The sequence below is a fragment of the Camelina sativa genome, chromosome 1, assembly GCF_030686135.1.
Source record: "Camelina sativa cultivar CO46 ecotype springtype chromosome 1, ASM3068613v1".
Taxonomy (NCBI): Eukaryota; Viridiplantae; Streptophyta; class Magnoliopsida; order Brassicales; family Brassicaceae; genus Camelina; species Camelina sativa.
Genome location: NC_141880.1, coordinates 22860604 through 23004782, shown reverse-complemented (window position 1 = coordinate 23004782; position 144179 = coordinate 22860604). Strand labels below are relative to the sequence as shown.

The window sequence follows — 144179 nt, the reverse complement described above, 5'->3', positions numbered from 1 at the left end:
AGCCCTGAGGAAGGAGCACTACTTACAAAAGATGTCAGTGCGATTCTGTTGAACCAGCCTGTTCAAAGGAAGAAAGAGAAGAAGCAAGAGGTGGTTGTCTCTAAGGAAGTGAGTGCAATGATTCACTGTAGGACTGTAGAGAAGTTACCAGACCCTGGAAGCTTTGTACTTGATTGCTCTATCTTTGCAGAACGGTTTGCTTACTCACTCTGTGATCTAGGCTCTAGTATTAACTTGATGCCACATTTTGTTGCTATGAAACTTGGGATGACAGAATTCAAGCCAACTAGATTATCTCTTATCTTAGCTGATAGATCTCAGAGAATTCCTGAAGGTGTCTTAGAGGATATTCCAATTAAGGTTGGAAACTTCATGATTCTCACTGATTTTGTGGTGCCGAAGTATGATAAAGAGCCTAAAGATCCTCTCATCTTAGGACGATCTTTCTTGGCTACAGCTGGTGCCGTCATAGATGTGCAGAAGGGACACATAACACTGAATGTTGAGGGTTTAAGTATTAACTTTGAGATGCATAAGCTAAGGAGAGCTCCTAACATTGATGGTTAGACATTTTCTGTTGAGATGATTGCTGAGATAAGCTGCAAAGTTTCTGCTACACAAGCAACAGGCTCGGTGTCGATCGACACCCTATCAGCATCGGTCGACACCCCTCCACATCCGAGCCTGCACTTGTCCACAACTGATGCTCCAAGTATGACAACTGTTCCCAAACAAAAGACTCACCCCTCCACACCCCAGAGTCCTCATGTAAGGCAAAGGTATGCATCTTCTTCACCCAAACCCCCTCCTATCATCAACAAGGCTTTCAAAGGTACAAAAACTGTTTTGCAGTTAACCAAGCTACAAAATTATCGTAGAGCGCTTGTTTCTTCTATTGATGATTTTGCAAGACATGAAAGAAGCAAACCCATCCCAAAATCCCACCTAGGTCGTGTTACTCACATCCTTGGCAGACCTCATGCACCTAAAGCTTATACACCACCTTGGATGAAGAGGACATTCACTCTAAGGCATTCACTGCCATGTTCTGATCCACCGGATGCCTGAAATCCACTGCACAGTCAAGCTAATGACTGAAAACAAGTGCTCAGTGGGTGGCAACCCACTTCTAGGTTTTTCTTTTCCTTTTGAGTCATTTTTATTTTTGCATTGAGTCAGTTTTTGTTTGAAATTTGTTTGAAATCATGAACTATTTATCTATCATGTTGCTTTTAATTTGTGTTTGAGTGTCTCTTAACAGAATAACCATCCAAGGATTGATCCATCAACACAACTATCTGCAACTAACGAGTTACGGCCAAAAACACCATTCGTCTTTTCATTACAATTTTCAATACGTTTTTGTTTCTTTTTGCTTACCTCTTACTTGAAAATACTGGGGACAGTGTCGTTTAAGTCTGGGGGAGGTTAGTACTAACTACTAACATAGTTTTTGTTCTTAGTATGTCAAAACCGATTTTTGTTTTTATTGAGTCAAATTTTTCAAAATTGTGTTGGGGACTATGATTTTTCTTTTTAGGTGTATTGCCTTGGTTGATTAATGCTGCAGATTGAATCCACTAATCCGACTAATGAAAAATCCAATGGCTGACCAGTAAACCAGAGACATCTAAATTTCCAACAGAATCCATAAAAGCATGAGGTAACTTCTGCACTTTTCTTTTACCTCATCAAGGAGATTGATGTTCATAGAGCTTGACTCCTTGTTCATGTCTGACAAGTAAGATCTTCAAAAGAAAATGATACTCCTCTCCCTTATTTAAGTTGAAGAGACTATTCCTGAGAGCTTTGTTTGAAAGAAAAAAAAAGAGAATAAAAGATGAGATTACTTTGATCAGTTTAGAGAGGTAGGTAAATTACTTGTGACCTCATTATTCTACTCTTGAGTCGAATGATCACACAAAGCTTGGAAGCGAATGGTAGGTAAATTACCGATGACTCCAATATTCGCCTACACCTTTGCTTGTAAATAAAAAGAGTTATATTTGAAATATTGGTTATGTATTATTATTGGATATTTATTGGATATTGGTATTTGTTATTCCGCTGTTGATTGTGACTGTGGTTAGGTGGCTAGTGGGTATGGGACCACTAATTGTAGTTTATTTATTATTATTGTTATTATTTATTATTTATTTATTTAAAAAAAAAAAGGTCAGGTCGTTTCAGTTTGGTATCATAGTCCTTACAGTTCTAGGTTTGGGTTCACTAGGTTTCTGTTGTGATGTTTGGGATTGCATGTCTTGATTGATTATGTGAGTTAATTAATTGTGTGTGGCATGGAGTCCTAGAACATCCTCTTCGAGCCTACAGTGTGATTCCACGGTGAGTTTATGTTTTTGTGTTATGATAATTGCGTGCTTAGCCTTCTGTTCATGGTAGTGCAGATGGTTAGAGAGGATACTGTTGCTGGTCGTGGTCGTGGTTGTGGACGCAAAGCTGAAAGGAGGATAAGAATAGAATAAGTCTGGGGAGAGGAAGAATACCACATGTTGTAAAAAGATATATTTTGCTTGTTATGGTATAGTACGGGAATGAGTCTAGAAGGTTCTTGACATTGATCAAGTTGATGAGACCCACCGATGAAGGCTTAATGGAGGAAGTAGTGGAATATGGTTTGAATTTGGGACGCTATAAATGTCAACGGAAAAGTACATGGTGGTTCGATTTGGATTTGTCTGCTAAGCATATGGATTATGGTTTGAATGATCATGGCATTACCTTAGAGAGAAAATGAGTTCTTATGTTTTCAAACCTCTTTCACAGGTCTAAGTTTTTGTTTTGCTTGAGGGCAAACAAAGACTAAGTCTGGGAGAGTTGATATATCATGGCTTTTATGGTTTTTAACTATGATATAACTGTGCTTTTTGAGTCTTTTCATTTGTTTCTAGGTTTTCTTTGAGTCTTTACAGGTTTTCTAGGATTTTAGCATGGATGGAGCAAAATGGAGCAATTTGGATCATTTTAAAGCATTAACCCCGAAGAAACAAACTTGGAGTCAGAACAGAGAGGGAGTGTCGATCGACACTGATTTAGCATCGATCGACACCGTGTTTAGCCAACGAGAGAATCAAGTTTTGGAAGTTTCACAAATTCAGCCAAAGTTTTCCATATTTGCAACACAAGTCCCTGACGTGTTTTAAGACATATAAATAGTATTTTTAGGTTTTACAAACCTTTAAGGTTTATTCTAGCAAGTTTTATTTTTCTGCAATCCTGTGAGATTTTGAGAGCTTTTGGGAGAGAGATCTGAACTACTTTGAGAGAAGAATTCTTGAACTCCCTCTCTACTCTTTTAATTTCAATTGCTTACTATTCAGAATTATGTTTTGTTCTTCATTGAATATGTCTGAGTAGTTTGCTTGTTAGGTTTAGGGTTTTCACATGGTTTTTATGACTTATTAGATCTGTTTATTTAGGATTCATTATCTTTCTAGATCTTCATCATAGGTTGTTCTTCATATTAATCCTTGATTGGCCATCTAGAATTAATAACCTAGGAAAATAATATGAGAATATAATTGATTTTCCTGATAAAACCTTTTGATGAGCAAAATTACTTCTTGCCAAGAGATTTTATTTAGTAATTTTGTGAACAATCTAAACTTGTTTTTAAAGCTGATTTTTAACCTAGAATTTTACAAAGAGATTTGGATTTTTTTAAAATTTAGATAATATTTGCAGTGAGAACTGATTTATTTTACAGAAGAGTTTAGAGTTATAGATCTGATTTTTAATTGTTTGAATCCTATTTAATTATTGATTTAATATTTTGTAATTTCATGAGAAATTCCCTGGACCTAGCTTTTTGATCTTCTGAATTTACAACAGTTTTATTTAATATTTTGCATTGCTTTTCTTTATTTAAATCAACTTGTTTAGCTTAATTATAAAACTTTGTAATTTATTGTGTAGACTTGAGTCCTTGTGTAATTCGATCCCTAAGTATTACAGTGACCTCTTCATTTGAGAGAGTAGGTCAGGGTTTAATTTGAGCATATCATGTGTCGACCTTGCGGGTTTGCTGACACAGTTGTTAGCGCAGTTACCGGCTGTGGTATCGGCTCAGGCACCAGTAGTGCCACCAGTGGCGGCGGAGGTGCAGCAGCCAGCGGATGCGGATGTAGAGGTTCATTCTCGTTATGTCAGCATGCTGAGAGAGATGGGCCGTATCGGTACCGAGCGATTTTCGGGAGGTACTGATACTGGTGCTGATGGTTGGAGGACGAGTGTGGAACGTAACTTCCATACTCTGAGATGTCCTGAGGAGTTTTGGGTGGACATTGGGGTCCACCATTTGACTGGTGATGCTCAGTTGTGGTGGAGTGTTGTGGCTTCTAGGAGAGTGCAGAGGGAGATGTCTTGGGCTGAATTTGTCTTGGAATTCAACCGCAAGTATTTCCCTAGAGAGGCACTAGTTAGGTTGGAGGTGCAGTTCCTTCAGCTAGCTCAGGGGACTCAGTCAGTGCGGGAGCTTGAGTTGGAGTTCATTCGACTTCTGAGGTTTGGGGGTCGGGATATGGAGTCTGAGGAGGCTCAGGTCAGGAGGTTTTTAAGTGTCCTACGTGATGATTTGAGGGTTCATTGAAGAGGGCGGAGTTATGCTACGCGTGCAGATCTGGTTGAGACTGCAACAAGGTTCGAGGAGGATATCCGGGCATAGTCAGTGGCGACTAGCCAAGCAGTTCAGCCTGGTAAGGCTCAGCCTTAGGGAGGTTCTAGCAAGGGCGGAGAGCCTGCGAAGGGAACCAAGAGGAGATGGGAGGCTTCGCAGAGGCCGGGTGGTCCGAGTTGCTTCGGGTGTGGGGGCAAGGATCACAAGATTGCTAGCTATCCCAAGAGGAGTGCTCCAACGGCAGCAGCTCGTGTATGCTATCATTGCAGGGAGACAGGGCACATCAGGCCCTTGTGTCCGAAGTTGCAGCCGGTAGCAGTGGCAGCGTTGCAGCAGGTGCAGACGGGAGGGCAGCAAGTGACACAGATAGAGCAGGCGCCACGGGTTTACACGACTGTAGAGACTGGTGGAACCAGTGCCGGGGCGATCACAAGTATAATTTCTGGTACTCTGTCTTTGTGAATTCTTAGTAAGTTCAGATTTTATGTTGTCCTGTGATAAAGTGTTATGTTCTCAATACATGAGGTTTGTGTAGGGACCTTGTTGGTGGGAGGGTTCAATTCCCATGTTATGTTTGATTCTGGAGCTACTCATAGCTTCATTATCCCGGAGTGTGCAGAGAGTGCAGGTATCATGGGAGATCCCGGAGAACGTGCAGGAGTTGTCGAGCGAGGGGTATCGATATTCAGGAGTTCTGAGAGTTATTGGTCGAGCAAGCGGTATCGATATTCAGATTGCGGGAGAGTCTTGGCCTGCGGATTTGCTTATCAGCCCAGTGGAGCTGTATGACGTTATCTTAGGGATGGACTGGTTGCATCGACATATGGTTCATCTGGATTGTCATCAGCGTAGAGTGGAGTTTGAGCGCTCGGAAGGGAAGTTGGTTTTTCAGGGGATTAGACCGACTTCGAGGAGTCTCGTGATATCGGCCATACAAGCTGGGAAGATAATCGAGAAGGGCCGTGAGGCTTATTTGGTTACTATATCTATGCCAGAGTCAGTGGGGAAGTCTACGGTTAGCGGTATTCAGGTTGTGGAGGAGTTTGAGGATGTGTTCCAGTCATTGCCGGGATTACCACCTTCTCGCTCTGATCCTTCTACGATTGAACTGGAACCAGGGACGACAATGTTATCCAAGGCTCCTTACAGGATGGCTCCAGCAGAGATGCCATAACTGAAGAAGCAGTTAGAAGATTTTTTGGACAAGGGTTTCATCCGTCCTAGTGTATCACCGTAGAGGGCGCCGGTGTTATTGGTTAAGAAAAAGGATGGGAGTTTCTGCTTGTGTATCGATTACAGGGGTCTCAACCAGGTTATTGTGAAGAACAAGTACCCTCTTCCAAGGATCGATGAGTTGTTGGATCAGTTGAGAGGTGCTACATGGTTCTCCAAGATAGATCTGGCGTCGGGTTATCATCAGATCCGATAGATGATTCAGATGTGAGGAAGACTGCTTTTAGGATGAGGTATGGGCATTTTGAGTTTATGGTGATGTCGTTTGGGTTGACTAACGCACCAACAGCGTTTATGAGATTGATGAACAGCGTGTTTCAGGAGTTTCTGGACGTGTCTGTCATCATTTTCAACGGAGTGCTCCAATGGCAGCAGCTCGTGTATGCTATCATTGCAGGGAGACAGGGTACATCAGGCCCTTGTGTCCGAAGTTGCAGCCGGTAGCAGTGGCAGCGTTGCAGCAGGTGCAGACGGGAGGGCAGCAAGTGACACAGATAGAGCAGGCGCCACGGGTTTACACGACTGTAGAGACTGGTGGAACCAGTGCCGGGGCGATCACAAGTATAATTTCTGGTACTCTGTCTTTGTGAATTCTTAGTAAGTTCAGATTTTATGTTGTCCTGTGATAAAGTGTTATGTTCTCAATAAATGAGGTTTGTGTAGGGACCTTGTTGGTGGGAGGGTTCAATTCCCATGTTATGTTTGATTCTGGAGCTACTCATAGCTTCATTATCCCGGAGTGTGCAGAGAGTGCAGGTATCATGGGAGATCCCGGAGAACGTGCAGGAGTTGTCGAACGAGGGGTATCGATATTCAGGAGTTCTGAGAGTTATTGGTCGAGCAAGCGGTATCGATATTCAGATTGCGGGAGAGTCTTGGCCTGCGGATTTGCTTATCAGCCCAGTGGAGCTGTATGACGTTATCTTAGGGATGGACTGGTTGCATCGACATATGGTTCATCTGGATTGTCATCAGCGTAGAGTGGAGTTTAAGCGCTCGGAAGGGAAGTTGGTTTTTCAGGGGATTAGACCGACTTCGAGGAGTCTCGTGATCTCGGCCATACAGGCTGGGAAGATAATCGAGAAGGGCCGTGAGGCTTATTTGGTTACTATATCTATGCCAGAGTCAGTGGGGAAGTCTACGGTTAGCGGTATTCAGGTTGTGGAGGAGTTTGAGGATGTGTTCCAGTCATTGCCGGGATTACCACCTTCTCGGTCTGATCCTTCTACGATTGAACTGGAACCAGGGACGACAATGTTATCCAAGGCTCCTTACAGGATGGCTCCAGCAGAGATGCCATAACTGAAGAAGCAGTTAGAAGATTTTTTGGACAAGGGTTTCATCCGTCCTAGTGTATCACCGTAGGGAGCGCCGGTGTTATTGGTTAAGAAAAAGGATGGGAGTTTCTGCTTGTGTATCGATTATAGGGGTCTCAACCAGGTCATTGTGAAGAACAAGTACCCTCTTCCAAGGATCGATGAGTTGTTGGATCAGTTGAGAGGTGCTACTTGGTTCTCCAAGATAGATCTGGCGTCGGGTTATCATCAGATCCGATAGATGATTCAGATGTGAGGAAGACTGCTTTTAGGATGAGGTATGGGCATTTTGAGTTTATGGTGATGTCGTTAGGGTTGACTAACGCACCAACAGCGTTAATGAGATTGATGAACAGCGTGTTTCAGGAGTTTCTGGACGTGTCTGTCATCATTTTCATCGACGACATCCTGGTTTATTCTAAGAGTCCTGAGGAGCATGCAGTGCATTTGAGAGCAGTTCTGGAGAAGCTGCATAAGTTTTTTGCTAAGTTGAGCAAGAGTAGTTTCTGGCAGCATGAGATAAGCTTTCTGGGTCACAATGTGTCACAGAGATCAGGAGTTTTCTTGGGTTGGCAGGGTACTACAGGAGGTTTGTACAGGGGTTTGCGAGCAGAGCACGTCCTATGACTAAGTTGACAGGGAAGGATGTTCCTTTTGTCTGGTCACAGGAGTGCGAGGAGGGCTTTGCAAGCCTGAAGGAGATGTTGACTACCGCTCCAGTGTTGGCTTTGCCTGAGCAGGGAGAACCCTATGTGGTATATACATATGCATCCAGAGTTAGTTTGGGGTGTGTGTTGATGCAGCATGGGAAGCTGATTGCCTATGCTTCGCGGCAGTTGCGGAAGCATGAGGACAACTATCCTACTCATGATTTGGAGATGGGTGTTGTAGTTTTTGCCCTGAAGATTTGGAGATCTTATCTTTATGGTGCAAAGGTGCATGTGTTTACAGATCATAAGAGCTTAAAGTATATATTCACTCAGTCCGAGCTGAATTTGAGGCAGAGGCGGTGGATGGTGCTGGTGGCGGATTATGATTTGGAGATATCCTATCACCCTGGTAAGGCTAACTTGGTTGCAGATGCCTTGAGCCGGGAGCGGGAGGCTTCGGCTCAGAAGCAGGATATGGAGTCTCTGGTAGGAGAGATCAGTGGGTTGAGCTTGTGTGCGGTTTCTCAGGAGCCATTGGGCTTGGTTGCAGCTGATAGAGCAGATCTGTTGAGCAGAGTGCGGTTGGCTCAGGAGAAGGATTTGGGACTGGTGAATGCCTCAAAGGATGTTGATTCAGACTATCAGGTTTCGGCTAATGGTACTATTTTGGTGCATGGGCGGATTTGTGTGCCTAAGGATGAGGAGTTGAGGCAGGAGATTCTGAGAGAGGCTCATGCTAGCATGTTCTCAATTCATCCAGGAGCGACTAACATGTACCGTGATCTCAAGAGGTACTATCACTGGGCCGGGATGAAGAAGGACGTCGCTAGTTGGGTTGCGAGGTGCGATGTGTGTCAGCTGGTGAAGACTGAGCATCAGGTACCAGGTGGCTTGCTGAAGAGTCTTCCCATTCTAGAGTGGAAGTGGGATATGTTTACTATGGACTTCGTGGTTGGGTTGCCAGTGTCTAGGACGTTTGATGCTATTTGGGTTATTGTGGACCGGTTGACTAAGTCGGCACATTTTCTGTCCATTAAGAAGACCGATGGAGCAGCGGTCTTGGCTAAGAAGTATGTGAAGGAGATAGTCAGATTGCATGAGGGGTGCCAGCGAGCATTGTGTCTGATAGGGATTCCAAGTTCACTTCGGTGTTCTGGAGGGAATTTCAGGCAGAGATGGGCACTAAGGTTCATATGAGTACAGCTTATAATCCCAGACAGATGGACAGTCAGAGAGGATGATCCAGACGTTGGATAATTTGCTGAGGATGTATGTGCTAAATTGGGGTGGCCATTGGCCAGATCACCTGAGCTTGGTAGAGTTTGCTTACAACAATAGTTACCAGGCGAGTATTGGCATGGCTCCTTATGAGGCTTTGTATTAGAGGCCGTATCGTACACTGTTATGCTCGACTCAGGTGGGGGGAGAGGAGCATGTACGGGGCAGATTTTGTTTAGGAGACCTCAGAGAAGATTCCGGTTCTCAAGGTGAACATGAAGGAAGCTCAGGATCGACAGAGGAGTTATGCCGATAGGAGGAGGAGAGATCTTGAGTTTCAGGTTGGGGATAGAGTGTACCTCAAGATGGCCATGTTGAGGGGTCCGAACAGGTCATTGACTGAGACTAATTTGATTCCAAGGTATATGGGTCCGTTCAGAGTGATGGAGCGAGTTGTACCAGTGGCATATAGACTGGAGTTACCTGAGGTTATGCGAGCATTCCATAAGGTTTTCCATGTGTCTATGTTGCGGAAGTGTCTCCGTAAGGATGATCAGTTGCTGGCTAAGATTCCTAAGGATCTTCAGCCTAACATGACTTTGGAGGTGAGACCAGTGAAGGTTCTCGAGAGGAGGATCAAGGAACTTCGGAAGAAGAAGATTCCTTTAATGAGAGTTCTTTGGGACTGTGATGGTATTGAGGAGCAAACTTGGGAGCCTGAGGCGAGGATGAAGGCAAAGTTTAAGAAGTGGTATGAGAAGTAAGCTGCGACTTTAACTTGTCTAACCTAGCCCCATCTGTAACTCGTGGCTGGAAAGGGAATGGAGTATTCCAGTCCATCTCTCTTGTTTACTTGGTCGCTTAGGGGTGGTTGGTTGTGCGACTAAATAACAAGATGAGGTGGTGCTCGGGGTACGAAATTTCCGTGCGTCGGTGGTTTGAGGGGAAGTTTCCTAGAATAGAAGTTTCTATAAGTGGAAAGTTTCCAGAAGTGGAAGGAGTTAAAGGCTTGCTAGGAGGGTTGGATTTGTTGTTGTGGTTCAGAAACTTCCTGCAAAGAGGTGAGTGCATGACCATGGCTAATCTAAGCCTTTGATTCCTTGTTCTTGCTTGTTTGTTGTTGTTTTGTGTGTTTTCTTGTTGGGATTGGTTGCTACAGGTTCCTATGGACGTATATGGCTTGGGTTTTGAGTATTGGGCGACTTGGAGGAGGTTGGGAGCGAGATTCGACTCTTGGCTTCGAGTGGATCACGGTTGCAGAGGGAGTGTCGATCGACACCAGCAAATCGGCATCGATCGACACTGTGGGGTAGTGTCGGTCGACACCAAGGCCAGTGTCGGTCGACACTTGGCTGGTGTCGGTTGACACCTCCCTTCCAATTAGATGATGTTTGTTTTCCTGGTTTGTATGTCTTGTTTGTTGATTGTTTGGAACATTGGTATCATTGTTGCTTGTGTGTATAGCCCAGTAGGTGGGAAGATTGCCTCACTGAGTGTTTATCAAATACACATTCATCTCACTTTGTGGTTGTGGTGCAGGTAAAGGCAAAGTGTGATCGTGGAATCAAGGCAATGAAGAGGAGGATGTTCTAGGGACTCGATTGGTTGTTGTCTGGCATTGCTAGGTTGCTAGGGTTGGGTCATTAGAAACATTGCTAGGTTGCTGGTTCCATGTTTCCTGTTTTGTTATTGGTTATTGGTTATATTTGAAACATTGGTTATTTATTATTATAGGATATTTATTGATTATTGGTATTTGTTATTCTGCTATTGATTGTGATTGTGGTTAGGTGGCTAGTGGATATGGGACCACTAATTGTGTTTATTTATTATTATTATTATTTATTATTTATTATTTATTTATTTAAAAAAAAAAGGTCGAGTCGTTTCATTTGAGAAGCAACCTTGGTCCCAGTGTCGATGTGGTTGTTGTGAGGTGAAGTCTGTGGCTGGAGCAAAGTGGAGTATTCCAACTCATCTCTCTTGATACTTGATCGCTTAAGGGTGGTTGTTTGTGCGACTAAGTACCAAGATGAGGTGGTGTTTGGGATACGTGATTGAATGTGACTTACGTTGCGATGGGAAAATAGGTAATAGGAAAGTTTCTAAAAATAGAAGTTTCTAAATTGAAAGTCAAGGTAGATCTAGTCGAGAGATATACACGATAGCATCAGACTCGTTTGCTCTAGGCCATGTGGGCCCAACTCATGTGGTACCGTTAGGCCAATGGACTTTGTGGCCAGAGGGTGGGAGTGGTATGTTAGCATTGGATGGCGATCTAAGAGCGCATTTTTGGGTGAAGCTCCAAGAGCGGAATTTTGAGATTTCCTGGTTACCGTAGCTACGGGGAGTGGCTCGATTGTACAATCCGGTCGGAGGATGTGCAGGTTGTGGTGACGATTGTACGGAGGTCCTTGGCGAATGGACGGTGCTGTGGGATTCAAAGATGAATCCTTGTTGGTGGGGGAGAATTTTAATGCCCTTAAACTGGATTTCCGGTTCGTGCATCGATCGACGCTAGGGGAGAGCATCAATCGATGTAACTGTATGATTTGTGATCGGGTTAGTTTTATTTTCTCCGGTTTGTGGTTGATGGAAACCTATGGCTCGAGTACATAAGGAGAACTCGACAACTAGGGTGGAGTTTTCAGCCACTTTGTCATTCCTAAAGAATTAGAAAGAAGAGAGAAAGGTTTCCAGTGAGTTTATGTGAAGTTTGGTGTTTGTCTTGAGAGATTCTTCCTTGGGAGTTGAGATCTGAGGTTAAGGACGTGTTGGGGCTTAATCTCAGATCTCCACTCCGAAGGTTTCCAGTGAGTTTATGTGACGTTTGGTGTTTGTTCATGATAGATTCTTCCTTGGGAGTGGAGATATGAGGTTAAGGACGTGTTGGAACGTGAGTTTATGTGTTTCTCGTAGTTTCAGAGTCAGATCCGCTTGCTAAAGAGTTGAGTGTGTTACCATGTGTATATTGTATGTTTTTTGGTGATTGATTCTTGTTTGCTTGTTTGTGCTTGGTTGTCGTGGTAGTTGTAGCTTGTTGAGGTTAGGGATTTGATGAAGATGCGAGGTTGCATCGGTCGATTTAAGGAGTGCATCGGTTGAGACAACTAGAGATTTGATGGAGACGCAAGGTTGCATCGGTTGATGCAAGGAGTGCATCGGTCGACACAACTAGGGATTTGATGGAGACGCATGGTTGCATCGGTCGATGCAGCTAGGAATTTGATGGAGACGTGAGGTTGTATTCGTTAATGCAAGAAGTGCATCGGTCAATGCAAGGGTATTGCATCGATCGACATAAGGAGTGCGTCGACGAAAGGGCGCAAGGTCGACGCATGTGTTCAGAGTTGGCTGGTTTGCTTCCTTTTGTGTATTGTTAGTGTTTGTCTTTTCGCTTGTGTATAGCCCAATAGATGGAAGGATTGTCTCACTAAGAATTTGTAATAATATTCATGCATCTCAACTATTGTTTGTGCTGCAAGTAAAGGTAAAGTGTAATCGTGAAATCAAAGCGATGAAGAGGAGAATGTTCTAGAGACTCGATTGATTATGGTCTGGCTTATGTTAGGTTGCTAGAGTTGGGTCTTTAGATTATTGTTAGGATGTTGGTTATTTGGTTCTTGATATTGTTGGATTATCGATTGTTAGACGTTGATATTTGGTTATTCGTTGTTTTAATGTGTTGTGATTTCTACTGTTGAAGTGAATGTGGTTAAGTTGGTAGTGAGTATGAGATCATTAGTTGAATTATTATATTAAAAAAAAAAAAAAACAGGTCGAATTGTTTCAAAAATATCTTTACATGTCCTTGAAACTGATTAGTCACAAAAAAAAAGTAAAACTATGAGCGTTCAAGTACATTTGGTGATACTGTTAAAATCGATTTGTACCGTTAGGACTTATAAAGAGTCAAGATGGCCAGTAAGCTTTTTATTGGGGTATCTCAAGCCCTAGAACAATTCTTGAACCATTAGATATATGTGTAGTTGTGATCAGAAAATTCAGGTCCGATTATATGCTTTGGCAACCCGTTGAAGAAAAAGAGTTATCATTATTCGTGAGTCTTGGTTATTTGTATAGCTTAGGTAGCTAGATAGTGTTTGCCTTGGTTGATTCATTAACGTGAACGTTTCATTCGAATCATTTTGCATGCATAATATTTTTTAGGCCTAGGCATAATATCCAGGTAGGCAGTAACCAAAAAATATCTGAACGGAGGCTAATTTATATTCTCTCTGTTTTATTACAGTATGTTAAGAAAAATATTTTCGTTTTAAAATATAGGATGTTTTCAATTTTCCAAACAACTTTTATATTTATGTTTTGCAGTTTTGTTTATGATTTGTTAAACTTTTTAAAAGTAGTTATTTCTTAATATACGTATTCTAGCTAAAACATCCTATATTTTGAAAAAGAAACAGTATATCTGAATAATCGAAACCGAACCGATAACATAATGAGTACTCCTAATTACCAGAAATATAATTACTTATAACTAATATCCTTAAAATTACAATTATAAATCCGAAAATATCAGTTATTTTATGACTGAAATAACTAAAAAACCATTAAAAAAATTTATGATATTTTAGGTATCCAAACCGAACCAAGCCTAAACATAACCAAAACAAACCCGAATCAAAAAATATCCTAATGGATCTTAAAACTATGACCAAATTACCCAAACAAAAATCTGAATTGGGAGGCCTAGTTGTAGCTAAGGAGTGATAGAAAGGTATATAAATAATGGACTTATCTGATATAACCCCTGTTTTAAACATCGCTCAAGACGGTTGATTCCTCGCTGGAAAGTCACTCGGGGGTGCCACGCCGCCGGGATTATGTTGTAATCGGAAAGTTCAAGAAATAACTATTTTACTCCTTTAAACTTAAGAAATCAAATGTTTGGAGTAGATCTATTAATTTTAGGTTCAAATTTAAAGAAAGAAAACAAAAAGAAGAAAGTGAACCAAATGAAGGGAAAAAACCAGCCGTCATCTAGGGTTGCAGAAAGAAAAGGAAGAAAACGATAGGAAAATGACGTTTATTCCATTTATTAATAATCAAGTTAAAAAAAGCTAAAACCACTAGTGAATCATGTGACTCTAGTGAATCAAAAACTGCTAAAACCCCTACATAATTCCATCTATACTCAATTTCTATACAAATAACTAATATATATAAGTAAACTACTAAAAAATCTTAAAACTATGTACCTATTAATCCCCGTTTAATCCCTAATTTTTTCTTTAGTTGTTAGGCTCATTCCGACCGCCCGACTAGTGTTTAACGATTTTTAAAACAGGGGATATAACTAGCTAAAATAAAAAGGGGAACCAAACCAAACCAAATAAAGTAAATAGGTTTTATATGATTTAAGTTTGTACAAAATCAATAAACCATAAAATGAAGACAAATGATACCGTACTGTACATGTTTATTGCAATAAAAATTTATAACGAAAAACAACCGTAAAAATCGAGACACCGAAACAAAAACCGGACAATTCTTGGGTTCACTTCTAGGGACAAACCTCTCTTATTCACCCGCTCACTACAAGAAAACCTGCGTTTAGCGACTACCACTTGTGACTCTTTATTCAGTCGCAAAAAATAGCGACCACTTAGCGATTCATTTACGACTGTTTCCAGACCAAAGTTACAGAAGAAGCAAAACAGTCACACATTTACGACGGAAACAATATAGTCGCAAAACAATCACAATTTGAGACTGCAGTGACAGTATTTTATAGAAAAAAAAGAGTCATAAATTAGCTATGATTTCGCAACGTATACTCCGGTCACAAGTTTATTTATCGATAACTTGCTAACTCCTATTTTTTGCGACTAATGTGCAACTTAACTTTGCGACTAATGTACAACTTATTTTGCGGCTGTTTAGCGTCTAACACCTGAATTAGATATTATTTTGCGACTGTTTAGCGTCTAACACCTGAATTAGATATTGTTTTGCGACTTCTTAGCAACTCTCGATTTTTTGAATTTGAAATTTCACATTAGAGAAATGTTAACATGTTTCTATACACATTTCCAATTTGAATTGATCAATATCAGTCATATAAACTTTGTTAAAGCTTTCCATTTCAGTATTTAGACACAAAAATTTCATAATATCTAAATCATTGTAAAGAGTTACATGTTATTTCATAAGAAGATTTCTAATTTTATGAAAATTGCAAAACAAAGATGAAAACAATATTTAAAGGTCATAAACTATTTCATATACTCTATAACACAATCATGAGTCCATATTGTTGATTGATATCAATAGAACTGGTCAAAAATGATACATTCCAAAAATTTGTATTGTGACTAAATTCGGAGAGTCACAATACGGTAACAATTTGCGACTGACTTGTTACTAATTTTGCGACTCTTGCAATTTTCGACTAACTTGCTATTAACTTTGCGACTAATGTGCAACTTATTTTGCGACTACTGATCATTTTTTATAAACCCAAACTGACATATAATTTTGTCTAAATTATAAAATCTAAGCCTTAACCACTCTTTTATAAACACAAACCAAAATACCAAAATATAATTTTATTTAATTATAAAATCTAAACTTTCATCCTCATTTATAAACTCAAACAGACATATAATTTCGTATAATTGTAAATTTTAAACTCTAAATCTTAACCACTCTTTTATAAGTCCAAACCAACAAATATTTTTGTTAATTTATAAAATCTTAGTCTTCCTTTATAAAACCAAACCGACATATAATTTCGTTTAATTGTAAAATATAAATCTTAATTTCTCTTTTATAAATTCTAATCAACATATAATATTCTTAAGAAAAAATTACATATATATTTTTCTTCTTTTAGTTGTTTTTTTTTTAAATTTAGTTTGGATTTATTTTTTTAAATATAATATAACATGACATATTATTATATTTTATTAGCTAATTAAGAAGGGATGAATAAGAGAGATTAATTTGAACCAAAAAATTTAAAAATAAAAAGACTGAGCTTTTTTTTTCAGAGAATTTTCTTTCAAGACTGAGCCATCCCTACGGATTAGTCACTTACTCCACTTATGGATTTATGTCTATATTTCTATAATTAGAAAATAATCATACAAATAAGGCTAAATTTTGATAGAGTTAGAGGACATGTTTTTAAGTTTTGTTTATGTGTATTTTTTATTTCTTATAGGCAGAAATTTTATTAATAGAAAACAGGGAAGGAAGTGTGAGGCTGAGTCAGAATGGCAGAGAGATCCCCTCGTGCGGCACGCTATTTGTTCTCTTCGCTTCACCCCAAACCTCATCATCATATTCATCACTTTGTAGATCTTTGACCATTGACCTCCCACCCACCCCTCCCTCCCCTTTCAATATGGACTCATCCCAATCTACGTATATCGTATACACATAACACATGCATACATGAGATTTTGGTCCAAACTAGCATCATTTTTTTTTAATCCTATTATAACTATAGTTCCTTTTTCCTTTATTTATTCTTATCAAACACTGTCTTCATTTTACAAAATTTGTTCAAAGTTTAAATTACACGAATTTTCAGGTTTATCACACGAAGTTATAATATTTTTTGTTTCATTTTAGCGCAACTCTTATGTGAACTTTAAAAAAAAACAAAACTTAAAATCTGATATATATTTACCAAAAAATCGAATATATTTCCCTCTATGCTATATTTCTCTTCTAGAAACTAAAGAAAACGTAGATCAAATAGGCGATTTTTCAGAAGATATGCAATATTTATCCAAAATCATGGAGAAGGAAGGGAACGTGAGAAAATGATGGAGTCGATGATGTGTATAAGAAATATGTGAAGAATCACTAGAATTGGTTTACAAATTGTTTCCCGCTAGACGAAAAATTATGAGATTACGGAAAGAAAGACATATATAGATCGTTACTTGACTACAGTAACAGCAAGAGCATTTTGTGTAATACGAGGCATCGTCAAGTAGTCACGGTGTATAATTTTATCTTGTTCTTATCCTTATTCTGTTATCGTTATTACTTTATTTGTTTTTATTGGACAAGATTTGTGTCAAACCCAACACAAACATTGCCCCAATCCATTAATTATCGATGACCCATTTAGCTTCATTGACACGAAACAGTCGAGCGTCATACATAGGGATCTGTCAAATGATTTGCAAACCTCAACAAGTATAAAGACTTTGTAGCTGTTGTTGTACGGTATTTAAACGTACATAGTATATTTTTTTTCTTAATCAATTTTGTTTTCTTCATGTTTTTATGTCATAATCAATTGAGTAAACTATCCACACTTCAGTTAAAATCAGAAAAAGTTGTTCACATCTAAAACTTCTTTATTTTCATGCCATGTAAATTTTTATGCTTAATTATCATATACATTCTAAGGTATACTGATAACTAAGCACAAATTCAGAGAAAGATGAACCTAAATGAATTATGCATAAATTCATGCCACATAAAAATTTTAAATTTTGGACTTACAATTACTATAAAAAATTTTGGACCTATCAGGATTTTGCCAAGTTGATCAACTAAACTTAAATTCCATCCGAAACTTTACGAATTCAATTTTCTTGGCATATACTTATTTCCAATCTGGGTAAGGCTGGGGTTTCTAACGTACAAGATTTAAATACTTTGACTAAATGTATATTCAGTTTGACTCTAACCAAGCTACACATATAAAATAACAACAATTGAAACTAGTGAAAAATATCATAATTTATAATGTTTTCAAATGATTTCATAATCTTGTTAAGTGTTAATGTCTACAACGTGAGAATTGCGGCAGAAGAAAAAAGAGGAACGTTGACATTGGATCCTCAATTCCTCTGCATAGCACGTGAGGCTTTCTTACATTACATCCATTTTGTAGCCTCCTAAATTTTGTTCTTTTCTTTTGAGTTTTATTTTTAATCTCTCTTTTTGAGGTTCGTAAAATTGTATGGTTAAACTTCAATATGCTGTTGTCAACATCAGAGTCCACGTGCCTTGTACTTTTTTCGAATTGGTCGGTTCTGACTTACGTGGGTTTACACTGTTATAACAAGTATAATGTTCGTGTAGTGTAGTGAGTGTTTTCAGTATTCTAAGAACAATCATTGTTACGTTTTACAGTATCCTATAAAATTGGGATGTCTAGATTTTTCTTACAATAATTAAACAACATTGTTGTCTACGTAAATTGGAGAATTAAACGCGCCTATACTATTGTTGATTTTTTTCCCATCGTTTTACAATTTCCTTTGCACATGATTGAGCCGAATCCGTCCAAGTTGTAAATGGTGTGGACTTAATTGCGGAAATTGATCATGTACCAGATAAAATAAGTGGATATATAAATAGGCAAATTATTTAAGGAAAGGCAAAAGAAAAAATAACAAAAGTTACGTATATATTGGTTTGTTTTTTAAGGCTTATTCAGAAAAAGGATTTAATCTTGGTAATTTTTATGTTAGACAATATGGACAAGAAATCTCGTCAAAACGTGAGTTTGGGCCAAAATATAAGAAGCAAAACAAGCTTTAAAGAGAAACAACCACAAAACTTTGTAGGATCAAAAGTGAACTGAAAAATATATCTAAAACAACTGAGAGAGTACGACGCCTTCTTTCAAACGTCGACTTAATAATAAAAAGGTATTTTTATTTTTTTTCATTACATAATTAGATAAAAGAAAACAACGTCACAAATTGAGGCCAAATTGTGAAAACAACATATAAATTGTCTGGAAGCTTGTAGTCGAGTGGTAGGGAGCGGGACTGAGACGCTACAACGTTTCAGGTTTGATTCCCCTGTTGCGCGAAACTAAGTCACATTTTCCTTGACACCTTTACACGGATATAAACGTATCTAACGGCCTATTTGAATATTTAGAAAGGGAGTCTATCCATGGGTTGCACCTCCCCCAGAGATTAGTATCGGGCCCTTCATAAGACTGGGGATTTACTCTGAGTTATCAAAAAAAATCTCGTAAGTGTTAGAAATTACAAATTTAAAGAACACAAAACAAAACAATAAATATAATACATATGAGTCGAGTATTCTTGTCTTCCGCATCTTTAATTTCAAAAATTTTATGTGACATCGTGTAAATTTCTTCCTCCAACTCACCATGAAACAAATTCGTCGTCTTCTAATACACCAAATAACAGAAAAAATAATTTAACCAATTACATTATTTAAATCGTTTTAATACATTTTCACTTAACCGCCCTAAAATCATAAAAGTTATCATACCAATTGAAACAACACAATCTATTTTCTATAACTAAATATCTTATAATGTTTAATTACGAAAACAAACAACAACTATTACAAACCGACAATAACCAATCTCAGATTAATATCAAACCATCCACATGCACATTAAAAACATGTAAATCAAACTAATAAAACCAGCAACTGAGATCGTAGATCATTTTTTCTCTTCATGCTCATGATTCTATGTCACATTTTACTTGCACTATAAGTAAAGAGACGTATGAGTATTATCACAAATAATCAATAAGATGATATTCCCATATACTAGATTATACACATGAACAAATAAGATCATAAACCATAAAATCTGTGTCTACAGACACCCGGCGTCGATCGACATCCTGGTGTTGATCGACACCATCACCATACATTACTACTTCTGTCTTGGTGTCGATCGAAACTTTCACCTTATTATCGTCGACACCCACCTCGATTCGTCCTCACGACCAACAATATGTGTCAGTCGACACCCCACTCCTGTAATACCTCCATTGGCAATTTTTCCTCCATCAATCAACTATGTTTTTCCACCACATCATCTCACACAACCAAACATTCAAGGAACAATCACACAACGTCACACAAACATCAGAAAACACAAAAAACATCAAAAAATCAATCACACAATACACCAAACAAATCACAGAAATCCTAGTTACCCAGGTAAATCATGGTCATACACTCACTTCTAATTTAGATTGATTAAGACGAAGGACAGTAACGGAAACAACGCTACAAAACTTCTTTCTCCTCGCCTTGATAATCTTCAAAATAGACTTTTCTGCTTCTCTTAATCCTTCTCAAACCTTCATTTGTTCTCAAGATCCGACCGACATCTCTCTGTCTCTTTCTCCCAAGAACAACAAAACACAACTAGAAGAAAAATAGAAATTTTGTTGAATTTGAAAGTTTTAAGATTTTTTCCAAAACCAAACCAAACCAAACCTATCAACTTTGAAAATTGTTGGTGTTTATCAACAGTCAACACCCACTGTTTTTTGGGCTCGAGAGTTACAATTGAAAATTAAAAAAAAAATGAGACTAAAAATAAACAATTCATTGTATGTTTAATTATAATTGGCGGTTGTTCATACTATAAATAATTGACGATTTAGCAGAATTGAAAGTTTCAAAATATAATGTAGAACATGTAAGATTTTGAAGATCAAGTTAAAATGTAAATATTGCAAGGTAGCCTTCTTAATTTGATTAATTAATTATATATATAAAATATACTCGGTGACTTATAAAATATATGGTTATCTGCCGAGTACAATTAGACTTTTTTTTTACCGGTAGCATTTAGAAGTTTATGACAATAAAATAGAACAAGTTGGCGTAAGACAGAAGAATCTTTTTCTTGATGTTTTCTTCTTGGGTATTGTAATTAATAAATTACTACCATTATGATTAACCATATGCTCTGTACATTTCTACTCATATTAGACAGAAAATATTATATAATCAGGTCAGGCATAAAATAAGTTCTTAGTACTACTACTAACACGCACAACAACAAGAATTTGACGGTGTATAAGTTTCCATGAATCTTAAATTGGTTGAACCAAAATACATGAGCTTTTTAGTAGATAACATTACCCTATTGAAATGTTGTTAGCAGCATATATAAGCGGATAAAACTATGTAGATACGTTTGTATAATTATAACAAACATGTTTTAGTACTATAGAGTAAATTAAAATGGTTTTAAGGATTGCATTACGAAGATTTGTTACGTTCATTTGTTTTTTTTTTGTAGTTTAGGTTGCATAGTTGTTTTCCATAGTACTATAATGTATTACTGGCAATAATTTGACTAGTCAATCAATATCCATGTTTATTTAATCTATTATATATTTATATCTAAATTTAAGTATCCCTAACCATATATATAAAAATATCTACGACAAGCCTATCTAACTATTATATTAGCTAATGTGTGGACCGATGATTTGTTCATAGTAGTTTTGTATCTTCCTCAATTGGCTAATGAACACCAATATGAGTCGCTTTACAACATCCAAGTAAGTAGTGATTATTTTAAAATGCGTAGTAGGGGATTTATCTACCCTACTCTCAAATGGTAGATGATAATGCGAAGGAAAAAGATAATAAAATTGGGGAGAAGCAGAACAGCTTCTCACGGAGGGTTTAACCTAATTAAGCTCTTAAGCCAAGAAGATGACCAAATAAATATATGTTTAAAGTAGGAGACACGGAAACAGCTCCCACGTTCCTCACTTTCTCTCTCTTTTTCTTCCCTCTATCTCTCGTCTCACCAACACTAATAAACAACAACCAAGTTTATATGATATTAAAAATGCGTAAAAGAGTTATATCTCCGAGGAATAATCAAATATTAAGTTTTCTCTCTCTCTCTCTCTCTCTCTCTCTCTCTCTCTCTTCCTTGTGATCCTCCATAAATCCTATCATCTGTAGTCCCCTAATCAATCCTTTTTCTCTTCCTAATATTACTCTTTGTAGTGAGTAGTGGCCAAAAATATTCCATCTCCCAAAGCTTACGTTGAGTTGTGTCCTCATGGTAGGTTAACTATTTCTTCAATTCTAGCTATACCAGCTTAAGTAGTGAATCTATCACTTTCATCTCAGTTCCTTTACTATATGATTCTCAATATTTATACGCAATTCCTTACAAATTATGGCTTTATCCTCATTTTGACTCCTTGGTTAATAACTATAGATTTTAATGGTGGATACAGCTAAGAAACAGTTGAATTATGGTATGAAATTGTTTTTTTCTTTTTAAGCTTGTTTATCTGTTAAATAATTTAGAAATTGTGTAAATGGTGTGGTAGGGAATTCAGAAACCGGCATGGTTGGATGCGCTATACGCAGAGAAGTTCTTTGTCGGATGTCCATACCACGAGACAGCCAAGAAGAACGAGAGGAACGTGTGTTGTCTTGATTGTTGCATCAGTCTCTGCCCTCACTGTGTTCCCTCTCATAGATTCCATAGACTCCTTCAGGTTCGCCGTTATGTGTATCATGATGTTGTTCGGCTTGAAGATCTCCAAAAACTCGTAGACTGCTCTAACGTTCAAGTAAGTAATGTTTTCTAAGACCTATTATAGATATATCTATCTATACATGTTCCTCTCGTATCTATGATAAATTGATTGGGGGTTGAATTATGGACAGGCTTATACAATAAATAGTGCAAAGGTGGTGTTCATCAAGAAGAGACCACAAAATAGACAATTTAAAGGAGCTGGCAACTATTGCACTTCTTGCGACCGAAGTCTTCAAGAACCTTATATCCATTGCTCCTTGGGTTGTAAGGTTATTTCATCCTAACTATTACTTCTACAAAATATTCCACTCAATTCTGCTTGATATACTATTCTCACTTAGAATAAATTTTAGGTTAAAATATTATATATATATATATATATTATGTATAATTAAGTTATGTGATAGTGTGAACTTTAGAGTTGATTCATTTCTATGAGAAACCTCATGTTCCCCTTTTAAACTCGTCCATAAGTAGAAAATACAAATACAGCATAGGATACTATTCTGCAAGTTAATACATACCCTGACTATTATTTATTTTTTGCTCAAACGTATACATTGTTACTTATCTAACCTGACCGTCCCTTAAAATGTTTTTAACCCATAAAACTTGTTAGTTTCCGAAGATGAGAATCTCAAGAAAAAACGGGTTAATAAAATAAACCGTTTATTGTAAAAACATTATAAATAGGTTAGATTTTGAAATCTTGTCCTTTTGAACTAATGTATTATTTAATTAAAAACATGAAGAAAAATCCATAAAGGGGAGGCTAACATTTAAAAAAATAAGTCTATTTTATCCTCTCATTGACCTTGCCGTTGGAACTTGGAACTATATATGTTTATATGCATAAATACTGTAAAAACTCCCATATCATGTGAAGCTAGTGCTTTGGTCCAAAGTGGTGTAATCCACAACCACACTTCAAACCACTTCATTGTTGCACTTTGTGATATTATGTTGCCAGAAAATACAGTGAATTCACCATTACACGCACACATATAGTCGTAAAAACAATATGCTTTTTGAGCATGTATTGTTTTAATGTTGCAAGAAATGAATATTTTAAAGATTTTGGTTTATATATGCATGTAGGTGGACTTCGTGATGAAACGTTACAGGGACTTAACCCCATTCCTAAAACCATGTCACACTCTAACCCTAGGTCCTGACTACATCATCCCACAAGACTTACTGACGGATGATGATGTGGCAGCCTACGAGACTCCTCGATCAACGGTGGTAGACGGTGATGAGTCCATGAGCTGGTCCTCGGCTTCCTCTGATAACAATGCCGGTGCGGCTGCTGCGTACGCCGCCTCCACCACCCATGTTGTGAGGAAAAAGCGGACCGGATTCTGCCTATGTGCCAAATCCGCTAATAGTTATAAAGAGGTATCAGAGGATCCTGACGATATTTCCACTTGCATCAATCGGCGAAAGGGCATTCCTCAACGATCTCCCCTCTGTTAACGTACTCTTTTATTTTTCTTTTTGTTTCTTAATCTTCTTTATTAGTTTCATTTCACCATATAGTCTTATATGTTACATGTATGAATTCTTGTGGCACGGTCTCTCAAATAAAGTTTATAATCAGCTTTCTTTTTTTGTTTTTTTTTTTTTTTTGGTTACATAGAAATTAGTTTAGCATACTTAAGAAGAAAATTTGATATGATCGTATAATAATCTGTTTCCGTTTGGACTGGACATTGATTGTGTCCAATAGATTAGTTTGAACAAAGACTCAATATCCCTAATAGGCATAAGCAAATATTTATATTCTTAACCAATATATAGATCACTTTTGTATTTCGTCACTCAGATCATGTGACGTGGTCGGTTCAGTGACCCCACCACATCGTTTACTTAGCGAGATCTCCTTTCTTATTCTCGAAAATGAGGAGGAAGGATATCTTGCCAGTGTATTTGTTGGGGGGCTTGGTTATTCTCATGTTATTTGCCATTCGCCAACCTTATTTTGTCTCCTAAAAGACGATGTTCTTATTTGGTTCCGGATAGGATTAACCTGGAAATATGTCCCCTCTAGGTATTTGTCACATAACTGGTGTGTGAAGAGACTATTTCTCTTGATGTATTTGTTGGAGTAGCAGTTGGAGGGTGATGTGACATCACTGATGTCGCCGGTTCTCAAGTGTCTATTGGACACTTAAGTATGTTCTCAAAAGGAGTAGGTAGTGTCCATTCTTCGGCTAGTTTGCGATTGTCATGCAGTCTGGGAGGCTTGCTTTTCCACTTTGTTTTCGTTGACCTTGTTTCTTATCCACATGTTGTCACACCATAAAATTTTATATTAAAAATCACGATAAATAGATTGAGGAAAAGACGAATATACGAAAGCGAGATTTTTTTTTTTTTTTTTAATTTATTATATTAAAATATAATTGGTCTTCCCAAATAGGCTTGGCTTTAGATTACATACAAGAGACCCAATATATACAAAAAGAAGGAAAACGACGTTGAAGTGCCTTCGCCGGAAAGGAGGATCGGATCCTGCTGATCAACCTGAGACAACTGTTCGAACTGTAGCGCCGGTGGTTGCAAGATCGACGACGTTGCGGCGGATTCACCAGATCGAATCCCTTGACGGTAGCAACCCAGATCCGTCAGTTCTCCATCTGCGGTGAAACCACCGGACCTGCTACAAATCTTCCGACCAGTTCAGACAACCAATAACAGGCTCCGCGAAGTCAGGTCCCGTTCCTAGCAACCTGCTCACTCAGATCGAACACCCCCCTTATAACTCCGGCGACAACCGCTTCCTTCAGGTAACAACTCTTCAATCCGGTCCGGTGGAAGCAAGTATCGTGGCGGTTTGCAGACGGTGGTGGTTCAATTCACCGTCCAACATCCCCGAAAACCCACGAGAGCCTAGAAGCTGCCAAACTCCACAGTTAACCACCGTGACAACGCAACTCAACCCTCCTGCCTCCCAGCCGACTTCCGCCGCAACCCACAGCTCAGATTGGACAGCTGAACCCCAAGAAAACTCCACCGCGAGCCACCGCGACTTGATCAAGAGCTTCCCGAACTGACAAAAAAAGCCACAGTCGCATCGGTTGGGAGACCAAACCACATCTCTGTTGTCGGAGAAGAGATCTACCCACCTCTGCCTTCCTCTTGCAGATCCAAAGCCTGCAAATTAAGCGCCGGCCTCCTTACCTGACATACAACACCAAACCACCAAGCAAAGAACCGCCTCAACTGGAATGAGAAAACTCTCACTACTCATCTGGAGCCAACGAACCGCCGGATGAGAATAACGACCCACGAAGAAACCACACCCGATCCGCCAGATCTGGTTCCGGATTTGATGCCGTCCTCAATCACCATCACCAAAACTTTCACCAGCGGTCACCACCAACAGAATCTTCGCTTCACGCGCCGAACAGACTCACCAGAACCACCATCCTGAGTGACCAGACCAAGACGGAGGACCTCCTTACCGATGGGAAGAGAGATGTCAGAAGGAAGAGAGAAAAAACTAAAAGAGGATAGAAAGCCCTCTTCGGCGCCGGAAGGGCACACCGGAGAAGCAAAAAAACCTAGAACTGAAAGTTGGTTTTTAGAGAGAAAGGAGAAAGAAAGGAGAGAGAAAGTTGTCAACTTATTTTTCGAAAGCGAGATTTTATCTCTTTCTTTAATTCAATTAATTTAACACAGTATGACTGTTTTATGAGGTTTTAAATCGCATGACACAACCGTGGTGATCTGCCATGTATAATACTATCTGTACACTTACTTTTCAAGAAAAAAGACAAATGAAATTTGTTGGGTCGTTATAGTGTTTTCGAGACATTTCAGTAAACGTTTATTTATAGGAGTGAGTATCTTGATCTCCAAGTTAGAGAAATGATAAGATTGTGCGTAAACATCAAGAATAATTTAATTTGTCTGGATACGCAAGGATAAGGACATAGATATATTTCAAACTTATTCCAAATATATTTGGGCGTAGTTGTCTGAAAACTTCTAAATATATTTGATATTATGCAAAATTTTGACCGAGCACGTTTTATTTCGAAACTATACACACGCGCGAGTTCCCGCTGACGTGCTGGGTCGAATTTTTGGGTCACGGTCCTTTATGTCCAGTCCGATTGTATAAGTCAAAATGAAAGATGGAGGATGGAGTTTAATTAATTTCCTAGCAATGAAAAACTTGTAAGCAAATGTCTCGTTTAATGTCTTTCTTTGTATTTATTTATTTGAACTTCTCTCTATATGATGAAATACCCTAACCCACTTTTCCTTTACCGATATAATTCTCTGTCAATATTCGCTTAAGTTAAACACTTAGTCAGAGCAGGGCCGGCTCAAAAATTTATTGGACCTAGTGCTACAATAATTTTTTTTTTTAAATTGTTGGCTAAAAATATGCAACATTTTAAAATTTGGACCCTTTTTGATAATTATTAGATAATTTAGGACCTTCAAATGCAAAGAAAAAATTGTAAAAAATGTGGGACCCGGTGTTCTTGCACACTCCGTACACCCCAAGAGCCGGGCCTGAGTCAGAGTTACTGTTTCTATAAATTTAGACATTTTTTCGTCGATAATTCGATTAGACAAGCCTTAAATCTTTTTCGGATTGCTTTCAGACTTCTTAAACATGAAAACTCAAAAAAATGGTCGAAAGTTTTTATATAGGGTAGAAGTTCACTGAGAAACCCTACCCAAAATCGCGAATCTTCTTTAGTTCTTTTGCACGTCAGCCGCTCAATATTTATTTTCCATTCTTGTGTCGATCATCGAAACAATACACGCGGCCAATTAGGCTGGCCCATGGACCACCGATGGCCTCTTGGTGGTACACTATCCAACAATACTGCCATAATGATAGCCTTCTAAGTTCTAACAACATTGTCCGATAATCCCACTTTGTCCGAAAAATCCGATTACTTCCAATTTTTCTTGAACATTCGGAATTCCATCAGCTAATATTGATCCACACCGACCACTTTATCAAGCCATTCGAACTAGCTCTCAAAATACTCAACCATTCTTCCTCCAGCTCCACTAACTTATGTATAAATTCGACTAATTATAAATTACGGTGGAGACGGGCGTTACATATATCCTCACCTTCCTCGGTCATTCCTTTGGTTCTTCCTCACATATATTGATAAAAAGCTCAGCCATATCAATATCATAATTATATATTATGGAAGCGATTAGTTTCACAGCTCAATTCAGATTACGATAAACGTATTTTAGAAGCAAGCTGTAAATCGATATAACCCCGAACACTTGTTAAAATTCCTAACCAAGGAGCAACTAGATAATGTGATTATACATAATAAGAAAGGTAACTGGCATAGCATACCAACCCAGATTGGCCATTATTAGTTATCTACAACTTTCTCCAGCATCATTTTTTCAACCAGACTCCTGGGATGCATCTAGCATGGCCAGGTACTCATTGATAGCTTCAATTTCCAAAACAAGATTGATATCATAGGCCGACAAGGAATCAACCCTGGCGATTTCATTTGCTATGTCATCTTCTATTTCAGAGTCCCGCTCTTGCTCTTCTTCCTCGCAGTCGTCACCGGATGTGCTTCCTCGGTTTGCAGTCTCATCACTTGTCTCATCTCTCATCTCAGAGTCCTGCTCTGCCACACCACCATCAACTTCATTGGATGTGCTTTCTCGACCCCCGAAAGCACTACTCTCCGCAACCCCATCGTTAGCGCTGCTTGCTGGGTTTGCTTCTGGTACAGATTGTAGTAGCCTTTGGATTATATCTTCTCGGTTGCCACCAGCCTGCAAAGCAGAGGTTGCTGCAGAGAGACGTAAATGGCATTTCATCAAATTCTATACAACGGACTTCAACAATAATATGCAACTGCAGAAAAATTACCTCGTCCTCGTTCAAAGCCCATAGTCACAAGTTCGTCAACTGATATCCCAACTAGTTGTTCTTGTCTTTTTCTTTTCCTCGATTCAATGTAAGCCTGTATCGACGAGTTAACTTTTGGGTTCGTGAGTGTATCAAGAGCTTGCTGAAAATCGTTCTCATTTCTCCGGAGGGATTCAGCAGCAAGATCCCTTGCATATCTGCAAAAGGTAAACGCCTTTAAGTTATACACAATGTTTTTAAGCAGAAGCCTCATGTTAATATAACACAGGAGCTTGAAGGCTTTATCTAACAAACACAGGAAAGCTAATCGTTGATCTGCAAAGGTAAAGCACTTTCACATAATCTTTTTGTTCTTTGTTTAACCTTTTTTCTAACTTAAAACAATTCTGTATAAATAGCAGAAGACAACAAGTGTAGAAGTATTTACTTACCCAATAGAGTTGAGTCTGTTAAGCATCTGCATATCAACAGCTTTCTTCATGGGTGTCACTCCATACCTTTTCTGCTCACTGCAATATCAGCTTTAGTTTTTGCTTATTTGAAGATCGAAAAGTCAATACATACCATAACTTGCAATTAGACTATTATGAACATACTTTATTTCTTTTTGTCTCTGGAGATCCTCCTCCCGCTTTTGGGCTCTTTTTGCCCTCTCTTCAATAAGAAAATCAACAGAACTTGCAATATCCTGATTGTTCAATCGCAAAGCTCTTTTAGCATCCTTCTCTTGGAAGCCCATACCCATAACTAGAGACAGTGTTTCATCAGGTATTTGTAGCTTCATCACAATGCACAACAACATTAACTTTATAACAATTGAATAACACTAAGTGCGAGGATATTCCAGTACAGCTCACTAACCTGCAAGAATTTCGCATGGGCGGACTTCAGTGCATTCAAAGCTTTATCACACTGACCAGTGTGATATGCCACAACACCTTCTAGTAACTCTAGTCTCACATATCTAGCAATTAGACAAACAAAATATTTACTCTGTAGGCAAGGCACATTTATTGGGTATTCCTCAGCTCAAAATGCAAAAAAAAAACATATGAAAACGAACTCACAGTGCCATCTCTGGACTTTGACCTGCTTGAAGGAGTCTCAAACGAGAAAGATCCTTCCCATGAGCACGCTCGAGTCCTTTCCTTGCTCTCTCGAGGCGAACTCCAGCATCTGAAAGGCATTTGATGTCCCGGAGCAAGAAATAGCACCATACAATGTCTATTTCCATCATAGGGAGGTTGTCAACAAACTGTAAGAATATAATACAGTCATGTGTTAGATACAAATGAGGTTAATTCAGCATCCCGGAGACTCAGAAAACAAGCTATAAACCAGTTTGCTAAGAGGATCCGTATTGGTATCATATGCTGAAATTTATTCAAATGAGAAAAGAATACCTCGAGAATCTTGGGATCACAGAGCAAGAATGATTCCTACAAAACAAACAAAAAAAGACAGGACACTGTTGCAGAACCATTCACACCACAAAAACGTACTTGCAACCAAAAAACTGAGTCCCAGCAGTAGCAGCAACTAACCTCTGCCATAGCAAGCACTTCAACTGCATCGGAATACATTTCCATTTCTATTAAACTTTTTGCTTTAGTGTGTAACAAAAGACCCATCATTGCAGCACTGTGGAACAAAAACAAAAAGACTTCATTAGCATTCATGTTTGCCTAGCAATTCCGTTTCCCAACCTGATTGAGCAATACCTCTGATCAGTCTCAGTTCCAAACTGTACTTTATGACCTCCTTGATCTTCCAGCTCAATGTTATAGTCTTCAATCGGTAATGAACCATCAGCATGTCTCTTGGATAAAGCAGTCGCTGCAGCTCTACAACATTCACATAGACAGTCACCAATCATTAGTACCAAATCAGACTAAACATACTCACATGACATAAGAAGTGGCAAAATTAAGACTTTACAATCAAAAATCTTGCTCTAGTTTAATTAAAAATCAGAATTGGCAAATTGCGTTCTTGCAAAAAGACACATGAAGGTTTAAAAATTCAGACTTTATAACCAAAGATGATGATCAAGAGACTCACTTGACACGAGAGAGACGACGGGACCTTTCTTCCTCGTCCACGATCGATTTGCCTTCTTCGGGTGCAGCGCCTCGAGTAGAGAGGATCTTGGAGTTTTCTTTAATACCCAATTGCGCAAGCGTGAGAGTAGCATCGCCGTCGTCTTTGAGGATTTTTCCGGCGCAAATTAGTTTGATTGAGCCAGGATCGAGACCTGATCGCTTAGCGACTTCGTCTCTTAACATGTGTAGAGTCCAATTCTCGAGTTCTACCTCAATTAAACCTCCCCATGTCCCAGCAACTTTGAGTTTCGCCATTGATGAGTTTTCTGACTTTTTTTTCTCGGAACAACGCTAATTAGGTTTTACAGAGAAAGTTATAAAGTTTTTTTTACTTATATATTTATTTAGTCGGCGAAACTAAATATATAGTAATATTTAAGATTTTCTCAAATCTTTTCTCAATATTTTTATTAGACTTTTTTCATGTATTGCTGTGATTATTTTTTTATTAAAAAGTCCCCTTTTAATAAAAAATTATTTTATTTTATTATATAAAATTTGATTCTCAAAATTAATAACTCACAATAAACATGTTAGTTTCGTGACAAAAGTCAATTATATCAGAAATCACAGTTTTCAAGCTTGGTAAAACAATGCGTAAGATAATAGTAATCTTATTATATTAAAAAACTTTGTTAATCCCAAAAGAAAAAGGATTATAAATACAGCCCTCTATATAAGCAAATAGATGATGCCATAATTTTCACCAAACAAAATAGTTTCCACTAGATTTATTTTTCTTGGTAAAATTTTTTTCTTTGTTATTTATTAACTTTTTGTTTGACACATCATTGTTCTTGAACAAGTCTCCAAGACATTTGTTTGTATGCAAGGCTGTTAGTACCATTAGGGTATTATGATTTGAGCTTATCACAACTATATAAAAAGATTCATAGATATTACCACGTATTTTATTCGTCGTTTCTTTACGTTTCTCAATTTCATAATGCATACTACGCAATCATTGAATTTGAAGTGTTACCAAAGTTTCTTATGCATAATAACTAAGGTTTTTGGGATTAACAAATTTCTCACGGTGTTATTATTATTTCTATTAATTTGCCGCATAGGTAGCGTAAAAAAAGATGAATACACAAATACAAGATAAACAGAGATTATATAATAGAAAGTGTTCTTATCAATGAACGATAATACGTTTTACGAGAAAGTGGGAAGCAAGAAAAAAAAAGCAATAAGCTCATTGGAATAAATTTTCGCAAAATAGAAAAGGTATTAAGGAAAATATAAAGAAAATTATTAATTCTAAAAAATGTAAATACTTACTTCAATATAAACATAGATCGTCTCATATTATTCATCTAACAAAATAATTTATTCAAAAATATTGATTTTAACTTTGTTCTATTGGTGAAACTTTTTCTTAATGGGAAGACATATTTTCCTTATTTCTTAAAACCAAAATATACTCATACTTTTTAGTTTTTCAGTTTGGAATAGTTAATATTAATATGTTGACCCAAAAAAATAGAAGATTAGTATATGCATTTTCTTTTTCTAATACCGTACTTTAAAATTTATTGTCGTAGTTTAAGACTGTTTTATTTAATTTATATTTTCATCTTTGAATTATTTGAGATTTATATCTTACCGTGCTTATAAATTTCTATTATTTCTTTAATTATGTCCAATTATTTTCTTCTAATTTCTCAACCTTGATTGGTTAGTCATAGACCTTTTTTTTTTGCAAACATAATTGTTACCATTTTTTCAATCTCAAAAGAAGATAAAGAGAAAACGTTCATCAACCTAATGGTTGGATAAAATATGTAATCAAACACAAGCCTACAATAAACATAGATAGATTGGAAAAACATAAATCGTTGTTGATAGATCCATAAAAGCTTTGAGACATAGGCTACATCATGGTGTGTCATAGAAACTTCCATGAATACATTGGAAAATTAAACATTAGTTATTATCAAAAGATTTTGTGACGTTGGAAAAGGGTCTTTAGTTTCATTGGTTGCTGGAGCAAGCCACTTTGAGATAACTAAAAGATGTAAACATGTTCTCTCCACACAGGAGGAGGACAGAGCCGAAGTTCTCTCTATGGTGGAGGAGGTTGGACGCAAGATTATCTCCCTAAGGGAGGAAGGTGGGGGAGGTTGGACGCAAGGTTATCTCCCCAAGGGAGGAAGGTGGGGAGGTTGGACGCAAGGTTATCTCCCCAAGGAAGAAAGGTGAGGGAGGTTGGATTATCCCAAGGGAGGAAGGTGGAGCGAAGGTTCTCTCCATAAGCGAAGGTTCTCTCCATAAGCGAGGAGGGCAGAACCGAGGTTCCTTCCATGGTTAGTCATACACTATTGTGATGTAATTTATTTTTTATTCAAAATGTTTTTTGAGTCAACAATTTTAGTGATTAAAGAAACTATCCCAAAGTGAAAGTAAAGAGACATATAATAGTTGGCTTAATTTGTTCATATAGACATTTTCTAGATGATGTAGTTGATAATATATTTGTAACATATAGTATACCTAGGTGTAAACAAATACACATTTAATGGTAACATACATAAAAGATTTGTATATGGATATAAATCAGTGTATTACAATAAACAAATTTTTTATAAATAATATACAACAAATTTTTAATATATTTTTATTAAATTTAATTTTATGTATAATACTTTAAACCCGTATATCGGGCGGGTCCTTGTCTAGTATCAAATAAACATAAGTGATGCAAACTTTTGGATTTCATGATTGTTTGGTAAATAATTAATTAAATAATATATTATTCAATACTGATCTTAAAAGTTAGCTGATAATATATTATTCTAAATTAAAACAATAATAATGATATGTAAATGCAAAACAAACATACATAAACTATGCATATAAGCAATAGCAACATATCAAATATGTTTAAAACAAGCATACATAAACAATGAACACAACATTAAAAATATAAGAATGGATGACCCCTAATAAACATATATTTATCTTCTACAATCTTATTATATAATGTATTGTTTAAAAAGTTATTAAATCACTAGATCATGACACACTCACCAGATCGTGAAAAAGGTCAATTTTACACAAATTTCTAATTTTAAAAGAAAAAATCTTACTAACTCACCAGATCGTGACACGTGCAATTTTACACAAATTTCCAATTTTAAAAGGAAAAATCTTTTTAAAAATTCAAGAAATAAAAAAAATTACTAATAAGAAAATAAATTATAAAGATAACTTTACGATAAAATTACATGTAGTTCTTATAGAAAATTCTTCTACAATAATTATATTTATAATCCTACGTTATCTTGAATTCTTGACCTAATCCTAAAAGAAAAATAATTTAAATATTAAGATATGTAGTCTCTCATATCTTTGTCATATATATATAGAGAGGAAGAGGTCATTCCAATGTATCGAACTCAATTAGAATTTTCAAATATGAGCACTAGAGATGAAAACTGAAACTGTGAAGAGAATGAAAAGTCACCCAACAAAAGAAATAGAACTATTATGAATAATGATCAGATTGTTATGACGGAGAAGGCGCTTAGATATCAACTTCATATGCGGCTGAAACTAGCTACACTAGAGGCATACACTAAAGGCATAGGTCAACAAACTAAATCAATGAGTAAAACTCATATTCAGCTTCACATACATATTTTTTCATCATCGACTAATATTATTTTACAAAATATAGAGCCCCTAGCTTACAACTATGCAAATAAAAAAATGGTAACAAATACAATTTTTTTTCTTTTTTAATTTTCTAAAACAAGTTATAACTAGCAAACATTCAAACCCATTAAATTTAACCACATATATCGTGGAAGGAAATCTTACAAAAAAAAAAAGGATAATTGAAGGTATTTTTTTATGCCAATCCATCTACTAGAGGATGTATTGATAACAATCAAGATAATCATGCTCTAAAACAAACAAAAATGAAGATGTCCCCGGAATAAAACGTCAGACAAGTGTGGTAATAATTATATTTTATATTACGAAATTCAATATCCTTTACTATAATAATTATACAGTTAAATAAAATTGCATAAAATAACATTTTATTATATAAAGCTTGGTTCTCAAAGTTAGTAACTCACTAAATCGTGACACGTGTTAGTTTTAATGATCAGAGATCAAAGTTAAAAATTCACCAGATTGTGACATGTGTCAGTTTTAACGAATAAATACTCAAGTTAGTAAACTCATCAGATCTTGACACGTGTCAATTTTAAAGATCAAAAATTACAATTTTCAAGCATAAGATAATTGTAGACTTATTATATATATTTTTTTTGTTAATCCTAAAAGGAAAAGGATTGTAAATACACCCCTCTATATAAGCAAATAGATAATGACATATTTTACGCCAAACAAAATAATTTCTACTACCTTTGTTTTTCTTGGTAAAAATTTCTTCTTTGTTTTTTTATTAACCTTTTGTTTGACACATCATTGTTCTTGAATAAGTCTTGAAGGCAATTTGTTTCTTGTCTAATCAAAGCAACTATATATAAAGATTCCAAGATATTGCTACATGTTTTCATAGTCATTTCTTTGAATTTTGTTTCGTTTTTTCAATTTCATAATGCATATTATGGAATCTTTGACTTTGAAGTGTTAACAAAGTTTCTTATGCATAATAACTAAGGTTTTTGAGATTAACAAATTTTCTCACTGTGTTATTGTTATTTCTATTAATTTACATGGCATGTAGCATAAAAAAAATAAATACACAAATTCAAGATAACAACATAGATTATATAACACTTGATCAACTAAATAGAAAACGTTTTTATCGTCCAACGATAATACGTCTTACAAGAAAGTGGGAAGCAAAAATTAACAAAAAAAACAATGAACTCATTGGAAAAAATTTTCTCCTAATTGATGAGAAGGTAAATTTTTACTTTTCAACCAAAATATTTAAATCTTTATTAATTAATTAATGGGACAATTGCATATTGTATACCTTTATTTGGCCTTGAATGCTTTAGTAGACCCCATATTCGATATTTGAGAAACATAACCACTAAGGGTACTGAAATTACAGTTGACTCCCTTTCGACCAAACAAAAAAAACACAAGCCGAAATGACAGATGTAACCTGGAGGAAGTCTGCAATAGATTTACTTAAGGTGGATTACAAATTGAGTATATGTGAAGACATGAAGGTAGGTCTACTCCTTAATTATAGTTTAAATTTTAATTAAAAAAATTATAAAAAATAATTTGATAAACCTATTGACCAAATAATAACCACATAGACTTCCTGCATTGAAATAAAATAAATTTATATATAAACAAGTCAAATTAAGGGAGGAAAGGCTGATTAGGTTAAAATTATTTGATTTAGGGTTTGCTTACGTAGACTTCTCTATAAACTATTGTTAGTTGACTTTGTTATGCCATCAACTGTTAATATTATTTTAATACCGATAATATAACCAAACGGATAGCTGAACCTAAGTGAATGTGTACCGATTCCTTGTTTTAACCTAACCGGATAATTTAACGATATATATACTTCTTTCAGTAGGTCAAACCTAGTGTTTACGTGATCTCTCTCTCTACAAAATTTCTCTCTCTCCAAAATTTCTCTCTCAAAAATTCCGATATTGTTGTTCTCGGAAATTCAGATTGTATTCTCATCATTTATCGTCTTCGAATCTCAAGGACATCTCAGATAAGTATTTCTTGGTTTATCGTCGGCGATTTGCTTTTGTAACGCGTTAGCTAATTTTGTTCGTCAATATATATGTTCTCATCGTTTTTTGTTCATTCTTGCACACATATATGGTGTTACACAGCTACACTCAGCCATCTTCTAGTTCTTTGCAAGTGTGGAGTGAAGGTCCACCCGAAGTAAACTCTCGTTGTGTGGCAGTTGGAATTTCTGACAAATGTTTCTGCGGAAGGGAAACCGTGATGAAATATTCCACTACTGCCGACAGTCCTGGAAGGATTTTCTTTGGATGCAATAACCATGAGGTTGTTAGATTGTCTGATGGTTTATTCGTTTGGCATAATTATTATTTTAGTATAGATAATATTCTTATGGTATATTTATTTCTATGGTACAGGATGGAGAGGACCATATTATGAAATGGTGGGATGAGGCTATTATGCAAGACCTTCAAGCAATGAGAGGTGGACTTGCTCACCATAGGGATTCTATTATAGCCATCTAGGAAAATGAGGATATGCTATGGGTTCAGCAGGAGCTAGACAAGGTGAAAGATCAGATGAAGGAATTATGTATGTCAGTTCTTCGTGTACGCGAGATGGTAGAGAATGTCTTAATCGCCGGTATAATCATTGCTGTATTAATCTCTTTGGTTTCGTAGATCTTTCAATTAAGTTATAAAATTGGTGAACCTTTCTGTTTGTTTGAATGGCATATTTTTGTCTGTAATCTGTGAACTTGCTTCAGTTTCTGTAATATTTGGATGACTTTATTAAAATAATCACAGTAGACTGATAAATGTTTACATATTGTCTGAAAATTAAGATTACGAAGTCTACTTCTTAATTTGTGTAACGAAGTCAGGTAATGAAGTCTGCTCCTTACTTTTTTACGACACGACGGTTTGCGTTATTAATTAGTTATATATAACTTTTCATTGCAACCGCTTCGTCTCGTATATATAACCCAAATACTGGGCCTTGAGATTATTTTAAAACTGCAACCAAAAAAGTATCCAATAAATCATCTATTTTCTCTTAAAAATAGTACTTCATCCTCACGACAGAGAATTGGTGATTGAAAGTCTTTCAGTTTCATTGGAACGGTTAATATAAATCATCACAGCCACGAAGAATTGGAGACTGTTCACAGATTGGGTAATAATATAAACTTTCTCCCTTCGTTTTATTTAACTTATAAGTGTAGAATTCTAACATTCATGGTTGGGTAATTATTAGAAAATTTCTATTGAACTTCATCAATTTAACAATGTATTAATTTGGTTGATTAGATAGATTTGCATAGAAACGGGTTCATCGAAGTTAAGTGAACATATATCATAGAAACGGGTTCATCGAAGTGTACGATGCATTAGTTTGGTTGATTAGATAGATTTGCAGTTTAAAGTATATTACAGTTTCCCAGGAAGAAGTCTTCTTGAGAAGTCTACGATGTATTAATTTGTAATGATTAGATAGATTTGCAGTTTAAAGTATATTTCAGTTTCCCAGGAAGAAGTCTTCCTGAGAAGTTTACTAGATAGTACATGTTTTAATTTGATTTGATGGGTTTGTAGACGGTTCAGTTTCCCGTGGGTTTGCAGACGTTTTAATTTGATTTGATGGATTTGACATTAGTTGGCGGTAATATTATATTTGTTTAATTTACTGATAAGCGGGAATCGGTTTACCAATAAACGGGATCCGGTTTTAAACGGTTTTCTTTTTTATAATTTTCCGATACTGTTTCGAATAGAACGGTTTTGGTTTTATAAAAATGGGATTATTATAATTATTATAATTTTATACAGCCTAAAAACTAAGATAACAATATTGTTATCTCTAATTCCGTCTTCATTTTCTTGTCAACTTTCCTCTTCCGCTTATCTATTTCGCTTATCACTAACGGTTGATTTTCCAATTACTTTGTGTTAAACTTGAATCTCTATCTTTCAGATTGTCTTTTGCTGACTTCTCTTAACGTTTTTGTACCAGATCTCGCCGAGCTCTGTATTATCCAACCCTGCCGCTTCATCTTAACGTCTTCGCCACCATTTCATATTCGATTAAACTGAAGGTTAACTTCTTTCAAATTGATTGTAGACTTCCTTTTGCAATCAATTGTAGACTAATCATATTTGTCTTCTTCTATCTCAATTTCCTGCCAACCTAATCTTATTTTGCCTTATTTTTCAGAATGGAGGAGTCGAACAATCTAAAATTTCCTCGGAGGTTTTTTACGAAAGGAGAGGAGCCGTTGCCGAGTAAAAGCATAGGATATTACAGAAACGATACGAAGCTGTTTGATGAACTGTACGAAGCTCTCGCAGAAGATGAATGGGATGAGATTCGAGAGTCTCCACTGGGTGTCTTCTTACAGCTCAACCGTCTCAAATTCGAATGGGATTTTAGACTGGTTCACCATATGCTCAGCTTTTAGCTAGTCTGCAACAAAAAGTACGAGATATGGAGTCTGGTTGGGTCTAACCCATTAAGATTTTATTTGAATTTGTTTGAAGCCATCACTGGACTTAATTGTGAAGATGTCGAGTCCTTAGAGCAACCACAGGTTGATGTTACAGACAAGATGGAAGAGTTTTGGGAGAAGCTTGGAGTCAGTTTAGACATCGGTCCGAGTATTGATCAACTCGTCGCAGCATGTAAGAATGCTGCTGAGTGGGATAGAGTTGATCGTATTAGGTTGGGTTATCTAGTCATCTATGTTGGGTTTATAGAAGCTAGAAAATCCTCAATGTCCACCTGTCTAAATATGGCTAGGCTGGATTTAGATGCATTTAAAGATTATCCATGGGGAAGAGTTGCTTTCAAGAACCTCATCCATTCTGTGAAGAAGGTGGACATTAACAAGAGTTACCAATTAGACGGATTCAGAAATTGCGGTTAACAAGAGGGCATTCTAAGACAGGTACGCATCTATATTAGATTTGTTTAATGTTGGTGTTGGATTTGTACAGTTATAATGTTTTATATCAATTGTAGACTCGTTTCAACCACTTCAAGACTATTGGTGGCATGAGTAGCCCTGTTTGGGAAGAGGATGAAGCAGATGACAAAATTGATAACATTATGAAAGCATTGACTGAGGATTTTGGTCGATGGAAGTGGGAGAGAGGCTTGTGGGAGACTGACGGTATTCATGCGTCCAACAATGCGAAGATGAAGGTGGAGGATAAGGGTGAGAAGAAGAGAGCTGGTACATTTGATGAACCAAGTGGGAAGAGGCACTGTCCAGGTACTTCAGAAGCCTTGGATATCAATATCTTGGATTCAATTAAAGATGAGCTCGGCATGTGGGGAGCAGCTCTGCGTCAAGAGATGAAGGACGGATTCAGAAATTGCGATTTGAAGTTTGACATGCTGAATAAGAAGGTGGAAAGCCTGGCTTCGGATCTTTCCAAAATGAAGGGAAATGTAACTGGTGCGTCAGATGTTGATACCAACCCAAAGGAACAGAATGCTCCTGAAGCTACTCCTGAAGAGGAAGAGCCTAACACTAAAAAAACCACGGATATAGTCAGTTCTGAACACTTGAAAATTCCTACTACGATTCCTCTTAAACACAATACCAGGTACAAGGCGAAGAAAAAATAGACTTATTGAGGTTGTCAACTTCGAAGACTTCTAATCAAGTGTATTTGTTAGACTTCATAATGTGAAGTCGACTTCAAGTTTATGTTGTCTTTGTTTGTCAAATTCGAGACTCTTAAACATATGTCAGCTATGACAGATTTAATTTCATTTGTTTGCATAAATGATCATGTAACTTTTAAATTGGAATTTGCAGAAGGTAACAAAGGAGGGTAGCTCTAATTCATCTGACACTGATTCAGACCCACCTCTGTTCCTTCGCACAGAAATCCCAACAGCAGCTGACTACACTGCCAGGGCTAAGAAGCAACAACCACGGGTTGAAGCTGCTATGCTTTCGGCACAGGGCAGGACTGAAAGGGTTAAGAGATTGGCGTCAAGTCAGTGTTCTCCATTCGTTGGTGATAACACAGCCAAAACTATTATGGGTGGTAAGTCAAATACGTCAACATACAATCCTTTTGATAAAGGAGAAAAGGAGAAGAAGAAGGTTTTGCTTGACTTCTTAAAGGAAGATCCGTAAGTCTACTACATTTTATGTTATGTTTCAAAATTCTGCGTTTCGAAAATCTTGTAACTTATATGTTTCCAAACCATTCTTCATCTACAGGACGTACAAGAACAAGGTTCCAGACAAATCCCGTTGTTGTTTTTGGTGGTACGAACTGCAAACAAGAACAGTGTGGCTTAGAGATTTGGTAAGTCTACTAGTAAACTTCTTGTATTCGTTTATATTGACAGTGTTCAATACTATTTAACTGTGTTTTAAAATCTGTGTGATTATCCAACACATGGATGCGGGCTTGAATCTACTGAGACATCGATACACATTACATCATGAGATGTTTAGATCGGATAGAATTGCCTTCCTAGACGCTATGTTCACTCATATGTGGTCGACGAAGTATTTTGACTTTGAAAAATCTGAGCCGAATCCTGATGGGTCTGGAAAACTTCTGCCGGTCGGTGCCTTCAGTTACCACACAGGTGAGTATCCACCGTATGCCCAGTCTAACAAATAGTGGGGTCTAGAAGTGGACGAGTTGTACGCGCCGTTAAACGTCAAATCTCAGCATTGGGTTCCTATGTGGATATCGAGTCCAATGAGACACATTGTTGTCAGGGACAACATTCCCTGTTGTTCTTCCGATGATGAGCTTGCGACTGCAGTTCACCCGATAGCTGTGGTGGTTCCGTATGTGCTGCGGGAGTTAGCCAGTCATGACCACAAACCGATGTACCCGTACGAGAAGTTTACCCACTAGCGAGTCACAACGACAGTGCCTCTGAATAAGAAGCCAGGTGACTGTGGTGTTGTTACATTAAAGTACATAGAATGTCATGCACTCGGACTACCGTTTCCTTATACATTGTGCGACGCAAACATCCCATGGATAAGGGAGAAGCTGGCTTATGACTTATTTCACGAGATTGAGTGTCGTGGACCAAATGAGTCAAATTACACCGACAATTTTGGGCTATATGATCCTCCCCCAATTCGAATTTAGCTAAGAACTTGTTTCTTTTTTAATTTGTATGTCTTATGTATGACTTATTAGGATGATGTTTTGTTTTTGTTGGAGGATCTTGTTATTTTGTGGGTTGGATATATTATTTATTAACTCGGATGATGGGCGGTATCCATATATTTTTTTTGGGATCCTCCTTATTAACTCTATGTAAACGAATTACTGTTCTTGTATTCCTAATTATCTATTTTCACTTTGTCTCTCACCTAACGTCTCAATACTAAAACAGTGGTTCATCCTTTTGTCCACTGTTAATGCCAAGGCATCTATAGAGTTTTAACAATGCCAGCAAAGTGTCAAATTTAGAAACTTTCTCGGGGAATGTGTTACATTTAACAAAAATCAATTTTTATTAAAATTTATAAAATAATACAGATTGTCTCTTTATTTGTACACTTGTTTGTTCCCCATTAGTTAGTTATTAAAATATTAATTAGTCGTAGTCTCCTCTAAATAATAGCGTACCGCGAAAGCCTTCGAGACATATTTATGAAGTTAACTTAGAGACTTCGAATGCATATTGTTGTTCAATAGACATGTAGAACTTTTGTTCTCGTAGTTAAATATTTTGTTTAACTCTGATGATAGGCTGCTATCCATATTGTGGATCTATTTATTACTATAATGTAAACGGATTAATGAAATTGTACTCATAATTATCTTTTACTAAAATAGTGATTCATCCTTTTGCTGTCTGACCTAATGCCGAGGCATCTACAGAGTTTCAATAAATGCCACCAACGTGCTTTTTTACCTGCTCTCCCGCTGATACTCCCTCTATTCTGTTCTCGAAATCCGAGTTGCAACATAAAATAATATAAATTCTGACAGAACAGATTTATAAACTTTATCGAAGAATGTGTTTTTTTAATTTACAGAAAGAGAGAGAAAGAGGAGAGAACCGGAAACGGTTCCTTTTTTCCTTTTTTTTTGGTCGCCTCTGTTTATTTTTACACTTGTCTGTTCCTCATTAGTTAGTTATTAAAATATTAATTACTTGTATTCTTCTCTAAGCAATATTATACAGCCAAAGGATATTAGACAATTTTATAGAAGTTAACTTATAGACTTCTAATGGCTATTGGTAAGTAATGGACATGTAGAGTTGACCAATAGAAATAGAAATACGTATTCATTAGAGTTGACAAATAGAAAATAGAAATAGGTATTCAGTATGCATACATTAATTTAAAGAATAAAATATAAATAGGAGTTTGGGTGATTCAACTAATCGTCGAGACGAACATGAAGTTTGCCCCAATCAATAGGAGGAGGAACCACATACTGTTTGACATCAGCTTCCGCAACCTCTCCCATCTCCTCTAACCTTTTGTGCTCTGCCTCGAAGTCCACAAGTTGTTGACCCAATATTTGATTCAGTTGGGATAGTTGAGCATCGATCAGATCCACTTGATGCACAAGGGCGATAGCCTCTTCCTTCTTCTTCATGTGATCTCTCATCATACGAAGAATTGCTTTGAAGCGATCCTTCGTCTCTTCTTCAACCACGACTCTCGTCCTCTCAAACGCGTTTTTCATGGCATCTATTACTTCCTCTTCCCATTCGAAATCGGAATTGCTTTGTTTACGCTTACTGGAACTCTCTCCGGCCATAGCTCGTAGCAAACTTATTCTCTTGTTATCGAAGAAGGAGATGCAATAGATTGAGTGGAAATTGAGAGGATATTTATAGATCCAATGATCGAAGAGGAAGATGAAGAGACGACTAACGATACAATGAATGTAGATAAATCAAAAAGGTACAACAAATGTAGAGATAGCGAAAGGGTACAACGAATGTAGAGATATCGAAAGGGTACAATGAATGTAGACTTGAAACAATAGCATACATCGAAACGGTGGACGAGTATTGTAAGACATCGATTTTATTCAACAACAAAAAAAAAGCATACATCGAGAGCTTAATAGACATCTGATTGAAGTTAACTTAGAGATGTTGTACACATTCCAAGACACATTGCGACGACAACAATGAAACCTATCCAAGAGAGAACCATGAATTGTCAAAGCATTTTTTCCCTATCTTTGGCTGTCATAACCTCACACTCAAACTGTTTCTTATCTTCCTCATATTTGTTAACCAAATGAGAGTTCACCAAACCATTGACAACTTGTTTATTCATTGCTCTTATAGATTCTTTAAGTACCTTGATTTCTTCTTTCTGCCGACGAATCTCGTCCCTAGACTCCAATAAGCTATGCTTTTGCCATCCACGTGATGATTCTGACCAACGAGAAAAGCCATGAACAGTGCACCTGATTTGCATCTGTCCATGATTTTAAAAGTACCGTAGATCTACCACAGTGATTGCAGATTGGACCAGGAATTTGTATGTGCGAATTTATATCAGAATATGACCCCGAAATTTGTGTATGCGCATATGCTGCCCCTTTCACCAAGTACATTAGTTGCTTCCCATTGAAATTAGAAATTATGTTTTGTTGAAGATGGTAATAACATATCCCTCGTGTTGCCCATGGGATAACATTGCGACATGCTGATAACTCTCTAATTTATATGTTTTTAGCTTCCTTTTTTGTCCATATTTTGCATTGTTCATACCTCTAACTTAGCATTTTTAGGTCATTAATTGTAGGAATTCACTTTTAGACCATTTAGGGTGTTGCATTTCTGCATTTGCATATTTTGGATGAAAACATGTGCTAAAGAGCCAAAAATGGGGAAAAACAAGAACAATCCGAGCATGTACCCGAAGGAGCCATCGAGCTGCAAGACCAAGTCCGAACCCCAACATGATCGAGGAGGATCCGAGAGAATGAAGAACAACCCTAAGATCCACCCGAGGAGTAACCTGACTTCACCCTCGTGTACCCCATCGAGTAGACCATCGGGCAGGTCTGGGAAGCTAGGTCAAAAGGGTTTCCATATATAAACCCCATCCTCTCCTAGCTCGCAAGGGGGCACGCCGCAGACCCTCAAACCAGAGAGCGAGAGCTTTGTGAGAGAACTGAGCGACTCAAACATTTTCCTTTTCGTTTTGCATTTTTATTTCATAGTTTTTATAGTTTCATTCATTTTCGTTATTTTGTTCCTTGTGATCATGTCCGAGTAGTGTAGTAAAGTTTCTAGGAATGGGATAGATAATTTTGTGTTCTTGATCGGTTAGGATGCCTTAGTTTGATTGTAAATGATTGATAGATTTCCTTCTAGGTTGGTGTTCTTAATGCTGTCAACAGACCGAGAGGTTGAGATTAGATCTAGGGCATTTCAACGACCGAGACGTGTAGATGAGATGCGTGAATTAGCCAATGCTAGAGGTTTACTTGACTCTGAGTAACAGATTAGATGAGTTTGAGTTTACTGACAATAATGAATCGTTCTTAATGTCTGCTTGTTCATATTGCTAGTGCGAGAGTGTGGTAAGTGATCAAGGTTGATTGTTGCTAGTGCGAGAGTGTGGTAAGTGATCAAGGTTGATTGTTGCTAGTGCGAGAGTGTGGTGACAAGGTTTTAGAGATTCATTTTCTAGGAAATAATTGCTTGAGGCATGTAAGGCATCTGTACTGGTCTAGAATACTTAGGATTCGATTACCCCATCCTTAGGAGCTTTCGTATTTTATTTGTTTACATTTTCTTTACTTACTCGACCACTTACCCGATCAGGTACACGATAACCTGCATCGAGTAATACCTCGAGCTGTTCATATCTCATTTGCTTACTCGATCACCCCACTCGATCATGTACTCGACTGCTTGCATCGAGTGCTTAGGTCGTGTGGTTTCTTTTTATATATTCCTTTCTTTTATTTATTTTAGGACTGTTACAACAAAAACCCTATCTGCTTGGCTTGACTTGTATTGTCCTGATCATATCCTTCCTGCTAGCAATAAACAACCATTTGGATTGATAATCCTTTGTACTACAACTGCATAGGGAATTGATATCCTGGGTGAAAATCCAACTATCAATTTGGCGCCGTTGCCATTTGGTTGATTTCATTTTGCTACGTTTAGGATTTCAGCACTTGCTAGATCAAGTTCTTTTGTTTATATTTGGTTCGGACACTGACTTGTTTGCTTTCCCATCGTTTGTTTTGAATCTCAGGTACAACCCGAGCACCCACCCGACCCGTCACTCGATCACCTAGATCGAGTTGATCCTCGTGTACACACTCGGACACCTACCTGTGCATGCAAACACTATCCAGAGATAGCCAGAACCTGAGTCCTTTCATCCAGAACATCGACAGATCTAGGCTCCTCAGACAACAACAAGTTCAACCAGAACCAACAATCATTGAGGAGACGATGAATAATCAGAACGGTCCACCAGCTCCTCAAGCAAGGACCAATATAGGAGCAGGAGATGCTCCAATTACTCACACTCAAAGGAATGACATTGTGCCACAAGCTGTGCAAAACAACAATTTTGAGATCAAGAGTAGTCTCATCCAGATGATACAGAGTAATAAGTTTCATGGATTGCCAATGGAGGACCCATTGGATCATCTGGATGAATTTGATAGGCTCTGTAGCCTCACTAAGATCAATGAAGTCAGTGAAGATGGATTCAAGCTCAGGCTTTTCTCATTCTCTTTGGGAGACAAAGCACACACTGGGAGAAATCGCTCCCTAAGGAGTCCATCACCACTTGGGAAGCGTGCAAGAAGGCATTCCTGACCAAATTCTTTTCAAACTCCAGAACCGCAAGGCTGAGAAATGACATTTCCGGCTTTGTTCAGAAGAACAATGAAACGTTCAGTGAAGCTTGGGAACGTTTCAAGGGATACACTACCCGATGTCCACATCACGGCTTCAGCAATGCTTCATTTCTAAGCACACTTTACAGAGGAGTGGTCCCCAAGATACGGATGTTGCTGGACACCGCAAGCCACGGTAACTTTCTCAACACGGATGTCGATGAAGGTTGGGACCTAGTGGAGAACTTGGCTCAATCTGATGGAACTACTATGAGGAATATGATCGCTTTGTGCGATCTACAGGAGAGGAAGATTCCAAGTACAAGAGGGACATGAAAGCCCTCAATGACAAGCTCGACAAGCTCCTCAACCAGCAGCAGCATGTTCATGCCCTATCACAGGAAGAGCAGTTTCTACAACAAGATGGGGAGACTATACAGATAAAGGATGTTAACTACATCAACAACCAAGGAGGTTACAACAGAGGGTACAACAACTTCAAGCCGAATCCGAATCTATCTTATCGGAACCCGAATGTTGCCAATCCTCAGGACCAAACTTACCCATCTGCAGTTCAAGGAAACCAGGTCCAACAGAAGCCTTTTGTCCAGTACAACCAAGGCTATGCACCTAAGCAGCAGTATTCTGGAACCTACAACCAACCACCTGGATTCCAACAACAACAAGGTCCGCAGAACCAATCACAAGAAGCCGAGTTGCACGGCCCTATTCAGCAAATGATTCAGAATCAGGCTTAAGCATCTATGGACATCGCGAAACGGTTCGCAGAGATGAGCAACAAGATAGACTCAGGATACAATGATCTGAACGCCAAGTACGAATCACTCAACACTAAGGTTAGATACCTGGAAGGACACCACAACAACCAACCCCCTCCAAAGATTAACCAACTCCCAGGTAAGGCTGTTCAAAACCCCAAGGATTATGCCACTGCTCAAGCCATCTTCCTTGATGATGACTATGAGGACTACCTCACTGGGGACATTGACGATCAAGATGGGGAGGATGTGGAACACCCGATGAAAAATGAGGCCAAGTACTATATATCCGAGTATGAACCCGAGCCTTCACTCGAGTAGCCTGATCGAGTTGATGATCGAGCACTGGTTCGAGGATCACAAACTGAAGAACAACCCGAAGTGGAACCCGATGACCTACATGATGGTGGTAATCGGATGATGCATCGAGTAGATGTTGAGAAGCGAGATCAGCCTCAACCACCTGCAACAGCATAAGGGGAGTTAGAGGAGAGATTCAATGCTGCACTTGACATCCAGCTGGAGGTGCTTGCAGAGCGAATGGCTAAGCGTAAAGCTTCACCACCTAAACTTTTGCCACCACACGAGCTTCAGGAGGAAGCTGCCAAGGAAGTAGCTCGATTGGAGAATGAGGTTAAGGAAGCTGTCAAGGAAATTGGGTTTGAGATTCTCAGAAGTGGAGTGTGCCTGGATCCTGAACTGCGAATTGAGGAAAAATTGGACGATCCTGGCTTTTTCACCTTGCCGTGTTCGATAGGACTTCGGATCTTCAAGAAATGTTTGTGCGAACTTTGAGCTTCAGTTAGCATTATGCCGCTGTCAGTTGCCAACAAGATGGGATTCACTGATTTTAAACCAAGTAATATGTATTTGGTTCTGGCTGATAGAACAGTGAGGCATCCGATTGGGATCCTAGAAAATCTGCCTCTCCGGATTGGAAGAGTGGAAGTGCCTACCGACTTCATGATCCTAGATATGGACAAGAAACCAGACGATCCACTGATTCTAGGGAGACCATTCTTGGCAACAGTTGGTGCTGTGATCGAGGTGAAACAAGGTAAGATCAGAATAGAACATGGTGAGCATTTCAAGATAGAGTTCAATGTAAAGAAAGGGATTAAGAGGCCAACCATTGATGGTCAAGCTTTTTCTACTAAGACCAAACAAAGGAAGGTGCAACATCTTGAAGAGGTCAACACCACATTTGCCTTAGAACCTGGACAAAACCTGGAAAATCTGTTGAACCAGCCTGCTACAGTGGAGAGGATTCCAGAACCTCTTCCACATGGACCCAACGCTTAAGGAGCATGAAGAGTCAAGTTTAGTGACTTTAAACAAGCTCACTTGGGAGGAAGTCCCAAAGGTATCTTTTGTTTTGTTTTAATTTTGATTTATTTGTTTTATCTTATTTTTCTATTTTTGAATTTTCATTAAAAAAAAACAAAAAATGGAAAAATTGAAAAGAGGAAATTGGGGAACCCGAGGGTCAACCCGACACCATACTTGACGCGCCTGATCGTGTCCCTGCTCGGGTGGCGAGTGGAGTCCGAATTCCACAAGGAAGCCCACTCTCGGTGAAGCCCGCCAACCAAATCCTACTCTATTTAAGGGAGTCGAACCCTTCTCCCTCATTATCACCGATAACCTTTTTCTTCTCAAGGAATTCAAACATGGAGCCAATCGCTAAAACCTACCAAAGGAAGGGAAGAAGATCAACCTCCACCGCTGCTACAACCGGAAGTGATGCCGTCGAAGCTCGAGAGTCTCAAAGGAGAGGAAACGTTCCACATTCCCAACCGCTGGCTGGACGTTATGCCTCCCCAACCCAATGCTCAACCCGATCCACCACCCGATCTGATGCTCGAGTAACCGATCAAGTGGGCCACCGAGTTTGCTCACCGAGTCCAATGGCGAGTGCTGTCCGCCGTTCTCCTCAACGTAGGGACCTGTCTACGTCCGAAAGAACCGTAACCGACCCCATGGAGGTCGAATCTGATGCTGGAGGAGAAGAGCAAGGGGAGATCCAAATCTCTCGATCAAGGAGCAGAGCTGCGGTTGCAAGAGGGAAGAGCCCGACTTTAGAGAAGGGTGAGAAGGTAGTTGAGAGAGCAGCTGAGGAAGAGGATCAAAAAGGAGAGGAGGAGAACCATGAGAGAGAAGAGGAGCAAAGAGAGAGGACACGCCAAGCCTCGCGAAGGCTGAAGTAGAAAGAGGTGGACACTCCGGCAAAACTATTCAAGGTCTTCAAGAAGATGAGCTTTGTTGGTACCTGATACCCTCACCGTGAGACCATGAAGCAATTGGGCATCGCTAGGGATGTAGAGTTTATGTTCGATATGTGCCACCTGGGCCATATGATGCGAGCTCACCTTGAAGCATATGAGGAGGAGACGGTCCATTTCCATTCGACCTTGAAGCTGCATTATTTCGAGTACCACCCGACCTTACTACCCGATGGGGGGATTGGGTTCATCACCTTCTCCGTGAGGAACAAGGAGTACCAGCTCACTTTCAAGGAGATGGAGAAGCTATATGGCTTCAAAGCTGGTAGTGGAGAAGGAATGGAGGTTATTAAGAATGAGATGAGGTCCATATGGCTGACAATAGGAGACAAGCTCCCCTACAAGTCCACAAGCTCCAAATCCGCTCAAATAAGGAGCCCTGTTTTGAGGTATTTTCACAAGTCCCTTGCATGCACTCTTTTTTCTAGAAAAGAGACTGGGAATGTGAACCATCATGAGCTCCAGCTGTTAGACATTGCACTATGTGGAGTTTTGGATAGCACTAGGGATGGCTCACCACTAGTAGGAGATGTTGTGGATACTAGTATGGTGTTTGTGCTACTCGATCAATTCCTCTATCTGAAATTGTGGGCCGTGAAAAGAAGAGAAGGAGGCGGAGAGATCTCCATTGGAGGGCTGGTTACACCGATCCTAGTGGCATGTGATGTGCCCTTGAAAGGAATTGTGCACGAACCAAGATGGTTGGATGTGGATTACCTCGTGCTGGCGAGATTTTTGGCCCATGAGAGGCCTAATGACATGATGCTGTTCAAGTTCGTCCATCCAACCGCCGGAGCTGCCCAAATGGTCCTACCTAATGTCATATGCACCAAGGTTCGGCTGGGAAACAACATTGACTTCGCACCACCTTTGGAGGAGTTGTACAACCCGGAGGAAGAGTCCGAAGCTAAGAAGAGAGAGGATACCGGACAGAGATAGGGAGATAGCTCGGAGGACTTTGATTTTGAAGAGTATGTTTGCTCTCAAAAGCAACCAGTTGGAGTAAGGGAAGCCCACAAGAGGATCGGATGGCTAAATAGGATGAACAAGTTTTTGGTGAGAAAGGTGAAGGATCTTACCGGTTCGGTGAAGACAATGGGAGGTCATATCAAGGAGCTGCAAGACAAGGCAAGCTGTGCCTCAACTCCTACCTCGGCTCAGGCACCAGCTTGGATAGGGAGAAGCGAACCTCTAGGAGGAACTCGAGGACTGCCACCTCCGCAACCTTACAGAACATCATCATACGAGCCCCAAGCTGAGGAGAACATCACCCGACCTGAAGCATCTCGGAGAAGCCATTCAGACGCCTATCCGACGCCCAACCCGATGGGATACACGATGAATTACCCGATGCACCTATCGAGCACCCAATAGGGTGATTACTCAAGTATTTTCCCTCCGCCTTACCCGATGCCATACACGATGCCGTACGCGATGCGCCCTGCGAGTGGATACACGGGTGATCATTCTGGACCTCTTCCACTATTTCCGTCGTACTACCCGATACCCTACCCGGTGAGCTACGCGATCCCACCCTCGATCAACCCCTCGGATGCTGGTCCAAGTAAGTCGTCCGTGCGCATTTATGATCTCTTTGACGAGCAAACACCGGCACCTGCTGAAGCCGGAGACGACCTAGGCTACACGTTGGCGAGTATGGAAGCTGCTGCAACCTCTTTTTTCACTAACCCATGAGGTACCAGTTTCATCCGATCCTTGTAAATAACATTGCATTTAGTTTATTTCATTTTGTGTGGTTCTTGGATTCTTTTTCCAACTTTTGTTTACATAGAGACTGTGTAATTTAAGTTTGGGGGAGGGTCCTAGAATGTATTTAACATTGTGTTTTATTTTCTTAATTTTCTTATTTCTAATCTTTGCATGCTAGTTTTATTCATTTGAGTCTGCATCTATTTGCACTAAAAAACAAAAACAAATTTTTTTTGAAAATGTTTAAAAAAAAAAAAAAGAATTTTGAAAATTTTATTCATTTGAGTCTGCATCTATTTGCATTTACATATTAGGATTGAGTCTAGTTTGTTTCATATAGGATTGTTGCATTTGCATCTTAGGGGACAATGATTAAAACTACCTTGTTTAAAATCAAACCTTAGGATTGAGGTTATAGCCCTTAGTCACAGTTCATTGTTGCTAGATCATCTTTGGAAAAAAATGAAAAATCTTTGCTAAGAACCTTGTGTTTTTTGAATGCTTCCTCCACTTGCTTGAACATTAAAACATCTCTATATTATTGGATTTAATTTGAACTTTAATTGTATTGCTTATGGAACTTGAATACTTGCTCATGGTAACTCTAAACTCGGGTTAGCACTCCATTTTTACCAATCTTTTCGTTTAACCCGATTCATTTGTTCTGCCCATGAACCCAAACTTTTCTTTCAAACCTTGTTGTGAATTTTTGAGTGAAGCCTCTTTCATTGTGCTATAGGTTGTGAAACCTTGAGAGTATTGAGAACGACAAAGAACTGCCTCTTGATTTAGCTAAGTTAGAATTTGAACTAGCTAATAGATTCGGTTTTGAAAGATAGGTGGTTAGAATTTTTGGGGTTGGGTTGTGGAATAAAAAAAGGAAGAAAAAATCCCTAAGGTTAGAGTCAATTAGCTCTAAGTCTCTAAAAAAAAAAAAGAAAAGCCCTTGCTATAGTCTCCTAGAAAAATATATATATATATATATATATATATATATATATATATATATATATATATATATTCATATTAGGAGTTTAGCAAAGAAAGAAAAGAGAAAAAAAGAGAGAGAGCTAGAAGTTTAAAGTCTAAAAGTCTAAAAAAAAAAATCAAGGATGTGGGTAGTTTAATTCTAGGGGGTTTAATAATAAAAAAAAAAGTGAATGAGAAAAGGGTAGATCATCAAGAGTTAAGCTTTGTATGCCCAAATTGTTCTTTAGTCTTAGATAGTTTTCACAATTGTCTAGCATTCCTTCTTTTGAGAGAAAACCACCCAAAGAATTTGTTTGAAATCACCTTACTAAAAAGCCTTACCCTTGAAACCAATTGAGCTTGATTCACCTCCCATTTGCACGAATTCGACAAACACTTAATTGAATGTGAAAGAGATGTTCTTTATCTTTAGTTGGAGGTTGAACTAGATTGATGCATAGTAATAAGCATAGAAAAATATTTGTAAGTATGTTGATTGATCTTAGCACCATTAAACTATCCTTAAGGACTATAGCTTGAATCCTTCGCTTAGCATCTTAAGGTTATGAGTCCCCACTTTAAAACCGCACCCTCTTACTTCCTTGCTAGAGGACTAGCAAGATTTAAGTTTGGGGGTCTGATACAATGCAAGTTTCATTCATTTTCGTTATGTTGTTCCTTGTAATCATGTACGAGTAGTGTAGTAAAGTTTCTAGGGATGGGATAGATGATTTTGTGTTCTTGATCGTTTAGGATGCCTTAGTTTGATTGTAAATGATTAATAGATTTCCTTCTAGGTTGGTGTTCTTAATGTTGTCAACAGACCGAGAGGTTGAGATTAGATCTAGGGCGTTTCAGCGACCGAGAGGTGTAGATGAGATGCGTGAATTAGCCAATGCTAGAGGTTTACTTGACTCTGAGTAAGGGATTAGATGAGTTTGAGTTTACTTGTTCATATTGCTAGTGTGAGAGTGTGGTAAGTGATCAAGGTTGATTGTTGCTAGTGCGAGAGTGTGGTGACAAGGTTTTAGAGATTCATTGGCTTGGAAATAATTACTTGAGGCATGTAAGGCATCTGTACTGGTCTAGAATACTTAGGATTCGTTTACCCCATCCTTAGGAGCTTCGTATTTTATTTGTTTACATTTTCTTTACTTACTCGACCACTTACCCGATTAGGTACATGATAACCTGCATCGAGTAATACCTCGAGCTGTTCATATCTCATTTGCTTACTCTATCACCCCACTCGATTCTATACTCGACTGCTTGCATCGAGTGCTTAGGTCGTGTGGTTTCTTTGTTTATATTCCTTTCTATTATTTATTTTAGGACTGTTAGAACAAAAACTCTATCTGCTTGGCTTGACTTATATTGTCTTGATCATATCCTTCCTGCTAGCAATAAACAACCATTTGGATTGATAACCCTTTGTACTACAACTACATAGGAAATTGATACCCTGGGTGAAAATCCAACTATCACATGCCTTAGCTATTGAACTGTGCCTATCTGAAACTACTACCAAAGGATATTCATAAGAGATACACTCACTTAATTTGGTGAAAAACCAATCCCATGAAGCATCACACTCCGAGTCGACAATTCCAAAAGCCAGCGGAAATATCTGGAAGTTACCATCCTGTGCGCAAGCGATTAATAGTACACCTCCATACTTTCCAGTGAGATGGGTCCCATCAACTACAACAACTCGCCTAACGTAATTGAAACCACGGATTGAAGCATCGAAAGATATGAAAATATACTTAAACCTATGCTTGTCATCAACAACAAGGTCAACGACACTTCCCGGGTTTGACTGCTCTATTTTCGAAAGACAGTAAGGCAACTTCGCATATCTGTCTTCCGCGCTTCCTCTCACATATTCTTGCGCATATTAAAAAGCCCTGTACGAAGTGGTGTAATCCAACGTCATGCCGAACATTGTCCTAATTGAATCTTCGATATGTGGTGGGACAACACCATCCACTATTCCTACCTGGTCGATGAAAAGCCTCCCAATATATTTTGAGGTGCAACACTGAAACATGTTATTTTGTATGTGGTATGGTGATGAATGATGATGGAGATGGATGCAAGGTGTTTCAATTACCCTTATGTAGTTGTAGCATAAAGGATGTCAAACCAAAATGAGTGTGATGCAAGCAATCAGGATGTGAATACTTATCTAAGTCAAGCCAAATATAAAAGATGTTTGTCACTAACAACCTAATGATGATTATGAAATGCAGAATGTAAAAACTACTAAGATAAACTAATGCAAGACAGAAAAAGAAACAGGTAAATGCAGAACATAAACAAGAACTCTGGATGAGCTCGAGCAAACACTCGATCGATGCACAATCGAGTGGATGGTCGAGTTGGTAAACGGGTGTCAGGAACAGAGCAAAAAATGAAACAGAGCAACAGTAAACCAACTACAATACTTGAACTAGGAAATCAATAAACAAAGAAAGGTCCTAAGGATGGATTCATGGGCTGGGCTTAAGCTATAGTTATCTAGATTGACCAACAAACCTCATCAATGAGCAAATCTCTAGACAGTTATCTTCCAAGATAAGTTAATCCATTCTCATGGCAATAACAATCAAGCTCAGATACTTCTTAGACCCAACTCTCACTGGCTATTACATATAAGAGCATGCATTAAAACCCAGATCATTATTGTCAAAAATCAAACAAAGCATCTAATCTCTTAGCATGCTTAATGATAATCTCTAGCCTTAGCCTTATCCAACAACTTAAACATTGGTATGTGATGTTCATATATTTTACCCTGTTTTCCCTTAATATATTCACATCTTTTCCATCCTTTGCTATCCTTTTTGACCATTATTGCATAGTTTTAGGATTTTTCTTGCATTAGAGTGTAGTTGCATTGCATTTGCATCTTTTCTTGCATAAACAGGGTTTCAAACTAACCAAGGCCAGAAACAAGACTTAAGAGCTATGATGCAACAACTGTTGGTTGGGCAAGCCAATGGAAAGCTTGAGAAGGCTAAACAATTTGCTGAGTTGAATCAAAGGTTAACATCACAGTATAATGATCTCAATATGAAGTTTGAAGGTCTGAACTCAAGAGTGAAGTATATGGAGAGCAATATAGCATCTACTTCAGCTCCAAAACCCACCCAACTCCCTGGAAAAGCTGTTCAAAATCCAAGTGAGTTCACAGCCAAAGCCATTCAAGTTTATGAGGAAACTGTCACTGAGGACAGTGAAGTCCAAGCTGGGGAGGATTCATCATTTGTTGAATCCGAGAGTGAAGTATTTGTAAAGCAAACTAAATCTGGCAGTGAACTCGACCCACCACTCGAACACACACACGATCGAGTGGGTGATCGAGTGACTGATCGAGCTGAAGTCTCCGAAGCTGATAAGCCCATTAAGTTCATTCCTCCTCCTTACAAGCCTCCACTACCATTCCCAGGGCGTTTCAAGGCACAAAAGCTTAAGGAACTAAGGGAGATCATTGAGAAAAAAGAAATGATGGCTATGCAACGAGAGGAAGTGAAAGCTTTGAAGGAAGAAGTTGTGATTGAGAAAAAGGAAGTGATGGCCATAAAAGAAGTTATCATTGCTTACCAAGAAGAAGAGAGAGGACCTGCCTTAGAACAATATGATCCATATTCTCTCTATAAGGTTTTTTTGCTTGAATTGTCAAAGAAGAAGGCTCATGCTCAGGATGAGAAGGATCTTGAGGACCTTGGAGGGGTTATCATCCCAATTAAACTTGAGGATCCAGGTCCATTCTATCTGCCTTGCTCACTTAGTTATCTTCACTACAACCAATGTTTATGTGACTTGGGAGCATCTATCAGTGTGATGCCCTACTCTATAGCACAAAAGCTTGGGCACACTGACTTCAAGTCCACCAACCTTCACATATGCCTAGCTGATGGGTCAAACAAGGATGTAGTTGGTAAGCTGGAAAACATTCCAGTCAAGATAGGAAAGGCAAGAATTCATACAGATTTTGTGGTTCTAGAGATGGATAAGGAGCCTGAAGATCCTATCATTCTAGGGAGGCCATTCTTAGCCACTGTTGGAGCTGTTATAGATGTTAAAGAAGGTCTTGTGACCTTGAACATTGCTGCGGGGATAACCATGAAGTTTAACATCTATAACCCAACCAACCTACCCACCATTGATGATCAACCTTTCACTATCAAGGACAAATGAGGTCATGAAGTTTTAAGTGAAGTGGCAACTCCAAGGGCTAAGCTCTCTTTACAAGAGGAATCAATGGAAAAGCTCAAGGGTTCAGTTCAAAAGCTGGGTGAATTGGTGAAGGATCTCCAAGTCAAGCTAAACAAGAGGTCTTTGAGGAAGGCAAGACCAAGGCTCAAAATTAAGAAGAAATATGGTTTGTGTGTTAAGGGTGAAGTGATCAAGAATCAACTTCTCAGTGATCTAGAGGTGCCAGGGAGGATTTCATCACCTCCTTGGTATCTAAATCAAGCCTGAAAAGGCATCAAAAGTCAAGCTTAGTGACTCTAAACAAGCTCACTAGGGAGGAAGTCCCTAAGATATCATTGTACATATGCTTTATTTTCCTTGTAATTTTGATTTGTTTTCTTTTATGTTTGTGTTGGGCAGGCTTTTCAAAGAAAGTGTAGATGGGTATGGAGAGATTTGGACTTGGGGAAGTAGGCTCGCAAGCCCACTCGACCAGCCCACGAGAGGTACTCGACCGAGCTGACAAACAATCAAGGCCCACTCGATTCCCATTTCTCTTTAATGATCGAGTGGAGGGAGAAAAAGAAGAAAAATTTTGAAATTTCAAAATTTAGTCAAAGAGCTCGACCACTTGCAGTCGAGTGTGGGGTCGAGTGGCAGAAAAAAGCAGGTCAAAGATTCTCATTTCAAATTTGAATGGTATTGACGCTCCACCCTTGTCTCCTTGTCCCCTTAGCTTCTTTAAATAGAGCTTGATTCGATCATGTATCTCTCACACTCTCTCATTGCTTAAAACAAGTTAAAATCAAGGTTAAAATCTCTCTCAAAGTTCATATTTTTGCTCAAGCTTAGCTCTTTTAGTTTTTGGGTCACTAACCTATTAACTTTAAGCTTTGAGTCTACTCCTTTCAATTCTATTCGAAAATGTCTTCAAAAATTACTAGCAAGTCTCAACAAGTGGCTGAAAGCTCCCTGGATCGTTGTTATGCTCGCCTTGTTTCAAGAGGAGAAGCTGGAAGAACCACTCGACCAGCCACAGTCAAGTTTATGGGAAGAAGTATGAGCTTTCATTGAAGAAGATAGCTAACATCTTGGGGTTGAAGTTGGTAGTGAGAGGAGCATGGAGATACCAAGAGAAGAGCTCTATGCCATTTGGGAAACCATTGGTGACAATGTCACTTACTCATCTTCAAAGACCAAGAGTTCCAAGATAAGGAGCCCAATCCTAAGGTACTTCCACAAGGCCTTAGCAAACACCTTCTTTGCTAGGAAGGAAACTGGAAACTTGAATGAAGGTGAGCTGAAGATGATTGATGTGGCACTTAATAGCATCATTCTTGAAGCAAGGGATGGAAGCATCATCCTTGGGAGCAAAGAAGACACTGATCTTGCAATGGTGCTCATTGATCACATGATCTACTTGAGATGTTGGGTAGGCAAGCTACAAAACAAAGGTTCAAGAGGGGCCCTAACCATTGGAGGCATCATTACTCCAATACTACAAGCTGCTAAGGTCCCACTTAGAGGAGAGAAGGTCTTGCCAAGATGGATAGATGCAAACTACCTCACCTCCACTCTCATACTAGCTAAGGAGATGCATCAAGGAAATCACATTTTCAACTTTGAGCTTCCAACAATTGGGAAAAGACAACTTTTCCTACCCAATCAACAGCTCACCACCATACAAGAAGGAGCAAACATTGACTTTTGGCCAGCTGAGGAGCAGTTCTTTGATGGGACAGCTCAAGTTAGAGTTGATGAAGCTGGAGATGTACAAATGACTAATGGGGAGGAGCAGTTTTACTTTGAGTTTTATGAACCTAACCCAAGAGATAGTAGAGGAGTGAGAGAAACTAGCAAGAGGTTGACACTCCTACAAAAGTGGAACAAATGGCATGGGAAGAAATTTGAGAAGCTAAAGAAGAAGGTGGGCAATATGGCCAAGTCAATCAAGGGTTTAAAGAAGGAGATTGCTGAGTTGAAGAGTGGAAATTCTTCACCAACACCATCTAGCCCTTTGAGGAGGTGTAGCTCAACTAGAGCACTTTCAAGCGCTGAGAACCCTGTGGAACCAGCTAGAGCTTCAATGTACGAGCCAATTCAGAGGAAGAGAAGTGCAAGTAGCCGAGAACAACCATTTGCGAAGCACTCGACCGGTTCACTCGAGCACCCACTCGACCGAGCACCCACTCGACCGAGCACCCCAGATGCACTCGACCGAGCACCCCAGATGCACTCGACCGAGTCCCAACCCAGAACTTCTCATGGCTTCCCAGTTCCAGTAGCATTTCCAGGCTATCCAAGTTACCCACCCATCCCACCTCAGTACTTCATGAATCCAGCACTCCTGCAGCAGTTCTACCAGCAGGAAGGTCAACATTTTGGGACTCGCAGTCCAACTCGACCCCCCAACTCGACCATGCACTCGACCGAGTGCCCGTCGATTGCCATCGTCGAGTTGCCTCCATCTCCCCCTCAAAGTCCCCAACCAGACCTCAACTACACTTATGAGAGCATGAATGAGGATGTGGACAGCTTCTTCCAGAATCCATGAGGTACCACTATCACCTTCCTTGTAAATACCATTGCATTTGATGTTGTGTTTTGTTTTTAGTCTTGAATCTTCTAACAAATTTCTTTCACACAGAGGACTGTGTGATTTAAGTTTGGGGGAGGGTTTGAGATAGCATTTGATGTTGTGTTTTGTTTTCTTATTTCAAATTTTTAGCATCATCATGTTAGTATTTGCATAGCATATAAGGCATAGAAAAACCCTAAAAATTTGAAATTTTTGCAAAAATCTTTATAAAAAAGAGTGTTCATGTAGTTTGCATTGCATAATAGCATCTTGTTTAGCATGTTTCATGTAGGACTGTTAATTATTTGCATTAGGGATCTATGATGAGTTTTGCCTTGTTAGCTTGTTTAATTCACTAAACTAGGATCAATGCCCAAGTTAATAGTACTTTGATGCTAGTTGAGTAGTTAGAAGCATAAGATTGAACCAAGCCTTGAATTCCTGCATTGCATTTGGTCTAAATTGAAGCATGTTTTGATTTGATGACATTTCCTATTTAAATGAACCTAATATTGACTTGTAATTATCAGTTTGTGCATTGCTTTAAACTCATGGATACCATATACATATTTGGATCATCTTTATCCTTTTTACCACTCTTGTTGATCCAAGTAGCTGATTGAATCATTAAAATCAGTTTCCAATACCCTTAACCAACCCATCTTTCAAGCCTTGTTTATTCTTGAGTGTGTAAGGCCTATTTTGGGATTGAGCTTGGTAGAAAGTGTTAGGTTTGAACTGACAAGAATATTGCCTTGTGTAGTTCTAGTTTGCAATTTTCAAACTAGACAGGAGTAGGTGGTTTAATTGGTGGGTTTGGGACTTGGCTGTTGTGAAAAAGAAAAGAAGAAAAAAAGAAAGAAAGAAAGAAAGAAAAGGTTAAAGTCTTTAGGAGGGAATGTGTTTAAATAAAGTTCTAGTGAAAGAATGGGAAGTATAAAATTTGTGAAAAAATGGTTCTAGTCAAAGAAAAGAAAGAAAGAGAAGAGGAGTCTAGCAAAATGCTTGTATGTCTTAAGAAATAAGAAGAAAAGGTAACCATAGCAATAAGAAAGAAAGCCCCATTCCACTAGTTGATTCAAATAAGAAACCTCTCCTAAGGCTTGTAAACAAAAGAGAAAAGGGTATTTGAGAAGAGAAGAAGATAAAGGGTAGACTAGGATCATTTGGGTTTAGAATGATAGGATCAAACACTTGGGTTACTTTTGGGTAGACAAGGTTTTGTTCTTGTATGTGTCTAAGTGTTCTTACCTTTAGCATTCTTCTAAAGCTCAATCCATTTTTTATGAGATAACCTTGATATTGATAAGCCCCACTCTAAACGGAGACCATCATTGTCTCAAAACTTTTATTTCCAAGCCAAATGAGTTTAAAGCATTGCATAATATTGATCCATGTTCTTGATTAAATGAATGTTAAATGAAATGGTTGATTTGAATGCATGTGGACATCTAAGGCTCAAATCAGTAAAGGTTGTGATAGGCTTGTCTAAAATCTTTAAGTACAGCTCATTCAACTTGCATCATAGTACTAGTAACTTGGACATTGATTCTATCTGGTTTATTTGCAAGCTTTAGGAGCTGAGATCCCACTTTCAACCCTCACCTACCTTCTTATGTCTTGTTTATTTGCTTGAGGGCAAGCAAAGACTAAGTTTGGGGGTGTTGATGTTCATATATTTTACCCTGTTTTCCCTTAATATATTCACATATTTTGTATCCTTTGCTATCCTTTCTGACCATTATTGCATAGTTTTAGGATTGTTCTTGCATTAGAGTGTAGTTGCATTGCATTTGCATATTTTCTTGCATAAACAGGTGATTTTGGAGCTTAAGGAGCATGGAAGCAATGCTGAGGAGAAGTGAAGCAATCATGAGGAGAAAGCAAAGGAGTTAAGGCTGGAGAACCAAGGTCCGGAGTCCCACTCGACTGCCCACTCGACCGTGTGCTGAGAGAGACTCGACCGAGTGGAAGGAGCACAAGAAAACCCAACTCGACCGGTCACTCGACCGAGCACCGGGTCGAGTTGGCCGAGCCGTCTGGCTATTTTGTCTTTTAGCATTTTTAGGGCTTCCCCTCTTTTTTCCTATTTAAGGACCTTGTACCCTGCAGGCACAAGAGAGCAGCTTTTTAGATATTCTCAAACCTAATATTTTACCCTTTTGGGGGATTTATGCTTTTTGCACTTTTATTTTCTTAGATCTTGTACCTCTTTTAAAGGAGAAAACACAAGATTCTTCATACTTGTTTGTTTCATAACTTTCAAAGTATCAGGAATTTGAGTTTGATTCCTTCTCCAATAATGCAGATCTCTATTTTATCTTTCTAATCGTGCAAGTTTTGTGTTTTTTCTGGGTTTGTGACTTTGCTGTTCATCATGTGTGATTGTGAGTAGTTTCCTTAGCTCTTAGGGATGGTTTAGGCTGGATGGGTGTTGTGGTTATTTGATTTGATCAAGCTTGATTGTTGTAGATCTCTTCTAGGCTAGATTTTCTTAATGCTAATCCTATAACTGAGAGGGTAGGGTTTGATCTCAAGCTTCTTAGCATCACACCAATGTCTAAGGTGCATAAATAAGGCTAGATCTAGAGATTATCATTAGGCCTGCTAAGAGATTAGAAGTCTTGTTTGATTCTTGACATATTGCTTAATGCTTGCTTATATAAATTCTTTACTTTGTGAGAACAAGTCTAGAAATATATTAGCTTGATTGTTTTTGCCATGAGAGTGGATTAACATGTTCTTGGAGATTATTGTCTAGAGATTAGCTCATGTTGATTGAGGTTTGTTGATCAAGTTAGATAACCATAATCTAAGTTCAGCCCATGAATCCATCCCTAAGACCTTCCTTGTCTATTGATTTCTTAGTCTAAATCTTGTTGTTTGATCGTTGTTTGATTTACTTTTGTCTTGCTCTGTTTTGTATGCATTGCTCTGTTTTATGTTTTTGTCCAGCACGACCTTGCACTCGATCTACACTCTATTGAGTGCTTGCTCGAGTTTATTCCCAGAACTCTTGTTTATGATTTGTGTTTGTCCTGTCTTGTTTCTTATTTCATTCTAGTTGCATTTCTGTTGCATTCATTTAAGTTTCCTGTTCATTACTTTCCTTGCATTAGTTCATTACCTGCATTACTATAGTTTGATCTCTGTTCTAGTTTCAATATTGCCATAATCATTCTGTTCCATTACATTTAGTATCTTGTCCATTCAGCTTTTACATTCTGCATTTTACATTCTGCAATAGGTTGTTAGTGACAAACACCCTCTATAATTGGCTTAACTTAGACAAGTATTGCACACCTTGATTGCTTGCATTCACTCATTTAGGATTGATACCTCTTATACTACAATTGCATAAGGGGAATTGAAACACCCTGCTTTCACCATTGTTCATCATCATCATCACATCATTCATTCACATTCCATTTCACACACACACAAGAAAGGAACTCGTTTCATTATGATGTTTAGAAGCCTGAGATCTATCCTCACCCTCTCGGTATAAGGATAACATATAGCTTATCTAAGCCAGAAGAGATATGCAACATACAGGCTTGATCAATCCAAACACCCATAACCTTCACCCAGCCTAATCCATCCTTAAGATCCTAAGCCACTACTCACAATCACAAAACATGATGAACAAAGTGATAAACCCAGAATCTTAGTACTTAGAAAGTTGTGGAACCAACAAGTATCAAGGATTTCTTAGTTTTTCTCAAAAGTGGCTAGAGAATCTAAGCAAGATGATGCAAAAAGTAAAACAATCCCAAAAGGGTAAATACTAGGTCTAGATTGTTGTACTCTAAAAAGTCTCCCTTTTTTTTGGTGGCTGCAGGTACAAGGCTTATATAGCAAAAGGAAGGGAAGCCCTAAAAATGCTAAAAGACAAAATAGGAGGGCAGCTCGGTCAGCTCGACCACCTGCTCGGTCGAGTGGCCGTCTTCTTCTGCTTCTTCCATCCGATCGAGTCCTTCTCCGCACACGGTCGAGTGTCTGGTCGAGTGGGCGGTCGAGTGGACTTCTAGACCTTGATTCTTCAGCTCTAAATCCCTTTTTTCCTTCACTTGACATCTTCAATCTTCTTCAGCATTCCTTCCATGCTCCTTAGGATCCAAAATCACCTTTTCATGCAAGAAACTATGCAAATGCAATGCAAACCTACACTGATGCATAAAGAGTTCTAAAGCTATACATTAATGGACAAATGTGATGGAAAATCATGCAAAAGATGTGAATATGCTAAGGGAAAACAGGGTAAAATATATGAACATCAAACTCTTATGGTTAGCTACGCGGTCCACAATAGAACATATATGCACATTCAAATACTTGGTGATCCAAAAAGTACTTGGATCATTCTTCACAGTGGCTACGACCCTCCATGTGCATCCTGGAACAGAGCATATTGCCACCAACAGAGACTTTGTGGACTTTTTAGTTTTGAAAGAGAATTTTAACATAATCGCGGTCAAACGCACCTTAGATATGACGTCAGCTTTGCATGCAAAGCATTGACCTACTTTCAGTTGGTCTATCCAAGGATTATTTAACTGTCCATGAATACCACCAACAAACGGTTTCCATTCTGCAGCATCTATTCCCAGGTCATCTCCATCTCTTTCGTCATCTTCATATTTAAATTTCCCATACTAACTGTAATCGAAATTCATGTCATCAACATCTTTCGGCTTCTCATCTGTATTATCAGTTTCATGTCATTCTTCTGCACATTCATCTGCACACTCATCGGCACCTGGATCTACATCGTTACCAAATTCAACAGTTGGCTCTCCATCGTCAACAAAACGAGAGTTGTTTAACATAACCGGATGTCCATCCATGCACTGCGTAGAGACACAAAGGCGAACAACATTCCTACTACTAAAATCTATCAAGTTCTGAACTGATCTATCATTTGTGACATAGACAGGAGGGGTATCTTGGGGCAATTGCTGAAGCATCATCTCTGTTAAGGGATAGGATAACTGAACCATCTCTGTTTCTTTGTCAATCAGATAATCTTCTACAGCCATTTCAACAAACTCAGCGTATGTACAACCGTGCCGCAAAATCAAGATCTTGAATCACTTTGCTGAGTTACTTGCTTGTGATTATATCAAGACTCCAATTACATCAATATCATTTAAATTTGGTCCTCGTCTACATGATCTTGATGTTTGCCCTCCTGATGCATAATTCGTGAAATCAAATTCTGGTGAAACTCCTCTAAAACCGTTATCAAAAGAGGGTACTTCTACTTCATGTGAAACTCCTTGTTGAGCATTTGTGGTAGTCTCTACTTCTGTTCCTAGTGAGAATCCATGCTGCACATTTGTTGGAGGAATACATTGTGGAGCATTTTGTGATGAACCCCATTGTTGAGTACTTGGTGGTGAAGTCCATTGAGGCGCATTTTTTTCTGTTCTCCATTGCTGACCAGTTGGAGGTGTACCCCACTGTAACATTTGGAGGTGTAGCCCACTGCAGATCATTTGGAGGTGTACCCCACTGCGGAGCATTTGGAGGTGTACCCCACTGCGGAGCATTTGGTGGTGTACTCCATTGTTGAAATTAGAACCCCATTGTGGTGCATTTTGAGGTGCGCCCCATTGTTGAAAACTCGGACCCCATTGTGGTCCATTCGGAGGTGTACCCAATTATTGAAAACTCGAACCCCACTGGCCACCAGAATTTTGACCCCATGAATTATTACTACCAGATGGACTACCAAAAGTAAAGTTGTTTGGATTCGGACTTCCACCATTTTGCCCGGAGACTAACCGCTTTCCCACAAATTTGTTGTCCCATGTATATCCAGTTAAAGCTTGTAAAAACCGCAACTTATCTTTCGTGGTTCTGTCAGCTCGATCAATAAAGTACTTACGCCAAAATCTTTCTTCTTTAAATGCATTATCAAATTCTGTGTCAAAATCTGTCTCACTCTAAAGCTCGAACGATTCAAATATCTTGACAGCATTATCAAATTCTTCGTAATCATCTTGGTCAAAAAAATTTGGACCTAATTTTTGTAAACTTTGGCACTGAAACTCTCTGAAACCATTCATTGTATCTGTTAGAGTTGACTCAAATGATTGTTTTCTATGACTTCCGCGTGAACCACTTCCAATAGAGATTCGTGAGCTTCATGCCCCTCTTTGTGAACTACTTCCACGTCTTAGTCCACCTTAATGTTCCACTCTTTAAGCAGGAGTATGAATTGGAGGAGCATGTGAAGAATTCTGTTTTAAATGATCTTGGGTGAATTCATTTGAGGGACGTGTTTCATGTTGATATTAACGCGATACACCTCTTCATTTTCTTGTGTCTCAAGAACTTGACTTTCATCATTATCTATACCCTCATTCATTATCTCCTCTCTTTTTTGTTGCACAGAGTATTGAGACTCTTAATATATCATGGTTTTTACGGTTTTAAACCATGATATAAGTGTGCTTTTTGAGTCTTATGATTTGTTTTCTAGGATTTTTTTGAGTCTTTACAGGTTTTCTAGGATTTTGGCACGGATGGAGCGAAATGGAGCAATTTGGATCGTTTTGGAGCATTTAACCGAGAAAATCAATTTGGAGTCTGATCATGTGACCAATGTCGACCGACACCAAAGCAGCATCGATCGACACCAAGGCAATCCGACAAAAGTCTTCAAAATTGGAAGTTTTAAAAAATTATCCAAAGTTTTTCATAATTGCAACACAAGTCTTTGACGTGTTTTAGAACATATATATAGTATTCTTAGGTTTGAGAAACCCTTAAATTTTATTCTAGCAAGTTTTATTTTCTGCAAACCTGTGAGATTTTGAGAGCTTCTGGGAGAGAGAGATCTGAAATGCTTTGAGAGAAGAATTCATAAGTTTTCTCTTTTAATTTCAATTGCTTATTATTCAGAATTATGTTTTGTTCTTCATTGAATATATCTGAGTAGTTTGCTTGTTAGGCACAGGGTTTTTCACAGGGATTTTATGATTTATTAGATCTGTTTATTTATGATTCATTTTCTTTATAGATATTCATCATAGGTTGTTCTTTATATTAATTCTTTATTGATCACCTAGAATTAATAACCTAAGAAAATAAATTGATATGAGAGTATAATTGATTTTCTTCATAAAACCTTTTGATGAGCAAAATTATTTCTTGCAAAGAGATTTGATTTAGTAATTTTGTGAACAATCTAAACCTGATTTTAAAGCTGATTTTTAACCTAGAATTTTACAAAGAGATTTGGATGTTCTGGTTTTAATTTTAGATAATATTTGCAGTGAGAATTGATTTATTTTACAAAAAAGTTTAGAGTTCTAGATTCGATCTTAATTGCTTGAATCCTAATTTATTGATTGATTTGATATCCTGAGAAATTCCCTAGACCTAGCTTTTTAATCCCTTGAATTTTCACAAGCTTTTATTTAACATTTTGCATTGATTTTCTTTATTCAGATCAACTTGTTTAGCTTAATTACAAAACTCTATAGTTTATTGTGTAGACTTGAGTCCTTGTGGAATTCAACCCCTAAGTATTACAGTGACCTCTTAATTGAGAGAGTAGCTCTAGAGTTTAATTTGAGCATATCAATTGTGACTGTACATCATGTAAGATGAAACAACGTTGCATCACATCCCAAAAGTCAGGCAGCTTTCGTTTAAATGATTTTAAAATCTTACATACCTGTTAATAAGATTGCAACATTTTAGTATACAAGTTTAATGTATACTAAAGTCACTAAATTTATTTAGGTTGTGAAAGATATTTTAAATACTTACTTCATGATCTTTCCACCATGAATCAGATGCAGGTATAACATATGTTACAGGATCAACTATAATTCTCGTAGAATTTTGCATAAGTTGCTTGTACTTCTTGTATTTTCTCTTTAGTTGATCAAGTTTTTCCTTGAAAAACCGATACTTTATAATTAGATTGAACTCCTTGTTGAATTTTTCAACCAAGAACTCTCTTCCAAGGGGTGTAGGATCTTTGCAGCGGTAACCATTCATGGCAATTGATTGATCGTACAAATCAATAAAAATTCTTTCTCGACTATAAGTCCATTTGAAAGTTTCTTCGATCTACAAGTTATTTATAAAATAAAAATATATACATTTCAACAGAAAAATGTGGAAACAAGAAGTGATAGAGTAGAAGATTTGATTGTCTTTTGAAATCTGTAAAAAAAAGTAGATGTACATCATAGAAAATAAAAATAAAAAATGTGTTTATTTATAAAAGAAAAGTATACCTTTGATTGAGAGAAGATGCATGGAAATAGAGTTGATAGGAATGTGTATTATGTTTTGTGTTTTGTGTTTTTGTTGTAAGAGTGAAGAAATTTGTATTATATATAGTGTAAATGTGTTGAATCTATGGGGTTATCAACTGATCTGCCGATGGACATCTATAAAAATGTTGTGGGCGAATTTATTGGTGTTTCTCCTGCATTTATAGCTAAGAGACAAAAAAAATAATAATCTGCAGACAGAGAAACTGCATTAACTTAAAAAAAAAAAAGTGGAATGGTTAAGACAGAAGAACTGTATAGTCGGGTTCACTGCTTTTTATATGCTACCCCATTCAAGGCCTAAAAGTTAATACAGATGAACTGCACACAGTTGAGATTTTTTTGTCTTTTATGGTAAATGCAGATCTAGTCTACAGCTTTTTCTATAATATTTTTTTTTATGTAGAACAATAAAATAAAATAATAATTCAAACACATTTTATTTAATTTTCTTTTTTCCACTTTTATAAAAACAATTATATAACACAATCAAAGTTTCTATCATTTTCATTCATCTTCTCTAACAAAATTATTTTTTTACACAAATTAAACGCAATTTATTTTTCTATATATTAAAATGTTCTTTTATCTTTTCTACACTTATTAATATTAAATATGTATTGTATATAACTTATGTACATACTAATTTTGTTGTAGTTAGTATTATATTATATTTAAAACATTAAATAATTTTAGTTAGAAAATATAATATATTTAAAATATATCAAACCGCTTGATCTATACTTGAACAGCCAAATCTGTTTGATCCGCTTTTGTTCTGCTTGATCTGGTTGAACCGCTTGATCTGCTCTGCCCGATATGCTTTCTACATTCAGAGCCTACATTTAAGAATACAAATTATACAATAATGATAAGAAAATAAAAAAAGCACAAATAACAAAATAAGGAAAGCACATAGTCATTATTAAACTAAAGTCACTTTATTCTTGTCTGGTTAGAGGTCTCCTCCAATCAAATATTTTACCCATTTGTTCTTCACTTTTATCTTCAACTCTAAGGTAAGTTTTTTTTTTATATAAAACAAAAATAGTTTAAAAGTGACAAATAGATAAGGAAGATCATAACTTTTGATTAAAAAAACAATTTTGTGGTTCGGTGTTGAGAATTTGATACTGAAATAACTAGAACCTGAATACTAATACAAGAACACCAAAGATATAAGTAAACTGGGCTTTATTAAAGATTCCTCAAACAACTATCTTACAAGCTTGTTTGATCAGTTTCATGCAACACCACAACATGTAATTTGTCACTGAATTGATCATAATCACCCAACCTTACCTGCACAGCAACAGCTATGCTCACTTATTTATTCACTCACCAACAAAGACACTCAAGCAATATATTTTCTTTTGCTTAATTCTAGACTTACACTTTTCTACCCTTGAAAGTGCTAACCCTAATAAGATGTGTTCCTTTCTCTTATATTGATTTCAACAATCATCATCATACTCTTCTGTATCCAGCAAATCTTCCAATGCTTCATGTCCTTCACAGCACCTTTCTTTATCCAGTAGGTCCTGAGAAGTTCCCCATCTTCATGTTGACTTTACCAACTGTGACAACCCATCCTGCGGACCGCACTAGCCCACTGCTAGCTGCCCCAACGGACCGTCTGTGAACCCTGCTAACCCACTGCTAGCCGCCCAAACAAACTCCAAGCTGGCCCTGCAGGGCATCGATCCTAACCCCTCATTGTGGCAAATGGAACTACTCATCCAAATCCACAGTAGGTTATTGGTGCGCCAGGCGTTCCTCGAACCCTGGTCCCCACCCTTTAACAACCTTCCCACAGGACAAGTTGTCACCAATTGATCTGCTGATCGATCCTAACCCCTCACCGTGGACAGGAACTATTCATCCGAATCCACCAGTAGGTTATTGGTGCACTAGGCGTTCCTCGAACCCTGGTCCCCACCCTTTAACAACCTTCCCACAGGACAAGTTGTCACCAATTGAGCTGCAATAGTTCCTGTCCACGGTGAGGGGTTAGGATCGATGCCCTGCAGGGCCAGCTTGGAGTCCGTTTGGGCGGCTAGCGGTGGGCTAGCAGGGTCCACAGACGGTCCGTTGGGGCAGCTAGCAGTGGGCTAGTACGGTCCGCGGGACGGGTTGTCACACCAACCCACTTGTTTGTAGCTTTCAACGAAAACCTTTTAGGCTGACACCTTTTTCGCCCATGCTCCCCATCTCCATCCTCGATGTGTTGCACTGTCTCCAATGTGTTGTGCTGGCAGATGCCTCTTGAAATTTTTCCACTTCGTCTGAAGTCCTTCAGGCATGTTCAGACACAGCTTGTAACTCTTACGGGCACTCTGTTTCTTCAATCTCCCCCTTTTTATCTGAGTGTGTGCCTCAAGCTTCCTATAACAAGTTAGTAGTACAGAAAACAAAACAAGGAGACAAGACTAAACTCAAGTAATATCAATACCATAGAAATTACCTTAGCGGCATTAAGTTCAATACATAACCGAGAAAAACCAAATCCAAAGGTTCTTTAGCCATAGGTTCAATACATAGATCCGTTAGAGAGTTTAGACTAAACACAGCCAATAAGTCCTACTCCTACTTATACTACTCCCCCTTCCCAAGTGCATACACTACACTTCTTCAGCCACTATCAGTCTCATCACCTTCTTCCTCGTATTCTGGGTCACCATCCCTCTCAAAGTAGACGATATCAACATAATCTCCCCCTGCTTGAGTGCACAGACTCATATAAAAACTAATGGTAATGAAACGAGAGGGTAAGAGTGTGGAGACAAACTTGTTTGAGTTAGACCGGGTATGAGGCAAAGCCAAAGGCAGAAGTGGTTTATCCAGGTCGGTTGAATCCCCGAAATAAGACTTACCTGCAAAACGCTCCAACATGAGCTTGGTGAAGTTATGCAGATGGCGGATGTCCAACATCAGTGTGAGTATAGACTAAGAGGACTGAAGCTCCTTTGGTTCAATCTTGAACTTGGAAGGCGCAGCAAAGGAGACATCACCAGAGTGAGCAGGAACAACGTGCTGAAAACGCATGAGCTGACCGATCAGATTGGTAAGGATGAGACGAAAGTTGGAGGAAGCATTGGCAATCACCGAGCCACAGGCACAAATCTCATCAAAGACCAGCTTCCCAAAATTAAACGGACGACCCTTGAGAATCATGAACAGAAGAGTAGAACGTTCAGCGGTCATAGAGTTGGGGTTCATGGTCGGCATCCAATTTTGACGGAAAATCTTTTGAAGCATAGCCATTGTGTTACCCATCTCTTTCTTGTTGCGCAGATCCCAAGCACGAATCCTCCCGTCAGTCAAGAGGGTGGCAACCTCATCAAGAATCTCAGGGACATGGATCTAGGACACATTCAGAGGATAGTGAACGGAGGGAAGCTGAAACATCTGATTGATGATGTATGAAGAGAACTTGTACAAAGAGCCGTGAACAAAGACCTTGAGAGAGGAGAGATCAAGAATAATTTTATTTTTTCTAGAAAAAAATCACTTGCTAACAATTACGGGTTTGAATGAGAGTACAGAAAAAAAAAAGCAAATCACCCTTTTAATGCAGTCCTCCTATCAAGAATTTTTTACTTTTAAAAGTTAATGCAGATGAACTGCACACAATTGAAATTTTTTTGTCCTTTTGTGGTAAATGCAGGAGAGATACATGCAGATCTAGTATACAACTTTTTATGATGTTCACCCTTTTTTATGCAGACCATTTAAATAAAATAATAATTCAAACACATTTTCTTTTTTTTTTTTTGCTTTTTTTCTTTCTACTTTTATAAAAAAATTACATAACACACAATCAAAGTTTCTATTATTTTCATTCATCTTCTCTATCAAAAGTATTTTTTTACACAAATTAAACATAATTTATTTTTCTATATATTAAAATATTCTTTTATCTTTTCTACACTTATTGATATTTAATAAAATTCTGTAAGTAAATAAAATACAATTTTTGTAATTATTGATATTTATGTTTATGTATTGTATATAACTTATGTACATACTAATTTTGTTGTAGTTAGTATTATATTATATTTAAAAAAATAAATAATTTTAATTAGAAAATATAATATATTTAAAATATATCAAACCGTTTGATCTGCACTTGAACAACCAAATCTGTTTGATCCGTTTTTGTTATGCTTGATCTGTTTGAACCGTTTGATCTGCTCAGTCTGATACGCTCTCTGCATTTGGAGCCTACATTGAAGAATACAAATTATACAATAATGATAAGAAAAGAAAAAAAGCACAAACAACAAAATAAGGAAATCACATAGTCATTATTAAACTAAAGTCATTTTATTCTTGTCTGCTTAGAGCTCTCCTCCAATCAAATATTTTACCCACTTGTTCTTCATTTCTGTCTTCAACTCTAAGGTAAGATTTTTTTTTTTTGTAAAAGAAAAATAGTTTAGAAGTGACAGACAGATTAAGGAAGCTCGTTTAACCTCATATTAAAGAAACTATTTGTGGTTTGGTGTTGAGAATTTGATACTGAAATAACTAGAACCTTGAATACTAATACAAGAACACCAAAGATATAGGTAAACTAAGCTTTATTAAAAATTCCTCAAACAACTATCTTACAAGCTTGTTTGATTAGTTTCATGCAGTACCACAACATGTAGTTTGCCACTGAATCGATCATAATCTACCCTACCTTGCCTACACAGCAATAGCTATGCTCACTCGTTTATTCACTCACCAACAAAGACACTCAATAAATATCTTTTCTTTTGCTTAATTCTAGACTTACACTTTTCTACCTTTGAAAGTGCTAACCGTAATAAGATGTGTTTCTTTCTCTTATATAGACTTCAACAATCTTCACCATACTCTTCTTTATCCAGCAAATCCTCCAATGCTTCATGTCCTTCACAACACCTCTCTTTATCCAGTAGGTCTTGAGAAGTTCCCCATCATCATGTTGACTTTACCAACCCACTTGTTTGTAGCTTCCAACGAACAATTTTTAGGCTGACACCTTTTTCGCCCATGCTCCCCATCTCCATCCTCGATGTGTTTCATTGTCTCCAATGTGTTGTGCTGGCAGATGCCACTTGACAAATTCCCGCTTTGTTTGAAGTCCTTCAGGCATGTTCAGACATAACCTTTAACTCTTACAGGCACTCTGTTTCGTCAGATACGACCCTTTTAAGTTTGGTGTTGCTTGCAGGGATCGGGTCGAAATCGGTCTGAGGAGTTTGAGATCTCAAGTTCAATACTTTGGTGAGTTTGATGCTTTAGTGAAATAAACAGACTGAATTGATAATATGGTCATCTTTTAGGATCTATAGTTTTTATAAGGTTTACTTCTTTGACAAACATTTTTGTTATGCATTGGAAGGACGTCATATTTCTCCCTCGAAACTATCGCATCGTACCCATATCCACACAGAATATTGACCTTGTTCTATATTTCCCGCAAACTTAAGTGGTCCACCTATTTCTACCTGAATCCATAGTTCTATTGCTATTTCTCCAAATTTTACAGTTAAAACGGTTTATTAACCAAACCTTATAGAAACCGATGCAAATCGAGTATGAAACTAATTTTTTAAACCAAACAAACATTAAAAACTCGACCCCACCCATAAACAATATGATCCAACACCTTCTTCTTCTTCACCCGGTTCTTCAAAGCTAAAAAAATATTATTTTGTGAATTTTGATTTTAAAATTAAGAAAGTACATTGTCAATATTTGTAATAAGGAAGTGTGTCAATATTCCCGAAGTGTGACACACACACTATCTATGGTCAGGAAGTGTGTCTTTATTCAATAAAGTCTTTTACTTCGGGAACTGGATTCCTCATTCACCGGAATCTTCTTCTCACCACTCACCTCAATCTCCCTTCCATCTCCGTCACCGAAACTGCTGAGGTCCGTCTTCAGAACGGTGTTGCCGCTGGCTCTCTTCCCTCACGGGTCCTACCCCTCTCTCTCTCAAGTTTGATTCAATTTGATATTGTGATTTTCATGTATTGTCGATTGCTCCATCCGGGTCAATTTTGATTCAAAACCAAAGCTCAAAATTAAAACATAGAGTAGAAAAAGGTTATGCAAGTCATAGGTGCGCGAAAGAGTTTGGAACAACACTTATAACACAACCTCTATTGTCTTCATGTTGTGGCTTGTGCTCCTAAACTGTCTTTGTATAAGATTCAGTGAGATTGAACTTAACTTGTAACTTATTTTGTCTCTATTTTGACATGTTTCAGATCATGGTTACATGCCAGACCTTCGTGGTGATGATGATGGTGGTAGTGGTCACAGTGCAGTGGTTGGGGTATACTTGTAGTTTTGCCGAAGGTTATCCGGAAGACGATTTGGTGGTAAGGCTTCCAGGTTAACCGAAGGTCGGGTTCAGACAATTCGCAGGATATATCAATGTGGACTCGGAGAATGGTCGTAGTCTGTTTTACTACTACGTCGAGGCTGTAAAAGAACCCGACACTAAGCCCTTAACCCTTTGGCTTAATGGAGGTCTCTGTTCCGTTTCTCTGTTTCTGTTGTAGTTTCATCGGTTTATGCTAGTTTACTATTTCCATATAAAATTACATATTTGAGGTTTGTATTGCAGGTCCAGGTTGTTCTTCAGTTGGTGGAGGAGCTTTCACTGAGTTAGGTCCATTTTACCCCACAGGCGATGGTCGTGGCCTCCGCATTAACTCCATGTCTTGGAACAAAGGTTTGTTGTTTTGACAGTTTTATATATAAAGAGACCAGAGAAACTCTGTAATTCATGCTATCGTCTCTTGTTGTGAAATGTGTAGCCTCGAATCTGCTATTTGTGAAGTCACCAGCGGGAGTAGGATGGTCATACTCGAACAGAAGCTCTGATTACAACACCGGGGACAAGTCTACTAGTAAAGCTCTAAATTGCATTTTTCAAACTATATTAGAAGACTGTTCTTTCCAGCTGATCACATGTTTTTTTTTTTTTTTTGAGAACAGCTAATGATATGCTTGTGTTCTTGTTGAGATGGTTCAAGAGGTTCCCAGAGTTGAAGTCTCGCAACCTCTTTCTCACTGGCGAAAGCTACGCTGGTGTGTTTTTGGTTATTCTGATTCTTGGTTTAAGAAAATGGAGATTATCTGAAGATCATGGAACTCTTTTAGCTTAACTGGTTTGCTATTTAATTTCCTCAGAAGTTACTTGACCAGGATTTGACTTCATTCTCTCTCAGGACATTACATACCTCAGTTGGCTGACGTGATACTTACCTACAATTCACGCTCAAGTGGGTTCAAATTCAACATCAAAGGCATTGCAGTAAGCAAAAAGGAACCTTCTTCTTGGCGTTACATCAACTCTTTTGGCTCTCTTCTGATTCCTTTGTGTGTTTTCCTTTTTCTGATCAGATTGGGAATCCACTTCTGAAGCTTGACAGGGACTTTTCAGCTGCATACGAATTCTTCTGGTGGCATGGGATGATTTCTGATGAAGTAAGACTCAGAATCATGAGCCAATGTGATTTTGCCAGTCCACAGAACATGAGCAAAGTCTGTACCGATGCTATCATTGAAGCCCGCATCGTCACTGAGTATGTCAACTATTAACAGTATATATACATATTGGTGTTTTGTAATAATTAACAGTATATTTAATTAAATGTATGTTAGTCTTACTTATAAAAAGAGTAAGATCTCACCACACAAAATTATTTACCCATGTTGTATTGCCAAATTAAATTATTTAAAATTATATGAATGTTGATCCAAATCCGTCCCATTATCTCACCGGGATAATATGTAGAATATTTAGATTTATAACATAAAGTAGAATACAATAAAATTATATGAAACAAAAACTTGAGGAGTAATTTTATAACATAAAGTAAATCATGTTATTAGTTTTTGTAAAAGTTCAATAATCTAACTTTATTATTAACATAAAATGGATGAAAGAGTTAAATAAGAGGAAGTTTGGTTGACAAAGACAAAGTTAATTAAGAAATCGTCTAACATTCTTTTACTTATACTTTTCTGTACAAACTCAACGTACTAAGGGAAAAATAAGTTTTAAGAAGAAATATGTATATGATTCTGAAAGACATGTTTAAACACCATATTAGTTGTTGGTGTTCCAATCTTGCCTCTTTATTGAGAATAAATAATTATAAAAAAAAACTAAAAAACCCTATGTTTTTAAGAAAGCAAGAAGTACTATTAGTAGTTAATTGATACATAACATATAATGATATGTATATATATAATATATGTATACATGGGAAAACAGAAATAAAGTGTTGACAGAGATCTGCTTTTTCATCGCCTAACACCAATCACTTGCGCTAACACCAATCTCTTAGATAAGCAAATGAGGCAGCCATTGAAATCTTAAAGTTTATTATGGATTGCTATAAGTAAATTGTGTTTGCTCAGATGAATTTTCTACCTTCTATTGAGAGGCTTTTTATAGAGATCTTTGATGATGCCAGTTAGGTATGATTGCAAATCGAGAGAAAATTGGTGAGCAAGGATAACATATTTAGATAAAGAATGTTAGTGTAGCAAATTTTAAGTTTCCTATATTCTCTCGATCTTTAGCTAAGAAATGGGGAAAATCTTTACTGAATTACGATTTCATGATTAATGTTTAGTACTAAAACTGCTTAATTCTTTTCTTTATTTGAAAATATCTTACCAAAACCGGAATTTGTGATTGAAATTGTTATGAATGCGTATTTGTGTGTATATCCATGTTAACAAATGTGCTTGTAAGTTGGTAATTAATATGGATTTTATTGGCTTTTGTTATAACCCGAATATTATACCATATCTTCAATATGGTTTCTCGTTTCAACTACTATAGGGATTAAGTGTAAATATTCATTATATATTAAAATAACTCAAATGTAAAATAATTTATATCCGGATATATTTGTTTGGTTACAAAAATTCTAAAACATTTTTTAAAATATATATCTGTTTATAAAAATTTAAATCACATCATATGCTAAAAAAAATATAAAATTTAATTAACTTTATGAATTAAATAATAATTTAAATAATTAAATAATTGTATGTTTAAGTTTCTCACCTAATTAAGTGTGAAAACATATTAGTAACCATTTGCACCCTTAATTAGGAAAGAACAAACATTCTCTTTATTATTGTTATATAAATAAGAGACAAAAAATTTTAAATTACGGAGTAATAATTTTCGTTGACCAGATTTTTTTTTCCCTTACAATTTGTATTTACAGTTGATTGCACGTATACGTGATGAAACGGTGAGCAGAATGATTACCGTAATTAATTTGATATACATGGATATCAAATCCATTTTATTCAATGTGATAGGTTAATTTTCGAACATAATCAAAGTAATTGCATCACCATATTTATTTTCTTTTGATTGCAATCTTGACTAGAGAAAAAAAAAAGTTTCCTTTTACGTATATTTGTCATACACTATATATATATATATATATATATGTAGTCATCCGAAGCATATAACATAAAACTTCAAAAGCAAAAGATAAATATCATAACAAAATGGCCATCAACAAGAAAATCTTCCTCGGATTTGTTCTCACTATCCTCTTTGTCGTACCTTCTATTCATTGCTCTGATAACACTTCTGGTACTAATTTCTTATATTGTACACTCCATTTTTTTATTTATTATAGACTTGTTTTATGACTTCATCTTTTTCTGGATATGTGTTTGTTATGTTTGTATTATAAAATAGGTTTTGAAATAAAGCAAGAGTAGAAGCAATGCTACACCACAGCTCCGTGTATAAAGGGAGGGAGCGGTGAATGCGAAAAGTTTTGTGTGGCTATAAGCGGTTTACTATACGGCAAATGTAGACCTAACGACAACGTATGTTGTTGTTTGTCAAAGACGAAATAATTTAACCAAACATATGTATTTGGTAGACAAATGATGCAGCAAGTTTTCATATGGTTTTAATAATATAAATACAAGATTCAGAGAGCAATAGAAAAACCGTATTAAGATGCTGATAGTCTGATCAAACTCAAATGAATTTTCTTGTAATTATGAACTCAATTTGAACATTTTAAAGAAAAATAGGTCATTTAACGTTTTATTTTTCTTTTATTTAATTCTGTTTTCTAAATTTGATTTGATTATGGTTATTCTTTATAGAATTTAATTTAATTAGATTAATATTAATTAATTTAGATTCATTTTTATAACTTTATTTTTTTTCTTTAGTTGTAATTAGATTTTTAAAAAACTAGTTTAATTAATTAATGTTGATTATATTTAGTTTTATTTTATCTTTTTTTTTAAATGATAAATTTTTGACCATTATGTTTTTCGTTTGTTTGTAGTTGGATCCATCAACTAATCACTGAAATTATAGCAAACAAAAATTGTGGTCACTGGTCGTGGCAATAGTCACTGAGATTGGTTGTTAGATCCAGCTACAACCAAACGAACAAATTTTGGTTGTTGTTGTTGATTTTGGTCGTCAACAACGACCAAACGAACAAGGTCATATATAATACATACATAGTACATCAGAAAAACATCCCAGAAAAAAAAAATCATAGAAAAAAAAGGGTATCAGCAAGAAAATGAGAATCGCATTTGTGCTCACTATCTTCTTAGTCATATCTTGTGTTCGTTGCTCCGATAGAACCTTTGGTATTAGTTTGTTTCCTCACATTTTTTTGAATTATGCATATGCTTCTGTCCTTATTTTCATAATCCGTGTATTTGGCGTAATTAATGGTTATTGTTTTATAGAATTTGGTATAAAGCAATCATATACAAAATGCTACGAGTCGTAGCCTACGACCTAAAGGAATGTTAAAAACCCAAAGTTGACGATGACGCGCGCATGCAAGAGGTTTTGTGGAGAAAGCTTTTTTTATTATTATTTAGAGAATTGGGGGTTTTAGTACATTTTGAAATTTAATTAGAGAATAGTACATTCATTATTTACAATTGTCAAAATACACATTTTCACTATTTATTATTATTTAAATTATTATTTTTCTCAATCAAACACTATTTAGAAAAGAACTCTAAAGTTGGTATCTCAAATCGGAGGAAAAGAGTTTACAAATGAAACTGCTGAAATTAAAGATCTAGACGACCGAGCAACACAATCCATCTTCAAATTCAAAAACTGTGGAATCTTTTAGGAGGTTAGAGAAGGCTAGCCAGTTCTCCAGAGCTTGAATTATCGCTACTGGTTCTGCATAGTCAGACTCGAAGATCTGACAAACAATTATGTTTGCAAGGAGACACTTCATGGCCCAAAGAGAGCCTCTAACTCTGCGTGAAGCAGGGAAGAACTTTGCCGATGACATCTAACACCCAACAATAAAGTCTGAGCATCACCATTACAACACCACCAACCCAAACCTGAGTTGGGGTCAGATCCTTTCGAGGAGCCGTTTATTTGACAACAGAGACCCTTACCCAGATTCAATGAGGGAGCCATATAATCCAATGGATCTGAAGTACCTAAAGAATCAATTGTCTGAGAATGTGCATCCTCCCATGATATTTTCTCCCTCACAGCCTGATTAATCACCTCATCTGGCGCAAGCTACGCGCCTTGAAATTTTTTTATTCTTATCATTCCAAATCGACCATAAAATCTCAGGTAACTGAGGAAGATAATCTTGATCTCTTGAGTGAGAGGATCCTCTCATATAGCTAAAATCTAGATTCGAATACATGGACTCATAAGGAAAGTCCCCTCGAGAAAACCTGAATTGGAGAAAAACCTCAACTTTGACACGAGCAAGGACACTCAAAAAGAGCATGGTTAATTGCCAAAAGAAATGTTTAGCTTGTAAATGTTTAATGTCTATTTAGATTACTTTATAACCCTTAACAAATAATTTTATTTACAAGTATGCCATTGCAATTAGATATATATATATATACACATATATATAAAGTGCAATTTCCTCACTCATGGTGCTGCCACGTCAGCGTCTCTTCCTGTTTAAGAGGCCTACTTTCCGAAAGTTACCCAATTTCTTTTCTCTTCTATTTTTGGGCCTAATCTTTTAAAGGCCCATTTATTTTGTTTGCCCTGCAAGTCTAATCATTCAGTACGAACCTCCATTCCAATGTTCTCCGATTTGCAACCTGCACTATGCGATCTCAAATTGATGGTCGCCACTCCTCCACACCCTTTCACTTCCTCTCCTGTCATTCATCTCCATAGTAACGGTTTTGTGTTTAATGCCTATTCATGCCGATCGATGATCTCTCTTTTAATTCAACACCCACTACGCTTGCTTCAATTGTCGTAAGTTTCAGTCCTATATAATGTTGTCGTTTACAATTTCATGCTTCTAAGTTATATTTTCTCTCTGACTTACTCTTGAATAACATGGATTCCACCTTCGTTTCATTCGCTAATCTCAAAGCTGACCATCTACACCAAGAGATCGTCGGAAAGATGCTTCGTCACTGGCCTGCCCGTAACGTTAAAAAAGGCGACCAACTCATGGGCTTTGATTTTCTACTCACTGATGAGAAGGTATTGACCATTTTTATTTTCCTTATCTTTATCCGTTTTAGTTAACTTTATCTAATTGTCAATTGTTTTGTAGAGTACTGTCATCCAAGGATCGATTAATGTTAACCACTTTTCGAAGTTCTAGAATTCTCTACGTGATGTCCGACTTTGAAGTCACAAGAAGCAACACTGATTCTCCTTTGTCAATACGTTTCTCACCTGCCACTGTTTTTGATCATGTTGATGAGTCTTTCGCTCTTATTCCAAAAGAGTTTTTTAGGTTTCGGACTCATGAGCAGATGGTCTCTCTTGCAAATACCAATACAAAACTCCCAGGTTCGTCGTTGCTTTTCATTTTTTTAATTGTTTGACGGTTTCAATATGTACTACATCTCTGTCTAATATTTCTTCATACTCTGTTTCTCATTAGTTGTCTTATTTTCAATAAAATGAAAACTAATATCCGGGAAAAGAAGCATGTTTTGCCTGATTGTGTTTTGTCACCCATTAAATTTCTGTTGTTTCAAAAGCACATCTATATTATTTTCAATGTCTACGCCTTCTCCTCTTTCTAATATATTGCAACTGTTGTTATGCCTTTCAATTTAATTAGTTATGCCTAATGGTTACTTCATGATGTCTGTTTTTGGTTCTCACATTAGATGTCATGGGTAAAGTATGTTCGAACAAAGCATATCGAAATGGAATGACACAAACGCTGAAGAGGATGTTAGTCATCCTCTGTCTTGAAAGGTAAGCCTCTCATCGACTCTCATCCTTTGCAGTCACTAATTAAATTCGAACTACATCTATCCTTTTTATTACTTTCACCGCATGTATTCTACTATTAGAGTGGGGAGAAAGTACGATTAAGTGCATTTGATGACCATGCAACTTCAGTGGAGAAGGTTTTCAGCGAGAAAGAGGGTGGGGCTTATATATTGTTAGCTATAAGTATAAATCCAAAGTTATTTGGAGGTGAAGCAGTTCATACCATCTGCTATCTTATCACTGTTTTTGAATTCTAATTTTATGCAATCAAAATCTTGCATGACAACTGACCCAAGGGTTTCCTCCTGGTGAACTTTATCTCAACGCCACGTCTGGGACAAAATTCTATTCCGAGGGAGACATAGCAACAACGAAACAGTTTGTTGAAAGGTATTTTCATGGTGTACCCATAATCCTTTATATCTACTCATCCATACTCTATTGTTTATGTTTTATTTATCATCATTTAATAAATGACCAAGCAGACTAAAGGGGAAGAAAAAGAAGGGACCAACTCAATTGCATCATTCCATGGAGTTTCGAAGATTGAAGTTTCCATTGATGAGCTGAATCAGCTTGTTGCGACCGGAAATCCTCAGGTCAATATAAGTTGCATCATATTTATATTGTACAATCCGCGATCGCATTGTCAACACCCTTTTTTGTTTTCGTGTTGTCAAATTGTAGGGGACTGAATTCTTATGCAGCGCAACTATAACAGACATTCAAGCTCAGCGTGGCTGGAGTTTTATATCATGTGCTGCATGTGGGACAAAAATGGTGAAGAAGATGTCTTCCCTAACATGCAATAACTTTAAATGTGGCTCAACTATTACAATTGGATATATCAAGTACGTTTATTAACTGCTATATTGTTTCTGGTTTTTAGTCATTTACAAGTTTAGTAACAGATCAATTCTCTAACGATGTCATAATTTGGAAGATACCGTGTGGAACTGGTTGTACACGACGACCTTACCACCGACGTTTTTGTAGCCTTTGATAAGGACATGTTCAAGTTAACCAACATACAAGCATCAACCTTCTCTTCTCAGATGGTATTTAAATACTCTCTAAAACTTTTCATGGTTTTTCAATTATTTCAACCCTTTAATGTAAAAAGCCTACAACGAATCTATCCCTAATTTCAGTTTGCTTACCCAAGGCTTACGCTGAATTAAACTCAGACTCTGGAGGTCCTATACCAAAAATAGTCTCTGATATTGTTGGAAAGAAATTAACATTCCAGATTAAGCTGACTGATTTCAATTTCACTCCTCACCATCAGTCATTCACTGTTTCATGTATTTATGAAGCTTCTGAGGTGCCTCTTGTTCCAACTTTCAGTGAGGTAACATTAAGATCACATCTATATAACTCTCCGATAAATTACCTCAAACTTTTGTTAACTTCTTAGTACATATGTACATACATAGGCACAAGGTGGAGATAATGTGGATATAGGTGGTCAACAGCCTGCTACCAGTCCAAGTTGGCTACACTTGAGAAGCACATCCGTAGATAAAGTTTCACCGAAAAATTTCATTGGTTCTGGAGATTTAGCAGAGGAAACTTCATATTCGAGAGCAAGGAACATGAAGCAGAAGAAACAGAAATGCAACTAGCCTACTTCCTTATGCATTTTATTTACCATTTGTTTTTTCACCAGACATTGGCTGCATTTTACAAGTGTTGTCAGTTTTTAATATATTAGAAGTTTCATTGCATTACTATATAATTGTTATCGTAATCTATTAGAGATTTCGACTGAATTTTCAATCTGATGTGTTACATTTGTAATGCAGTCATGTTTAAATAGAAATATAAATTGACGATCAAATTAAATAGTATAATTGGCAATTAGAAGGTTTAAATACACATACAGATTAGTTACAAGAAAATCTAGGATCAGTACATGTAATGTCGAAGCAAATTATATTATTGCACACAAGAACGATGGAAATTGGAAAATTGGCACAAAACCTCCTTCTTTTTAGCTATTCCTTCTTTTTCCTTCTTTTTAGGATTTCTTCTTCGCTTCTCACCTTGTTCTATTGTAATCTTAAATGTTTTTGTTTGTAGGAATAATTAAGATGGCCAACCATTTGAACAGCAAAGTACCCAAGTCTTCCTGATTTAGAAGGAGGTCAACATGAGGAAGATTTTAAAGATAAAGAAGGTTTTAAAAATTGTCTCCCTACATTGGAGGAAAAGTAGGAAACAAGAAGTTGGGAAATTGATTACGTGGAGATAATACCGAAGAAATCATCACTAACATCATGCTCATTGAATCATGAAAGATAAAGAAGCTCCAAAAAAGAGAAACATATATACATAATGAGTAGCCATAATTACCTTCCTTCCTTACAGAGAAACATCATGCTCAGCAATTTTTCGGTGTTCTTTTTTTTTACGATTGTCTTCTACTTTTGTATTTCTGATCTCATGTTCACAATAATATTAGATATCTTCGATGTAGGTACTAAACATAAAAGTTAATAAGAACTTTATGTTTGTTCTTAAAATTAAATCCCCTAATCTCTCCTTCTGTAAAAATCATTTATACTTAAGTTCTCTTATACGCCCAATGCTATCAAACTTAACTCAAACGTTACACATTTGTAACCGCCCGCTAAGAAAATAAGGAATCACAATTATGAACAATCTTTTTCCTACTTTGTTCTAAACTTTGCTACATTTTTCCAGTCAAGTTGTAAACATTATATCCCCTCCGTGACTGACAAAATTATCTACAAGTGTAGAGTATTAGCACAGTTAGAGACGTATTCAAAAGATGAAACAACGAGAAAGTGGTGAAGGGAGCAGGCAGACTAACGCCAGATTTGCTAAACGCGAAGGAAAACTAAAGGCAGAGAAAAGAGTTATGAAGAAAAGTAAGCTCCAAAATGCTTTTCTAAATAGGTAATCGCTTGCACCTTTCAGTGTCACTTAACTAACCACCAAGAAAATCTGACCAACTCTTCTAGATGCAAAGGAACACCAACCATGGCTTAGTCAAAAGTACTACACTGAAGCACCTAATGTTACGAAACTTGGCCAGGAATCAGTAGCCAAAAATGGTAAATTTCTACACTCGATAGACGACTATTTTTACTTACCTCTACACAGCTCTTTTATTTTCTATTTACAATGGTCAGGTCTATACACAAGAGCTTGGCAATTGCGACGTGCAATCATGGTAGCCAAACTCAAAACCAAAAAACGGAAAGGTTGAGGAAGATTATCTATTTTGCATACTTACTTAAGCTCCATTTATCCCTGTTTGTACGAAGTAATACTTTTAGTTTTACCTTTTCTTAATCGACCACAAAACTAACAAATAAAATTCCAAACATACAACTACCAAGAAAGAAGACCCATCTACTTCCATCGGTATTGTGACCTGCCAATTTTGTGCCGCCCTGCTCTGGCAATCTGAAACAAGGAATCAAACAATATGTTGTCAACAAGGGTGTATTAGATTACCAGAAGTGCGTCCTACACCCCCATAACTAGAAAAGCTCTACAATGAATCATCAGACTTTCGTCCTAACATCCGCGTATTGAACTCAATGCTAGCATTCACATCAACTGGTGGTAAAGTTGATCACACAGTCACAGGTACACAAGGACCCTATACTTATAGGATCCATGGCCAAAATTACCATTTCATTGGGTCTCTGTTACCAGAGGATGGAAAACAACCCTGTTTTCTACAACTTTACATTTTTGATACCAGAAATGAAATCCAAAATCGTACGGTGAAGATTACAGGGGCAGGAAAAGGGAAACCAGTTGATGAAGAGATAGTTGGTATCTTGATAATGATGCTAGATAGAATAAACGAACTGGCAAAGGTTTTCAGAAAAGCGAGGGATAGATATGAAGATGGGGAATGCTCCGAATTCAATATCAGATTGGTCAGCCAAGCAAAGAAAGGAAAATAGTATGACTTACCTACTGCAGATGAAATTGATGGTTTAATAGTTGGCGATTTCAGTACAACAACTGCTGGATGTGATGCCATCCTCCAATTTAAGTCTTCTGAACTACAAAGGATAAATGATCTACATCCTCTTTATATGAGTCTTCAGTACCCTTTATTGTTTCCCTATGGTGAATCTGATTATCATGACGAAATTGCATATCAGTCTTCAGGAGAGAGCTCAGTTAAGCGGTCATACATGACCATGAGATAATACTATGCTTACCAGATTCATACACACTTATCAAAAGGTATGACTATTACTACGGGAGGCAGATTATTTCATCAATATGTTGTTGATGCCTACACATCCACAGAGCAAAAAAGACTACGTTTTATAGCTCTTAATCAAAAGAAGTTAAGAGCTGATTTGTATAACAATGTGTACAATGCTGTTGAGAGAGGAGAATCATATGCTAAATGAATTGAAAAAAGAAATAATATTGCCATCAAGTTTCATTGCAGGCCCACGATATATGGTAGAGAAGTACCATGATTCCATGGCTATATGTAGATGGTTTGGAAATCCTGACTTATTTATCACCTTCACAACTAATCAAAATTGGCCAGAGCTTACAAAACATCTACAAACATATATTACTGAACGATCAAACTCTAGGCCTGACCTGCAATCAAGAGTCTTTAAAATGAAACTAGAGGAGATGCTGGGCGATTTTAACAAAGGAGTATTTCAATTTTGATAATGTTATCACTTACATATACTTATAAACCTAAACATTAAAACTTAACTTAAATACAATTTGTGTTATGCAGTTGTGCACACAATAGAGTTATCTTACTCTGGCTAGAAGGTTCAAACAAAAACCCAAAACCAGCTCTAATTGATAAATTCATTTCAGCTGAATTACCAAATAAGAAAACCAGACAGTGAAGGCTTTCAACTGGTAGAGCAGCATATGATGCATGGTCCTTGTGGTTTAGATAGACCATACTTACCATGCATGGAAAATGGTATATGTAGTAAAAAGTACCCAAGGTCCTTTGTGGACAACACTACGGTTGACAGCTCTGGTTATGTTGTCTATCGTCGGCGCAACGTTGACTCCAAATTTGTTTTCAAAGGTCTAACAAGATTAGACAATCGCCAAGTTGTGCCGCATAACCCCAACCTCCTAATAAAGTATAAGGCACACATCAATGTCGAGTGGTGTTGTAAGACTAGCGCAGTTAAGTATCTATTAAAATATATTACTAAAGGAGTGGACAAAGCTACATTGGTGATTGTGAAGCCGAGTGAAGAAAAAAAAAGGCTCCCAAAAAGAAGAACATCAAACGGTCGATGAAATAAGTGAGTACCTTGACCGCCGTTATGTCTCTGCATGCGAAGCCATTTGGAGAATATTTGCATTTCACATCCATTATCACAAATACATCTTCAAGATCAACAGAGATTGCTATTTGATCAGTTGCGACGTTTGGAAAGCATTATATCAAGAGAAGATGTAGATAAAACTATGCCCACTGAATGGATGGCCACAAACAAAAGGGAGAAAGAGTCAGCTCACCCAGGATATTGATGTTCATATATTTTACCCTGTTTTCCCTTAGCATATTCACATATTTTGCATGATTTTTCATCACATTTGTCCATTAATGTATAGCCTTAGAACTGTTTATGCATTAAAGTAGGTTTTGCATTGCATTTGCATAGTTTCTTGCATGAACAGGTGATTTTGGATCCTAAGGAGCATGGATGGAATGCTGAAGATGATTGAAGCTGTCAAGTGAAGGAAACAAAGGATTTAGAGCTGAAGAATCAAGGTCCGGAAGTCCACTCGACCGCCCACTCGACCAAACACTCGATGATGTTCATATATTTTACCCTGTTTTTCCTTAATATATTCACATCTTTTGCATCTTTTGCTATCCATTTTGACCATTATTGCATAGCTTTAGGACTATTCTTGCATTAGAGTTTAGTTGCATTGCATTTGCATCTTTTCATGCATAAACAGGTGATTTTGGAGCTTAAGGAGCATGGAAGCAATGCTGAGGAGAAGTGAAGCAATCATGAGGAGAAAGCAAGAGAGCTAAGGCTGAAGAACCAAGGTCCGGAGTCCAACTCGACTGCCCACTCGACCAGACACTCGACCGTGTGCTGAGAGGGACTCGACCAAGTGGGAGGAGCACAAGAGGAGCCAACTCGACCGGTCACTCGACCGAGCACCAGGTCGAGTTGGTCGAGCCGCCTGGCTATTTTGTCTTTTAGCGTTTTTAGGGCTTCCACTAATTTTTCTATATAAGGGCTTGTACCTGCAGCCACCAAAAGAGTCCAGCTTTTTAGAGAGTCAAAAACCTAGTTTTTACCTTTTTTTTAGAATTATTCCTTTTGCACTTTTATTTTCTTAGATCTTGTACTTCTTTTAAAGGAGAAAAATACTAAATTCTTCAATATTGTTGGTTTCATAACTTTCTTAATATTGAGAATTTGAGTTTGGTTCTTTCTTCAATATTGTAGATCTTTGATTTTATCTTTCTAATGATGCAAGTTTCAGTATTTTCTGGGTTTATGACTTTGTTGTTCATCATGTGTTCTTGTGAGTAGTTGCTTAGGATCTTGAGGTGGGTTAGGCTGGGTTGTGTTTGAGGTTTGTTTGATTTGGTCAAGCTTGATTGTTGTAGATCTCTTCTGGGCTAGATGTTCTTAATGTTGATCCTATATCTGAGAGGGTAGGATCTGATTTCAAGCCTCTTAGCATCACACCAATGTCTAAGGAGCATAGATAAGGCTAGATCTGGAGACTATCATTAGGCTTGCTAAGAGATTAGAAGTCTTGTTTGATTTTTGACATATTGCTTAATGCCTGCTTGTGTAGATTCTTTACTTTGTGAGAACAAGTCTAGAGATGCATGATTTTGATTGTTTCTTGCCATGAGAGTGGATTAAACATGTCTTAGAAATATATGTCTAGAGATTAGCTCAAGTTGTTTGAGATTTGTTGACCAAGTTAGATGACCTCAATCATGGTCCAGCCCATGAATCCCTCCTCAAGACCTTCCTTGTTTATTGATTTCTTAGCTTAAATCCTGTTGTTTGATCGTTGTTTGATTCGTTTTGGTATTGCTCTGTTTTTCTTGTGTTGCTCTGTTTTGCGTATTTGTCCAGCTCGACCCTGCACTCGATCAACACTCGATCGAGTGCTTGCTCGAGTTCCAACCCAGAACTTGAGTTTATGATTTGCGTTTGTCCTGTTTCACTCTAGTTGCATTTATGTTGCATTCATTTAGTATCCTGTTCATTAGTTACCTTGCATTAGTTCAATACTTGCATTATCATAGTTTATATTTCTGTTTTAGCTTCATAATTGTCATAATCATTCTGTTCCATTTGCATTTAGCTCCTAGTTCTTGTAGTTTTACTTTCTGCATTTTACATTTCATCATAGGATTGTTAGTGATAAACAACCTTTACATCTGGCTTGACTTAGACTCATATGCACATCTTGATTGATCACAAACACTCAGATTGGATTGACACCTCTTATACTACAATTGCATAAGGGGAATTGAAATACCCTGCCATCCATTCATTCATAAGTCATCATTCCATACATCATTCATCACCACACCCACAAAAAGACAGGTTTCAATTTGGCGTCGTTGCCCATTTGAGTTTGTTTTGTGACATTTAGGATCATTATTAGTCTAAGATTAAGTTCGTTTATACACTTGTGAAGTTACTGATCTCGATTCTTCTTCTGCTTGTCTCTGTTGAGTTTCAGGTACCAACTCGACCATCAACTCGAGCTAGCACTCGACCGAGTGCTGATCGAGTACCTGATCGAGTCACAACCCGAATACATTTGCCTTCTCATCTCAGTCAGCCCGACCTTCAACTCGAGCCTGTGCTCGACCGAGTACCTGTTCGAGTCAGTAATGATGTACCACAACAGTATGTTCAATTACATACCCATGCAACATCAACCAGTATACCAGGCTGAATTGTATCCCTCTCCATGGTTCCAGACCTCACAAGCTCAAGAACCTGACTTAAGAGCTATGATGCAACAAATGTTGCTTGGGCAAGCCACTAAGCAGATTGAGGAAGCTAGACAGTTTGATGAGCTGCACCAAACGTTGAATTCTTATTCTACTGGACTGAATAACCAGTTGGAGAGACTGAGCTCTACAATCACGAACATGGAGAGTTGCATGGCTTCTACTTCCTCTCCTACACCAAACCAACTTCAACACCCAAGGGAATGCACTGCTAAGGCCATTCATCTCAATGAGGCAGTTGTCATTGAGGACAGTGAAGTTAAAACTGGGGAGGATTGGTCATTTCTTGAAGCTCAAAGTGAAGATTGTGCAAAACAAGCTGAAGTTGACAAAGAACTCGACCCCCCACTCGAACACACACACGATCGAGTGACTGATCGAGTTTCCAGTCGAGTTGATGTCCCAGAAGTTGTTAAGCCTGCTAAGTACATTCCTCCTACTTATAAACCACCTCTACCATTCCCAGGACGTTTCAAAGCACAAAAGCTGAAAGAACTCAGAGAAATTATTGAGAAAAGGGAAAAGTTGGCTTTGCAACAAGAGAAGGAGTTAGCTTTACAACAAGGGGAAGTCATTGAGAAGGAAGAAGTCATGGCTTTGAAGGAAGAGGTTGTGATTGAAAAGAAGGAAGTGGGGACCATTCAACAGGAGGTTGTCATTGAAGAGAAGGAAGAGGAGAGAGGGACAGCTTTGGAACAATATGCCCTATATCCTCTCTACAAAGGCATGCTACTTGACATATCCAAGCAGAAAGCTCAGAATCAAAACAGGAGAGATCAAGAAGAGATTGGGACAGCTATTGTACCAACAAAACTTGAAGATCGAGGTCCATTCAATCTACCTTGCTCCATCAGCTACCTTCACTTTAACAAATGCTTGTGTGATCTTGGAGCATCTGTTAGTGTCATGCCCTACTCTATAGCAGAAAAGCTTGGACACACTGAATTCAAGCCAAGCCATCTCTACATAAGTCTAGCTGATGGTTCACACAAAGATGTAGTTGGTAAATTGGAGAGCCTCCTAGTCAAGATAGGCAAGGCAAGAATTCCCACTGATTTCATCATAATAAAGATGGATAAGGAGGTAGAGGATCCAATCTTGCTTGGGAGACCATTCCTTGCCATAGCAGGAGCAATCATAAATGTTAAGGAGGTAGTGATCAAGAAACAGCACCAAGGTTATCAAATAGAACCAGGGGGGATTTCATCACCTCCTTGGAATCCAAACCAAGCCTGAACAGGCATCAAAAGTCAAGCTTAGTGACTCTAAACAAGCTCACTAGGGAGGAAGTCCCTAAGGTATCCATGTACATATTGTTTAAGGTTTTTGGTATTTTGATTTTTGTTTTGGTATTTTCATAATCAGGGAAGCAAGGGAGACCAGATAGAAGAGGAAAAGAAAATTCGGCAGCCAGCTCGACCCCCCCACTCGACCAGGCACTCGACCGAGTACCAGTCGATGGCCATAGTCGAGTTTCCCCAGTCTCCTCCTCCAAATCAACAAGACCCCAACTACACTTTTGACAGCATGCAAGAGGATGTGGACAGTTTCTTCTCCAATACTTGAGGTACCACTATCACCTTCCCTTGTAAATACCATTGCATTTCATATTGTGTTTTGTTTTTGATCTTGAATCCTCTTACAAATTTCTTTTACACAGAGGACTGTGTGATTTAAGTTTGGGGGAGGGTTTAAGATAGCATTTGATATTGTGTTTTGTGCTCTTATTTAAAATTTTTAGCATCATCATGTTAGTATTTGCATAGCATCTAAGGCATAGAAAAACCCTAAAAATATGAATTTTTTTGCAAAAATCTTTTTAAAAAAAAAGAGTGTTCATGTAGTTTGCATTGCATAATAGCATCTTGTTTAGCATGTTTCATGTAGGACTGTTAATTATTTGCATTAGGGATCTATGATGAGTTTTGCCTTGTTAGCTTGTTTAATTCACTAGACTATGGTCAATGCCCAAGTTAATAGTACTTTGATGCTAGTTGAGTAGTTAGAAGCATAAGATTGAACCAAGCCTTGAATTCCTGCATTGCATTTGGTCTAAATTGAAGCATGTTGTGATTTGATGCCATTTCCTACTTATAAGAACTTAATATTGACTGTTAAATATCAATGTGTGCATTGCTTTAAACTCATGGATATCATATACATATTTGGATCATCTTTCTCCTCTTTACCACTCTTGTTGGTCCAAGTAGCTGATTGAATCATTAAAATTAGTTTCCAATACCCTTAACCAACCCTTCTTTCAAGCCATGTTTATTCTTGAGTGTGTGAGGCCTTTTTGGGATTGAGCTTGGTAGAAAGTGTTAGGGTTGAACTGACAAGAATAATGCCTTGTGTAGTTCTAGTTTGCATTTTCCAAACTAGATAGGACTAGGTGATTTCATTGTTGGGTTTGGGATTTGGTTGTTTTGCAAACTAGATAGGACTAGGTGATTTCATTGTTGGGTTTGGGACTTGGTTGTTTTGAAAAAGAAAAGAAAAGAAAAAAGAAAAAAAGAAAGAAAAGGTTAGAGTCTTTAGGAGGGGAATGTGTTTAAGAGAATTTAAGCTCTAGTGAAAGAATGGGAAGTATAAAGATTGTTGAAGATGGTTTCAGTCAAAGAAAATAAAGAAAGAAAAAGAAGAGTATAGAAAAATGCTTTTATGTCTTAAGAATAAGAAGAAAAGAAAACCATAACAAATAAGTAAGAATCTCCCATTCCACTAGAAAGATCAAATAAGAAACCTCTCCTAAGACTTTAAAATCAAAAGAGAAAAGGGTGAAAGAGAAGAGAAGAAGTTAAAGGGTAGCACTAGGATCAATTGGGTTTAGATTGATAGGATAAACACTTTGGGTGCCTTTGGGTAGACAAGGTTTTGTTCTTGTATGTGTCTAAGTGTTCTTACCTTTAGCATTCTTCTAAAGCTCAATCCATTTTTATGAGAGAACCTTGATATTGATAAGCCCCACTCTAAAGAGAGACCATCATTGTCTCTAAACCTTTTACTACCAAGCCAAATGAGTTTAAGCATTGCATATAATTGATTCATGTTCTTGATTAATGAATGTTAAAGGAAATGGTTGATTTGAATACATGTGGACATCTAAGGCTCAAATCATTTAAGGTTGTGATATGCTTGTCTAAAATCTTTAAGTACAGCTCATTCAACTTGCATCATAGTACTAGTAACTTGGACATTGATTCTAGATGGTCTATTTGCAAGCTTTAGGAGCTGAGATCCCACTTTCAAACCTCACCTACCTTCTTATGTCTTGTTCATTTGCTTGAGGGCAAGCAAAGATTAAGTTTGGGGGTGTTGATGTTCATATATTTTAACCTGTTTTCCCTTAATATATTCACATCTTTTGCATCTTTTGCTATCCATTTTGACCATTATTGCATAGCTTTAGGACTATTCTTGCATTAGAGTTTAGTTGCATTGCATTTGCATCTTTTCATGCATAAACAGGTGATTTTGGAGCTTAAGGAGCATGGAAGCAATGCTGAGGAGAAGTGAAGCAATCATGAGGAGAAAGCAAGAGAGCTAAGGCTGAAGAACCAAGGTCCGGAGTCCAACTCGACTGCCCACTCGACCAGACACTCGACCGTGTGCTGAGAGGGACTCGACCAAGTGGGAGGAGCACAAGAGGAGCCAACTCGACCGGTCACTCGACCGAGCACCAGGTCGAGTTGGTCGAGCCGCCTGGCTATTTTGTCTTTTAGCGTTTTTAGGGCTTCCACTAATTTTTCTATATAAGGGCTTGTACCTGCAGCCACCAAAAGAGTCCAGCTTTTTAGAGAGTCAAAAACTTAGTTTTTACCTTTTTTTAGAATTATTCCTTTTGCACTTTTATTTTCTTAGATCTTGTACTTCTTTTAAAGGAGAAAAATACTAAATTCTTCAATATTGTTGGTTTCATAACTTTCTTAATATTGAGAATTTGAGTTTGGTTCTTTCTTCAATATTGTATATCTTTGATTTTATCTTTCTAATGATGCAAGTTTCAGTATTTTCTGGGTTTATGACTTTGTTGTTCATCATGTGTTCTTGTGAGTAGTTGCTTAGGATCTTGAGGATGGGTTAGGCTGGGTTGTGTTTGAGGTTTGTTTGATTTGGTCAAGCTTGATTGTTGTAGATCTCTTCTGGGCTAGATGTTCTTAATGCTATATATCTGAGAGGGTAGGATCTGATTTCAAGCCTCTTAGCATCACACCAATGTCTAAGGAGCATAGATAAGGCTAGATCTGGAGACTATCATTAGGCTTGCTAAGAGATTAGAAGTCTTGTTTGATTTTTGACATATTGCTTAATGCCTGCTTGTGTAGATTCTTTACTTTGTGAGAACAAGTCTAGAGATGCATGAGTTTGATTGTTTCTTGCCATGAGAGTGGATTAAACATGTCTTAGAAATATATGTCTAGAGATTAGCTCAAGTTGTTTGAGATTTGTTGACCAAGTTAGATGACCTCAATCATGGTCCAGCCCATGAATCCCTCCTTAAGACCTTCCTTTGATTTCTTAACTTAAATCATGTTGTTTGATCGTTGTTTGATTCTTTTTGGTATTGCTCTGTTTTTCTTGTGTTGCTCTGTTTTGCGTATTTGTCCAGCTCGACCCTGCACTCGATCAGCACTCGATCGAGTGCTTGCTCGAGTTCCAACCCAGTAATTGTGTTTATGATTTGTGTTTGTCCTGTTTCACTCTAGTTGCATTTCTGTTGCATTCATTTAGTATCCTTTTCATTAGTTACCTTGCATTAGTTCAATACTTGCATTATCATAGTTTATATTTCTGTTTTAGCTTCATAATTGTCATAATCATTCTGTTCCATTTGCATTTAGCTCCTAGTTCTTGTAGTTTTACTTTCTGCATTTTACATTTCATCATAGGATTGTTAGTGACAAACAACCTTTACATCTGGCTTGACTTAGACTCATATGCACATCTTGATTGATCACAAACACTCAGATTGGATTGACACCTCTTATACTACAATTGCATAAGGGGAATTGAAACACCCTGCCATCCATTCATTCATAAGTCATCATTCCATACATCATTCATCACCACACCCACAAAAAGACAGGTTTCACTCGACCGTGTGCGGAGAAAGACTCGACCGAATGGAAGAAGCAGAAGAAGATGGCCACTCGACCAGCACTCGACCGAGCACGTGGTCGAGTTGACCGAGCCGCCCTCCTATTTTGTCTTTTAGCATTTTTAGGGTTTCCCTTCCTTTTGCTATATAAGCCTTGTACCCTGCAGCCACCAAAAAAGAGAGAGAGACTTTTTAGAGTACAATATTCTAGACCTAGTATTTACCCTTTTGGGAATTATTTTACTTTTGCACTTTCTTCTCCTTAGATTCTCTAGCCACCTTTGAGAAAACTAAGAAATCTATGATATTTGTTGGTTCTGTAACATTCTAAGTATTGAGTATTTGAGTTTGATTCCTTCTTCAATATTGTAGATCTCTTACTCATCTATTTAATAATGCAAGTTTCATTGATTTCTGGGTTTATGACTTTGTTCATCATGTTCTGTGATTGTGAGTAGTGGCTTAGGATCTTGAGGATGGATTAGGATGGGTAAAAGCTATGGTTGTTTAGGTTGATCAAGTTTGTTTGTTGCATATCTCTTCTGGGTTAGATAAGCGCTATGTTATCCTTATACTAAGAGGGTGAGGATAGATCTCAGGCTTCTTAACATCATACCAATGTTTAAGTTGTTGGATGAGGCTAAGGCTAGAGATTATCATTGAGCATGCTAAGAGATTAGATGCTTTGTTTGATTTTTGACCATAATGATCTAAGTTTTAATGCCTGCTCTTATATGTAATAGCCAGTGAGAGCTGGGTCTAAGAAGTATTTGAGCTTGAGTGTTATTGTCATGAGAATGGATTAACATGTTTTGGAAGATCATTGTCTAGAGATTAGCTCATTGATTGAGGTTTGTTGGTCAATCTAGAATACCATAGTTTAAGCCCAGCTCATGAATCCATCCTCAGGACCTTTCTTTGTTTATTGATTTCCTAGTTCAAGTATTGTAGTTTGTTTACTGTTGCTCTGTTTCATTATTTTCTCTGTTGCTTGCATCCTCTTACCAACTCGACCATCCACTCAATTGTGCCTCGATCGAGTGCCTGCTCGAGCTCGTCCAGAGTTCTTGTTTTGTTCTGCATTCACCTATTTCATTTTCTGTCTTGCATCAGTTTATCTTAGTAGCTTTTATATTCTACATTTCACAATTATCATTAGGCTGTTAGTGACAAGCATCCTTTATATTTGGCTTGACTTAGATAAGTATTCACATCCTGATTGCTTGCATCACACTCATTTTGGTTTGACATCCTTTATGCTACAACTACATAAGGGTAATTGAAATACCTTGCATCCACCTCCATCATCAATCATCACACAACACAAAAAAGAATAGGTTTCAATTTGGCGTTGTTGCCCATTTGAGTGTTTGTTTGTGACAATTAGGATCTATACAAGTCTAAGATTAAGTTTTATTGTTCCTGTGAACATTACTTATTCGAATTCTTCATCTGCTTGGTTGTTTTGAGTCTCAGGTACAAACTCGACACACAACTCGAGCTACCACTCGACCGTCTGCTGTTCGAGTACCTAATCGAGTCACAACCCGGATACAATTAGTCGTCCCGTCTCAGTCAGTTCGACCTTCACTCGAGCCAGTGCTCGACCGAGTGTCAGTTCGAGTACCTAGTCGAGTCAGTTGATGCAAACCAGATCTAAGGGAAATCAGAATCTTCAGAGGTACCTTGATCACATCAATCGACTACCACGAGACCTAAGACAGCAGAGAAAAAGAATCCAACAAGAACAAGAAAATCAGTTGCTGATAGAGCAACAAAACAATCAAGATCTCAGACCAAGGAACATTGGTGCAGGAGATGCACCAAACACACACAACCAAAGAGTTGGTATTGTACCTCCAACAGTTGCTAATAATAACTATGAGATCAAAAGTTGGTTGATCTCTATGATTCAAGCAAATAAGTTCCACGGTTTGCCTATGGAAGATCCTTTGGACCATCTTGATGAGTTTGACAGAATTTGTAGCCTCACCAAGATCAATGGTGTAAGTGAAGATGGCTTCAAGTTAAGACTGATCCCTTTTTCCCTTGGAGATAATGCACACTTGTGGGACAAGACCTTCCCAACAGGAGCTATCACCACTTGGGATGCATGCAAAAAGGCCTTCTTAGCTAAGTTCTTCTCTGATGCAAGGACTGCAAGGTTGAGGAATGAGATTTTTGGTTTTGCAAAGAAGAATAATGAAAGCTTTTGTGAGGCATGGGAGAGATTCAAAGGCTTCCAAACTCAATGTCCACATCATGGCTTTAGCAATGAATCTCTACACAATACCTTATATAGAGGAGTTCTACCTAAGATAAGGATGCTATTGGAAACAACTTCCAATGGAAACTTCCTCAATAAGAATGTAGAAGAAGGATGGGAGCTAGTGGAGAATCTAGCACAATCTGATGGAAACTACAATGAGGACTATGATAGAACAGTAAGGGTTGTCCCCACTGATCAAGATGAGAAGTATAAGAAGGACTTGAAGGTTGTCAATGAGAAGCTGGACAGGATTCTTCTTAGTCAAAAGAAGAATATTCACTTCCTTGCTGAAGAAGACACAACAATTCAAGCTGGAGAGAATGAGTTGGCTGAGTTGTGTTATATGCAGAACCAAGGTGGCTACAAACCTTACAGCCAGTTCAAGAACAACAATCTCTCTTATAGGAGTACCAATGTGGCAAACCCACAAGACCAAGTATATCCTCCTCAACAGCCCCAACAGCAGAACAACTATGCCCCCAAGCAGCAACATAATGGTTTTCAGACCCCAATGTGTCCTCCTCCAGGGTTTCAGACTAACCAAGGCCAAGAACCAGATTTGAGAGCAATAATGCAGCAATTGCTGCTTGGGCAAGCTAATGGGCAGATTGAGGATGCAAAGAAGTTTGCTGAGATGAACCAAAGGATAACTTCTCAGTACAATGATCTTAACATAGTTTGAAAGCCTGAACTCTAAAGTGAAGTACATGGAGAGCAACATTGCCTCTACTTCAGCACCAAAACCAAATTAACTTCCTGGCAAAGCTATTCAAAACCCAAGAGAGTTTACTGCTAAGGCCATACATTTGCATGAGGAAGCTGTCACTGAGGACAGTGAAGGTCAAGCTGGGGAGGATTTGTCACTTATTGAAGCTCAGAGCAAGGATTTCTCACAGCAAAATGAATCCGGCAAAGCACTCGAACACACACTCGATCGAGTGGCTGATCGAGTAACCAGTCGAGTTGCTGCCTCTGAAACTGTTAAGCCTGCTAAGTACATTCCTCCAGCTTACAAACCACCTCTACCGTTTCCAGGGCGTTTTAAAGCACAAAAGCTGAAGGAACTCAGGGAAATTATTGAGAAAAAAGAAGAATTGGCTTTGAAACAAAAGGAAGTCATTGAGAAAAAAAAATAAGTAATGGCTTTAAAGGAAGAAGTTGTCATAGCATTCAAGGAAGAAGAGAGAGGACCAACTCTGCAATAGTATGACCCATATCCTCTTTACCAAGGCATGCTACTTGAGATATCATGGAAGAGAGCTCAAAAGCAAGATGAAAAGGATCTTGATGAGATTGAGGGAGTCATTATCCCAACTAAACTTGAAGATCCTGGTCCATTCAATCTGCCTTGCTCCTTCAGCTATCTACACTACAATAAGTGCTTGTGTGATTTGGGAGCATCTATCAGTGTGATTTGGGAGCATCTATCAGTGTGATGCCTTACTCAATAGCACAGAAACTTGGGCAAACTGAACTCAAGACTAGCAACCTCTATATAAGTCTAGCTGATGGATCCAATAGAGATGTAGTTGGAAAATTGGAAAATTTTCCAGTCAAGTTTGGCAAAGCTAGGATTCCTACAGATTTTGTGGTAATAGATATGGATAAGGAGCTGGGAGATCCTATTATCTTGGGAAGACCTTTCCTAGCCACTGATGGAGCTGTAATAGATGTCAAGGAGGGATTGGTAACCTTGAACATAGCTAAGGATGTGATCATGAAATTTGATATCAACAACCCAACCAACTTGCCCTCTAGGTATCAGCATTTTGTTCTTAATGACAAGGGGGGTCATGAGATCTCAAGTGAAGTGGAAACTCCCAGGGTTAAGCTCTCTTCTCAAGAGGAATCAGTTGAAAAGCTCAAGGGTTCAGTTCAGGAGTTGACTGATTTGGTGAAAGACCTCCAAGTGCAACTCAACAAGAGGTCTTTGAAGAAAACAAGACCAAGGCTCAAGATTAAGAAGAAACAAGGTTCATGTGTTAAGGGTGAAGTGATCAAGGAACAGCTTCACATTGATCAAGTGGTACCAGGGAGGATCTCATCACCTCCTTGGTGTCTAAACCAAGCCTGAAAAGGCAATCAAAGTCAAGCTTAGTGACTTTAAACAAGCTCACTAGGGAGGAAGTCCCTAAGGTATCATTGTAAATATGCTTTATTTTCCTTGTAGTTTTGATTTCTTTTCTTTTATGTTTGTGTTGGGCAGGCCATTTTATGAGAGTGTAGATGGTTTTGGAATGAATTGGACTTGTGCAAGTAGACTCGCAAGCCCACTCGACCGGTCCACCAGAGGTACTCGATCGAGTAGTATGCAAGCCCAACCCCACTCGATTCTCACTTCTCTTGCACGATCGAGTGGAGGGAGAAAGCAGTTCAAAATTCAAATTTTGGTCAAGTACTCGACCACGTGGGGTCGAGTTGTAGAAAAAGAGAGTCAAAGATTCCCAATTCAAATTTGGATGGTATGGACGCTCCACCCTTGTCTCTTTATCCCCTTAGCTTCTTTATAAGCAGCTAAACTCGATCCTATTCTTCTCATACTCTCTCATTTGTTTAAAACTATCAAAATCTAGCTTAAAATCTCTCTGAAGTTCATCTCTTTGCTCAAGCTTTGTTCTTTTGGTTTTTGGGTTACTAACCTATTAACTTTGAGTTTTGAGTCTATTCCTTTCAGTTCTTTCTTTCAAAAATGTCTTCAAGGTCTACAAGATGATCTCAACAAGCCGCTGATCGCTCATTGGAACGAAGTGATGCACAACTTGCATCAAGAAGGCAAGCTGGTGGAAGTACTCGACCACCCACTCGAGCAACCAATCGATCGGGTGCTGGCTCGAGTAGGCGGTCGAGTGGCATGCCGAAAAGAAAACATCATCCAGTTGAGGAGGATCCTGAGCAAACTGAAAGTGAGGAAGAGATGCAGTTCAATCTTCAAGAACACATAAGGAGGAACAAAGCAAAAGGAAAGAGGCCAGCTGAAGAACAACAAGAAGAGGAGGTTGAGAGTGAGAGTGAAGAAGAAGAAGAAGAGCAAGAGAAAGAACAAGAACTTGGTGATCTAACCCCAAGGCAGCTCTATGAAGCTTTCATGAGAATGAGCTTCCAAGGAACAAGATATCCACACAAGGAGACCATGGAGAAGCTAGGAATTGCTGAAGATGTGGAGTTTCTTTTTGACAAGTGCAACTAAGCAAGTTCATGAATTTGTGCATGGAGGGATATAAAGAAGAAAGCTGTGAGTTCTTATCCACCGTCAAGTTTCACTTCTAAGTTCTACCCAAGGATGGACAAGGAAATGAGAGCTGGTTGTTGTGACTTCACCATCAAGGGGAAGAGATATGAGCTTTCATTCAAGAAGATAGCCAATGTCTTTGGCTTTGAAGTTGGTAGTGAAAGGAGTATGGCTATACCAAGGGAAGAGCTTTTCTCTGTTTGGGAAACCATTGGAGACAACAACATCTACTCATCCTCCAAGCAAGAAATGGCACCATCATCCTTGGGAGTAGTGTGGAGACTGATCTTGCCATGCTCCTTCTTGACCAAATGATCTATTATAGAAGCTGGGTGAGCAAGTTGCACAAGAGAGGGTCAACTGGAGTTCTAACCATTGGAGGCATCATCACTCCAATGCTAGTGGCTGCAAAGGTACCACTTAGAGGAGAGTAAGCTAAGCCAAAATGGATTGACACCAACTACCTCACTTCTACTTCCATTCTAGCCAAGGAGATGCACAATGGCAAGCACCTCTTCAACTTTGAACTTCCAACACTAGGGAAGACTCAACTTGTTCTACCCAACAAGGAGCTTACCACCATAAGTGAAGGGGTGAACATTGATTTTTGGCCATCTTCTGAGTTCTTGTTTGATGGGACAGCCCAAGTGATGGTAGATGAAGCTGGAGATGTAGAAATGGCTGATGGGGAAGAGCAATTCTACTTTGAGGATTATGAGCCAAGCCCAAGAGATAGTAGAGGAGTGAGAGAAACTAGCAAGAGGTTGACACTCCTACAAAATTGGAACAAGTGGCATGGAAAGAACTATGAGAAGCTGAAGAAGAAGGTGGGAAAGATGACTAAGTCTATTAAGGGTTTGAAGAAGGAGATTGCTGAATTGAAGAGTGGAAACTCTTCACTAACACCATCTAACCCTTTGAGGAGGAGTAGCTCAACAAGAGCATTATCTAGAGCTGAACTAGCAGTGGAACCAACAAGAGCTTCGATGCATGAGCCAATTCAGAGGAGGAGAGGTTCAAGTCGCCCAGAACAACAGTTTCCGAGGCACTGGACCGGCTCACTCGAGCACCCACTCGACCGAGCACCTCCAGTTCACTCGACCGAGTATTTGCCAAAGCCTCTTTATGGTTTCCCAACTCCAGCAGGATATCCAGGATATCCCTATGACCAAGATTACCCTCCCATCCCTCCCCAATACTTCATGGATCCAGCCCTCTTGCAGCAATTCTACCAGCAGCAAAGGAGCCAATTTCTGCCACAACAATCAACTCGCATGCCAACTCGATCACCCCACTTGACTGAACACTCGACCGAGTACCAATCGATGGCTATAGTCGAGTTGCCTCCTTCTCCACCTCCAAATCCAAATCCAAGCTCCCACTACACCTTTGACAGCATGAATGAGGATGTAGACACTTTCTTCCACAACCAATAAGGTACCAACATCACCATTTCATTGTAAATACCATTTCATCTCATGTTTAGTTTTCTTATTTCAATCTTGAATCCTCTTACAAATTTTTATTACACAAGGGTTTGAGATAGCATTTGACATTGTGTTCTGTTTTCTTATTTCAAATTTTTGGCATAATCATGTTAGTATTTGCATTTCATCTATGGCATAGAAAAACCCTAAAAATTTGAAATTTTTTGCAAAAATCTTTACAAAAACAGAGTGTTCATGTAGTTTGCATTGCATATTGGCATCTTGTTTAGCTTGTTTCATGTAAGACTGTTTCATATTTGCATTGGGGATCTATGATGAATCATGCCTTGTTAGCTTGTTTAAATTCACTAAACTAGGATCAATGCCCAAGTTAATAATACTTTGATGCTAGTTGAGTAGCTAGAAGCATAAGATTGAACCAACCCTTGAATTCCTGCATTGCAGTTGGTTTAAATTGAAGCATTTTGTGATATGATGTCATTTCATATTTATAAGAACCTAATATTAATTTGTAATTATCAATTTATGCATTGCTTTAAACTCATGGATACCATATACATATTTGGATCATCTTTCTCCTTTTTACCACTCTTGTTGATCCAAGTAGCTGATTGCACCATTAAAATCAGTTCCCCCCCACCCTTAACATACCCTTCTTTCAAGCCATGTTTATTCTTGAGTGTGTAAGGCCTTTTTGGGATTGAGCTTGGTAGAAAGTGTTAGGTTTGAGCTAACAAGAATATTGCCTTGTGTAGTTCTAGTTTGCAACTTTCAAACTAGATAGGACTAGGTGGTTTAATTGTTGGGTTTGGGACTTGGTTGCATTGAAAAAGAAAAGAAAAGAGAAAGAAAAGGTAATACTCTTTAGGAGGGGAATGTGTTTAAGAAAATGTAAACTCTAGTGAAAGAATGGGAAGAATGAGACTGTTAAAGATGGTTCTAATCAAAGAAAAGAAAAGAAAGAAAAGAAGAGTCAAGCAAAAAGCTTTTATGTCTTAAGGTTTAAGAAGAAGAGTGAACCATAACAGTAAGAAAGAAATCCCCATTCCACTAGTTGATTCAAATAAGAAACCTCTCCTAAGGCTTAAAAAGAAACGTGAAAAGGGTATTTGAGAAGAGATGAAGATAAGGGTAGAAATAGGATCATTTGGGATTAGAATGATAGGATCAAAATCTTTGGTTACTTTTGGGTAGACAAGGTTTTGTTCTTGTATGTGTCTAAGTGTTCTTACCTTTAGCATTCTTCTAAAGCTCAATCCATGTTTTATGAGAGAACCTTGATATTGATAAACCCCACTCTAAACAGAGACCATCATTGTCTCTAAACCTTTACCACCAAGCCAAATGAGTTTAAAGCAATGCATAAGATTGATTCATGTTCTTGCTTAATGAATGTTAAAGGAAATAGTTGAGTTGAATGCATGTGGATATCTAAGACTCAAATCAGTAAAGGTTGTGAAAGGCTTGTCTAAAATCTTTAATTACAGCTCATTCAACTTGCATCATAGTACAAGTAACTTGGACATTGATTCTAGCTGGTTTGTTAGCAAGCTTTAGGAGATGAGATCCCACTTTCAAACCTCACCTACCTTCTTATGTCTTTCATTTGCTTGAGGGCAAGCAAAGACTAAGTTTGGGGGTGTTGATGTTCATATATTTTACCCTGTTTTCCCTTAGCATATTCACATCTTTTGCATGATTTTCCATCACATTTGTCCATTAATGTATAGCCTTAGAACTGTTTATGCATTAGAGTAGGTTTTGCATTGCATTTGCATAGTTTCTTTCATGAATAGGTGATTTTGGATCCTAAGGAGCATGGATGGAATGCTGAAGATGATTGAAGCTGTCAAGTGAAGGAAACAAGGGATTTAGAGCTGAAGAATCAAGGTCCGGAAGTCCACTCGACCAGACACTCGACCGTGTGCGGAGAAAGACTCGACCGGATGGAAGAAGCAGAAGAAGATGGCCACTCGACCAGCACTCGACCGAGCACATGGTCGAGTTGACCGAGCCGCCCTCCTATTTTGTCTTTTAGCATTATTAGGGCTTCCCTTCCTTTTGCTATATAAGCCTTGTACCTTGCAGCCACCAAAAAAGAGAGAGAGACTTTTTAGAGTACAATATTCTAGACCTGGTATTTACCCCTTTGGGAATTATTTTACTTTTGCACTTTTTCTCCTTAGATTCTCTAGCCACCTTTGAGAAAACTAAGAAATCTATGATATTTGTTGGTCCTGTAACTTTCTAAGCATTGAGTATTTGAGTTTGATTCCTTCTTCAATATTGTAGATCTCTTACTCATCTATTTAATAATGCAAGTTTCATTGATTTCTGGGTTTATGAATTTGTTCATCATTTTTGTGATTGTGAGTAGTGACTTAGGATCTTGAGGATGGATTAGGATGGGTAAAAGCTATGGTTGTTTAGGTTGATCAAGCTTGTTTGTTTCATATCTCTTCTGGCTTAGATAAGCTCTATGCTATCCTTATACTGAGAGGGTGAGGATAGATCTCAGGCTTCTTAACATCATACCAATGTTTAAGTTGCTGGATAAGGCTAAGGCTAGAAATTATCATTGAGCATGCTAAGAGATTAGATGCTTTGTTTGATTTTTGACCATAATGATCTGGGTTTTAATGTCTGCTCTTATATGTAATAGCCAGTGAGAGCTGGGTCTAAGAAGTATTTGAGCTTGAGTGTTATTGCTATGAGAATGGATTAACATGTTTTGTAAGATCATTGTCTAGAGATTAGCTCATTGATTGAGGTTTGTTGGTCAATCTAGAATACCATAGTTTAAGCCCAGCCCATGAATCCATCCTCAGGACCTTTCTTTGTTTATTGATTTCCTAGTTCAAGTATTGTAGTTTGTTTACTGTTGCTCTGTTTCATTATTTGCTCTGTTCCTTGCATCCGCTTACCAACTCGACCATCCACTCGATTGTGCCTCGATCGAGTGCCTGCGCTAGCTCGTCCAGAGTTCTTGTTTTGTTCTGCATTCACCTATTTCATTTCCTGTCTTGCATCAGTTTATCTTAGTAGCTTTTATATTCTATATTTCACAATCATCATGCTTGACTTAGATAAGTATTCACATCTTAATTGCTTGCATCACACTCATTTTGGTGTCACATCCTTTATGCTACAACTACATAAGGGTAATTGAAACACCTTGCATCCATCTCCATCATCAATCATCACAAAACACAAAAAAGAATAGGTTTCAGATATACATCACAGAAAAAGGCCCACGACCTTATATATGTGGAATTCCCAAAATATTATGTCTGGAACACCAAAAAGACATGGACAAGGAGGAAACAAGGTTTTGCTATTGGGAGAATAGTGCATATCCACCCATCAGCAGGTAATTTTTTTTATTTCAGAATCTTATTGAATATAGTCAAAGGTGCAAAATGTTTCGATGATATTAAGACAGTCGGTGGAGTATTATATACAACATATAGAAAAGCATGCTACATTAGAGGACTATTAGATGATGACAAAGAGTGGCATGATGTAATTAAGGAGGCGTCACAATGGGCAACAGCATACCAAATACAATATCTTTTTGTCACACTGCTCCTCTACTGTGAAGTAGGTAACCCTCGAGAACTTTGGAACAAAAACTGGAGATACCTAGCAGAAGATGTGCATCATAACCGAAGGAAGATCTTTGATTTCACAGATTTGGACCTAACCGATGTAGAACTTGAGCAATATGCTTTAATTGAAATCGAGGATCTATTAGTGGAAAATGACAAGTCGCTAACAAATTTCCATGACATGCCACTGCCTGACAAAGCTATTTTGAAAAGAATCAGCCATAATTGTCTTGCAGAAGACCTGCAATTCGACGTCAACAAAGAGAGGGATGACCATTCCAGATTATTTCCATCACTGAATGAAGAACAAAAACAAGTATATAATGCAGCCTTGAAATCCGTCGAAAATAAGTCAGGGAAACTGTTCTTTCTTCTAGGGCCAGGGGGTACAGGAAAAACATTCCTCTATCAAACCATCATAGCTAAGCTACGTTCAATCAGAAAAATAGTAATCCATGTTGCATCCGCTGGAATAGCAGCTCTCCTCCTACATGGCGAAAGAACAGCTCATTCACGATTCAAGATTCCAATAAACATCAATGAAGGGTCAACATGTGAAATAAAGGCTGGTACAATGCTAGCTATGTTAATATCAAAGGCCGACTTAGTAATATGGGATGAAGCATCCATGGCACATAGACATGCGTTTGAAGCAGTGAATCGAACAATCATAGAACTGATGGCCTTAGACGATGAGACTGCACTGACCAAGCCGTTTGGAGGAAAAACAGTTTTACTAAGAGGAGATTTCAGGCAAATATTACATGTTATTCCCCAAGGAAGTCGCTAGGAGATAGTACATGCCTCCTTAAATCGATCTCATCTGTGGAGTGCCTGTCAAATATTCAAGTTGTCAATAAACATGAGGCTACAACAGTCAGATGCAGCTTTTGCTGCTTGGATTTTAAAAGTGAATGATGGTAATTCAGTGTCAACAAGAACAACAACTGAAGAACATGTTGTAGGGTGCAGAATAGCTATAGACGCAGGGTTAATGCTGCCAAATGGAGGAAACCATCTTCAAGCGATAACAAGTGCTGCTTATCCAGCGTTCGCTCAATCCATCAAGGAATGAAAGTACTTGACCAAGAGGGCGATCCTTACTCCACAGAATCAGACTGTGCGTGAAATTAATGACTACCAGCTATCAATGGTGCCAGGGGAGAGTAAAGAGTATTTAAGCTCTGATTCACTCCAGACAGATGAATCTGACTCTTTTGTGGGTGGTGAATGAATGATGTATGGAATGATGACTTATGAATGAATGGATGTCAGGGTGTTTCAATTCCCCTTATGCAATTGTAGTATAAGAGGTGTCAATCCAATCTGAGTGTTTGTGAACAATCAAGATGTGCATATGAGTCTAAGTCAAGCCAGATGTAAAGGTTGTTTGTCACTAACAATCCTGTAATGAAAATGCAAAGTGCAGAAAGCAAACTACAAGAACTAAGAACTAAATGCAAATGAAACAGAATGATTATAATAGCAAGAACAGAAATAGAAACTATGTTGATAAAGAACTAATGCAAGACAAATAATGAACAGAAAGCTAAATGAATGCAACAGAAATAAAACAGGAATTAAACAGGACAATCACAAATCATAAACACAAGTTCTGGGGACGAATTCGAGCAGCACTCGACCGAGTGTAGGTCGAGTAAAGGGTCGAGCTAGACTAAACGTGAAAACAGAGCAACACAATAAAAACAGAGCAATGCAAAAACGAATCAAACAACAAGCAAGCAATGATATTTAGACTAAAATATTAATAAACAAAGAAGGCCTTGAGGAGGGATTCATGGGCTGAACTAATCATTGTGGTTATCTAACTTGGTCAACAAATCTCAAGCAAACTTTGAGCTAATCTCTAGACATACTATTCTAAGACATATTTAATCCACTCTCATGGCAAGAAACAATCAAACCTATGCATTTCTAGACTTGTTCTCACAAAGTAAAGAATCTACACAAGCAGGCATTAAGCAATACATCTCAAACCAAACAAGACCTCTAATCTCTTAGAAAGCCTAATGGTAAGCTCTAGATCAAGCCTTATCTAAGCTCCTTAAACATTGGTGTGATGCTAAGATGCTTGAAATCAAACCCTACCTTCTCAGATATAGGATCAGCATTAAGAACATCTAGCCTAGAAGAGATCTACAACAATCAAGCTTGACCAAATCAAATAAACCACAAGATCAACCCAGCCTAACCCATCCTCAAGGTCCTAAGCAAACTACTCACAAGAACACATGGTGAAATAAGTCAAAAACCCAGAAAATATTGAAACTTGCATTATTAGAAAGATGAAACAGAGATCTACAATATTGATGAAGAAATGAAACTCGAAATCTTAATATCTTGAAAGTTATGAAACCAACAAAATACAAGAATCTAGTCTTTCTTTCTTAAACAAGTACAAAATCTAAAAATAAAAGAAAGTGCAAAAGGAATAAATCTAAAAAAGGTAAAAACTAGGTTTTAGACTCTCTAAAAATCTGGACTCTTTGTGGCTGCAGGTGCAAGGGCCTTATATAGGAGATGAGGTGGAAGCCCTAAAAATACAAAAAGTCAAAGCAGTCAACGGCTCGGTCAACTCAACCAGTGCTCGGTCGAGTGGCTGGTCGAGCTGGCTTCTCTCGTGCATTCTCCACTCGGTCGAGTCCTTCTCAGCACACGGTCGAGTGACTGGTCGAGTGTGCGGTCGAGTTGGACTCTGGACCTTGATTCTTCAGCCTTAACTCTCTTGTTTTCTCCTCATGATTGCTTCACTTCTCCTCAGCATTGCTTTCATGCTCCTTAAGCTCCAAAATCACCTGTTTATACATGAAAAGATGCAAATGCAATGCAACTATACTCTAATGCATGATTAGTCCTAAAGCTACACAATAATGGCCTAAATGGATAGCAAAAGATGCAAAAGTTGTGAATAAACTAAGGGAAAACAAGGTAAAATATATGAACATCAACAGATCTCGCACTAGCTGGAGATTGGAACAACTTATACACGGTCAAATATTTAAACTCCTTGGAGTTTCTAGGCCTACCAAACCATCAAATCCTGTTGAAAGTCGGTGTACAAATAATGCTCCTGTGAAATCTAAACCTAAAAAAAGGGTTACGCAATGGAACGCAGCTCATTGTCACCAGACTCGAACAAAGGATAATAGAGAGAGAAATACTTACTGGTACCCATGTTGGTGAAAAAGTCCTCATCCCAAGGATTTTTTGTGTCTCCTAATGACAGCAAGCATCCTTTCACCTTATGAAGAAAGCAATTTCCAATAAGAGTCTCATACACAATGACGATTTTCAACACAAATTGTGACCAACTTAGATTGGCAAATTTGCACACTTAAGACAGCTCACAACACTCAATCGCGAATACTAAAAATTGTGGCTTATTCCATCGTTTGATCCTTTAGTTTTGTTTTATGGTGTTCTGAATTGTAGTTAAAAACAAACCAAACGACATCTATAATTAGCCACCGTTTTCTTTACTCGAAAAGGTTTGACGAAATGAATAAAGAAGACTTATTCTCAAAAATTGAACTAAAGTCCCACCACCAACATGAATCGGGATTTAAAAGAGTACAAGATAACCAAACTTGAAAAAACAAAAAGCCGATCAAACTTATCAACAAACTCTAAAACAACAATTAAGATTTGACTTCCCACCCCCCCCCCCCCCCCCCCCCCACTAACATGACGCTGACTAATGGCCAATATCACCGTAAATGCAATTAACAGAAGTAAATTCATCAATTAAAATATGAAACGACAAAGAGACCATAACTATAAAACAAGTACACTGGACACAACCAAAAGACATATTCCCACCACAAAAAAAAAAAAGAAGAGAAAAATGTCACGAAAAGGAAATTTATCAGTCTTAGAAAGCTTACCACAAGATATTCTTGGAGATATCATATCCAAAGTTGCAAAAGGTGGCCGTGAAGATGTTCTTCATCGCATGCAAGTTTCTCATGAACTAGCAATAGCCTGCCAAGATGAAAGAGTTGCTAAAAATCTCAACCTAAACCCAGTGGCCATGAATCCATTATCAACCTTAAACAACTATGAAGCAGTCATGGAGAGATGTCTACAAACTGGTAATGCTATAGCACATTATATTGAAGGCATAAAGGTGTGTTTCTACCACAACAACACAAACATCGGCCTCCATCATCTCCAAGCATCTGCTGAAGGTTTGTATGAAAAAGGCATTTATCTATATGGGATTCTCATGTTATGCAGGGGAGAAATGGAGAAAGGTAAACAATATCTGGATAAGCTAGAGTGGAAAAAATCAGCTACAAGATCTGATCGTTGTTGGAACAATGTCAATCTATCTCTCCAAGGCAACCATATCATTAAGAAACCATGCTACTTTCAATCAATTAGAGACAACAAACTAAATAAGATATGCAAGCTTAATGTTATGGATACAATATGCAAGAAGTGCTACTACTACAAACAAATGAACAAGTTTGTGAACCACCATTAAAAAAGATGTGAACGATATGTGACGACAATTTTAAGTGATTTCCTTTTACTTTTCAAAGCGTTGTTTAAAAATTATGTTTAATAATGAGAAGGCTAAATTAAAATATGCACAAAGCTGAGCTATATATTCTTCATAAAAATGCACGCCCATGGCAAAAAATACATAACTCCAAGTAAAAGTGAAAATGAAAAAGGTCTCGAGAAACTAAGGACATCTCAGCTTCTCCCAAAAAATTCCAGACTTAACATTAACAAATTTGTTCACTGGAACTACACTGAAAATTCCGAAATAGGTGTACCAAATGGGAAAAAATATCCACAGAGAAAACGAGTTTAGTCCTTAAAAATTAAAGGATTTGATGAAACTTCCCGTCTTTTTAAACCTGCCCTCCATTGAAATTAAAATTTTCGTTATTAAAATAAGGGAAAAACGTATTAACAAAATAAAAAGATTTTTAAAATAGTGTTTATTTTTACAAACTTCAAAAGTGACGAGTCGGGAATGAAATTACATCAACCTAGAAGGAGCTAAACTTAAAATTTGAAAACTTTTTTAAAAAATCGAGTCAAATGGCCCTAAAAGACGAGGAACATTTAGGCCCACGGCCTACTAACTAAACGCAAGGATTAGAAAAATACATAGCATGTCCAATTTAAAATATTTAGACTCGGATTGAACCATATAAAAATAAATAAACACTAATTAATGAACAATATTTCTGAAAGTTCTTAAAAAATTATATATGGAAATTACACCACTTAAACGGATCAGTTACAAAGATGCAAAAACAATAAAAGAAAAAAAATTAATACCCCGCTGCACCATTACACAAATATGAAACGACAACGAGTGCAAAACAATGTGGTTTAAACTTTACACAATCATAAAAAAAAATTATGGAGGACTCTTGAAAACAAGCAGCCCCTATCTATATATATAGCCTGGGTATAGTTTATACCTATACTAATATTCAAAAGTAAGAATTACAAACACAGAGTAAAAATGGCCAACAATCAAAATCGAGAGTATACCTTCTCATATGAAACTCTACCCACTTCCTTACAGAGCGTGAATGCAATATTCCTGACAATCAGAAGGCCACAGTCGAGAAAACAGCAAATCGAGATCCAGATACCTTACCCAAGTGATGGGCAGGAATCTACATTGGCAAGCTTCAGAGGTAATGTTCTATACCATCTAACATCCCATGATATACCAATGAACGAGGCAAGAATAAGGACAGGATGGTTTCTGCAACTTTTCAACGCAGTCAGAAGGACTAATATTCCAAGCACTAGGAATTTTCTTATAAACTTCACAGTTACAGATTACAGCTTCCAGCAAAACAACATCATCAACACAGAGATGGTCATTGCCAATCTACAAACATCAAAAAGACCACCAAGCAAAGCAAAGGAGGATAAAGACTGCGTAATTTGTTTGGAATCATTTAGAGGGGTTGATGAAATCAACACACTCAAATGTAACCATATCTACCACCATCAATGTATTATCACTTGGCTATATGCAACGACAAATCGTCCAATATGTAGGACAACAGATCTATAAGAAAAGAATTTAAAATAAACAATATACGCCTTCGTTACAAGTACATTGTCTTATTCTCTTCAAAAAAAACCTTTATCATTAGTAATTACACAATAGACAATCTAACAGGGGAAAAACATCCTTTCAAATAATTTTTAAAAAATAAAATAAAGAAATAAAGTTTAATTTAAACAGCAAATATATCTAAAATAAAGTCCTTTTAACGGAAAATAATATAATCCAAAAGTTCAAGTCCGTAATTAATTACCCCTACTTAAAAAGAGAAATATTTGGACAACAAATTAAGGCAAAAAAAACTTAAAAAACCCAGAACACACATTAAACAAATAAACAGAAAAAAAAAGTATAAAGAATAAGAGGGGTCAGACACACAAATTACACGAAAAAGGACAACAGAGGGAAACAAATAATACACTAAAAATTCAAATGAGGTCAAAAAATGTTTATACCAATCTTGAAAAATAATCCAACCACAATTCTTATTTGTTAAAAATATAAATAACAAATTGTATTCTCTGTAGGACATATATTCCATAGTAATTTCCTTAAAAAAGTTGTAAATGTCCGTAATTAAAAAACGTTAGAAAATATAAAAGGTTCAAAAACTAAAATCAAACTCCACTAAACCAAATTACACATCAATGAAGTCTTAAATTAATGATTAAGAAGGTAACCATCAGAACTCATAACGACGTCAATATCAAAGGTCCCAATTAAACCAAATAGTCACAAGTCGACATTAATATATTAAACACACACAAACGTAACTGCAACAAACATCGACTCTATAAAAGACGGAAGAAAAAATAGTAGCACAATTTACTCTCCAACTTCTGCAAAAATGTGACAAAACACACCCTACTCACTTGACGAACTTCCACATGATGTGCTTGGAGATATCATCTCAAGAGTTGCTCGGATTTCACAAAAAATGGTCAGGCATACTATGCTAGCATCACCAAACCTTGCAAAGGCAGTTCAAGATCATCGAGTTTACAAGAATATCAACCTAAGACCACTAGCAATGCATCCACTAGCAGCAATAAGCAAGTACCAAGATCTAATGGAAAAATGCATTGCAAATAGAAATATGGAGGCACACTACATCAAAGGAATCCAAGAGTATTTTAACAACAACAACATAGAATAAGGGTTGGAACAATTGAAAAAAGCAGCAGAAGATAATTATACAAATGGTATTTACCTTTATGGGATTGTCAAGTTGTGTAGGGGTGAAACTGATGAAGGCCAATTGTGGCTGGATAAACTAGGCTGGAAAGAAAACAAAGCAAAAGGTGATCAATGCTGGAAAAATAACAAGAAGTCCTTACACAAAATCAATGTGCAAAAACTACAATGCTACTTCACTACATTGAGAGAAGTTCAACCAACCATCATCTGTAGCCTCGCTGACATGGAAAATAGATGCCCTCATTGCTACTACTACCAACAAATGGTCAAATTTGTCTTCTTCTTTTAGCTAAACGATGGACAATATGGTTTATGAATGTTATCATCCTATCATAATGACCTATATTTCCAATGTAAGAGTTCTTTACAAGTTCTTTTATTCAAATGTTATGTCGATGTGTCCAATCTCAAACAATTGAAAATACAACAAAAAAGGAAACAGTTTATTAAAAACAATAGCGCATCAAAACAAGGGAATCAAGGAAATAAAAAGAAAAATTGAAGGAAACGAAACGAAAACAAAATAAACCTAATTTCGCACCTGTTGAGACATCTATGACCAAAAATTTTTAAAAAGGTAAGGGATGCCGACACTAGCAAAACCACAAAAGAGACGCTCAAAAAAGATTTGTAAATGAAATCCAACCAAAGCCAAGGCTCCCGAAAAGTAGCAAAAAACAGCAGACCCAGTAGTATATTAGAATCGATACATACGCAAACAGAAATCCACAAACAAAACAAAACAAAAAATCTCAAAAGAGCAAATCAGCACTCAGAGTAAATCCAGCCAAATACTGAAATGGTCCTAATGAAACTAAAATTACAACAACCTTCTTAAAATAGTCAATTACTTAATTAGAAAATGATATATACACATGGGAGAACCAATTAACACACACGGTCAAAGAACTAACCAGGAGAACACCAAACTATCCACCACCGATTCGAAGGCAAGACAAAAGCTTCCCAAAGATGCCAAAAAAAAATAAAGTTCTCTGTATCGACACAATGAATGCTTCAAAACGAAGAACGCCCATCAAAATAAGATCTACAAGCCTATTACTATCTTTTAGACCGAACTATTGATACACACCATTCCATCCAAGAACCGACATACGACAAAGAAGGAAAAACACAACTACAAGACACGGGCTATTTACCAAAATGACAAATTCATCCTCAAATCGATAAAACCCAATCTACACCCAAAACACCACTACCTTTAAAGGCCTAAACGAATTTTTGGGCCCAATCAATGTAAGGAAAAAATCTATATATATACGTAAACACCCAATGGTAGGTACATTAAAAACCTTATAAAAAATTACTAACTTACAAACTTTGTAACACAATCCCAAAAATAACAAACGTATAACAGGTAAACAAAATTCAAAAAAAAACAATTACATACAGAAATCAACTTATACATCATAATCTACAAATAACCAATTTAAATAACTGAAAAAAAAAAACAAATTTAAAAATAGACATAACTAATATAAAAAAAAATGTAAAACTAAACAGTAGATTATACTTAATGCGAAAATAACAAGGAAGAAAGCAAAAATGACCATTTTTAAAATAAAAAAAACACCAAAAAATAGCAACCAAGATATAAAGAGAAAATAACAAAACACTTTATAAATATCCACACAAAAAAACACATATCACACTCTAATCAAACTCCACCCCTAAGCACAGGACAAATACTAGACAATGAGAAACTAACAAAGAATAATACATTAATTACAACTAACAAAATGAAACATCCCATCCTGTTATTTTTTTTATTATAAATCTCTAGTGGTCCATACCCACTAGCAGCCTAGCAACACTCAACATCAGCGGATAACATAAACAATACAAAATTATTCCATTAGTAAATAATCCAAACCAACAAAGTCAAGAAGCAAACACCATCACCGTACAATGTTCTAATGACTCAACTTTAGCAACCAAACATTAGCTAGATGATAACTCTCTAATTAACATGTTTTTAGGTCCATATTTTACACTGTTCATACCTCTAACTTAGTATTTTTAGGTCATTTACTGTAGGAATTCACTTTTAGAGCATTTAGGGTGTTGCATTTCTGCATTTGCATATTTTGGATGAAAATATGTGCTAAAGAGCCAAAAATGGAGAAAAACAAGGAAAACTCGAGCATGTACCCAAAGGAGCCATCGAGCTGCAAGAACAAGTCCGAACCCCAACACGATCGAGGAGGATCCAAGAGCATGAAGAGCAACCCGAGGAGTAACCCGACTTCACCCTCGTGTACCCCATCGTGTAGATCATCGGGCAGGTCTGGGAAGCTAGGCCAAATGGGTTTCCATATATAAACCCCCTCTTCCCCTAGCTTGCAAAGGAGCACGCCGCAGACCCTCAAACCAGAGAGCGAGAGCCTATGTGAGAACTGAGCGACTCAACATTTTTCTTCTTGTTTTGCATTTTTATTTTGTAGTTTTCTTAGATTTCTATCCTTTACTTTCTCTAATCTACTCTATCTTTTAATACAATGTCATTTTCATTCATTTTGATTGCTTTGTTATTCGCTTCTATGTCCGAGTAGTGTAGTAAAGTTTCTAGGGATGGGATAGATGATTTTGTGTTCTTGATCGGTTATGATGCTTTAGTTGATTGTAAATGATTGATAGATTTCCTTCTAGATTGGTGCTCTTAATGCTGTTAACAGACCGAAAGGTTGAGATTAGATCTAGGGCGTTTACAAATGCTACAGGCCGAAAGGAGTAGATAAAATGCATGATTTAGTCACTGCTAGAGGTTTACTTAACTCTGAGTAACAAAATTAGATGAGTTTAAGTCTACTGACAATAATGAATCGTTCTTAATGCCTGCTTGTTCATATTGCTAGTGCGACAGTGTGGTAATGTGTTCAAGGTTGATTGTTGCTAGTGCGAAAGTATGGTGACAAGGTCTTAGAGGTTCATTGTCTAGGAAATAATTGCTTGAGGCATGTAAGGCATCCGTACTGGTCTAGAACACTTAGGATTCGATTACCCCCATCCTTAGGAACTTTCGTATTTTATTTATTTGCATTTCTTTCACTTACTCGACTACTTACCCAATCAGGTACACGATAACCTGTATCGAGTAATACCTCAAGCTTTTCATATCTCACTTGCATACTCGATCACCCCACTCGATCCTGTACTTGATTGCTTGCATCTAGTGCTTAGGTCGTGTGGTTTACTTGTTTATATTCTTTTACTTTGTTTATTGTAGGAATCATTAGACCAAAACCCTAATTGCTTGGCTTGACTTGCATTGTTCTGATCATATCTTTTCTGCTAGCAATATACAACCATTTGGATTGATAACCCTTTGTACTACATCTGCATAAGGGATTGATACCCTGGGTGAAAACCTGTCTATCAATTTGGCGCCGTTGCCATTTGGTTGTTTTACTTTTGCTACGTTTCGGATTTCAGTGCTTGCTAGATCAAGTTCGTTTGTTTATATTTGGTTTGGATACTGACTTGTTTCCTTTCGCATTGTTTGTTTTGAATCTCAGGTACAACCCGAGCACCCACCCAACCCTTCACTCGATCACCTGGAGCGAGTTAATCCTCGTGTACACACTCGGATACATACTTGTGCATGCAAACACGATCCAGAGGTAGCCAGAACCTGAGTCCTTTCATCGACAACATCGACAGACCTCGGCTACTCAGACAACAACAAGTTCAACAAGAACCATCAATCATTGAGGAGACAATGAATAATCAGAATGGTCCACCAGCTCCTCAAGCAAGGACCAATATAGGAGCAGAAGATGCTCCATCTACTCACACTCAAAGGAATGGCATTGTGCCACCAGCTGTGCAGAACAATAATTTTGAGATCAAGAGTAGTCTCATCCAGATGATACAGAGCAATAAGTTTCATGGATTGCCAATGGAGGACCCATTGGATCATCTGGATGAATTTGATAGGCTTTGTAGCCTCACTAAGATCAATGGAGTCAGTGAAGATGGATTCAAGCTCCGGCTTTTCCCATTCTCTTTGGGAGACAAAGCACGAATCTGGGAATCGTCATCATCGATAATCGTCCTCCATCATCACAAATTAACCATGAACACATCGACACCAAAACAAGTCATAGGGAAACACAAAAATCATAACAAACAAGGAAAAACAATACCTAAATCATAGAGAAACTCAAAGAACTCAGAAATCTCATGCTCAGATTAGCCATGGTCATGCACTCACCTTGAAAATGACGAATCTGAACCAAAAGCAAGAAAACAATCTCCACAGAAAAACCCAACATGTCCTCAAACCTGGATCTTCACTCCCAGAGTAGAAATCCCTCAAGAACGACACCAAAAACCCCCCAAACCTCACTGAAAAGCTTTCATTCCTTTTTCCACACTCAAAAATGACAAAGTGACTAAAGAAAGAGAAGGTGGCATCGAGTTTGGCTTAAATACTCGGCCCCTTAGGTTTTCCATCGAGTAAATCGCAACAAGCCAGAGATATAGAGTCAACCCGAACACAATCTGCGCAGTTTCATCGACCGTTGTAACCCCTGGCATCGATCGATGCACAAACCGGACGCTTCCGGTTCACATGAGTTGCAGTTTCACACAACTTATTAAGTGTACAAATGAATAATAATAGACGTATTAACCCGAACAGTTCATTTAGTTTTCTTTTATATATATATATATATATATATATATATATATATATATATATATTGATATACACATTTTATCTCTACAGTTGATATAGATATAATATACTAAATATGAGTGAAATATAAATATTTATATATTTGTATCTCTATACACTAAGGGTCTGATTGGTGACCACGTTTAAACGAGGCGGTTAAAAAAATTTTAGTTGTTGTAAAGAAGGCGGTTAAAAAGTAAGAGGTTAAAAATACCGGATGAAAAAGATAGTACGGTTAAAGAGAGGGGTTGAGTATTTAGCTTGATTGGTAACATTATAGCGGTTGAATAGTATAAATTATAATAAATAGTATTAAAAATAATTTAGTTAGAAAATGAAAAATATAGAGTAAAATATTTTTTTATCTAATTCATAATATGAATATAGTTAAATAAAGCATCATAATACAATCTACTTAGCATGCTAAATGATTTTAAATCTTCATTATGAGATTAACAAAATTCTAAATATTTATTTTATAACAAAGTATTCAGATATCACATGCATGATCGTCCATTTAAAAATACATGTTATTATTAAAATCACAATCTTGACTTAATTACAAACAAAAACTTCAAATTTTGATATATATATATATATATATATATAAGTATTTCATGTATATTAAAAACTAATTTTTGAGCAAAAGGGAACTGTTTTTTGTACTCGACGAACTTGTATTATGACAATGGCTTTGTAGGAAGCACATACATATTATATTCACTATTCTTTTCTCTTTTTCTTAGATAAAAAAAAATTTATGTCAAAAAAAACAATGAGTAACATGACATAATAAAAACTGTTTAACCGTTTATACAAAACCAAACGTTGGTTTCTCCAAGTGATTGGAGTTGGTGTTTGCAATCATCAAAATTAAGTTTAACTACTTTCTCCAAACTCTTTTTCCAACGAAGATTTCCAACCGCTCTCTTCAAATGATGTCTTGATTCGAGAATATTGGAGTGGTTCGTTTGCAAACGACTTTAATTAGTGTAACCAATCAGAGCCTTAAATGAGTTATAGATGCTCGTTTGTGTAATTATCTTTTTGTAATTTCACCCTATTATACTACAGTATACCTCATTTTCTCGTTTATCTCACATCTCATATATTATAAATGCATATATTTTTCTAATTTTAAATAGTAAATTTATTAAAATTTTAATTAAATTTTTTGAAAATATTATTTTGCAAAAAAGCCATTTATTAATTGCAAGTCAAAAACGAAATAATCAAATAATGTATCCGGTTGACAAAAAACATCACTAGTTTCTGTTGGAGTAAGCTTGATTTAGCTTAGAGCTTAAGAAAAGTATATTTAGAAGAAAGCTAAATATATATATTTGTGTCTTAGGAGATATCTAAGTTAGTTTTTCCTATTTGGATTAGGAAATATTGTCTAAGGTTTTCATATAAAAGGAGATGCAAAGTTATTGCATAAGACGTGATTTTTAGAGAAAGATATTGTTTTGTAAGCTTTAGTTTTTGAGTCAGTTTTCTAGAGTAATAAAAGAGAGAGTCTTTTATATTTTTATGATCTTTGTTCTAAAGTTCTTATTCAATAATTGGTATCAGAGGAATATTGAATTAAGAACTTTGTCTATTCAAAATCATGAGTGAAATCGTTACCACAAAACCTAAAGAAGAAGTTGTGATATCTAAGGAAGGGAGTTCCTCATCAATACAATGTCCGATGCTCAACGCCACCAATTACACGGTATGGTCTATGCGCATGAGGATAGCTCTTAGAGTGCACAAGGTGTTGGAAGCCATCGAACCAGGAGCAACCGATGGAGAAAAGGAAGACATGGCCAGAGCACTTTTATTTCAATCTATCGCGGAAGCTTTACTCTTACAAGTCGGAAACCTTGACACCTCCAAAGCTGTTTGGGACGCGATAAAATCAAGATACGTTGGAGCAGATCATGTGAAGGAAGCAAGACTACAGACGCTGTTAGCTGAGTTCGATAGGATGAAGATGAAAGATATCTGACACCATCGACATATTCGCTGGAAAACTCACAGAATTATCCACACAATCAGCGGCTTTGGGAGAGTATATTGAAGCACCAAAACTTGTGAAGAAATTTCTTATGAGCTTACCTCGGAGAAATTATATCCATATCATTCCAGCGCTTGAGCAGGTCCTTGATCTAAACACCACAAGCTTTGAAGACATTGTGGGAAGGCTAAAAGTATATGAAGAAAGAATTCGGGAAGAAGAAGAATATCAACCCAATGATCAAGGAAAGCTTCTTTATGCTAATATGGATTCACAATCTTACCAAGGGAACTATGTCTCAGGAAGAGGAAGAGGTCAAGGCGGAAGATTCGTTGGTCGAGGTCGCTTCGGGAATCAACAGAATGGAGGGTATAGACAAGACCGAGACAAGTCCAATGTGGTGTGTTATCGTTGTGATAAAACAGGACACTATGCATCAAACTGTCCTGATAGGTTACTCAAACTTCAAGAAGCACAAGTGGGGGTAGAAGATGATACTAAAGAGACTGACGAGTTAATGATGTATGAAGTTGTCTTTCTTAACGAACAAAAGGTGCAACCACACATGTTCGAAACACAAACAGATGGTTCTAATGTCTAGGAATAGCACTTACTTCTCTAAGATTGACGAGACGGTCACGGGAAAAGTAAGATTTGGAGATGACTCACGAATAGATATAAAAGGAAAAGGCTCAATCCTGTTTGTGAGCAAGAATGGTGACAAGAAGATACTAGCTGACGTTTACTTTATACCCGACCTGAAGAGCAATATCATAAGTCTTGGACAGGCTACTGAATCGGGATGTGAAGTTAGGATGAGAGACAACTATCTTACTCTTTATGATCGCAGCGGAAATCTACTGGTAAGAGCTAATAGATCAAGAAACCGACTTTACAAAGTGGTCATGGAGGTTGTTGAGACTAATCGGTGTTTACAAGTGATGGAGCTAAATGATTCCACAAGGTGGCATGCACGGTTGGGCCATATTGGTCTAGAAACAATGAGAATGATGATCAAGAAAGAACTTGTTGCTGGCATACCAAATGTTTCAATCGAAAAGGAAATGTGTGCTTCCAAAAACAAACTAGACAAGTCTTTCCACAAGCTACAACATATCGTGCATCTAAAGTACTTGACCTAGTACACGGAGATCTGTGTGGACCCATCAAACCATCTACAGCAGCAAGAAACAGGTACATCTTTGTTCTGATTGATGATCATTCACGCTATATGTGGTCGCTGCTGTTAAAAGAGAAGAGTGATGCACTTGAAAGGTTTAAAAGGTTTAAGAAGCTGGTTGAACAAGAAACTGGAACTACTATTAAGGTGTTTCGATCGGATAGAGGAGGAGAGTTCATGTCTCAAGAGTTTCAAGATTTTTGCGCTAACTCGGGTATCACAAGACATCTCACAGCACCATACACCCCTCAGCAAAACGGAGTGGTCGAACGCCGAAACAGAATACTACTAGAAATGACGAGGAGCATTATGAAGCACATGAAGATACCGAATTACCTGTGGGGAGAAGCAGTGAGACATGCAACTTACATCATTAATCGAGTATCAACGAGAGCTTTAAATCTGCAGACTCCATATGAGATGTTCAAGGGAAAGAAACCAAATGTAGATCATCTTCGAGTTTTTGGGTGTTTGTGTTATGCAAAAGTTGAAGCACCACATCTTAAAAAACTCGATGATCGATCTCGGGTATTGATACACCTTGGAATAGAATCGGGATCGAAAGCTTATCGGTTATTGGATCCCTCGTCACGGAAAATAGTGGTCAGTCGAGATGCTCTGTTCGATGAAAACAAAAGCTGGGTGTGGAATAATCGTGAAGACGAAGCTAGTATTGAGGTTGGAACGTTTAAGTTGAGCACTGAAGGATCTCTAAATCCTGAAAGTGGAGAAGAAACAGAGCAAAACAGAGCCGAAGAAGAAACTGGTGGAGAAACAGAGGTTGTTCATGAAGGAGACGATGAAGAAAATGATTTTGCTGATGATTTTGTGCGCAATGAAACAAAGGTTGTTCAAGAACAAGACCAGCCACAACCACGAGCACGATTATCAATGAGACAAAAGACGAGACCGAAGTATTTGGACGACTATATCTTACTCGCTGGAGTTGAGAGCGAACGTCTTCTAATGGTGATAGACGGAGACCATGGGATTTTAATGAGGCAAAAGAGTCAGAAGCTTGGAAGAGCGCATGTGATGATGAGATTGAGTCGATTACAAAGAACAAGACATGGGATTTGGTTGATATTCCACTTGGAGTAAAACCAATTGGGTTAAAATGGGTTTTTAAACTCAAACGTAACTCCGACGGAAGTATCAACAAACACAAGGCAAGACTCGTAGCTAAAGGGTATGTGCAGAAACATGGAGTTGACTTTGATGAGGTATTTTCCCCTGTAGCACGCATAGAAACGGTACGACTTATCATCGCACTAGCAGCCTCCAAGGGATGGGAAATACATCACTTAGATGTGAAAACTTCATTCCTGCATGGAGAATTAAAGGAGACATTGTTTGTTAATCAGCATGAAGGATATGTTGTCAAAGGATTTGAGCACAAGGTGTGTAAACTGAATAAAGCACTCTATGGATTAAAGCAGGCTCCAAGGGCATGGAACAACAAGCTAAACATGATTCTGAGAGAACTAAACTTTGTTAAATGCTCAAAGGATCCTTCTCTATACCAAAAAGAAGAAGAGGGACATCTCCTTGTTTTAGTAGTGTATGTGGATGATCTTCTAGTGACAGGTTCGAATCTAAGCATAATTGTTGAGTTCAAAAGGAGAATATCCTCAAAATTTGAGATGAGCGATCTTGGTAGATTGAATTATTACCTTGGCATTGAAGTTCAGCAACAAGAAGATGGGATTGCTCTGAAACAAGAAAGGTATGCAACAAAGATCTTAAAGGAAGCTGGTATGGATGAGTGCAATTGTGTTCACATGCCAATGGATTCTGGGTTAAAACTGTCGAAAGCACAAGAGGAGCTAAGTATTGACGAGAAAGAGTTTAGAAGGAACATTGGTTGCCTTAGATGCCTGCTTCACACACGACCAGATCTTTCTTATTGTGTTGGGATGCTCAGCAGATACATGCATGAGCCCAAACAATCTCATGGAGCAGCCTTGAAGCAAGTTTTAAGGTATTTGCGAGGTACCACTTCTCTTGGTTTTTTTTTATACTCGAGAAAGCAAGACGTGTTTACTTGGGTATACCGATAGCAGCCATAATGTGGATGAAGCCAGTGGAAAAAGTACAACGGTCATATGTTTTATCTTGGTAATAATTCTATTACTTGGTGTACACAAAAACAAGACACAATTGCAATTTCTTCTTGTGAGGCGGAGTTTATGGCTGTCACCGAAGCTGCAAAACAAGACATTTGGCTTCACGACTTGCTCAGTGAAGTTACTGGATCTCCTAGTGAGAAAGTTATCTTCCTAATGGACAACAAATCTGCAATAGCTCTTACGAAGAATCCGGTATTTCATGGGAGGAGCAAACACATACATAGAAGGTACCATTTTATAAGAGAGTGTGTTGAAAATGAATAGATTTAAGTGGTACATGTCCACGTTTAAAGAAATGAGAGATTTCATTGGAGTTCAAGACTTGAAGAAGGATGACTTCAAGCTTAGGAGGGAGAATGTTGGAGTAAGCTTGATTTAGCTTAGAGTTTAACAAAAGTATATTTAGAAGAAAGCTAAATATACATATTTGTGTCTTAGGAGATATCTAAGTTAGTTTTTCCTATTTGGATTAGGAAATATTGTCCAAGGTTTTAATATAAAAGGAGATGCTGAGTTATTGCATAAGATGTGATTTTTAGAGAAAGAGATTGTTTTGTAACCTTTAGTTTTTGAGTCAGTTTTCTAGAGCAATAAAAGAGAGTCTTTTATATTTTTACCATCTTTGTTCTAAAGTTCTTATTCAATAGTTTTATATGGTTTTGACCATCATTAAGAAAATGGAGAGTGAGTTTTTTTCTGGTAATTCTAACCGAATCTGATAACAAACCGTACTACACCATCCTTACGTGAATCAAAAATTCAAAATCAAACAATTACTGTTTATTTCTAGTCATATCTTTTGTCAATCACGGTTGACTTTGACCATAATTTCTTTTTAAATCGAGATATTATGTCATTACTGTCTTGATATTAACATGAATACTAAAAACCCTAATAGAGTATGCATCTCCATCAAAGCTAGACATTGGGCTTGGTCTAGTTAGCTAAGGGTTTGGGATGATGTCACACTAACTCGGGACTTGTCATATGGTCATACTGCATATCTAAAAGTAATATGCCGTCACAATTACAAAGCACATGAAAGTGTAGAAGCTTCCATTTTAAACAGCCCCAGGAGTCTCCACTCCAACACGAACTGTTTCGCGTTTTATGCATGCAAGCTATTTAAATTAAACATAGAGAACCTAGAACAAGATAAGCAATTAAGCATGTGAAAGGCGGAGACTAAAAAGAAACTGATATATACCAAATCATGTGAATTTGAAGACAAAGAGTAAGTGAGGCATATAGGTAGAGGTTGGGTTAAAGACAGGTACCACCACTTGGGGCTATAACTTTAATGGATCACTTTCGGCCAATAAATTGGGGAGTGGAACATTGACTACTGTGCATCTGCTCTACCAAATTAATTTGTTGATTAGTCATAACGTTGTGGTCCATTTTTAATGAGTTATTGTTTGTTTTTAAGAGGTGGTAAGTAAAGTCTTTTGATTACTTATGTTTGAGGGGAACCAATGCGGTCGTTGATTGCGAAAAGTACTAGTCCCTATACGAAATAGGTAGTTTAGCCGGTTGATCAAATAGATAATTTCTTTTGAAGAGATAAAAATGTCAAATATATATACTGAATCATAAATTTGACGACAGAAGCAAACAATTTTAATAATTTGGTTTTCGGTCCAAATTCATTACATATAGGTAGCGAAAGTATATGAAACTGGCTACTTTATTAGAAAATAGTGCTAAAATTCATTTATTAAAAAGAAAATAATTATACCATGGAGAAAACCTTTAATGTGAATCAAATTCGGTATGTTGTATGTAATTAGGCTTCTTACTCCTTTGCATTATTTTTGATGCAAGAGGTGCGTGTAACCGCACTCGTTATAATACGAACTCCCTCCCTAGGATGAAATTATGATGGAGGCTGATGACAGGTAAAAGGCGACGTGAATTGATGGTGATGATGCACAAGTGGATTGCGAGTGACGGCAGGTGATGTCGAGAGAGAAGAGTAATGATTTGATGGTGAGAAGTGTTAGATGGTTATATGGATTCGAAAATAAAGTAAAGAGTTTCTTAATCACAAAGTGTTTAGAAACTCGGAATCATGAACGCATTCACGAGTTCAAATTGAGAGAAGAAAGATTCAACAATACTTGTTACATAAAACTTCTTCGCTACCCAACAAGGAGGCGTCGCTTTTGGGTTTTATAATCAACCCTAAGACTCGACACTCCAAACAACAGGAAGTTCAAAATAAAACAACAAAGCGTGTAAAGGAAATAAGAAAACAATGAAGCTTCTAGGTGATCTGTAGTAGTACAGAAGTCACTTGTATTAGTACAGAAGTCATGGTGACTTGTACAATATTCCCCATTGGTAATGACTTCTAGATAACTCGACGTAGTGATCCATTTGCCTCATTAAAAACCATACCGAGAAAACCCATTGGGACAAAACTCAGCTATGGGAAAAAGAGTACAAAATTCACACCTAAGTTATCTAGTTATCATTACCGGGTGAAGTCTTCAGGGTGGATATGTTGAAGACTTGGATCCTCGGTAGATTGAATGACCCGTCAGCTATGAGTGAATGAGCTTCCTTGGTCATCTCCTTAGCTCTTGAACGAGTGATCCTTCCCACGATCTCCGGTTTCTCTGCAGCTTTTGTCTCTTTGTTGGCCACGATCATATCATCCTCCTCCTCTTCAAAAGGATTTGTCCTCAAATCGGGATCTGCATAATAAGGAAGCAAATCATAAACATTGAATGTTGAAGATATATTATACTTACCTTGAAGATCAATCTGGTAGGCGTTGTCGTTGATCTTCTTGATGACTTCAAATGGACCATCAGCTCGTGGTAGAAGCTTGTTTTTCCTCTCTTCTGGGAACCTATCCTTGCGTAGATGAATCCATACCAAGTCTCCTTCTTCGAAAACGATCTCCTTTCTGCCCTTGTTCGCATGTTTCTTGTACTGCTTGGTTCTTTTCTCTATGTTCTCCTTAGCTTTAGCATGTATTCTCCTGACTTGTTCAGCCTTTTCTTTGCCATCAAAGCTACACTTCACACTTAAAGGTAAAGGAATCAAGTCTAGAGGTGATTGTGGATTAAAACCATAAACAATTTCAAAAGGAGAGAATAGAGTAGCAGAATGCTTAGCGTGATTAAATGCGAACTCTACGTGTGGTAAACATTCTTCCCATGACTTGAGATTGCTTTTCACTAAGGTCCTGAGGAGTGTAGATAGCGTCCTGTTCACCACTTCGGTTTGCCCATCTGTTTGCGGATGACATGTGGTTGAAAATGATAGCTTGGTTCCGAGTTTAGCCCATAGTGTTCTCCAGAAGTGTCCTAGAAACTTAGTATCTCGGTCTGAAACGATTACTTGAGGTATTCCATCCAGACGTACTACTTCCCTGAAAAACAAGTTAGCTACAATAACAGCATCATCCGTCTTGTGACTGGCAATGAAGTGAGCCATTTTGCTAAACCTGTCAATCACAACGAAAATCGAATCTCTACCATTTCTGGTTCGAGGTAAACCAAGAACAAAATCCATAGAAATATGAGTCCAAGGTTGAGAAGGGATAGGGAGAGGAGTGTACAAGCCGTTGGGCTGTACTTTACCCTTGGCCATTTTGCAGACATGGCACCTAGAACAGACTTTCTCAACGTCTTTCTTCATTTGAGGCCAATAGAAGTGTTCTTGCAGTCCAAGTAGAGTCTTTGACACTCCGAAATGTCCAGCTAGTCCACCTCCGTGAGCTTCTCTAATCAACAGTTCCCTTATGGATCCTCTTGGTATGCACAATCGATCCTTATAAAATAGATATCCATCCTGCCTATAGTAGTTTTCAATAGCAAACTTATGGCATTTACCATAGCTCTCAGCAAAATCGATGTCAGTCTCATAAAGTTCTACTATTTTATCAAAACCTTCAAGCTTAGAAGACAAGGTAGAAACGAGAGTGTACCTCCTGGATAATGCATCTGCAACTACATTATCCTTACCTTTCTTGTATTTAACCGTGTAGGGAAAAGTCTCTATGAACTCCATCCATCTGGCATGTCTCTTGTTGAGCTTCTGTTGTCCTTTGAGATGCTTCAAGGACTCATGATCAGTATGAATAACGAACTCCTTTGGCCACAGGTAATGCTGCCACGTTTGAAGAGCCCGAACCAAGGCGTACAGATCCTTGTCATATGTAGGATAGTTTAGCGTCGATCCTCCTAGCTTCTCACTGAAGTAAGCTACTGGCTTCCTATCCTGCTTCAAAACAACACCTATACCCACTCCGGAGGCATCACATTCAATCTCAAAAGTTTTCATAAAATCAGGAAGTAAGAGAATAGGGGCAGTGATAAGCTTCTCTTTTAAGGCTGAAAACGCCTTCTCTTGTGCTTCCTCCCATCTGAATCCTACATCCTTCTTGATAACTTCTGTAAGTGGCGCTGCAATAGTACTAAAGTCTTGGACAAATCGCCTGTAGAATCCTGCTAGTCCAAGAAAGCTCCTGACTTCTGCCACGTTTTTGGGTGTTGGCCACTCCTTAATAGCCTTGACCTTCTCATCGTCCACTCTAACTCCTTCTGCACTGACAACAAAGCCTAGAAAGACAACCTTAGTAGTACAGAACGAACATTTAGAAAAATTAGCAAAGAGGGATTGAGAACGAAGAACACTTAGAACTTGGCGGATGTGTTCTAAGTGTTCTTCTAGACCTTTGCTAGTAGATGAGGATGTCGTCGAAGGACACAACCACGAAGACGCCATGAAAGGTCTGAGAGCATGATTCATTAAACGCATGAAGGTGCTAGGAGCATTGGTGAGACCAAACGGCATGACTAGCCATTCGTAGAGCCCTTGCTTGGTCTTGAAAGTTGTTTTCCATTCATCTCCTTCCTTCATTCTGATCTGATGATACCCACTCTTCAAATCGATCTTTGAGAAGACTGTTGACCCACATAGCTCGTCCAGCATGTCATCTAATCTCGGGATCGGATGTCTGTACTTCACTGTGATATTGTTAATAGCTTTGCAGTCAACACACATCCTCCATGAACCATCTTTCTTTGGTACGAGCAAGACTGGTACTGCGCATGGACTGAGACTCTCTCTGATGTGTCCCTTGTTCATCAACTCTTCTACTTGCTTCTGAATCTCTTTAGTCTCTACAGGATTGGTTCTGTAAGCTGGTCTGTTCGGTAGAGCTGAACCTGGTACCAAATCGATCTGATGCTCTATCCCACGTATTGGAGGCAAGCCTGGAGGTATTCTTCTGGAAATACATCCTTGTACTCCTCTATAATCTATATCATCTCGCGTGGAAGCTCTTCTGCTGGCTTGGTACTAGCGAGTGTCTCTTTGTAGACAAACATGAATGTGGTCATCTCTGGGTCAAATAGCTTATTGAACTCGCTGTGATTGATGTACAGGTTGTGAGACACTTTCTCTGTATCCTTGCGGTTCATGTGAAGCTGATCCTTGTAGATCTCGCTGGGTGTAAGTGGTAGAAGAGTGACCTTGCGTCCTTTGAACTCAAATGACTGCCTGTTGGTGTAGCCATCATGAAACACTCTTCTGTCAAACTGCCATGGTCTTCCCAAAAGAGTATGACTGGACTTCATCGGAATCACATCACAGAGCAGCTCATCTTCATACTTCCCAATTGTGAGTTTCACTACCACTTGCTGCGAAACTGTTAAAGCTCCTTTGTTATTCAACCATTATAGCTGATAAGGTCTTGGATGTGAGGTGGTCTTGAGATTAAGCTTATGTACCATCTCTTCACTAGCAGCATTAGTACAGCTACCACCATCAACAATCAAGGTGCAGACCTTGTCTTGAACCATACACCAGGTGTGGAAGAGATTCTCACGCTGCCCTCGATCATCTGGATGAGTCTGAACACTTAAAGCTCTGCGTGCTACTAACATCTCTCCCATGACTGCTGGTTCACCTTCTTCACCTAAATCAGACTCTGGTTCACTCTCTGTACTGTCTAAAGGCACAATCTCTCCTCCTTCTTGAAGAAGAAACATCTTCTTGTTAGGACAGTCTCTGGAATAATGTCCCATCCCTTGGCATTTGAAACACCTGATATGACTTGTAGAGGTGCTACTCTTGGGCTTGAAATCGATCTTAACTTCCTCTTTGAATGTGGCTGTCGCGGGTTTGCTGTCCTTGGTGAAGGCGGGTTTACTGAACTCTCTTGGCTTGGGAATGTTAGGCGTAAACGTTGACCTCACTCCCTTTCTCTTGATCTGTGATTCAATTAGCTCTGCCTTATGTACCATTTCTTGCACATCTTCATAGTTATGCAGCTCTATCTTGTCTTGAATCTCTGTGTTCAAACCTCCAAGAAACCTAGACATAACCATGTCTTCACTTTCTCTCAGATCAGCCCTGATCATATGCGTTTCCAGCTCCTGATAGTAGTCTCTTACAGACTTAGTGTCTTGAGTGAGATGCCTCAGCTTGTTAAGAATCTCTCTCTGTAGTGTGTAGGCACAAAATTCTTTCTCATCTACGTGACTAACTGTTCCCATGTAGTGATAGCAGGCTCTCTCTGTCGATGTCTAGTGAGTCCCAACTGCTCCCACCACAACAAAGCATAGCCATTGAATTCAGATATGGCTAGCTTCACCTTGTTCAACTCATAGGTACCTTGAACTTGAAAGTTCGACTCCATCTTCCGTTCCCAGTCTAGATAAGTCTCTGGATCATTGGTACCATGGAACGAAGGATACTGAATCTTGAGATGATTCAGCTGCTGCCTCAAAGGATCATAATCCCTGCCGTGATCTCTGTTTCTGTTTCTCCTCATTGTCTCTTGGTTATGATCTGAGGCTTCCTCTTCTTCTGAATACTCTCTATCTGTTTCAAAGTATATTCGATGCCCAGCTACTTGTTCAGCTCGTCGTGTGCGTGTAGGATCTCTACCAGTTCTTCAATGCTCTCTTTCTGTGCTTTGAGTGTTTCTTCTCTGATTGAAACAAGTCTCTCTTCCTCCAGTAGGTGACTTAGCTGTTCTGATCTGTGTATGTTTGGAAGAAGCTCCCACGTGTGCCTTTCCTTTAGCTAAGCAGAGAGCCTCATTAGGACTAGGCGGTTCTGAAGAACTCTAATCTGAAGCGCTAGTTGCTTGAGCTATATCTTTGATCTGCTTCTCAAACTTGTTACTGAGCTGCTCCATCTGTTGCTGGAACTGAGTAGACATTGTCTTGTTTGCTTCTGTTATTTGCTTAGCCATGGCTTGGTTCAAAGCTTCCATAGTTTCTGGAGAAAGCTCCATTGTACCTGCAAAATAAAGAAGAAAACTCGAAGTAAAACGTTCCTTGAGTGAAAAAATAAATAAACTCTAAGACTCGTAATCTAGACACAAACGAACAACAAAAGAAAGAAATCCTAAAACTAAACAAGACTCACAACGAAAGCTAAAACAGCAGAGACTAACACAACAAAGAATTAAACAAATGAACAAAATCAAAACAACACAAAACGAGATTAGGGTTTAGAATCGCTCAGCCTTTGGCACAGAGTTGGCTCTGATACCACATAATACGAACTTCCTAGGATGAAACTCTGATGGAGGCTGATGACAGGTAAGAGGCGACGTGAATTGATGGTGATGATGCACAAGTGGATTGCGAGTGACAGCAGGTGATGTCGAGAGAGAAGAGTAATGATTCGATGGTGAGAACTGTTAGATGGTTATATGGATTCGAAAATAAAGTGAAGAGTTTCTTAATCACAAAGTGTTTAGAAACTCGGAATCATGAACGCATTCACGAGTTCGGATTGAGAGAAGAAAGATTCAACAATACTAGTTACATAAAACTTCTTCGCTACCCAACAAGGAGGCGTCGCTTTTGGGTTTTATAATCAACCCTAAGGCTCGACACTCCAAACAACATGAAGTTCAAAAATAAAACAACAAGGCGTGTAAAGGAAATAAGAAAACAACGAAGCGTCTAGGTGATCTGTAGTAGTACAGAAGTCACTTGTATTAGTACAGAAGTCATGGTGACTTGTACAATATTCCCCATTGGTAATGACTTCTAGATAACTCGACGTAGTGATCCATTTGCCTCATTAAAAACCATACCGAGAAAACCCATTGGGACAAAACTCAGCTATGGAAAAAAAAGTACAAACTTCACACCTAAGTTATCTAGTTATCATTACCGGGTGAAGTCTTCAGGGTGGATATGTTGAAGACTTGGATCCTCGGTAGATTGAATGACCCGTCAGCTATGAGTGAATGAGCTTCCTTGGCCATCTCTTTAGCTCTTGAATGAGTGATCCTTCCCACGATCTCCAGTTTCTCTACAGCTTCTGTCTCCTTGTTGGCCACGATCATATCACATTATGAATAAAGATCAAGTTTAGAAGAAGAATCTACCACAATAGTTTTAAACTCTGATGTTTATTCATTCAATATCACATTATTTTTTCTCGAAACTTAGGAATATGGAGTGGTTGAAAAAGAAATTTCTCTTAGTCACAACCACTACATTATTTCTTTAGTAATATAGAAGCCTAAAGCCTTATTTTTCGTTACTCCTTTTGTTTGTTGTCCCGTATGTGTGTCTTATATAGTTACCTCTAAATTCTTTTTTTTTTTTTAATAATCAAAACTACTTAACACTTTTCGATTTGTAGAGGAGACCAAAACACATTTAAATTGTTATTTAGATATTATTTTCTGTAAATATATTGTATATGTATGTATGCACATGCAACCATGAATTCGTTTAGTCAAAAATATGAGCCATAAATTGCGCAAACACACAGAGACACATATAATATATATTTATATACGTAGGCTCCAAACTCACAGAACATCAGAACACATACACACACACACAATGGATTGGTTCTCATGGCTGTCTAAAACCGATCTTGACCCGACCCTAAGCTACGAGTACGGACTCATCTTCGCCCAAAAGAAGCTCCAGCGTGAAGACATCGCTCTTTTGAACCACAATTATCTCCGCCGACTTGGCATTAATGTAGCCAAACACCGCCTAGAGATTCTGAAACTCTCAAAAAGAGAGACAAAAGAACTCGGTTCCAATCACCATCGTCCCGCCTCGGCCAAACTCATATCTCTTGTCATCAAGGCGACCAAAAGCATCGGCGATCGCTTAAACAAGTGGCTTTTTCTCGGAGGAACCGCCGTGGTTAAACCGTTGAAGGAGAAGCAGTCCCCGCCGCCAGCCTACCGCACCGGAGCGTTTGTGACTGGTAGGTCAAGATAATGCACCTAATCATTACAACCAAACTAATTTATTTTTCCAACAAAACTGCATTTATGATTGAAGCAAGAAGTCTAAATTCTGTAGATTCATAATTGGTTTATAGGTAGGAGAAACTGGTTAAGTGATTAAATCTGACAAGTTACAATAATTAGGGTTTAATAGTTGAGGTGGTATTAGTTAAAACTTCTTTTTATCATGTTGAGAAAATTAGTTAACAATTTTCAGGTAACAGTAATAAAGTCAATGCTGAAAAAGCTGAGGTACACATGGAGAGATTACCTGTGATCAAGAGGAAAAGGATCGCAAAATCTGGACCGTTGGATCTGAAACATGGAATGCAAGAGAAAATGACGTTAGTAAGCAACCGAAGCATGAACCTATCAGGACCGTTGGATCGAAGCGTCCAAGAAAGACTCATATTAGCTTATAGAAGCCCTGTTGTGTCGGGACAGTTGGATGGAAACTTAAACGAACGGCTAAGGTTATCAGGGCCGTTGAAGGGAAGACCACCGAGCCCAAGTGTGTATGTGGAGTACAATAAAAAATACGATGATACACAATGGGATGCTATGTTTCATAACTTGAAGCCAACGTAGATCCCAGAGTATAAATTATGTTTTCGTTTCATTTTGGGAAAAGGGATGTAGCTACTTGGCATTAATATAGCATTATCTACATGCCACGTGGCATCTGAATCTTTTATTTTTTGTTTCTCTTATATTTAAGCTAATTATTAATAGGCTGTAAATGGTTAATGGACCACAAAAATATCTCAACTTCCGAAAGCAAAACCGACAGAATCTCACAGTTTCGTCTGTAAAAAGATTATGTTAACGTCATTAAAAATTGTAACAATGTGATGTAGGAAATTGAAAAATCGTGATAGTTCATGTATTTTTCTATCGGAAAAACATCTTTTCATACCTGGAAATTTACGATATGTTGAATTCATACATTGTACGATATGTTGAATTCATACATTTAAGCACAGTCAATAGTCTGATGTATGAATTCAACATATCGTAATTGTCCAGGTATGAAAAAGACGTTTTTCCTTTTTCTATCACTTATAAAATAGTTTAAGTATTTTTCTCGCAACGAAAAAGTTCGTGTTTTTTTCTGGCAATTATTAAATAAATCATGTATTTTTTTGGCATTTTTTCCTTTTTTATTTTAACTTTCTAATTTAAAAATATGAGAAACACACTCTTTTATTTTTGATTATTATCATCTAATTTTAAAAATATATAAATTATTTTCATATTTAATTTGTTTGTGACATGTGACATATTGTCATGTCATTTTCTTTTAAATTTATTTTGTGGTCTCTTTTTAATATTTTCTTACCTAATTATTTTATATATTTTATATTATATAATATTTCTAATTTCAGTTACTCTCTCCTTACTCATCTATTTGGTGTTCATTTTTTTAAACATATAATATTTATTTTTAACTAAACCTAAAATACAACATCTTTAATCGTATACATTAAATCATACTTTAAATATACACTTTAGTACTAAATTGTAACAGAAATTACATAAATTGTGAATTGACTATCTGTTTTCTCCATTCACTTTCAGTTAAGTACCCTAGCAATTATAATTATAACTCCTCTAATTTAATTTTTGAGAAATGTAACTTTCATCACTTCTTATCCTATAAATAATCATTCTCACATCCTCCTCCATCATATTTCAAATCCTAAATATTTTTGTTTTTTTTAAATGTTCTTGCATTGGTTGAAAACTCAATGAAAATTATATTTTTATATTATATAATATTTTCTAATTTCAGTTACTCTCTCCTTACTGGTCTATTTGGTATTTATTTTCTTAAACATATAATATTTATTTTTGATTAAACCTAAAATACAACATATTTAATCATATACATTATTTCATACTTTAAATATACACTTTAGTACTAACTTATAATTGAAATTACATAAATTGTTAATTGACTATTTGTTTTCTCCATTCACTTTCAGTTAAATACCCTATCAATTATACTTATAACTCCTCTAATTTAATTTTTGAGAAATGTAACTTCCATCTCTTCTTATCCTATAAATAATCATTCTCACATCCTCCTCCATCATATCTCAAATTCTAAATATTTTCTTTGTTTTTTTGTTTCTAATGTTCTTGCTTTGGTTGAAAACTCAATGAAGATAACATTGTAAGAGTTTAATAATATATTTTACATTGTTCTCCATTTTATTTCTTACATATTCATATATATTTATTTGATTCTTAAAAATATATAATGTTTTAACTTCTAAGGAAATAAATTTTTGTAATATAATTATGAAATATCAAATCAATTTTTCTTAACTCTCTCTTACGTCTAACAAAATTGTAATACGTTTTTTAAGAATACTGATCATTATATTTAGTTTCTGATTAAACATATAATTACATAAAGATCATTAAGCTATATTTATTTAATTTAAATATTTACTTCAAAAAGATTTCTCTATATAAAAACAATTTAATATTCTATTTTCTATCTACCTTTTACTATAAAGATGAAACAATTATAACTAAATCTAGCAATATAAATGAAAATGAGGACAATATAAAAAAAAGACTTAAAAGTAAAATTAATCTTTGTGAATTGTACTTTAAAGTTTTGTTTGCACTTCATATGATTTTATAGAGAATAATTTTGTTTCTCTCATTTAGTACTTTAGGTTATGTGTTAGCTTATATGAACAACTTAAATTAATATTTGAATATCATAGTTAATTTTCCTTATATCATTTTTTTAACCTCAACTCCTCAGAGAAACTAATGAAAATTATTATCAAAGTTAAATATTAAAAAAACAAAGAAAATCAATTATATGTATGTGTGATTATATTTAAATTAGTTATATATTATAAATTGTATGATTTTTTTTTTAAATGTAAAATTTCTAAAGACATTTAGATTTAGATTTTTTTTTTTGCTTTTTGTCATTATTAAATAAAATTAAATTAATTAACATAATTTAGTATATACATAACAATCCGCGCATGCGCAGGAGATAACCTAGTTAATATATAAAATATAGAATATATAATATTTTTATGGTTAGTATAGTTATTGGGTGAATTATAATTATTTTTTTGGTTATACACTGCAATTCCTCAAAAAAAAAAATTCTTGTAATAAAATCAGGAAAATAAAAAAGAGATAAAACATAGGAAGTATCAAATGACATTGAGGGGACAAACTAGGAATGACTCTTGTTGTGTGATGGTATTGGATTAGACACAAATCCGATCATTCACATTGCTTCTCTCTCGTTAGACATTTAACCATGCTTGTTCCTATATTGGGGAGGGGCGATAATATCATACCGATGATATGGGTTTTTAACTTGCTAGAGTGTCTCATTATCATGTTTTTTCTTGCATTTTTATTTAATTAGTCTCAAGTATTTTAACTTTTAAGGCATTTGCATGGCAAAATGCTTCAAAGTGTGCTCTAATATGGAAATATTTCTCTAGTTTTAAGCAAAGTACCTATTTGCGTTTCTTTGAAGCAACACACCATAATACATTTTTTTCTAATCCTGCAGAATTTGTATGGCTCGGATATATTTTGATCCAGATAAACATTCGTTTTATATATTTTTCAGAAAAAAAAAATCCGTTAAGCGTTTGCCGAAACTTGTATATCTTTTTAACAAAAAAAATCTAATTACATATCAAGTTGGCACATGAATTGCTTAGGTATTTTATTAGCATGGGGGACATTAAGCAAGCCATTCACACAACAAATAAACGCTAACATGTGCATTTAGAATTGTTTGCTAACATGTGCAAATATAACTTTTTGCTAACATGTGCATTTAGAATTGTTTTTAGTGAGAAAAAGAAAGTAATGTGTTGTCAGAAAAGAAAAAGAATATAAAGCAAATTATAAAAAAGTTCGAAAGACAGATAATTGCGAACACGTTGGTTTTCATAACCCAGTCAACTAAGAAACCTGAATAATTCTGTAAAATTATCGTGAAATGTTGAATAGTACTCTATTTTCACCTTTAAACTCTATTGTAGAGTAGTTTCCTTCTAATAGATCTCCATTTTCATCTCTATAATAGGAATTGCTATTCTTTTCTTTATTTTTAGAGGAACTCTATTTTTTCCTCTATAAATAGAGATGAACTATTTTATTTACAAAGTAGTCCTCTTAATCTTTAACTTCTTTTATTTATGACCAAAATAAATAAAATAAATATTTTTAAGAACTAATAATACAAATTTAATAAAATAAGTATTTTTAAAACTAATAATACAAATTTAAGTATAAATATTTAGTCTAAAATATTGAGACTACCATTTGAAAAGATAATTTATATAAATTATTAAATTTATTTTTCATTCAATCCAAAATAATTATTTTAATACAACAAAAATTAATAACTTAATAATCCGGTAAATTACTTTGGGATTCACCAATATCGCTAAAATATTGTCCAAACGAACCAAATGATGTAGATGGAGGAGGAGCTTGTTGGTTTTATTGTTGATTATTCCGCTTTTGTATAATTCGTGCTTGTTCAGCCTCAAAATATCCACGAACATTTGGATGTAAAGTATCCAAGTCACAAAATAAAATTTTGTTTTCTTCTTAAAGTAAAATGGGTTAGTTTGCAATTTTTATAAATAAAAGGTGTTAATTGTAAAATAAAAAAAGAATCTATTTGGAATATTTTTTATAGAGGAAGAAACAGAGAAAACCATTGGAGCAAAACTCTCCTCTATTATAGAGATCCTCTATTATAGAGGAAAAAATAGGAAAAACCATTGGAGATGGTCTCAATCATTCTACATTATCGTATGGATTAAAAACAGTAGAACTGAGAAGTTTATCCTATAGTTAAAAGCATTTGGAGTACTAATTACTAAATTATAAAAATGGTAAAATTCATCACTTATCATAATTAACACTAAACTTAAAAGAGATTAAAAAGATACACTAAACTTAAACACTAGTATTATTGTAATTTACTAAGTCGTAAAATATAATAAAGGTTAAAAATTCTATGATCGATCAATTTTAGCTATTTTGTATCTCCGTTAGTCTGTTTCGCTTCTGATTAGGTCTCATATATTTTTTTTTTCTCTGTATTTTTGGTCAGATTTTAGTAGTTTTGTAATTTGTCTTTAATAAATTTAAATTTGACAATAAACTGAAAAATTATAATTTAGTGGTATGCTGTTGTCAATTAAGTCTATTATTTTGTTGCAAAAGCAAAAAGAAAAAAAAAATTCAGGTAAGACAAGAAAAACAAAAGATAATGAAATATTATAGGGTAGAATGTTAAGTTGTTTATTCATATGGTAAAGTGTGGTATTTATACATGTACAAGTTGCCTAATACGATATAGTAGTAACTTAGAGAATGTATTGGTACATATTGTAATACCCCCTTCACGTTGGTAAGTCGTAATAACGAATACCCAATGTGGACAAAAGATAATCAAACACCGGTCGAGGTAAGGACTTGGTAAGAAGATCAGCAACTTGGTCATGTGTAGAAATGTGTTCTGTAGAAATCAATTTGGCTTGAATAGCATCGCGAACCTGGTGACAGTCCCATTCATTGTGCTTGGTCCTCTCGTGGAAGATAGGTTTGGCGGTAATGTGAATAGCCGCTTGACTGTCGCAAAATAAAGGAATAGGATGTTTGTGATCAACACCAAGAGTTGTCATCAGAGCCTTCAACCATTTGATCTCTTTGAGGGTAAAAGCCATGGAGATATATTCAGCTTCAGCGGAGGAAGAAGACACGGTATCTTGTTTCTTGGTATCTCGTGTACGAGATAGGAGAGTCGTCGAGATACATAATATAAGCCGAAAGAGACCGTCATGTACGTGGACATGCATTATGATCGGCGTCGCAATAGGAACTGAGTGACAAAAGACTATCGGACCAAAGAAAGATACCTTGTTCAGAGGAGCCTTTAAGATAGCTAACAAGACGTAGAGCAGCCTCCCAATGAGCAACAAGAGGTTCCTTCATGAACTGGGATAAGATATGAACAGCGTAGCAAAGGTCCGATCTAGTAATGGTGAGGTAGATAAAGCGACCAACAAGCCTACGATACAGTTCTGGATTGTCAAAGAGAGGACTAGTAACTGAACCAAGCTTGTGATTCAACTCCATAGGCACAGTGGAAGGTTTACAGGCAAGCATACTGACTTCTTTAATAATGACCAGCGCATATCTGCGTTGGGAAAGACAGAAACCATTTGGACCACGCGAAACTTCGATACCAAGAAAATATTTTAGCTTGTCGAGGTCTTTCATATGAATACACTTGTGGAGCTGAGCTTTAAAACGGTTGATAGCGGCGAGATCATTGCCGGCAACAATGAAGTCGTCGACGTAGACAAGAACATGGATAAAGGTCGAGCCATTCTTATAAAAGAACAAGGAGTAATCTTCATAGCTTTGAGTGAAACCAATTTTGCGGAGAGAGGATGACAGCTTCTCAAACCAACAGCGAGGGGATTGATTAAGACCATAGAGTGACTTGCGGAGAAGACAAACCTTATTCATGTCAGAACATTTAAAACGAGGGGGCAACTTCATGTAAACTTCCTCCTTAAGATAACCATGAAGAAAAGCATTATGAACATCCATTTGATGGACTTCCCAGTCCTTTGCAGCAGCAACAGCCAAGAGAGAACGAACCATAGTCATTTTGGCGAGTGGAGCAAAGGTCTCTTTGAAATCTGTACCTTCCTTTTGATGATTGCCCTTAACAACAAGACGAGCATTGTGATGCTCAAGAGAACCATCAGAATTAAACTTGAGCTTGTATACCCATTTGCAGTTGATAGCTCTCTTCCCCACTGGTAGATCGGTTAAATCCCATGTATGATTAGCCTCTAGAGCCTCGATTTCTTTCTGCATAGCGTCACACCATTCTTTGATCAGGACGACAATTTTGAAGTCCTTACGTTTTATACTGTCAAGGATAGCTGCGAGAAACGCGATATAATTTGCTGAAAAACCAGCGCCAGATAAGTAATCAGATAAAATATAACACCTTACCAGAGACCGAGTGCGAGGAGGGAGACATGGGGAGAGCAGGGAAGAGAATGTGATAACTAGAGTGTAGTGGCGGTACAGACATAATCCTTGAGTAAGATAGAGGGCTTCTTAACTCGATGACCTTTACCATGTAATTCAGGAAGACCAGGTGAAGAGGAACCAGAATCTTCCGGGTTGGAAGTATAATAAACTGGTTGAACCGGAGAACTAATCAGGCTAGAAGGTGTTGGAGAAACTGATAACAGGATTTTCCCCCAGGGTATCAATTTCCTATGTAGTTTTAGTACAAAGGGTTATCAATCCAAATGGTTATTTATGCTAGCAGGAAGGATGCAATCAGAACAATGCAAGTCAAGCCAGGCAAAAGATGGTTTTGGTCTAACAATCCTAGAATGAATAAAGAAAGAATATAAGCAAGAAACCACACGACCTAAGCACTCGATGCAAGCATTCGAGTACAATATCGGGTGGGGTGTTCGAGTAAGCAAAGAAGGTATGAACAACTCGAGGTGTTACTCGAAGCAGGTGATCGTGTACCTGTTTGGGTAATGGGTCGAGTGATGAATGAAAATACGAAAGCTTCTAAGGATGGGGTAATCGAATCTTAAGTGTTCCTGACCAATACAGATGACTTACATGCCTCAAGCAAATATTCACTAGACAATGAATCTCTAAAATCTTGTTAAAACACTCTCGTGATAGAAACAATCAACCTTAATCACTTCCCTACCCAACTCTCGTTGGAGAAACATGACCAAGCAAGCAACGAGACCTGATTCATTATTGTCAATAAACCCCTTACTCATCTAATCTCTTAGGCTAAGTGAGTAAATCTCTAGCATTGGTTGATTCAAGCATTTCATCTACACCTCTCGGTAGTAAAACACCTTAGATCTAATCTCACCCTCTCGGTTTGTTGACAGCATTAAGAACACCAACCTAGAAGGGAATCTATAAAACATTTACAATCAAACTAAGACATCCTAACCGATCAAGAACACAAAATCATCTATCCCATCCCTAGAAACTTTGCTACACTACTCAGAAATCATAGCAAGAAACATAAAAGCATATATGAATGAAAATTGCATTGTTTAAAAAGACAGAGTAGAGAAATAAGATTACAAAGTAGAAATCTAAATAAAATGACAAAAAGATATAAAATAAATCCTAACAAAAAGTAAAAAGTGTTTGAGTCGCTCTAGATCTCTCTCAGAAGCTCTCGCTCTCTGGTTTGAGGGTCAGCGGCGTGCTCATTTGCGAGGAAGAAGAGGAGGGGGGTTTATATATGGAAACCCATTAACCCTAGCTTCCCAGTCCTGCCCGAGAGTCTGCTCGATGGGGTGCACGAGGATGTCCTCGGGTTGCTCTTCGGGTAGACTCTCGGGTTGTTCTTCCTGCTCTTGGATCCTCCTCGATCGTGTTGGGGTTCGGACTGTTCTTCCAGCTCGATGGCTCCTTCGGGTACATGCTCGGATTTGTCCTTGTTTCTCCCCATTTTAGGCTCTAAAGCACATGTTTTCATCCAAAGTATGCAAATGCAAGAATGCAACACCCTAAATGGCCTAAAAGTGAATTCGTACAGTTAATGACCTAAAAATGATAAGGTAAGGGTATAAACAATGCAAAATATGGACAAAAGGGGATGCTAGAAACATGTAAATTAGAGAGTTATCAGACCTCCAAACTTAAATTTTGCTAGTCCTCTAGCAAGGAAATGGGGACTCATAACCTTTTTATGCTAAGCGAAGGATTCAAGCTATAGTCCTTAAAGATAATTTAATGGTGCTAAAGATCAATCAACATACTTACAAATATTTTTCTATGCTTATTACCATGCATCGATCTAATTCAACCTCCAACTAAATGTAAAGAACATGTCTTTCACATTCATTTAAGTTTTTGGCGAATTCTTGCAAATGGAAGGTGAACAGTCCCTATGTAAATAAAAGTCTGAAAAGGAGTCCAAGAATCACACAAGATGAAATAAAACTAAATGCAATGTTATTTACAAAGGTGGATGAATGAGGTACCTCATGGGTTGGTGAAGAAGGAGATTGTAGAAGCCTCCATACTCTCCAACGTGTAGCCAGGGTCATCACCGGCTTCAGCAGGCGTCGGGATTCGCTCATCAGAGAGCTCGGTTATGCGCACGGACGACTTGCTCAGACCAGCATCCGAGGGGTCGATCGGGTAAGTGCATGCGTAGGTCATCGGGTAGGGCATCGGATAGTACGACGGATAAGGTGGGAGAGGTCCGGAATGATCACATGTATAGCCGCTTGCAGGGTGCATCGAGTAGGGCATCTGATACGGCATTTGGTAAAGGCGGAGGGAAAGGCCCTGAGTAGTCCCCCGGATGTGTGCTCGGAGGTGGCATCGGATATGGCATCGTGTACCCCATCGGGTTATGCATCAGATAGGCATCCGAGTGGCTTCTCCGCGATCTATCTGGTCTGGTGATATCCTCCTCTGCTTGGGGCTCGTAGGATGATGCTCTGTGAGGGCCTGGAGGTGTCAGTCCTCGAATTCCTCCTAGTGGTCCGCTCCTCCCCATCCATGTGGGTGCATAAGCCGAAGTGGGAGCTGAGGCACAGCTTGCCTTATCTTGCAGCTCCTTGATCTGTCATCCCATTACCTTCACTGAACCAGTTAGGTCTTTTACCTTCTTGGCTAAGAATCTGTTCATCCTCTTCAGCCAGCCGAACCTCTTGTGGGCTTCCCTCACCCCAACAAGTTGCTTTTGAGAGCACAAATACTCCTCAAAATCATACTCATCTGAGTTGTCTCCCTGTTCTTGCCCAGTCGTCTCTCTCTCTCCTGCCTCGGAGAAATCTATGTTATTCCCTAGCCGAATTTTGGTGCACACGACGTTGGGCAGGATCATTTGGGCGGCTTCGGCGGTTGGATGGACAAACTTAAAGAGCAACATGTCGTTTGGCTTTTCATAAGCCAGGAACCTTGCCAATGTGAGGTAGTCGACGTCTAGCCATCTCGGCTCATGAACCACTCCCTTTAGGGGCACATCGCAAGCTACCAAGATTCGGGTGACCAATCCTCCAATGGAGATCTCTCCAGCTCCATCCCTCCTCTCAGTTTTCATAGCCCATGACTTGAGGTAAAGGAATTGATCGAGCAGCACAAAGACCATGCTAGTGTTCGCAGCATCTCCTACTAGTGGTGTACCATCCCTAGCATTGTCTAAAACTCCACACAAGGCAATATCTAGCAGCTGGAGCTCGTGATCATTCACATTCCCAGTCTCCTTTCTAGCAGAAAGAGTGCATGTGAGGGACTTGTGAAAATACCTCAAAACAGGGCTCCTTATTTGAGACGACTTCGAGCTTGTGGACTTGTAAGGAATCTTGTCGCCTATTGCCAGCCATAGGGACTTCATTTCTTCCTTGCTCACCTCCATGTTCTCTCCACTCCCATCCTTGAAATCGTATAGCTTCTCCATCTCCTTGTAGGTGAGTCGGTATTCTTTGTTGCGCACGGAGAAGGTGATGAACCCGATCCCCCCATCGGGTAGTAGGGTCGGGTGGTCCTCAAAGAATTGTAACCGCAGCATGGACAAAAAGTGTACCGTCTCCTCCTCATAAACCTCGAGGTTGGCTCGCATCATCTTGCCCAGGTGGCACATGTCAAACAGGAACTCGACGTCTCTAGCGATGTCCAATTGCTTCATCATTTCTCGGTGGGGATAGCGGGTACCAACAAAGCTCATCTTACGGAGGACCTTGAAGAGTTTCACCGAAGTTTCCACCTCCTTCTGCTTCAGCCTCCGCGAAGCTTGGCGTGTGCGTTCTCTCTGCTCCTCCACTCGGTCACGACTCTCCTCCTCTGAATCTCGATCTTCTTCTTCTGCTGCTCTCTCGGCCACCTTCTCAGCCCTTTCAGAGGCGGGTCTCTTCCCCCTTGCAGTCGCAGCTCTACTTCTCAACCTAGAGGATTGGATCTCCTCTGTTTCTCCTCCACCGGCATCAGAATCGACCTCCATAGGGTCAGTAACGGTTCTCTCAGACGTAGACAGGTCCCTACGTCGAGGAGATCGGCGGATTGCAACAGCAATTGGATCAGGACAGAAAACACGGGAATTCACACGATCGGTTGCTCGAGCTCCTTCTCGGGTGGCGGATCGGGTTGGGTATCGGGTCGGAGAAGCAAAACGTCCAGCCAGCGGTTGGGAATTCGGAACGTCTCCTATTCCTTGGGATTCTCGGTGTTCGACGGTACCACCTCCGGTTGTAGCAGCGGCGGAGGTTGATCTGCTCCCCTTCTTTTGGTAGGTCTTCATCTTTGGTGCCATTGATAAATACTTGAAGGTTAAAACAGAGACTAAACCGAGATTAGTAGGGTTAGTCCACAAAAACAAAGAAAACTCGATTTCTAGAGAGAGAGAAAGAGCTTGGAAGACAAAGAGTTTAGGGTTTAGAGAAAACTTAGGGAATTATGGAGTTGTGAGATTGAGGCTCCTTAAATAGGGAGGGTTGGCCTCTTGGGCTCCACCGAGAGTGGGCTTGGGTTTTGTGGAATTCAGACTCCACTCGCCACTCGATGGGGAACACGACCATGCGCGGATTCGGATAGAGCCTCGGGTTCCCCGAAATTTCTCTTTCTTCCTTTTATTTATTATATATATATATATATATATATGTAAAAGTCGAAAATAATGCAAAGTAAATAAATTAGTAAAATTTAAAAGAAAATATAAATAAAATAAAAAGATACATTTGGGACTTCCTCCCAAGTGAGCTTGTTTATAGTCACTAAGCTTGACTCTTCATGCTCTTTAAGCATGGGATTTAGGAGGGAGAGGTTCTGGAATCCTCTCCACTGCAGCAGACTGATCTAATGGATTCTCCAAATCTTATCCAGGCTCGACAGCAAATGTGGTGTTGACTTCTCTAAGATGTTTGACTTTTCTCTCCTTTGTCTTAGTGGAAAAAGCTTGGCCATCAAACTACATCTTGAAGTGCTCCCCATGCTCAATTTTGATCTTCCCTTGCTTCACCTCAATCACTGTTGCCAAGAATGGTCTCCCCAAGATCAGTGGATCGTCTGGTTCCTTATCCATATCAAGGATCATGAAATCAGTAGGGACTTCCACCCTTCTAATCCTGAGAGGTAAATTTTCTAGGATCCCAATCGGATGTCTGATTGTTCTATCAGCTAGAACTAAATACAGACTACTCTGTTTGAAACTGCTGAAACCCATCTTGTTGGCAACTGACAGTGGCATGATGTTGACTGAGGCTCCTAGGTTGCACAAGCAATTTTTGAATATCCAAAGTCATATCGAGCATGGCAAAGTAAAAGCGCCAGGATCTTCCAATTTCTCTTCGATTCGCAGCTCAGGATCTAAGCACACTCCACTCCTGAGAATCTCATACCCAATCTCCTTGACAGCTTCCTTAACCTCAATCTCCAGCTGAGCTGTCCCCTTGATGATTTCCTCTTGAAGCTCGTGTGGTGGCAAAAGTTTAGGAGGTGGAGTTTTACGCTTGGACATATGCTTTGCAAGCGCCTCTAACTGGATGTCACGGGCAGCATTGAACCTTTCATCTAGTTCCCCTTCTTTTGCTTCAAGCAATTGAGGTTAATTTGTCATCTGAGCATCTACACGATGTATCATCCGATCACCAACATCGGGTGAGTCATCGGGTTCAGCCTCGGGTGGTTCTTCATATTGTGATTCTTGAACCAGTGCTCGATCATCAATTCGATCAGACTCCTCGGGTGAAGACTCAGGTTCATACTCGGATATGTAGTACTTAGCCTCATTTATCCCATAGTGATCCATATCCTCCCCATCTTGATCATCACTGTCCCCAGTGAGGTAATCCTCATAGTCATCATCAAGGAAGATGGCTTGGGCAGTGGCATAATCCTTGGGGTTCTGAACTGCTTTTCCTGGAAGCTGGTTGATCTTTGGAGGAGGTTGGTTGTTGTGGTGGCCTTCTAGGTACCTAAGATTGCTGTTGAGAGAACCGTACCTAGCAGTCAAGTCATTGTATCCCGAATCGATCTTGTTGCTCATCTCCGCAAATCGTTTTGCGGTATCCATAGCAGCGGATGCCTGGTTTTTAATCATCTGCTGAATTAGGCTGCGTAGGTCAGCTTCTTAGGATTGGTGCTGCGGGCCTTGCTGTTGTTGGAATCCGGGTGGTGCAATGGGTTGGTGGTAATTTCTGGAATACTGCTGCTTAGGGTCATAGCCTTGATTGTATTGAACAAAAGGCTTCTGCTGGACCTGGTTCCCTTGAACTGCTGATAGGTAGGTTTGGTCTTGAGGATTGGCAACATTCGGGTTACGGTAAGACAGATTCGGATTCGGCTTGTAGTTGTTGTACCCTTTGTTGTAACCTCCTTGGTTGTTGATGTAGTTCACATCCTCGATTTGAACATTCTCCCCATCTTGTTTTAAAAACTGCTCTTCCTCTGATATTGCATGAACATGTTACGGCTGGTTGAGGAGTTTATCAAGCTTGTCTTTGAGGGCTTTCATGTCCCTCTTGTACTTGGCATCTTCCTCTCCTGTTGATCGCACAGTACGATCGTATTCCTCATTATAATGCCCATCAGATTGAGCCAAGTTCTCCACTAGGTCCCAACCTTCATCAACATCCTTGTTGAGGAAGTTACCACTGCTTGCGGTGTCCAGCAACATCTGTATCTTGGGAACCACTCCTCTGTAAAGTGTACTCAACAATGAAGCATTGCTGAAGCCATGATGAGGACATCTGGTAGTGTATACATTGAAACGTTCCCAAGCTTCACTAAACGTTTCATTGCTCTTCTGAACAAAGCTGGAAATGTCATTTCACAGCCTTGCGGTTCTGGAGTTGGAGAAGAATTTGGCTAGAAATGCCTTCTTGCATGCCTCCCAGGTGGTGATGGACTCCTTGGGGAGTGATTTCTCTCAGATGTGTGCTTTGTCTCCCAAAGAGAATAGGAAAAGCCGGAGTTTGAATCCATCCTCACTAACTCCATTTATCTTAGTTAGGCTACAGAGCCTATCAAACTCATGTAGATGATCCAATGG

At 37.8% G+C, this 144179-nt stretch overlaps 5 protein-coding genes, 1 long non-coding RNA gene, 3 other non-coding genes and 4 pseudogenes across 15 annotated transcripts; 8 read left to right on the top strand and 5 right to left on the bottom strand.

The window, feature by feature from the left end:
• Nucleotides 1–21680: 21680 nt before the first annotated feature.
• LOC104699967 (protein RGF1 INDUCIBLE TRANSCRIPTION FACTOR 1) lies at nucleotides 21681–23960 on the top strand. Of its 3 annotated transcripts, XM_010415397.3 has the most exons (5): nucleotides 21692–21864; nucleotides 22024–22063; nucleotides 22139–22384; nucleotides 22482–22622; nucleotides 23452–23960. In XM_010415397.3, exons 2-5 carry the CDS (start codon nucleotides 22061–22063, stop codon nucleotides 23827–23829), a joined length of 768 nt encoding a protein of 255 aa, XP_010413699.2. In that variant the 5' UTR covers nucleotides 21692–21864; nucleotides 22024–22060; the 3' UTR covers nucleotides 23830–23960. The 3 variants fall into 3 exon arrangements, with proteins under 3 accessions (XP_010413692.2, XP_010413699.2, XP_010413716.2); XM_010415390.3 differs by lacking the exon at nucleotides 22024–22063 and having other exon boundaries at nucleotides 21681–21864; XM_010415414.3 differs by lacking the exon at nucleotides 22024–22063 and having other exon boundaries at nucleotides 22148–22384.
• Nucleotides 23961–27585: 3625 nt separating this feature from the next.
• Nucleotides 27586–30677, bottom strand: LOC104699989 (uncharacterized). Of its 4 annotated transcripts, none has more exons than XR_015563622.1 (10): nucleotides 30299–30648; nucleotides 29959–30081; nucleotides 29782–29878; nucleotides 29641–29676; nucleotides 29305–29492; nucleotides 29099–29201; nucleotides 28834–28984; nucleotides 28669–28746; nucleotides 28238–28434; nucleotides 27586–28157 (listed from the first exon to the last, which is right to left on the bottom strand). XR_015563622.1 is itself a non-coding variant. In XM_010415424.3 (10 exons), exons 1-10 carry the CDS (start codon nucleotides 30592–30594, stop codon nucleotides 27754–27756), a joined length of 1704 nt encoding a protein of 567 aa, XP_010413726.1. In that variant the 5' UTR covers nucleotides 30595–30677; the 3' UTR covers nucleotides 27586–27753. The 4 variants fall into 4 exon arrangements, 3 of the variants coding, with proteins under 3 accessions (XP_010413726.1, XP_087317067.1, XP_010413737.1); XM_010415424.3 differs by having other exon boundaries at nucleotides 28834–29015; nucleotides 30299–30677; XM_087460941.1 differs by having other exon boundaries at nucleotides 28834–28925; nucleotides 30299–30673.
• Nucleotides 30678–36535: 5858 nt separating this feature from the next.
• LOC147950214 (uncharacterized) lies at nucleotides 36536–40886 on the top strand. Its single transcript, XM_087512500.1, has 8 exons — nucleotides 36536–36636; nucleotides 38209–38378; nucleotides 38532–38866; nucleotides 39013–39602; nucleotides 39692–39701; nucleotides 39818–40140; nucleotides 40232–40319; nucleotides 40644–40886. Exons 1-8 carry the CDS (start codon nucleotides 36536–36538, stop codon nucleotides 40884–40886), a joined length of 1860 nt encoding a protein of 619 aa, XP_087368626.1.
• A 4956-nt stretch (nucleotides 40887–45842) lies between these two features.
• On the bottom strand, nucleotides 45843–45949 carry LOC147950213 (small nucleolar RNA R71). Its single transcript, XR_015565779.1, has one exon. It is a non-coding gene; the product is annotated as a small nucleolar RNA R71 (small nucleolar RNA).
• Nucleotides 45950–63468: 17519 nt separating this feature from the next.
• LOC104710206 (uncharacterized) lies at nucleotides 63469–66433 on the bottom strand (annotated as a pseudogene).
• Nucleotides 66434–72899: 6466 nt separating this feature from the next.
• Nucleotides 72900–74238, top strand: LOC104710213 (serine carboxypeptidase-like 43; annotated as a pseudogene).
• A 1941-nt stretch (nucleotides 74239–76179) lies between these two features.
• LOC109128496 (putative defensin-like protein 111) lies at nucleotides 76180–76719 on the top strand (annotated as a pseudogene). The gene is made up of 2 exons (XR_015596272.1): nucleotides 76180–76267; nucleotides 76376–76719. The product of XR_015596272.1 is annotated as a putative defensin-like protein 111 (transcript).
• Nucleotides 76720–83739: 7020 nt separating this feature from the next.
• On the top strand, nucleotides 83740–84598 carry LOC147950212 (uncharacterized; annotated as a pseudogene).
• A 10579-nt stretch (nucleotides 84599–95177) lies between these two features.
• On the bottom strand, nucleotides 95178–95284 carry LOC147950211 (small nucleolar RNA R71). The gene has a single exon (XR_015565745.1). It is a non-coding gene; the product is annotated as a small nucleolar RNA R71 (small nucleolar RNA).
• A 7985-nt stretch (nucleotides 95285–103269) lies between these two features.
• On the top strand, nucleotides 103270–104359 carry LOC104710218 (uncharacterized). The gene is made up of 2 exons (XM_087512492.1): nucleotides 103270–103331; nucleotides 103432–104359. The coding sequence occupies exons 1-2, from the start codon at nucleotides 103270–103272 to the stop codon at nucleotides 104357–104359; spliced, it is 990 nt and encodes a 329-aa protein (XP_087368618.1).
• A 1489-nt stretch (nucleotides 104360–105848) lies between these two features.
• On the bottom strand, nucleotides 105849–109182 carry LOC147950210 (uncharacterized). Its single transcript, XR_015596270.1, has 3 exons — nucleotides 109108–109182; nucleotides 107475–107571; nucleotides 105849–106831 (listed from the first exon to the last, which is right to left on the bottom strand). It is a non-coding gene; the product is annotated as an uncharacterized LOC147950210 (long non-coding RNA).
• A 20399-nt stretch (nucleotides 109183–129581) lies between these two features.
• On the top strand, nucleotides 129582–130778 carry LOC104700007 (uncharacterized). Its single transcript, XM_010415453.3, has 2 exons — nucleotides 129582–130062; nucleotides 130302–130778. The coding sequence occupies exons 1-2, from the start codon at nucleotides 129582–129584 to the stop codon at nucleotides 130670–130672; spliced, it is 852 nt and encodes a 283-aa protein (XP_010413755.2). The 3' UTR covers nucleotides 130673–130778.
• Nucleotides 130779–143859: 13081 nt separating this feature from the next.
• Nucleotides 143860–143966, top strand: LOC147950209 (small nucleolar RNA R71). Its single transcript, XR_015565362.1, has one exon. It is a non-coding gene; the product is annotated as a small nucleolar RNA R71 (small nucleolar RNA).
• Nucleotides 143967–144179: the final 213 nt, after the last annotated feature.

Coding starts and splice junctions, on each gene's coding strand:
- LOC104699967 (XM_010415390.3), top strand. Junction 22,385..22,481: donor TAGACTGCTCTAACGTTCAA/GTAAGTAATGTT, acceptor AATTATGGACAG/GCTTATACAATAAATAGTGC. Junction 22,623..23,451: donor ATTGCTCCTTGGGTTGTAAG/GTTATTTCATCC, acceptor ATATGCATGTAG/GTGGACTTCGTGATGAAACG.
- LOC104699989 (XM_010415424.3), bottom strand. CDS start 30,594: ATGGCGAAACTCAAAGTTGCTGGGACATGGGGAGGTTTAATTGAGGTA. Junction 29,493..29,640: donor GTGATCCCAAGATTCTCGAG/GTATTCTTTTCT, acceptor ATATTCTTACAG/TTTGTTGACAACCTCCCTAT. Junction 28,158..28,237: donor GGGCTTTGAACGAGGACGAG/GTAATTTTTCTG, acceptor GTCTCTCTGCAG/CAACCTCTGCTTTGCAGGCT.
- LOC147950214 (XM_087512500.1), top strand. CDS start 36,536: ATGGGTTCAGCAGGAGCTAGACAAGGTGAAAGATCAGATGAAGGAATT. Junction 36,637..38,208: donor AGAGAATGTCTTAATCGCCG/GTATAATCATTG, acceptor CTTATTTTTCAG/AATGGAGGAGTCGAACAATC. Junction 38,867..39,012: donor TCATCCATTCTGTGAAGAAG/GTGGACATTAAC, acceptor TATCAATTGTAG/ACTCGTTTCAACCACTTCAA.
- LOC104710218 (XM_087512492.1), top strand. CDS start 103,270: ATGGACAAGGAGGAAACAAGGTTTTGCTATTGGGAGAATAGTGCATAT. Junction 103,332..103,431: donor GCATATCCACCCATCAGCAG/GTAATTTTTTTT, acceptor TACAACATATAG/AAAAGCATGCTACATTAGAG.
- LOC104700007 (XM_010415453.3), top strand. CDS start 129,582: ATGAGCCATAAATTGCGCAAACACACAGAGACACATATAATATATATT. Junction 130,063..130,301: donor CACCGGAGCGTTTGTGACTG/GTAGGTCAAGAT, acceptor AACAATTTTCAG/GTAACAGTAATAAAGTCAAT.